The 144,179-nt window shown below is 42.8% G+C and overlaps 2 protein-coding genes across 2 annotated transcripts; both read left to right on the forward strand.

Annotated features, from left to right (window-relative positions):
- The first annotated feature begins 49,277 nt into the window (after positions 1-49,277).
- LOC139309868 (vomeronasal type-2 receptor 26-like) lies at positions 49,278-72,763 on the forward strand. The gene is made up of 6 exons (XM_070934065.1): positions 49,278-49,381; positions 54,527-54,818; positions 54,979-55,794; positions 60,982-61,209; positions 68,508-68,634; positions 71,865-72,763. The coding sequence occupies exons 1-6, from the start codon at positions 49,278-49,280 to the stop codon at positions 72,761-72,763; spliced, it is 2,466 nt and encodes an 821-aa protein (XP_070790166.1).
- A 2,337-nt stretch (positions 72,764-75,100) lies between these two features.
- LOC139309869 (vomeronasal type-2 receptor 26-like) lies at positions 75,101-90,592 on the forward strand. Its single transcript, XM_070934066.1, has 6 exons — positions 75,101-75,276; positions 80,146-80,437; positions 80,598-81,413; positions 85,769-85,996; positions 86,310-86,436; positions 89,694-90,592. Exons 1-6 carry the CDS (start codon positions 75,101-75,103, stop codon positions 90,590-90,592), a joined length of 2,538 nt encoding a protein of 845 aa, XP_070790167.1.
- The last annotated feature ends 53,587 nt before the right edge of the window (positions 90,593-144,179 follow it).

Genomic DNA, 144,179 nt, shown 5'->3' on the forward strand with positions numbered 1-144,179 from the left:
ATGGGAGTTATATCAAAAAGCTGCAAACCTAGTATGGCTGAAAGAATGGGCAACCCTAAGAAATAAAAGACTGTTAACTCTAGAAGGGTATGATCTCCAGAAGGGTTGGCATGCATATCTCTGGGATACTGGGAAGAAGATAAAAACTTACTTCCATAGACATAAAATAAGGGAGATCTTGATACAAATATGGGGAGAGATGAGACAGAAGCACTATAGGAAAATTCCGAGATGGCTTTCCACCATGGAGGCTATAATATATCCAAATGTATTAGAAATGGGTAAAACGTTCAGATACAATGAATTATTAGATGGGGGAGGGAACCTTAAAACAAGGGAAGAATTGATGGAACAAGGTATTTCTATAGACTGGTGGCCATATAACCAAATTAAATCCAGATATAAAAAAGATAAGGAGGAATTTGGCATTGAAATGAGCATAAATGGATTTGATAAGATATGGATGGGTACGGACGACAAAATTTTAGCTAAATTATATAATTACTTATTGGAGTACGATATGGCAGAGGAAGTAGTTAAAGAACCGATGTTAGCATGGGCCAAAAATATAGGACAGAATATAAATTTGAACGAATGGGATTCAATATGGAATAATAACCTTAAAATGACAAAGGTGACGGCTTATAAGGAAAACCAATACAAGCTGTTTTATAGATGGCATATGGCCCCAGCCAGGATAGCGAAGATCTACCCCAATTCGAGCCCTAAATGTTGGAAATGTGACCATCAGCAGGGTACTTTTTATCATTGCTGGTGGACATGTAATCAGGCACAAAAATTCTGGAGGATGATATGGGTGTGGATTAGAGAAATAATAAAAGAAAATTTTGATTTTGACCCAAAAGCTTTTCTCCTGGGAATTTTGAAAACTGAATATGCAAAAAAGAAAAAGTATTTAATTATACATATTCTGACAGCCGCTAGAATTTCCTTTGCCCAGTATTGGAAAGAAAAACAAATACCACCTCAAGAACATGTTATTGGAAAAATATTGGAGTGCGCCGAAATGAACAAATTGACTTCAGAAATTAATGACAGAGAAGATTCAGAATTTTATAGCGTGTGGGACATGTGGTACGAATGGATGGGGGAAAGAAATAAAGAAGGTAATAGAGATTAAATTTTAACTAATTAACAAAATCTATATGAATAGTATTAGATTTAGTCTTAGGGAGTTGAGCACTATTATTTTTAAGTGTTTGAAATTAAATCTAGCTTCAAGAAACAATATCAACAAAAGACAAGCAATAATGTATGTAGATGTATATATGTATATAACTGCACCAATGAACCGAAAATGTACCGATTGTATCACTATATGTTATAATAAAATCAAATTTAAAAAAAAAAAAAGGAAACTTATCAAGGAGAGATCTAACTTAGAACTAAGAAGAAATTTCCTGAGAGAACAATTAATCAGTGAAATGGCTTGCCTTCAGAAGTTGTGGGTGCTCCTTCACTGGAGGTTTTTAAGAAGAGATTGGGCAGCCACTTGTCTGGAATGGAATAAGGTTTCCTGCTTGAACATGGGGTTGGATAAGAAGACCTCCAAGGTCCCTTCCAATTTTGATATTCTGTTAAGATAATGAAGTGTAGGAAAGCTTCTGCCTTTAGGATCAACCATCAATACTAAAGGAACAAGCAGTCAAGAAATATGCCACAGACTAGCACTTAGTAGAGTAGTCATGAAGGCATTGGAAAAGATTTTCTAATGCCGCAATGGGTCTATATCTATAAAGATCAGAATCATCCAAGTCATTCTACTTTGTGGAAGTGAAAGATGAAGAAGCAAAGTAAGAAAAATATTGAGACTTGAACATTGGTTGGAGAAGACTCCTGACAATACCATGGACAGTTAATTAAAAACTACTGATCATCAAAGAAATCAACCCACTCACTTGAGGTACAAGTGACCAGACTCCAATTATCCTACTTGAAGACCCGAATCTCTGGAGAAGGCTAAAATGCCGGGAAAGGTGGAAGGAAAGAGAAGAAGACAGCCAGCAGCAAGGTGGGTGGACTCAGTTACACTACTGATGACTGCATGCTTGGGAGACTTGAAAGAACAGGAGTTGAGAATGACTTAATGGCATTAATTGAATGTAATCAATCAATCTTCATCAACTAAGAAAACCAAATTGGCCTCAGTGGAACCTTTGCCATGACTACCAATGTCCAGGTTTTCTCCTCTTCTGATCTACTTCTCTGTTGATCTTCATAAAAATGACATATTAAATAGAAACTGTAGGTGTGTGGGAAATGAAAATATAGCCTATTAATCTATTAGATTTGATAAGGCCTAAGTGATTGATAGCAGGACCTAAGAAAGAGATATGAACTAAAGTCTTCATCTGGGATGGTTTCATAATGACAACGAACAATTTGTAGTTACTATTTGTAACTATTTGTGAGTCTGAAAGGAGAAGGGCAGTATAGAAGTTTGAATAATAAATAAATAAATAAACAAATCTGCTGAGCTGTTGCAATTTGTGTAATATGATTTTGCAAAGTAGATGGTTTTGAGAGTATATGTGAACTAGAACAATGAAACTGAGAAATAAGGAACTGAAAGTAGCAGATGGATAGAGGTTTCAGATGTACACAGGTGAATATAGAAACTGTTATGTCAGCAAGAAAGAACAAGGAAACAGTTTATGAAATGTTGCAAGAAAGTGCCCATCTGTGTGTGGCCGTTAGAAAAAGCATATAAAAGATAGAGTTCGAGATCATCTCGGGGTCATTGGGCTATAGCTGTCCTTGCAGGACCAGCTATGTCATGGGACCTCATTGGAAAGGCTTATCAATGTAAATAATGTTGTAATATTGTGATACTATGATGGCTGTTCATGTTCCAAATTGCAGGACGTGCATTTGGTGTGATTTTAGTGTTGATGGATCCCCAAAGACTTTCTCATCCCCAGCAGCAATTTAGGACAGACCTGATACTGAGAACAGCCCATTGTAAAAGAGAGAGAGAGAGAGAGATAAAGATCAGCAGCAAATGAAGGAGCAGCAACTCCATCTGCCAAAATTGACTCACCAGAGAAAAACTTGACTGGATGGACTTGCACTGAAGTTGTAAAGGGGACGTATAGCTTTATTTGCAGAGATGATCCCACCAATGAGATAATCACCAGGCTTGAAATGATACTTCCAGTCTAGTGCATTTCGTGGTGAAGTTAAGGAGCATTTTGCCTTCAGCATCTCACAGGTTATCTGGGAAAGCAGAAGCAGAATAAGAAGAAGATTCTCTCTTTGCATTTTTAAGCACTTTACTTGTCCCAAGGAATGAGGAACAGGACTGGAAGCAGGCAAAGTCTAAGACTTTGGTGATTCTCCTGATGCAGTGTGAAGCAAGAGAAGATTTATCTCTGAAGGGGATCTTAGGAAAGAAGTTCTTCTTACAGTCATGCCTTGAATGTCAGTTTTCTGTGGAGCAATTATAGTACTGTCACTTCAGACGCAAGGCCAAGATATCATCCCATGTCCTCCCTGTTCTGATATTTATGCCAAAGGCAGTTGTAGGGAAAGTCCCTGGAGATTCATTAAGAAGACAACACAAATCACCATATTGAAGATTTTAACTCTTGTGACACCCCAAATTTGCTCTGCAAAGCCAAGAAAACATGTTTTTCAAAGGTGCTGGAGGCTGCTCGCTCATCTCTGATGATTTTCTGAAGGCAGAGATTTTAGCTACCTTTCCACCACAGAGAAGGATTCTGATGTAATGGGGGAATGTAGCAGTTTAGGAAACCTGACTGCATAGATCTGAAGGGCATGGATAAGAACAAAAAAACATTTATTTCATTATATTTATTAACGTTTTAAAACATCCAATAGCTGAACCTCTCTGAGCAGTTTACAATAAAACACACTTTTAAAATTTCATGTATTATGAAAAACAGTTTGGTGTAGTGGATAAGGAGCTGGCCTATAAACCAGGAGTTTCTGAATTCCTGGGCTGCTCATGAAGAAGCATATTGGTATGCATGTTCACATTTCCCAGGACAATCAGCCTGGGAGTCCTCAACGCCAGATCCAAGGCCAAAGAAAGGGAGGCTAGTGGGAAGCAGAGTGGGCAGTACTCAAAACTATTCACACACTGTCCCACATGTCCGGTACAAAGTACTGACATTTAAATTCATCTGTACATTACAAATATACAGTATATGCCATGGTGGCACAGTGGTTAGAGTGCAGTACTGCAGGCTACTTCTGCTGACTGCCGGCTGACTGCAATTTGGCAGTTCAAATCTCACCAGGCTCAAGGCTGGCTCAGCTTTCCATCCTTCCGAGGTGGGTAAAATGAGGACCCAAAATTGTTGGGGGCAATAATACGCTGACTCTGTAAACCGCTTAGAGAGGGCTGTAAAATGCACTGTAAAGTGATATATATGTCTAAGTCAGGGGTCTGCAACCTTAAACACTCAAAGAGCCATTTGGACCCGTTTCCCACAGAAAAAACACATACCGGGAGCCACAAAACCTGGTTGGGCGTGGCCAACTCGATGTCACTCATTCCCACCCAGTCACATGACCCCCTAGCCACACCTACCCAACCATAAAACCATTCTCTCTGTCTCTCTCTCCCCCTCTCCCTATCTTCCCCTCTCTCTCCCCCTCTATCTCTCTCCTCCCTCCCCTTCTCTATCTCTCTCTCTCTGTCCCACTCCCTATCTTCCCATTTCTCCTCCCTCTCTCCTCTCCCCATGTTTCTCTCACTCTTTATCTTTCTCCCCTCTCCCTATTCCCCTCTCCCCCATTCTGTGTATCACTGTGTGCATGTCTCTATCTCTCTCTCCCTCTCTCTGTGTATCACTTTGTATGTGTCTATGTCTCTCTCTCATGCACTTTCTGTGTATCACTGTGTTTCTATGTCTCTCACTCTCCCCCATCTCAGTGTGCGTGCGTGTGTGTGCATGCATGCCTGTGTCTGTGTCTCTCTCGGAAAGCCGTGGCTGGGCCAAGCCAGCAAGCTCTTCTTGGGGCGCTTTGCTACTCTCTTTATTTCTTCTTTTTGGAAATCCGGACTGGCTGAGAAAAGATCACCAGCAGCAACGGAGGCTTCCCTTCGGGTGACCGTCCTCCTTCCCCCCTCCTTTTCCTCTCACGACCCCCTGACTGGCTGTGGCTGAGCCAGGAGTGTGCGCACGCGTGGGGAGAGCTCCGCAACCAAGCAAAGGCATGCATGCTTAAGGAGGGTCTTAACAGGGTGCAACAGGATGTGGCTTCTCTCCTGCACTGAGGCTTGAGCCATCACCTTGCCGTGTCATCCCCCACCCCCCGGCAGCTCTTCTGCTGAGCGTGGAGGGCACGAACTCCAGCCTGAAGTGACAGGAAGCGAAGGCTGCCTTACGCACAAATGTGGCGTGAATGTAGGTACAGGGCCACTTCACTCCTGCACTTTCCGGTGACCCCCCTTCTCCTCTTGTGATCCCCTGGCAGGCTGTGGCTGAGCCGGGAGCATGCGCACATGTGGAGAGACCCTCCTTAAGTGAGCAGCTGGCCAGCCCACCCACCCCTTTTCTGCTCTTTGGTGCTTGCTTGAGGAGGGTCCCCAAATGCATGTGCATGCTACCGGCTCAGCCACAGCCCAACAAGGGATCACAAGAGGAAGAGGGGGTAGAGGATTGCCCAAAAGGAAGCCTCCACCACAGCTGGCGATCGTTCCTCAGCCATCCTGGATTTCAAAAAATATCCATAAAAGGGGCGAGGGGTGGGGCCAACCAGTGATGCCACAGGGAGCCAGAGCAAAGGGGCCAAAGAGCCAAATGCAGCTCCAGAGCCACGGGTTGCCGACACCCGGTCTAAGTCATGGGTGTCAAACTCGATTTCACTGAGGGCCGCATCAGGGTTGTGTTTGACTGTGGGTGGCCAGGGTGGGCGTGGTCAGGGTGGGCATGGCCAAGTCAATGTCACTCATGTCAGGGTGCCTGTGTGGCCCAAGTGCTCTGCCAGAGACAATGGGCCCCTGAGTTCGACAGCCTCCTGCAACCTTCTGCCAGGGAAACTGGCCCGCGGTGCCTCTGTTGGCACAAGCTCCGTTTTTACTGACAGAGGCACCACGGGCTGGTCCTTGGCTGTTTCCAGAGTGGCCCCATGGGTCAGATCTAAGCTCCCCACTGTGCCAATAAGAAAGTGCTTACTTCCACTTCCTTATTGAACAGTTGATGTCTAGCAGCGCTCTATAATGTGTTTCATTTTCCATTTAGGGGAAAATAGACCTACATTCTCCCACCTGGTGACCAGTTTGCACAGAATTTTGCTGATAAAATCACTTGGAATCACTGTAGCCTTGACACCTCCTAGATAGATATGTTAGGGGTGACTAGAGCATTGTCTTGCTTTATGTAGCACTCCTTTGATGTTTGGCCTCTGAAGATAGCATGCTATCTGAGTTGTCTTCTGCCATTTGCTAGCTGTTCACTGTCCCTCCCAGTTGTATAGGCAACAGGAATAGCCATGACCATTTGGGTCTGCAAAATTGTCAGTGCTTGTTCCAGAAGAGCTGGATAGCATGAAGAAGGCTGTGGTACATCCCTTCCTGAAGATGTCATCATGGACTCACTGATCCCTTCCTGAAGATGTCATCATGGACTCACTGATGTTAGACAACTACTGACAGGTTTCCAACCTGTCCTTTTGAAAAAAGGTTGTTGATAATGTAGTAGTGAACCAACTTCACAGCAACCTAGATAAAGTAAATTATCCAGATCCTTTTCAGTCAGAGTTCAAGCCTGGACTAGAAGTCAAGTGTTCAAGTGTCCAAGGCTGAGAAACACTGCCCTAAAGCATATTCAGAAACTGCACTTGATTCAAAACAACCCACCTATTTTTGGGTTGCAATGAGTGCAAATCCCACACTTCTGAGGGTTGCCTTTTCTGTTTGTTTCTGTTTCTTCATTTGACCTGAAGTGATTTGAGTTGATTTGATGCTTTTATTGTTATACTTGTATTATGTTTTTATTATGTAACGGATGCATTTTATATTATGATGACAGAGAAACATAAAATAAAATGCTCAAAAAAAAATCATGAAATATCACGACCTGGCCATCGAAACTACACGGCTATGGATGAAACATGTAACGGTGATACCCATTGTCATCGGGGCACTTGGTACCATGTCCAAGAATTTTACAAAACACATCAAGAAATTGCAGCTTCCTGCAATAACACCAGTGGAACTGGAAAAAACTGCGCTACTCGGAACATCTTATATGATACTTGGTTGATACCTAGGACGCTGTCAGCAACCCGTATCAACCATTAGCACCAGTCAATCGTATTTGTGACACATTTTTAAATGTTCAGTTGACTGAATTTCATGTTTAATGAATAAAAGAGATAATAATAATAGTAATAATAGTAATAATAATATAATAGCCATAAAAAAGTAAATCCATTATTCTAAACAGATAGAAAATGCTTCCCACTAAAGTGGAGATGGCACCTCTAATATTAAAGAATTTTCTAGAACAGCATTTGCCAGTCTTGGCAAATGTATAGACTTCCAAGAATTCCCATCTGACATCATCATTGTTACAATCTGTAGAAACTGAAATCCACACAACTTAAAGTCTGATACAAATATTTTTAGAGGTAGGAGAGGATGTACGTAAATTTATAATCTGGAGAGGAAAAATGCAGAAAATGAATGGTTTATGTTTTCACTATTAGCTGTTCTTTTATGTTCAGATCTGGTCTTATTAAAATAATGTAGCACTTGGGCATGAAGATGCAGCCCAGCAGGCCAGCACTGGAGGCCAAGATGGAGAAGACCTGCACAGCCACCATGTACTTCCCTTTGGTGCTCAGGTAGGTGGGTACAAAAGACACCCAGACACTACAGAAGACCAGCATACTGAAGGTGATCAGCTTGGCTTCGTTGAAGGTCCCAGGGAGGTTCCTGGCCAGGAAAGCCACTATGAAGCAGATGGTGGCCAGGAGGCCCATGTAACCAAGAGCAACATAAAACATGGGAAGAGAGCCTTCGTTGCACTGAAGTACAATCTCTCCTGACTGGGAGTGCATATCAGAATCAGGAAATGGAGGAGAGACCACCAGCCAGATGCTGCAGATGACCACCTGAACACTGGAAGAACAAAGGATGATGGAGTTAGTCAAACTCCTTCCCAGCCATTTTCTCACTCTGTTTCCTGGCTTTGTAGCCAGGAAGGCTAGCACCACCATGATTGTTTTGGCCAAGACAGAAGAAACAGCAACTGAGAAGATTATGCTGAAGGCTGTTTGTCGAAAAAGGCAGGTGACTCTCCTTGGGTGTCCAATGAAGAGGAAGGTTGTTAAGAAAGAAAGCAGGAGTGAGATGAGAAGGATGTAGGAGAGGTTCCGATTATTGGCTTTGACAATGGGAGTATCTCTGTATTTAGTGAAGATTGCTAACACTAAGGCAGTAATTAAGGACAAGAAGGCTGCAAGTGAAACCACAACAATTCCCAAATATTCTTGATAGGAGAGAAAGCTTATTTCCTTAGGGAGACACTGATCTTGCTCCTTATTTGGATGCTGATCTTCCGGACATTTGGTGCAATAATCTGCATCTGAAGAGAAGGACATTTTTAATATTTTCTGTTTTATTTTTTTTCCATACCAGTAACAAGAAAACCTTATAGGGTAACTGCCTAAGTAGAATAAAAAGAATAATAAAAGTTAGGTATGAACTGAGACTAATGAGGGATTGTCCTTTTCCCAGCTACTTACCATTTGTTTCATGAACAGAACAAGCAAGGTAAAACATACAGGCAAAACATTTACAGGAAGTATTAATTTATTGTCATATTTCTTCAGTGTCCATCTCCCTCGGAGAGAGGCTTTTCCTGCTGATTTTTTCACCCACCTTCCTGACTGGAGAAGGTGCCTTCTGCACAGTGGACACAGTCGTAACAGCACATGGGCCTCCCTTCATGACCCACTTTGAAAAATCCAGATTGACAACTTTCCACACACCTGGAAGGAGGCAGACTCTAAGCAGAAGGGAAAAAATGGGGAACATAAAGGAATACAGTTTAAGGATGACTTGTTGAATAAAGGAATAGTAAGGTAGAATCAGTTAGGTCCTAATGTGAATTTCAGATATAGTCCAAATACTTTTGAAACAGCAAAATTGGGAACATTCTTATGACTAATCCTTATCAGGTTACTGTATAATGTATGTATTCAGTTTATTAAACTGAGAAGTGAATCGTGATAGTTTAAAACAGCTCCCCAAAACCATTCTTCCTACAAAACTCTGCCTACAAAAGTTTCCTGTCTTTTCTATTATTCACTATAGGTTTTCTTCTGTAGGAATCAATCGTGGGTTTCAATTTCTTTCGCTACCGGTTTGCTAGTGGGAGTGCGTGCATGCACGTGACAATTTTGCACATGCATAGAAGTTTCTGCGTGTGCACAGAGATGTCTGGGCAGGTGGGCAAAGCCTTCCCCCACCGCTGCTACCGGTTCGCCCAAACCGGGGCGAACCGGTAGGAACCCACCACTGGTAGGAATCATAGGACTGCTATCTCGCCAATATCATGTGCAAAGCAGGCAATTTGGAGTTATCAAATTTTAAAAAATAGTTTTTCATGCAGGAATCCTCACCCCAGTACTTGAACTGAAAAAAGAGTAGCATATGTTACAGACAAACCTTAGGGAGAGATTCTCTCCAGTCACAGTGAGATTCCCACAGATACTTGTAAATGAGGTGCACAGAGAATGTGTTGTACTTATTAGTACTGGTGATAAAAAAATTAGAAATATGGTGACTGAATTGGTTTTTGCTACCTTGTTAAACCACTGGGGCCATACAGTGGTATCTTGGTCAATGACAAATCTGGGTTCCTGGGATTTCTCTCTTGCAAAACTTCCAAATTTCACTCGAAGGAGAGATCTATTTGGAAATTTCACATAGTTCACAATGTCAAAGTCAGCTGCCAACTCGCCATTCTTGGCCAAATACACCCCATCCATGGAACTGTTGTGAAACTGGGTGTTCTGCAGGAAATGATGAAGCTGGCATGGTAAGGATAACATCAGTAAGAAAAACTGCAGCCTTTAATAGAAGAATCACTTGGTTTCAATTACAACCTTCTCGAGCTTAGGTTTTCTGATTCACTAGATGAAGAAATCAAGTTTTTTTTTCTTTTTTTTTCCAGTTCTTTTTTTCTTTCTTTTTCTTTCTTTTCCTTTTTTTGGTTGAAGAAACCTTCAATTTCTGATCATTTTATGGATATATCAATGGAATTTTCTTGGCAAGAACATCGGAATCATTTGCTATTGTTTCGATCAGATATGCTTTGCATCTCTCCAGTCCAGTCTGCAACCCTGGGATTTTCTGTAAATCTCCCACCCAAGTCCTCACCAAGCCCAATTCTACATTGTTTTCTAGCCCAGACAAATTCTACCAATTAAAGTCACCTTCTCAGTCCTGATTCATTGCTGATTTTATATCCGAGTTCCTGTGAACCATCTTCATTTTTGGAAAGAATTTGATATTATAAATATTATTTATCATAAAGCAATGCATTTATTTAACAGCCTGCCTCTTATTCATTAACTTAAGGAAGTATACATAGCATTCCCTGCTCAGATTCTTCCCCATTACAACTATCCTTTTGGGTCTCCACAAATCTAGCCCAACATTTTCATTATTACCCTAAGAGGTAAATCAAGAAGCAACAATTCTCAGATCAAAGATGTTAGTGATAGCAAGAAGCGACCATTAGGAATATTTTTCTCTCCATTGCTGGAAAAGATGGCCTTTAAGATTTTTATTAAATATGTGGTGTCAATAGATAAAGAAAAGGTTTCTCTTAAGGAGCTAATTTACAGAACAGAACCTCTTGAATACAGAAGCAGCAGTCTCTTCATGGAGCCTATTTTATTCCCAAAATTGACCTCTTCCATGCCATATCAGTCTCAATCCCAATCTAGAGTATGTAGCTGGTCATTACTGAGAATAAATAGCTCTTGAGAAAACTCTGGTGTCCACCCACAAATATGCTATACTGCATTTACTTTACCATTCTCAACTGATAGTAATTAATAACATTACTGGTAGTATCCACGATTCTTGATTTTAGTGGAGATCTCTCTGATGGAGCAAGAAATACCTGCCAAGCTTGCAGCCTTTCCACTTTCAAGGCATGTCCACCTATCAGCCTCTCCCTGGATCTGGAGAAAGAGGCAGCATCTAAGGCCCTTGCAAAAGCCCAGATGGTGCGGTAAATATGATGGCTGTGAGAAAGGGTGTTTTCAATCTCCTCCTGTGACAGAGTGTCCAGTTCTTCTCTCTCTTTGCATCTAAACCACCGTTTAGCAGGGAAGGGATGCTTTTCAAATGAACATGTAAAAGCTTTCATGGCAAACTGACTGACTGAAGAGTAGAGAACTTCAGCTGCGTCGTATTTTATCCAGTTCTTTGACTGGATGGAGCAAGAGAAAATACCATCAACGTATCGGAAAGTTTTGGGTCTCAAATTGAAAGAGAGATCCCACATAGCTGTCACCACCCAGATTTTTTTTATTTTAGGTTTTACCAAGAATTGAAATACGTTCTCGATGATTTCCATCCCATAAAAATACATACTCTGCAAAGTAGATTCTGCATAGTAAATAAATACATTGACTTGTCTCCATTTGTAGTACAAAGCACGGTTCATGTTAAATGGCCTAGTTTGGACTACTGTGATCCACTGCACAAAAACAACACAAATACTATTTTTGGCCAGTAAAGGTGTTAGAGCTTTCAAGAACTTTTCTCCATTGTCCGTTTCTGGAGCAACAAGAACCACTGAAGTCCATCTGAAATAGTGCAGCAGTTTAATGATCCCTGCATATTGGGTTCCTTCTTTTGGGAGCATCCGGTAGAAAAAAGGAAATTGGGTTTTATCATTCATATCATCAGAAACAAAAGCATATGAGATCTGGAGAAAAAATGAAGAAAGTGATCATGCCCAGCAAAATCAGCTTTTCTTTTTTTACTTTAAATTGTAAATAAATTGTAAATTGGGGGATAATTGTGACAGGGAGTAAGACTAGTTTTATTTCCTCAAGGGAGGTCCAGTTCTCCATTATCACCAGCTCTTTCTAAGTATTAGTTAAATTAAACTATTTAATATATTTGTCTATTTAGATGCAGAGTATAATATTCCCTAATATTCTCCTATACTTTCAAAAGCTTTCCAGAATTTCATTTCACTTTCCCAATTATCTTTCACAACAACAAGAAACACATTTCAGAATGGGAACCTGCTCACTTTTTACAGACAACCAAAAACGTAATGACTTTGCCATCATATGTAGCACTGATGTCCATGAAACCAACTTAAGGATACTATGGAGCCTATCCATTCCTATGGCAAATGGATACCAAGTATTTACTCTTAGCCAGCAGTGCGTAAAGAGACTAGTGCCCTGTTCAATTTAATATACTAGATAAAGCAACAGTTGACTTCAGGGAAATATCCATTTAGCTCTTCTGGCAAGTATACGAATATTGTTGCCATTGTCTTATTCTGTTTTTTGAGATCCCAGACCAACCTATAGCAGGGGTGAAATGCTCCCGGTTCGGACCGGATCACCTGATCCGGTAGCGATGGAAGTGGGTGGTTCAGGGAACCGGTAGCAAAAATCCCTGCCCCCCCCCATTGCCTAGCTGAGCCGCACAATCATCAGAGGCTTTTTTTTTATTTTTAAAAGTATTTTCTCTACAACCTCTTTGGCCGAAAAAATGCTTTTAAAAGCAGTCTGCTGACATAAGCCTGATGATGGCAGATGGGATTCTGTCGAAACGTTGCTTCTACCCTTTTAGGGATATATCCACAATTACACGGGAAGAAACCCGAAATATTAACTATACACACATACATACCCGTGAAAACTTACATAAACAAATATCAAACCTCTACGGGGAGGAAATGTATAAACTTACCAGAACTTATGAGAAGTTAGAGATAAAAAGATCTTGAATACTGTGTGATTTAACATTTTTATGTCAATGTCGTGACCAAAATATAATACCATCTTGCTTTAAATTAAAATTCCATACCCACACAACATCTATCCAACGTATTCTTAAAAGAACTGAAATGGCATTACTTAGAAATGAAATCCATAGCAAAAGATTCCTATTGGATCAAGTAAACAAGGATCTATTAGCTTCATACTTAAAGATAAGCAATATTATTCACCCCATATTATGGGACAAAATAAAACAGCTTGCCACCTGGAGATCTGAAATAGAAACCACTCATAAAACTTACAGACATTTAAAGAAACTTAAGAAATTAGAACATAAAAAACCTCCAACCACAACACAACATCATTTAAAACAAGTAGTATACAATGCTTCCGATAGAAAACTAACAACAGCAGAAACAAATGTCTTAGCAAAGGGCTTTAATTTTGCAGTGGCACCCAATAAAATTCCAATAGAAACCATCATATGCGAAGTTGAAACCAGCCTAAAGAAACTCAGTGCTGACGATGCTGATAAAGTCAGACATGACGTCACCAACATTCTATGTACTAGTAAACCACCTAAAAGCAACTTATCAAAAGAAGAACAAAAAGCACTGCAAGTTTTAAAAAACGATAATAGCATAATGATATTACCAGCAGATAAAAGCAATGCAACAGTAGTAATGAACACAGTGGACTATGAAAAGAAACTGTCTGACTTACTTCAAGACGCCACATATAAACCCATAAATACAGACCCAACAACATATCTAGAAAAAACCACGAAGATAAAGATAAAATCAAGTACTATAAGTAAAGAAATCCAACAAAAAATTATTCCCAGAGAAAAATCATCAAAATGCCCAAAACTGTATGGCCTCCCAAAAATACACAAAGATGGAATACCTCTCAGACCCATAGTAAGTTCCATAGGCTCACCTTTACAAAATCTAGCCAGATATTTAGCAAAACATCTTCAACCTTATGCAGAATCTGCTGCTTCATATGTACAGAACTCATACCATTTCATACAAATAATAAAAAAGCAACACATAAAAGAAAATGACCTTCTTGTAAGCTTCGATGTTGTATCACTATTCACACAAATACCTGTCAAAGAAGTCCTGTCATCAATTAAAAACAAATATCAACTACCAAAACATATCACAGACTTAACAGAACATTGTTTATCCAACACGTATTTCATACACAGAGGACAGAGATATAAACAAGTAGAAGGTGCACCAATGGGATCACCATTATCACCAGTCATCGCTAATCTTTTCATGGAAGAATTCGAATCCAATGCCTTAGAAAAAACTGTTAACAAACCAAAATTATGGCTCAGATACGTTGATGACACTTTTGTGATCTGGCCACATGGAAGAGATAAATTGGAAAACTTCTTAGTATATTTGAACAGCCTCCATCCCAAAATAAAGTTCACCATGGAGATAGAATCAGAAAACCAGTTACCTTTCCTCGATGTATTAATTTATAAAAAATCTGATGGCACCTTAGGACATACCATCTATCAAAAGAAGACACATACGAACCGCTATCTCAACGCCAAATCACACCACCATCCAGCACAAATAAACTCTGTTGCCAAAACATTAACCACAAGAACTAAACGTCTGGCTGATTAAGCACATTTACAAACAGAATTATATACACTAACTAATGTACTGACATCAAATGGGTTCTGTAGAAATAAAGTCATCAATATGATCAAACATACAACACCAAGACAGAATAAAAAACAAGAGGAACAAAACAATGGGAAAGCCATCTTGCCCTATATAAGGGGAACAACAGATAAAATTAGCAAAGTACTACATAAACACAACATCAAAACCATATTTTGCACAGATAGAAAGATATCGTCCATTCTGAGAAACCCCAAAAACAAAATAGAATTAGAAGATCAAAGCATATACGAAATCCCGTGTGCTTCCTGCCCATCAACATACATTGGACAGACCAACAGAAGAATGAGTGTGCGCATCGAGGAACACAAAAACTCAATACAAAAGCAAAAACACACATCATCATTAGTTCAACACATAAATACAACAGGACACAATATTAATTTTAATAAAACAAAAACAGTTGCAAAAAAAGAACATCTCAATGGCAGGATAATCAGAGAAGCAATTGAAATAGAAAAAAAGACCATATTGCATGAATAAACGGGATGACACTTCACGTCTGCCTACTATTTGGAAACCTGCTCTCATAGATAGATGAATCTTAACATCAAATATAAAACATAGACCAAATATTAATCAAAAAACAAATCCCAACCAAATCATATTCAAACCAGCCACAAAGATGAAGCCCTGCCACCTAGTGGAGAAAAACCGACCATACACCCGAAGCCAAGCCAATAAACACATACTGGGACTCCTAACCAATCAGAATGAAAAGGTGGAGCCATCCCAGAATACCAGCACCAGATTTGAAATAGCAACGGCAGTTACTGCAAAAGACTGCTGACATAAGTCTGATGATGGCAGATGGGATTCTGTCGAAACGTCGCTTCTACCCTTTTAGGGATATATCCACAATTACACGGGAAGAAACCCGAAATATTAACTATACACACACACACACACACACACACACACACACACACACACACACACACATATATATATATATATATATATATATATATATATATATATATATGCATATTCTTTCTAGCCAGGTTTTACCTACGTAAACTAAGTTGTTCTGCAGCCCTGGTTCTGTGAAATCTCATTCACAAGCTTCTGGGCTTTTTTTCTGTTGACAAACTGCAACTCTGTGTTGCTCTCTGGGAGACTCAGATAGCTATTTCTGCCTTTTAAGGCGTCGTTAGTGAGCCACACCCACTTCTCAGATATCCTCCCTGTAAAGGTACAATGTGTCTTTTTCTTTTTCGTAGGCTTTTATGTGCATATTCTTTCTAGCCAGGTTTTACCTACGTAAACTAAGTTGTTCTGCAGCCCTGGTTCTGTGAAATCTCATTCACAAGCTTCTGGGCTTTTTTTCTGTTGACAAACTGCAACTCTTTACAGGGAGGATATCTGAAAAGTGGGTGTGGCTCACTGACGATGCCTTAAAAGACAGAAATAGCTATCTGAGTCTCCCAGAGAGCAACACAGAGTTGCAGTTTGTCAACAGAAAAAAAGCCCAGAAGCTTGTGAATGAGATTTCACAGATCCACAAATCTTACCTGTGGGATTTTGTAGCTGCTCAGCATGGTTGCAATATGGTAGGAGAGGTCAGAATCGGTGCCTTCAAGGAGGGCCAGCAGGTTTTTCACTCTTCCACATTTGTAGTTTGGAACATTTGCCAGTGTTCCAGCAGAAAGTAGGTCTAGCAAGGCTTCAGCATTCATTTCTGCATTGAAGTTACTGTCATGGACATTATAGCCCAGAGTGATGTTGGGTAGGATCAGAGGGTTCTGGTTGATCTCACGGATGGCAATCAAGAAGGACAAGAGGTACCAGTTTTCCTGTCTTTGTTTCCTGCATAAATTATGTATCACATCACTGTCCAAATTCAATATCAATGTCATATTTACTTCTTGCTTCTTTGACTTAAATGGAGATACATAAGGATCTTAACTCAGGAAGGTAAACAGGACATGACAAGCATGCATGGAACTGGAAAGGGATGACATTCACAGTTATCCCAATGGCTACAATGTGACACAATATCTGAAAAAAGGAATTCCTGAGAAGATTAATTAAATTATTTAGAAATTAGAATAGAGCTGGCAGGTACCTTGGAGGTCTTCTAATCCAACCCCCAGCTCAAGCAGGAGACCCTATACCCATGATGGCGAACCTATAGCACCTGTGCCACAGGTGGAACACAGAGCCCTCTGCAGGCATGGAGCCATTGCCCCAGGTCAGGGGCATGCATGCGCGCCTCCTGCCAGCAAGTTGATTTTTGGGTCTCTGCCGTGCATGTGCGGGGGACTCATGGGAGACGTGCGCGCATGCATGGGGCAGGCCGGGGAGTGTTCGGGGGGGTGGGGGTCGTGCACGCATTGCATTATGGGTTATAAGTGCAGGGAGGCCTACTAGGACCAAAACAGGGTACGGGGGTGCAGTGCAGCCCCCCCATGGGCCATTTTTGCTCCCAGGAGGCTGCAGAGAGGCCTACAAGGCCCAAAATGGGGTGGGGGGAGCGTGGGGGGGGTCGTGTGCACATGGACGGAGGTGGGAGAAACACAGGGTTTGGTATGCGCAGGGGTAGGGGCGTGGGGGTGGGTCACGCATGCATTGCATTATGGATGCAAGCGCTCCGGCACACAGTAACAAAAAGATTAGCCATCACTGTCCTATACCATTTCAGAAAAGTGGCTGCCCATTCCCTTCTTTAAAATCTCCATCATTGAAGCACCCAGGACTTCTGAAGGGAAGCTGTTCCACTGATTAATTGTTCTCAGTGTTAGGAAGTTTCTCCTTAATTCCAGGCTGCTTCTCTCCTTGATTAGTTTTGTATCCATTGTTTCTTGTCCTGTCCTCTGGTGCTTTGGAAAATAAGTGGACTCCGTCTTCTTTGTGGCAGCCCCTCAAACACTGAAATGTTGCTATCACGTCACCCCTCGTTCTTCTTTTCTCCAGACCAGCCAACCCCAAGTCCTGCAGCTGTTCTTCTCCAGGCCTTTAATCGTCTTAGTTGCTCATCTTTGCACTTTTTCCAAAGTCTCAACATCTTTTTTGTAATGTGGCGACCACAAATGGGTTCAGTAGTCCAGGTCTGGTCTTACTAAAGTTTCATAAAGCGGAACTATTACTTGACATGATTTTCATTCTATGCCTCTGTTTATACAGTCAAGAGACTTACGCCGATCTCTTCTACTTAATTTTGAAGTATTCAAACTCCAAATTAAAAACTAAGCAATGGAAGAAATTATCCATTTCTACCTCTAAATGAGGTGATTCCCAGCTGTAACTAATTTTTTGAAGAACTTCGCATTCAGAATCTGTCGTATTTATCTTAGATATGGATTGCCATGCCTAATTTTCATCCAGTGGAAAATATGTCCTTCATTTCAGGCAACCACTCAGGTTCAGCTGCAAAAGTCTGAAGCAGCAAATTGGCCTCAACAGAACTGTCTACTTGCTGTGATTATCGGTTTCCAATGTTTGCCCTCTCTTTTCTCTCTTTCTCTCTCTCTCTCCCTCCCTCCCTCTCTCTCTCTCTCTCTCTCTCTCTCTCTCTCTCTCTGCTGTTCTGCAGTGTAAATTCAACCATCTTTCAATAGTCTGCAATTGGAAAAACACCACCACTGCCACTTAGCACTTTCTCTCTCCTGCCAGATGCAGTTTTGCATATCACAACAGAGATAATCGTAACTCCCCAGTTTTTCTGACAGTCACCCTCTCCGGTGTTTCTTTATTTGTGCTGCAAGTTCTCTTCTACATTTGGCTGCATACAGTTTGCATAGCAAAGGAAAGGAACATTATTCTTCTTTTTCAACGTTAGGAAAATTCTGAGAAGGGGAAATCTGAAGATGTTGTGCTACTTCAAACTGCACCAAATTTAGATTTGCATATGAATAGAAAATCAGTGAGAGCTTTACCTAGGAATTATGGATCTCCCTGATTAGAACACTAGACTTTTTGCTTCACACTTGAAAGTTATGGAGCAATGTTCTTTAAGCAGATTTTAAAGAAATCTGACCAATTGCAGGGTTTGAAGGAAAAAGCAGCACTCTTGGCAATCCCTTAATCTTGATAAATCCCCAAACCTTTGTCATTTCCAATAGCAATGTAGGTAAAGAGAAAAGAGAAAAAGTAAAATCAGTAGGAAATGGATTGGCAGCAAAGTGACCTCCACATAATGACTCACCAGAGAAAAAATTTGCTGGAGGGGATCACGTTGAAATTGTAAATTGATCGTACAGCTTTCCTTGCCGAAATTACTCCACCAATGACATAATGGCCTGGTTTGAAATGATTTCTCCAGAATTTTCCATGTTCTTTTAAAGTCAAGGGACATTTTCTTTGTGGACTCTCCCAGGATACCTGGGCAAGCAGTAGCAGAAAAAGGAGAACCATTATGTGCATTTCTGGCATAGCCACTGGCTCATCTGAAGCCATTTTTAAAAGGATCGAGACGGAGCTCAGTTCTGAGGCTTTGATGACTTTCCTGATTGAAAGGAAACCCAAGGAAAGCTTTATGTCTGAAGAAGATCTTAGAGACTAAACCCTCTTCATGTGTCCTTGTCTTCAGTTTCAACTCTCAGTGGTCCAGGAGGCATGTAGGATGATACACCATCAGACCTGGAGGCATGACGTCATCCAATATTCTGTTCTGATGTTTGTTTCAAAGGCAATCTTGGGGAAAATCCCTGGAGATTCATTATGAAGGCAAAGTAAATCACAATTATTTAGAAATGTTTAGCTCTGGAACAGAATAAAATGCCTCTAAAACTCAAAGCTGCATTATGGGAACCTTTTTTAAAAAAAATTGTCACCTTCTTCAATAGAGTTTGGGAGTGCTATCTTCTACATCCTGCAGCTCAGAATAGATGCCAGCATACCAAGGAAGGAGATTATTTGTAGATCAGAGTTGAAGTGATCCTTGGTGCTCTCTGAGCTTGGGAGTTTTCTTGCAGATGTTTCATTATCCAAACTAGGTAACATCATCACTGCTAGTGTCTGATGATGATGACTATTACCTAGTTTGGGTATCGAAATGTCTGCAAGAAAACAGCCAAATCCAGAGAATCCCTGATGACAGGGCACCATATAACAACAGTTCTCTTCCTTTCTTCACAGTCAATTCCAGTGAAATGAAGAATTTGCTCTCCTATATGGGGTGCTACAGGATTCAATCCTCCCTCCTAGCCTGTTCAACATCTACTCAAAACCATTGGATGAGGTCATCTGCCAGTTTGAGGCAGTGGTGAAATCCAATTTTTTTTTTTACTACCAGTTCTGTGGGTGTGGCTTGGTGGGCATGGTTTGTCTTGGTGGGCGTGGCTTGGTGGGCATGGCAGGGGAAGGATACTGCAAAATCCCCATTCCCTCCCCACTCCTGGGGGAAGGATATTGCAAAATCTCCATTCCCACCCCAATCTGGGACCACCCAGATATGGTATTTCTTCGTTCTCTGAACTACTCAAAATTTCCGCTACCAGTTCTCCAGAACCTGTCAGAACCTACTGGATTTCACCCCTAGTTTGAGGTATGGTATTGTCAATATACTGGTGACATTTAATTACAATGTTCAACTCCAGGCCATCCAAGTGGGGCTGTCAAAGCTGTGTTGCAGGGCTTGGAGGTTGTTGAGACTTGGATGAAACCAACCCTGGCAACTCAGAGGTCTCTGTCCTACCAAAATCAAGTACCTATGATTGACCACTTTAGTTTGGATATTTTCCAGCCTTACTTCTGGATGGGGTTGCAGTTCCCCAATCAAAAGTAGCGTGCAACTCAGGGATCTTCTTGGACTCATAGTTCCAACTTGAAGACCAGGTGGCAGTTACGGCCAACAGGACCTTTGCAAACCTCCATTTGTGCCCTTCCTTGAATCAAACTGCCCTCCAGTTCATCACAGACTTGTAATTTCACAGATCAGCCACTATAACACTGCATGAGACTGACCTTGAAGTCCATTTGGAAGCTTCAGCTGGCCCAGAATGCAGACAATGATGGGCTTGCCTCAATATGCACATGTGACACCTCTGCTTGTGAGTTGCACTGGATGCCAGTGTGCTTCTGGATGTGATTCAAGGTGCTAGTTACTATCTATGAGGCACAGGGCCTGGTGATCTGAGTGACTTCACATCTCCTGCAGTTTCCCCATGACTGGAACCCAGTGGTGGGATTCAAATTTTTTTACTACCGGTTCTGTGGGCGTGGCAGATACTGTAAAATCTCCATTCCCACCCCACTCCAGGGAAAGGTTCAGTGGTGGGTTGCCTCCGGTTCGCACCGGTTCTATAGAACCGGTAGTAAAACCGGTGGGAGGCTCCGCCCACCAACCCCGACGTCATCAAAACACTTCTGCGCGGCCCCACTGCAAACTGGTAGTAAAAGTAAGTAGAACCCACCCCTGGGGAGGATACTGTAAAATCTCCATTCCCTCCCCACTCCAAGGGAAGGTTACTGCAAAATCCCCATTTCCTCCCAAACAGCTGGGACTTGGGAGGCAGAGAATAGATGGGGTGAGGCCAGTCAGAAGTGGTATTTCTTGGTTCTCCAAACTACTCAAAATTTCCACTACCAATTCTCCAGAACTGGTCAGAACCTGCTGAATACCACCTCTGCTGGAACCATCCAGCAGAGTAGGGACATTTTAGTTCCCTCTGTTATATACTGTCATATTTCAGAATCCAAGAATTCACCTTTTCTGAAGTGATGGCCTGTCCTCTGGAATGAGGTTACCCCTGAAATCTGAATGGTTCTCAACCTGGCAGCATTCCTGAAGCCCTTGGTGTTTTATATGTTGATGTGTTGTGTGGATTGCCATTTTGTACTTATTTTGTAACTAAGCTCTCTACATGGGGCTCCCCCTGGGGTGCACCCGGAGGCTCCAGCTGGTCCAGAACGCGGCCGCGCGGGGGATTATGGGGGCGACGAGGCGCTCCCATGTGACACCTCTCCTGCGTGAGCTGCACTGGCTCCCGGTGGTCTTCCGGGTGCGCTTCAAGGTGTTGGTGACCACCTTTAAAGTGCTCCATGGCTTAGGGCCGGGGTACTTACGAGACCGCCTACTGCCACCAATAGCCTCCCACCGGCCAGTACGCTCGCACAGAGTGGGCCTCCTCAGGGTGCTGTCCGCCAGACAATGTCGGCTGGCGATCCCCAGGGGGAGAGCCTTCTCTGTGACGGCGCCCACCCTCTGGAATAACCTTCCCCCAGAGTTACGTATAATAATAGACCTCCGGATTTTTCGTCGGGCCCTGAAAACCTATTTATTTCAACTAGCTGGGCTGGCTTGAGCTAAATTTTAAATTGATTTTAAATTGGGTTGTTTTAATTTACGGCCAGAATATTTAATTATTTTAATACTGTTTTTTAAATTTTGTATGCTTTGTTTTTACTTAGGCTGTGCACCGCCCTGAGTCCTATTTGGAGAAGGGTGGTATAGAAATTTAAACAAACAAACAAACAAATAAATAAATAAATAAATAAATAAATAAATAAATAAATAAATAAATAAATTTGGTAATTTAAAATGATGTTGAACTTTTTGGCTGAATGGCCATGGACTAGTTCTATTTTGCTGCGTTGTTTCACCAGCATCAGTAGCTGGCATCTTCAGAGAAAGAGTCAGCTGCTTTCTGATGTACCTCTCAACAGCCCACGGGCAAATGAATAGGGACTGACTGGGTTCCAGTGTTGTATGTAGTGATCAGCTTTCCATGTTCAAACACACAAGGCAGATTCAAACACAAAGCCCAGGCTACTCAATTTCATCACATTCTCCACATTGAACATGTCAATTACTTTAAGTACAGTAATACAGTTGTGGAATTCAGGTTACAACCAGCCACCTGATGGAAAAGAAGGACTAGAGCACTGGTGGGTTCCTCCTGGTTTGGTCCGGTTCGGCCGAGCTGGTAGCAGTGACAATATGATGTCACCGAACCGGTTCTCCCCTGAGGAGGGGAAAGGATTGAGGGAAGAAAGCCGGAGCTCTGGCGGTCTGTTTACTCTGTTAAACATTTTTCCAAACTCGAAAGCAACTGAAGGGCAGGCTTCGAAGGTCTTTTCAAAATTATCTCAACTGTTCACAGGCAGCCCACTCTAAGAGAGCGACCAGAGCGACCAAGCCTTCCAGGGGGTGTGATGTTCACACCAGAGGTGTATCCTCTTTAAATAAGCAAACTTAATCCTTTCTTTGAGACCCCCCCCTCCATACTCTTCGCTTGAGGAGGAGGGGAAAGGATCGAGGGAAGAAAGCCGGAGCTCCGGCAGCCTCTGGAAAAACAGAGTAACAGACTGCCAGACTGGTGAATTCCAGACTGGTAGTCTGCCGGGGGGGGGGAAGGTGGGCAAGACCGCAATGCAGCCCCTCGCGTTTCAGCGGCATGGGGCTCTGAGCATGCAAAAGAGAACGGCCGTCAGGAGAAAAGTTTTTCGGGCAGCTGCGCAGAGCCACCGTTTACTTCCAGCAACTGGAGGAAGGCACTTTTCTTGGCTGCTACACAAATTGGCCAAGTTTGTTCTTCACAGCACTCCTGGCCATCGCATCTCCTTTTAGACCTGTAATCACTCTCCTTAGGAGGGAAGCCACCAGTAGGGCATCCAGCTAGCCCTCTCTCCCCCCACGTCCTCTGCTCCTGCTGCCGCCACTCCATTGCCCCTGGCAACGGCGGTTCTCATGCTGCCACTTTCCTGGCGGCGCCAGAGCAGCCGGCAGGGCAGAGAGGGTCGTGGCAGGCTGCGGTGGCAGGCCATTCATGCCAGCTAAGAGACAGAGGCTCCTCCTGGAGCAGCCAGGAGAAGGAGAAGCCACTGGCGGGGAGGTAAGCTGCCCCAGGAGGACCGGAAGAGAGCGCAGCTCCTCACTCATGGAGATCCACAGCCGGGAAGTGGTCGCAGTAAGTGGTAAGAGGCATGCCGGCCAGGAAGCGGTCATGCTCCTTAGTAGGAGAGGGTTGCAACAACCTTTGCTGGCACGAACGGCCTGCCCACCTCGCGCTCCTCATGTGTGAAATGCATGTGTGGGGGCACGCATGCACAAGGCATGCATGCATGCGCAGTGGGGTACATGCGTGGGAAGAGTGGGGGGTCATGCGCACATGCACATGTGGGGGGGGTCGCATTGCATTATGGGTGCTGTCACGCGAGTGTGCTGTCACGCGCACCCACACGCACTTTTAGCAAACAACAAGAAAAAGGTTCGCCATCACTGCTCTATAGTGTCGTTTTGAGGGTAGGAGCTGAAACAATTTATGTCCAGGATGCGAGGGATCTGCAAATAAGGGGTAAATAAGGGGTCTGTAAAAAAGTGAAAAAAGAAAAAAAAAAGAAAGAGCCTAGGAGATTTCATAGAGAGAACCTGGGATAGGGATGCTGGTAATGTTAGCACAATGCCGATAGGGCAGCCCTGTGAAACTGAGTTCCATACTCCACAGCATCAGGACCTGAATGGAAGGTAGGTGATTCCAGAAGTTTTCCTCAGTTCCAAAATAATGTCAGCTATGGGATGGCCACAGTCTTCTTATGTGCACCACCACCACCCCATTTGAATGTCATCATTTAGAAAGGAACTATGGGAAGAATGGAACATTCTTGACAGTGTTGTCACAAAATGTAACAACTATCAAATTTCAGTCCTATTAACCTATTCCTATATAAGACCTTCAAATCAGTGGTGGGTTGCTACTGGTTCGACCCGGTTTGGGCGAATGAGTAGTAGAGGCGGCGGGAGGCTCCGCCCACCTCCCCGGTCGTCATCAAATACCCTCTGTGCATGTGCAGAAGCTTCTACCAAAGCAAAGGTAAGTGAAACCCACCACTGCTTCAAATCTATGAGATCAAGTATCTCAGGGGTCCCCACTACCAGTCTATGGACCGGCACCAGGCTGTGGCATGCCAGAAATTGGGCTATGCAAATAACTGAAGCCCCGTCTGCAGGATGCAGGCAGCACACAAAACCACTCCCATTCCAGTCCATGGAAAATCCACTCTCCATGGAACCAGTCCCTGGTCCCCAAAAAAATGGGGGCCACTGAAGTATCCTAAAATGCCATGTACTTCAGAGTCAGTCTCTATGTTGAAAAGGCAGCTAAACTTCTTCCCTACCAAAAAAAAAAACCAACAACAACATTGGGGAAGAGGAAGCCACACCTGGGAACTTTGGAAATATGTTTTCTCGGGCTCCATCTATAACCCCAGAGCAAATTCAGGACGTCCTGAGATTTTTTAAAATGATAATAATTTGTTTTGTCTCCTTTATAAATCTCCAAGGATTTGACCCCCTTAGAACAGAGGGGGAATAACAGCATGGTTGGTTGCCTTCAAACCTTAAAGAGCAATCCTTAAGTGCCTTCAGGACTAGTGAGAATTAGAGCTGAAGCCCAGGCACATGAGAAAGATTGCTTCCCTAGGATCCCCTTTGGAAAGACCATAAATCATCTTCTGGATTCCCTTTGCATCAAAAAAAGCCACCAAGCTATCAGACCTGGACAAAAACTAATCTTCTTTATAATTGAGCAGGGGGTTGGACAAGGAAACCTCCAAGATCCCTCCCAACTCTGTTATTCTGTTGTATCTGTTCTATCTGTTTGAAAGGAGGGAGTGCCAGACACAAGAAGAATGATTCTCCTTTTTGTGTCCCTGCTTCCCCAGATAAGCTGTGAGATGCAGAAGGCAAAATGCTTTTTGGTTTCATCCCACTATTCCGAACAAAACTGGAAAACCTATTTCAGACCAGGCGACTACCATATTGGTGGGGTCATCACAGCAAGAAAAGCTCTGTGTCCACTTTACAGCTTCAAGGTGACTCCCTCCAAGCAACATTTTCTCTGGTCAGTCAATATCTCCCCAGAAATTTCTCTGCTTGGGGATGAAGTTACTAGATTATTTAGAGCTGGTTTATTATTATTATTATTATTATTATTATTATTATTATTATTATTATTATTATTATTATTATTATTATTATCGCTCATTTTCTTTGGCCTCTTCTTATGCGGTACCTCTTAAATTGGAATGTGTTAAGGGCCCCATTTGTTGGCTCTATTAACATCTATGGCAATAGTTTCCTGATGGATTTGTCAACTAGCCAAGTCTCTCGATTCCTATGTATATTTATTTTGGATGTTTCTATTGTTTTAAAATGTTTTTAATACTGTGGTTGTAATACCTATTTTGAATTGTAAGCCTCCCAGAATCATTGATTGAGATGGGCAGTTGTAGAAATTAAATACATAAATATTTTTACTTGGCAACCCTATATATTTATTTTCCATTGTTTTATGTTTTTAGGATGTATGCCCCCTAGGGTCACCTGTTGAGATGAGCAGCTATAGAAATCAATCAATCAATCAATCAATCAATCAATCAAATAAATGTAAAAACAAAATATGAGGTTGGAACCCTCTGGAAATTGGCCACAGGACCAAAATGGTGGTTGCTTGTTTCATTTTGTTTTGTTTTTTAACCTCCAAAACTCGGATTGGTAACTTCCTCCTGATCTTTTCTTTATGTAGTAGTTTCACACTTAATTTATGTCAGGGCTGACAAACTTGTGGCATCACGTTGTCGTCATGTGACATATCATGACTTCGCTAAACCGGGGGAGGATGTGGCCAGCACATGATGCATCCGGCCCACGAGTTGCAAGTTTGACACCCCTGGTTTATGTCATCTGAAACATGGTCTTCTCACACTTTTCCTAACTTGGAAATGAAGGAAGGTGTTTGGTTCAATTTTTCAGACATGGGCTTAGGCGGGCTTGCATGGGAAATAAGGATCACCAAGGTGGGAGAGGAGAGGAATTGGTAAAGTATTTAGGAGGCCCAGACTTTCGTTTAAAAAATGAAGTACCATCTCAATTCTCCTGTTCAAACTTTGTGAGAGAAAGAAGGCAGGGTAGATGCAGTGCCCTACCTCATCCCCGCTTCATCTTGGCAAGTGACATGATGTTCCAATCCCACCAAATATTACATTTCCTAATTCCCCTCGGATGAATTTGTCTCCTCTTTCTGAAGCTGGTTCCACAAAAGAGTTTTCAAAGCCCAATAAAGAAACCCAAACATAGCTAACTTTCCACCTAACTATGAATGTTAGTGTAGATCAGCAGAGAGGAATTGGGGGATGAAAAACATGAAAATTGGTGGTCACAGAAGGAGGGGGAGCAAAATTCATGTTCAGCTTTTACAAACTGATCACGATCAGTCGCCGAAAATTAGAGCAATTTTCATGAGGGAAGATAGACATGACATCTGTGGATTTCTTATGCCTTAAACATGACTTAAATCAAGAAATGATCAGTGAGCAGGTGGTTTTTGTTAATAATCTGAAATTTGCCACTATTGCAAATCGGAAATTATTTAGGATGATAAAATTCAAATGAAAATATCTAAATCTCAGAACTGGTACTGGTTCATTTAATATGTGAATGAATGTGAAACTGTGCTGTTTTGAAGAAGAAAATAATATTACAAGCTGCAGGTACAGTTATTGTTAGAAACCAAAGTTAGCTATGATACGATTTCCAAAAATCTTTTTTAAAAAGCTTCAATTTTATTTACTTGCTAATGTTTTAGTTCTAATATTCAGCAGTGGGGTACCCCATGGCTCGGTCTTAGGCCCAGTACTCTTCAATGCCTTCATCAAGGACTTAGATGAGGAGATAGAAGGGGAACTCATCAAATTTGCAGGTGACACCAAGCTGGCAGGAATAGCCAACACCCCAGAAGACAAGCTCAAGATACAGAAGGACCATAAATTTGAACACTGGGCCCTAGCTAACAAAATGCAATTCAATGTAGAGAAAAGTAAGGTTTTACATTTAGGCAAGAAAAGGCAAATGCACAAGTGTAAAATAGGTGGCACCTAGCTCAACAGTAGTAACTGTAAGAGGGAGCTTGATGAACCATCACTTGAATATGAGCTAGCAGTGTGTGCAGCTGCCAAAAAAGCCAACACATTCCTAGGCTGTATTAATAGAGGGATAGAATCACAATCACTTGAAGTGTTAATACCACTTTATAATGCTTTGGTAAGACCACACATGGAATATTGCATCCAGTTTTGATCACCACAATATGAAAAAGATGTTGAGACTCTAGAAAGAGTGCAGAGAAAAGCAACAAAGGTGATTTGGGGACTGAAGGCTAAAGCAAACAGTTGTAGAAATTGGATATGTCTGGTCTAGTGAAAAGAAGGACTAGGTCTGACATGGTAGCAGTGTTCCAATGCCTAAGGGGCTGCCACAAAGAAGAGGGGGTCAACCTCTGTTAGGATATGGTTTGAGCCTAACAAGTTGTCCAGGCAATATATGTGTTCTGTGACTTTAATATGAATATGTATTGTGTGACTTTAAAGTTTTCTTGCTGATTCATTGTAATGCTGAGTCATGCTGTAATTAGTTGTGAACATATTTAAGAAAGGTACTGTAACTAGTCAGTTGATGATAAGCTACCATTGTGTGTGGAGTTGCAACCATTGTGCTATCATCGGTTGGATGGATCTGCTACCATCGTGGTTGTGAACCAGAGTGAGTTTGTTATTCTAACCAACTACTGTTTGTGTAGTAAAAAGATTTTGTATTACTGGACTGATTTACTGGCAAAGACTTGGATTGATTCAAAGGCTATGAGATTGTTTTTCCACTATAAAGTAAACTTTTGATAAACCAGTTTGCACATCTCTTATTCATTGCTCTCAGCAACGTTTCTCTGTGCTCTACACTCTGCTGGTTGGTAACACAACAACAATATCCTTAACAACCTCTTCCCCAAAGCACCAGAAGGCAATACAAGTCGCAATGGATGGAAACTAAACAAGGAGAGACCAATCTAGAACTAAAGAGAAATTTCCTGACAGAACAATTAATCAGTGGAATGACTTTTTCTGCAGAAGTTGTAGGTGCTCCAGCCCTAGAGATTGAACAATCATTTGTCTGAATTGATACAGGGTTTCCTGTTTGTGCCAAGGGTTGGACTAGAAGACCTCCAAGGTCCCTTCCAAGTCTGTTATTTTATTATTTTTAGGAAGACATACAGAATTTCTTCTATTGCTTGCTTCTTAGTTAAGATCAGCGTTTCTCAACTTTGGTTAATTTAAACTAAGCAACATTGGGTTTGTTTATACTCACCCACCACTCGAATTTATAATAAGACATCAGCAGAAATTAGTTCATTGTTTTAAAAGCCTTCTGAATTTTTCCTTTTTTAAATAGTGTATAAAATATTGTAGCCTATATACCCCTGGTGGCGAACCTATGGCACGCGTGCCAGAGGTGGCACACAGAGCCCTCTCTGTGGGCACGCCTGCTGTCGCCCCAGCCCTGCTCCATCGGGTTTCTCCAGGGAAAGAGAGGGGAAGAGAGAGAGAGAGAAAAAGGGAGAGAGGGAGGGAAAGAGAGAAAGAGAGAAAAACAGAGAGAGAAAGAGAGAGGGGATGAAGAGAGAGGGGGGGAGGGAAAGAGAAATGATATTACAAAAGTTTTTCTTTTTTATTATTGCTAAACGTAATATTTCAAAAGCAGAAAAAAGTGAAGGGGCATAAAAGTGCAATTTATCAAGTTTTTCTTAGAACAATTAGCTGAACTCTGCCTTGTTTATCATTATTTTAGGTAGTAAAACCTCAGTATTCAGGTTAAATTGCCGTATTGGCACTTTGTGATAAATAAATGGATTTTGGGTTGAAGCTTGGGCACTCGGTCTCTAAAAGGTTCGCCATCACTGCTATATACCCATGGTGGGGGTGATCTCAATCAATTTTCATTTATTTCTATCACATCGTATTTGCTTTCCTGAATTAAAATCTTTATTTTTGCCTCTTTAAGTCAAGAAACCGAGAAATTATTATAGTATTATTCTTAAATGTGGAATAATGAGGAATACATAATCCATTTTGCAGGCATGGAAAACTAAATGCGTGGTACCTCTTGTCCTTCTTGATTTCTGTCAGGGAGATCAACCAGAATTCTCTGATCTTACCCAACATCTCCCTGGGCTATGACCTCCATGATAGTCATTTCAATGCAAAAATGAATGCTGAAGCCTTGGTGGATCGGCTTTCTGATGGGGAGGCAAATATTCCAAACTACAAATGCGGAAGGCAGAAAAATCTCCTGGCTGTCCTTGAAGGGACTGATTCTGACCTCTCCCAACATATGGCAACCATGCTGGACATCTACAAAATCCCACAGGTAAGCATAAAAAGTTAGGGATTCAAGCATTTGATTGATTTCTGCTCTGAAATTTCCCAGAATATTCAACAAGTGGACAGAAGATGTCTAAAGTTGGAGTAGAGACATTAAATTGTTTCTGTAAGAGTGTGAAATACAATTTTGTAGAAGCAACATATCATATATGACATCATATAACAATATCGTAGATAATGACATAAGCCTAAGGGCACTGACCCCAATCTGAATTCTTTGGTGAGCAGTAAGTTTCTGAGATAGCTTCCCTCATAGAAATGCTGTCAATCAGATGATCATGGCACATTCATGGCTACATATGAAAGGAAAGTCTTTGATTGTTCATGGATGTCCTTAAGAAATGAGCAGGTCTCCAGTCTGAGTTGTGTTCCTTGGTTTTATGAAAGACATTGGGTAAGTGGAATGAATGGGCTGGGAAGTTGCTTTCTCTCAGGAGTGGGAGAATATTAAAGAATCCTAGCAGTTAAGATGCAAGGCTTGTTGATCAGAAGGTTGGCAGTTCAAGACCCAAGTACCATACAACAAGATAAGCGCCTGTTCTGGCCAAACTCCTGCCAACCTAGCAGTTCAAAAGCATGCAAACGCAAGTAGATAAATAGGTATCATTTCAATGGTAACTGCGTTCAGTACACCTCAATATAAAGTCATGTTGGCTATGACCACAGAAATGTCTTCGGACAATGCTGGCTCCCTCGGCCAAGGAATCGAGAAGATCAGCATCCCCTAGAGTTGGACATGACTAGACATGGGAAAATCTTTACCTTTATATGGCTGATGTCCTACTTTTTCTAACACAGGAATGTTCACTTCATCGGGAGAACATTCTATCAGAAAAAAAATTATCACATATAACTAATCAATATATTAAACTATATATTAACATATTGAAAGTTTAGCAATATACAGTGGAAAACAGTTGATTTTTTATTATATATCAACTTTTCTTTCTTATAGCCTATTGTGGTACAACAAATCCGTATTTTCCACAAAGCATCTTCCTTAACATAGGTGGAATTCTTCCTCATTTGGGCCATTATTTTCCAATTATAATTACGAGTGATGAAATACAAAATCTGATTTCCCTGGTTATTACCAATTGTTTCCATTTTTCTGCAGATCTCTTATGCATTTGTCTCTGATGGTATGAATGATAAAAACCGTTTTCCTTTTTTCTACCGGATGCTTCCAAAAGAAAGAATCCAATACACAGGGATCGTTAAAGTGATCCAGTATTTCGGATGGACATCAGTGGCTCTTGTCGCTTCCCAAACTGATAACGGAGAAATGTTCATGAAAAATTTCACTCCTTTACTCATACAGAATAACATTTGTCCTCTTTTCTCACAAAGTTTATCAGGGTTCAGTATGAATCTGTTTAACATCCAAGCTGATTTATTTTTGAAATGGAAACAAGTCAACGTGTTTATTTACTACGCCGAATCTATGTTGCAAACTCACTATTTCTATGGAATACGTATGATAGATCAACTATTTCAACACTTTTTAAAATCTTCAGGGAAAATCTGGATAGTAACAGCCATGTGGGATCTCACTTTGAATTTGAGGTATGACATCTTCCACTATGTGGACAGTATTTTCACCTTCTCCATCCAGACCAAAAACTGGATAAAATACGAGGACGTTTACCTCCTTTCTTTTTTAACCACTGAGTTTGCCAACAAAGCTTTTTCATGTTCATTTCAAAAGCATCCCTTTACTATTAAAAGCTGGGCTAGGTGCAAGGAGAAAGAACACCTGGAAATGTTAGCACAAGAGAAGATTGAAGAAATCCTTTCTCTCAACAACCATCACATTTACAATTCCATCTATGCTCTGGCACGAATGTTAAGTACTGCCTATATCTCCACATCCAAGTGGAGAACACTGAAGGAAGGAAGGAAATTCTTGAACCTGGAGAAGCTACAACCTTGGCAGGTATGAGGCCTTAGTAAGACCATACTTAAATACTGCATCCAGTTTTGGCCACTGTATTAAAAAAAAAGATGTAGAGATTCTAGAAAAAGGGAAGAGCAACAAGGATGATTAGGGGGCTGGAGGCTAAAATGTATGAAGAACAATTGGAGGAATTGGGTATGTCTAGTCTAGTGAAAAGAAGGCCTAGGAGTGACTTGATAGCAGTGTGTCAATGTTTAAAGGGCTGACACAAAGAATAGGAAGTCAACCTATTCTCCAAAGCATCAGAAGGCAAGACAAAAAGCCATGGATGGAAACTAACCAAACAACCTAGAACTAAGGAAAAATTTCTTAAAGCTGAGAACAATTAACCAGTTGAATGAATTGCCTTCAGAAGTTCTGGGTGCTCCATCACTAGAAACTTTTAAGAGAAGACTGGACACCACTTGTCTGGAAATGGTCTAGGGCTGTGATGGCGAACCTATGGCACATGTGTGCCACAGGTGGCATGCGTAGCCATATAGATGGGCATGCCAGCTCAGCTCTGGCACACATGTGTGCACTGGTCAGCTGATTTTGGGGCCTTCTGGGCCCACCAGAAGTAGGGAAACAGGCTGTTTCCTGCCTCCGGAAGGCCTGGGGGGTGGAGAAGGCCCGTTTTTCTTTCTCACCTAGCTCCAGATCCTCTCTATGCATCTGGGGAGGGGGAAAACAGCCTTTCCCATTCCCTTGGAGTCCCTCCCGAGTCGTGAAATGGCCCATTTCCCAACTCCCGGTGGGACAGGAAGTGACATTTTTTGCTGTCCCTAGCCTCTCCCCAGATGCATAGAGAGGATCTGGAGCCAGGTGAGAAAGAAAAATGGGCCTACCGGGCCATTGCGTGCCAGGAGCGGGGGAGTTGGACTAGAAGACCTCCAAGATCCCTTCCAACTCTGTTATTCTATTTCTATATCTAAGGACTTTATCTTCTAAATTGTCTATCATGGTAAAAGGTATTCCTTAACAAAATTTCCCCCCTTTAAACCTGAAGACATTTGCAAATGAATCATTATTGAGAAGGACTCTGACCAGGCAAACCATGTCTACATTGGGAAACTAGATGAGGTTTGGCCTGGCGAGTAGGTGGATGAGAACCACTATGATATCTGAAGACTATGGGCTAAACAGAGAATTTGAAAAGAAGTTTTAAGTTTGAAAATCGGAAAGAAGTTTCCAGGCCCTTCCAGAAAAATGTCATCAATGTTTCTATGACAGTGGTTCTCCACCTGTGGGCCGCGGACGCCTGGGAGGCCGCGATGTCATCACAGGGGGTCTGCAAAGGCTTGAAGAAATGTTATGAGTTAGGTCCTGGGGGTCCTTGGCCCCAAAAGGTATTTAAAGGGGGTCTGTGGTGAAGAAAAGGTTAAGAACCACTGGTCTATGAAATAACCAAGGACAGAGTTTGACTTGACTTTATTCTTCTAGTAAAGAGGTATCAAACACAAGGCCTGCGGGCCGGATGTGATCAGATCCGGCCCATGGGACTGTTCCGGTCTACCCAATCCCGTCAGGCCCAGTCTACTCAGTGCGAAGAGGAAAAATCGGGCAAGAACTGCTTCGGCCCAGTCTACCCAATTCTAGCAGGCACGGTCTACTCAATGTGAAGAGGAAACATCAGACAAGCCTGGGCACTCAGGTGAGAGGCCCAGCGAAAAGCTGAAGAGGCTGTGCTTGCGCAGGCCAGGCTAACAGGCTGGACAGGTCTAGGCAGCTGGTCAGTGTGCCCGGCAACTGCTGGGTAGCCTGCCCAGCAACAACTGGCCAGTCTGCCTGGCAACAGACAGGCAGACTGGCCAGCTGCAGCTTGTTGGCCTAACCCCACCCAGTCTGTTCACCTGACCTGCGCAAGCACAGCCTCTTCAGCTCTTCGCCTCTCAGCTCAGTGCCCAGCCTGGTGCCACGCCCAGTGAGTGACATCAAGATGGCCATGCCCACTCAGTTGGCCACACCCACTCCAGCCACGCCCACCAAGCTCCCTGAGTTCAACCACAGCCCTGATGTGGCCCACAATGAAATTGAGTTTGACACCCCTGTTCTAATGAGTCAGAAGATCCAAGCTTTAGAATGGAATCTCTAAACTCAAAACCGCCGTTTCCTCCATGAAAGGCTGCAGGGGTTTTATTGATGATCTTCTTCTTCTTACTATTCCAGTTTCACCCCTTTCTCCAAGAGCCCCAGTTTCACAACAATGTCATGGATGGGGTGTATCTGGACAAGAATGGAGAGCTGGCAGCTGACTTTGACCTTATGAACTGGATAAAGTTTCCCAACGGGTCACTAATCAGAGTGAAATTCGGGAGTTTCGCAAGACAGAGATCTCAGGAGCCCAAGTTTATCATTGACCAGGATGCCATTATTTGGCCAAAATGGTTTAACAAGGTGTGGGGGGGGGGAAATTTCATTCAGAACATTTCTATTTTGGGTTACCACCCTTCCGAAATCTATAATAGATTATCCGTGGAGTGTCTTTCAAACAGTCTTTAAAAGTTTACAATGTTTCAGAATACAGGTCCTCGACTTATGACCACATTTGAGCTCAAAATTCCTGTTGTTAAGCAAGACAGTTGTTAAGTAGGGTTGGCCCATTTAAGTTAAGTGAATCACTGAAGTTGTTAAGTTAGTAACATGATTGTTAAATGAATCTGGCTTCCCCATTGACTTTGCTTATTTTAGAAGAAGATCTGTCACAGGCATTAATTTAAATCAAGTATGACCGGTTGCTAAACAACTCTTTGAATCTTTCCAACTCTCCCTCCATAATCCTTCATAAAACTGTATTCCTTTACAATCCCTCTTTTTCCATGCAGAGTCTGCCTCCCTCCAGATGTGTGGACAGTTGTCAGTCTGGATTTTTCAAGGTGGGTCAGGAAGGGAAGCCCATTTGCTGCTATGACTGTGTACCCTGTGCAGAAGGCACGTTCTCCTCTCAGGAAGGTGGGTGAGTCCAGAATAAAGCAACCCTTCAATGAAAAAGCTAACAATTCTCCACGTGTGAAGATCTGACCTTGCTTAGTTGATTTCTGAAACATGTTGAATAAAGTAGAATAGAGCTGGAAGGGTTCTTGGACAGAGGTGGGTTTCAGCAGGTTCTGACCAGTTCTGGAGAACTGGTAGCGGAAATTTTGAGTAGTTCAGAGAACCAATAGTAAAAATTCTGACTGGCCCCACCCACATCTATTCTCTGCCTCCCGAGTCCCAGCTGATTGGGAGGAAATGGGGATTTTACGGTATCCTTCCCCTGGAGTGGGGAGTGAATGTTTGTTTTATGTTTGTTTTATTAAATTTATATACCGCCCTACTCCCGAAGGACTCAGGGCGGTGATCAGGCACAGAATAAAATACATAAATACAAAAGTTAGAAACAATTTAAAACCAAATTAAATAATTTAGCCCAAGACAATTAAAAAAGCCCATAATTTAAAACAAATTAAAATTTCAGTTTAAAAATTAAAAAGAAAGGGGAGAAAATTAGGCCAGGCCGGCTTGCTCGAATAGGAGGGTCTTAAGAGCACGGCAGAAAGTGCGCAGATCCGGGATCCTCCGGGGGGAGCTCGTTTCAGATAGTGGGTGCCCCCACAGAGAAGGCCCTCCCCCTGGTGGCCGCCAGTCGACACTGCTTAGCTGACAGCACCCGGAGGAGCCCCTCTCTGTGAGAGCGTACCGGCTGGTGGGAGACTGTTTGTGGTAGTAGGCGGTCCCGTAAGTAACCAGGATGGAGATTTTATAGTATACTTCCCCTGGAGTGGGGAGGGAATGGAGATTTTATAGTATACTTCCCCTGGAGTGGGGTGGGAATGGAGATTTTACAGTAGCCTTCCCCTGCCAAGCCCACAAAGCCACGCCCACAAAGCCATGGCACACCCACCAAGCCACACTCATAGAACCGGTAGTAAAAATTTTTGAAACCCACCACTGCTCTTGGAGGTCTTCTAGTCCATGCCCCTGCAGGACTAGAAGGCAGGAGACCCTATACCACTTCAGACAAGTGACTGCCCAGTCTGTTCTTAAAATCCTCCAGTGATGAAGCACCCACAACTTCTGTTGGCAAGCGGTTCAACTGGTTAATTGTCCTCACTGTTAGGAAGTTTCTCCTTAATTCTAGATTGCTTCTCTCCTTGATTATCCCAAAGGTTACTTTTTCAACAGGCAACTGGACTTTCAGTTTTTTCTTTGAGGATGTTTTGCTTCTCATCCAAGAGCTGAAGAAGCTTCTTGGATGAGAAGAGAAATGTCTTCAAAGAAAAACCAGAAAATCCAGTTGCCTCTTGAAAAAAAAAGCACCTTTGGGACAACTGTGACCTGCATGACTGAGAATCTCCAGAGATGCTCCTTGATTAGTTTCCGTCCATTGTTATTTGTCCTGCCCTCTGGTGCTTTGGAAAATAAGTTGACCCCCTTCTTCTTGGTGGCAGCCCTTCAAATACTGGAATATTGCTATACTGTTAAAAATAAGCCAATAGGAATCCAAGGTACAGACAAGCATGAGTCCTCCACCACTGCTAACAAGCAGAAACGCGGCCACAGCAGTGGTGAAATCCCCATTTTTTTACTACCGGTTCTGTGAGCGTGGTGTGGCTTGGTGGGCATGGCTTGGTGGGTATGGCAGGGGAAGGATACTGCAAAATCTCCATTCCCATTCCACTCAGGGGCCATCCAGAGGTGGTATTTGCCAGTTCTCTGAACTACTCAAAATTTCCGCTACTGGTTTTCCAGTACCTGTCAGAACCTGCTGGATTTCACCCCTTGTCCCACCCCTCGCCCCTCTCTTCCCAGCCACTTCCTGCATAGCTGGCTTTTCCTGGCTGATGGGGGCCCTGGGGAGGCCTCCTCCAGCCATCGCCCTTATCTTCTACTGTCTAGCCGCACTTCCCACTTCTGCTCATTTCAATGGTTCAATGCTCACTATACGTTGCTGTTGCAAAGGTAAGGCCGAAGGGCAGGGGTGGGCAGGGGAGGACCCAGGGGGGTGAAAAAAATGTGTTTTTTGGCCAAAAACACTGTGTATTTTTGGCTAAAAAACTGAACCGTTTTGGCCTGCAGAATACTTCTGGAGGTGGGGGGAGAGGCAGAAAAATGGCCGAAAAATAGCCCAGTTTTGGTCAAAAAACAAGCCATTTTGACCTGGTTTTGACCTGCAGAATACTTCTGGAGTTGGGGTGGTGGTGAAAGGAGGCAAAAAAACCAGGTGAAAACGGCCCATTTTTGCCTAAAAAACGAGCCATTTTTGTCTGGTTTTGGCCTGCAGAATACTTCTGGAGGTGGGGGGGCGGTGGTTAAAGGAGGCAAAAAAATGGCCAAAACCAGCCCGTTTTTCACCTCCCCTGCCTCCAGAAGATAGAGACACAGAGACAGAGAGAGAGAGGGGTGGGAGAGAGAGACAGAAAGAGAGGGGGAGAGAGAGAGAGAGGGAGAGAGAGAAATTTCGCAAGCTCCTTGGGGCTGAAAAGCAGGGCCGGATTTTCCTATAGGCTAACTAGGCTTCAGCCTAGGGCCTCAAGATCAAGAGGGGCCTACACAGTGGTGGGATTCTGGGGGTTCTAGGGGGTTCGGCTGAACCCTTTGTTAAATTGCTGGCTCGCCTGCCCCTCACCTCCCACCCGCACGGCACCAGCCTACCGTAGCCAGGGGTAGGCAATTGTGGCTCTTTTACAACCTGTGGACTTCAACTTCCAGAATTCCTGAGACAGGTTGGCTGTCTCAGGAATTCTGGGAGTTGAAGGCCACAGGTTGTAAAAGAGCCACAATTGCTCACCCCTTCCCTAGCCTGAGTTCCGCTGCCTGGGATCCACGTGGGCTGCCACGTGGTTCCCACCGGCTCTGGACTCAAGAGAGCAGGATGGAGAAAGCAGCTTCCACGCCTTCACTCACCCTCACTCTCTGCTCTGTTGGATCGCCGGCCGTTTGCTTACCCCACCCACTCCCAATCTATTGCTGCCTCCAATGGCTAGAGGAAAAAAAAACTTCAAATTCTTGCCGCGGGGCTTCAAAGGGCCGCCCTAGAGCCAGTGGTGCAGCCGAACCCTTTGTTAAATTGCTGGCTTGTCCCGCCCCTCCGCACCACTATTTATTGCCAATAAATAGTGGTGGGCGAGGGGCGGGGGAGCCAGCAATTTAACAAAGGGTTCGGTGGTTTTTTTGTAATTTTATTGGCCCAGGGAGCTTCAGCATAGGCTAATTGGCCTCCCAGCTCTCAGCTGATTTGTCTCAGCTGTTTTGCTCAGGGCTCTTCTGCTTCCTTGCAAAGAGTGCTGATTTTTTTTCCCCTAGCTATGCTGAGAAACGAAACTGAAACTGCTTTGCTGTTGCTGCAAGGTTGGAAAATTAGGCAGGCAGAATTCTTTTCTTTTTCCTCACCAAAAAAGGTAGGTGCAAACAATGGGAAATTTAGGGAAAAAGAGGAGAGTTCAGGATTTTAAAACACAAAAGAAAAAAAGCTCTATTTAACTAGGGAATTGTAATAATTGAGATACTATTAATTGTATATTTCTGAAAGCAGAAATGGTTAAGTTGTGGTTTGGAGGAATATATGGGGGAAATTATTTGGTTTATTATTATTGGTAAATATAATTAATTGATTTGTAAGAAATTGGGTTGCATGGAAATAATTGGAATATTCATGTTCATATTGATTAATATACAAAAAAGGTAGTTATATAACTAATTGATTTATATTAAAATGTTGAATTTATATTAAACAACTAATATTACATAATTAACCAATGTGAGGATGGATATAAAAATAGATGACAATGGGAAGGGGTATAATATAGAATAGAAGGGAAAAGTTGAATTTGATTAAGATTAGAGATGAGGATGAAGGGTAATATTGGTTTTTTACAAAAATAGATGAGGAATAAATATGGCAAAAAGGAAATATAGAAATTGTAAATTTAATTGAAATGACTAAACACTGTTTAAATTTGTGAACCGGCCAAATATTCTGTTCAAAGAAAATACATTGTATGTTTGTATGTGTGTTTCTAATTATTGTTATTGTCAGATGTAAATGCCTTATTCTCTAATGTGTAAATAATGTATATATGGAACATCAGGGGTTAACTTATTCTTTGGACTTTAATGTATTCATAATTTACCACTCCCATTCCTGGCTCCACCCCTTGTATATATAAGGAGCCATCCTCCCCATTTTCCTTGCTTCTATCTTGAATATTCAGCGAATATAGAATGCCTATTATGATTAAAGAGAGATATATTTAAATCTCTAACTTCTATTATCTTTATTGAGTCTGATCCTGAAAATATTGCAACAAGCTGGTAGCAGAGGATGGTTAATTGACTCAATAAGTAATTAAAAATGTCCAAGAAAGATAGGCCCAACACCAGGGCCTACAGCAAAGAAATAGAAACTGATCAAGAGATGATCAACGAATCCACTAATGCGATTTCGAGAGAATCCGAAGAATACACCACTGAAGAAGAAGAACTGATGAGTGAAAACAACGACCAGGAAGAAATTGAGATAGAAAATAACGAACTCAGGTCAGAGATATTAAAGATACTAAAAAGCCAAAAGAATGATGAAAGCCTCATCGCGGACCTCCAGGAGATGCTGAGGAACAGCGGAGCAGCGAGAGAGAAAAACGTCATTAAAGAAAAACCCAAAGATCAAAAAACTGTGAGTGAAATGACTACTGAGAAAATAGTTGTAAAAAAGAAAAGATGTGACCTCGCGCGAAATTTTGAATGGCAGCCATCTTGGTTTCAACGAACTTCAAAAGAGAGTGAAGCAGAGCCAATCAAAACGCTCAGTTCAAAATTTCTGGCGCGAAAAACGCTATCAGACGAAGAAAGAGAAAAAGAAGTCTCAAACTCTTCAGATGAACCAAAATCAGAAAGTGAAGACGATTTAACAAAGTCTCAAGTAAAGTCAGCAATGAAAACGCTTTTTGCTGCTTTTGGGCCAAGATTGAAAATCTCCAAGACATCAACGAAGAAGCAAGAAATCAAACCGACAACTCAAGACCTGCACGCTCCCATCCTGACTTCGAAAACGACGACACCCGAGCCCAGAGAGCCATGCCGATTCCGTCCTACACCGCAGACAGAATCGAGTGCCAGCGCACACAAGAGAAAGAGAAGAACCGTCGCCATCACCAAAGCCCCAAAAACCGAGCCAGAGACCGACTCATCTGAAGAGGAGCGGATCGAGAGAGCTGAAATGGAGAGAACCTTCCACAACGACGCCAAAGAAGAAATGAGCAACGCGCATGTGCAAAACTACGTAGACGGCCCCGAAAGACTTGAACTGGCCAGAGAACCGCGCAGACTCGTTACAAGCATCCCAATGCCGTTCTGTAATTTCCTGCACTTGAGAGACCACGGACTGCCTCAGGTTGTAAGTAATGGACAAAATAATGTGGGGAACTTACCCAGTGACTTCCCAAAACTTAGAGTTGATGGCATTAATTTACAAGAGTGGTACCAACAGCTTCAGGTTATTTTCATGAAAGAAAATTTACTATTCTTTATAACTAGTCCTCCAAGAAGACCTTGGACTTTAAAAATAGATTGTTTACATCATAGAGCATTTTTCATAATAATTTCTAGCGTGTCTCCTGCAATGTATCATAGCATCAAACCAAACCTAACTGTATCAGAAATAATTCAATGCATGCTTAATCTATTTCACAGCGATAGCGTAGCCACAACCACAAGAATGTCTAAGGATTTCTTTTCTTCTAGAGTGAAACCAGGGGTTTCTATAAGTGAGCATTTGATAAATCTAAACAAAATAAGAGCTGAGCTGCAATTGAGGGGGGAAGTGATTTCAGATCAAACAATGAAAAGTGTTATTATCAATTCACTTGATCCATCATGGGATAGCTTTATGTCACACTTAGATACCATTAATTTGGGATATTTATCAATAGAAAGTCTATCTAACAAATTGATAGCAGAAGACAATTCAAGAAAAAATCGTTCCAGTAACCAAACAGAACACAAATCTTTTAGGAAAGTAGTCTTTCAAGATAAATATAATGAGGCCTTTAGATGCCACAATTGTGGATCCAGGGAACACAGTAGAAGAGACTGTCCCAAAGTCCCAAGGGAGAGACATAGGCCAGAATATAGGAGCAAATACAATTACAGACAATCTTCCACAGATAGACACAAATATAGAAGTCCACCAAATTACAGAGAAAGTAGAGGGGGTAGAGAAAATTCAAAAGAGAGAAAATCTGGGTCACTAAATGGGCTAAATAAACAAGACAGCACCAGAACACAACAAGATGAGAACAATAATTGGCTTATTGATTCTGGTGCAACAAATCACACCACTAACAACAAAAGTATATTAACCTCATTTACAGAAGATAAGTTTGTGATAAAGGTAGCTAATCAAGAAAAGGTTCAAGTATTAGGCAGAGGAAATGTGACCTTGCCTGGTTTAGGGAAAATAGAGGGGGTATTATTAATCCCAGAAATACCTCACAACATACTGAGTGCCATAAAACTAAGCAGAGAATCTGACATCAATATAGTTTTCTCAAAGGGGAAAGCAACTATAGAAAAGAACAAAACAAATGTAGGTACTGTGATGATAAAAGGGGGTCTACCCTATCTGATAACCAAAGAAAGATGGTTACATAACATTGATTCAAATATGGAAGATTGTATTGAAGCAGATGATGAAAATGTCAGTAACAGTGACAATGATGAATGTAAAATAACTCATGATAACAAAAATACACACAATGAGAAGAAACCAAAAATAGGTAAACCAATTCATGATGAGTGTGCTCACATCTTACATAGGAAGTTAGGACATGCAAGCTTTCCCGTAGTACAAAAAATGACTGAACACGCAGAAGGTGACAAAATAAAAAATTGTGAAAATTATTTGGAATGCTCAGTATGTAAATCCACCAAACTAAAAACCAGTCCCAGACCAAAAAAATCTAACAGATCAACTAACAATATTTTTGATTTGGTACATATGGACTTAGTTGGTCCATTAACTCCATCAATTACCTATAGAAAACGTTACTTCCTAACAATAGTGGATGATTACAGTCGCTATGGTTTTGTTTACACATTAAAGCACAAGGATGAAACCTTTCAGAAATTTAAGGAATTCTACAAACGCATAGAAACACAGCATAATATCAGAATAAAACAAATTATGACAGATAGGGGATGTGAATTCATGTCTAAAGAATTCTCCCAATGGTTAAAGGATAGAGGGATGCTACATTTCACGTCCAATCCATTTTCTGCATTTCAAAATGGGATTGCAGAGAGAAAGAATTCCACACTACAAACCATGATTAGATGCACATTAGAGGATGCTGGTTTAGGCAAACAATTTTGGTCAGAAGCCTTACATTATTCAAATTACACTCAAAATAGAACATGGTCCAGTATTGTGAATAAGACACCATATGAGGTGATGTACAATAGAAAACCCAAATTAGCACACATGCACATATTTGGAGTTACTGCAGACGTACACATACCTAAACAATTGAGAAGAAAGGGAGAAAACGTATCCAGGAGATTAAGATTCATGGGATACGAAACTGGAACCAAAGGGTACAGATTCATTGATAATAATAACAAATTTATAGTATCCAGAACAGCTGTGTTCCATGAGCAGGCCAATTGGTCTAAATTGCACCTTAATGAAATATTTCCTAATAAAAGCAAAGATAATATATCTTGCGAGGAAGGAACAACAGAAAATCAAAATATTAACAAAAGTAAGAACAAAACCAAAACTTGGACAAATAGTCAGCATAAAATAAAGACAGACACATTAACAAAAAAGGAAGCCAGATATTTGCATGACAACCATAGCAAACCTGAAAGAAATATTAGAAACAATAGAAACCAAATACCAAATAAATACAAAGATTACATAATGCATATGGATGGAGAACAAATAACACCTAATACATATGAGGAAGTATTGAAACTTCCCCGTGAAGAAAGAGAAAAATGGGAACTAGCTATGGAAAAAGAGATGGAAAGTTTACAAGAATTAAATGTATTCACACCTGCGATCGCACCTAAGGATAAAACAATTATAGGTACCAGGTGGATTTATAAAATTAAGAATTTGGAAGGAGGTAATACCTTATACAAGGCCAGACTAGTTGCACAAGGTTATGCACAAAAATATCCAGAAGACTATACTGACACTTATTCACCAACAGTGAGAACAGAGAGTGTCAAAACAGCTCTTGTAGTAGCATCTGCACTCAATCTGGACGTGTTTCAATATGACATACAGACTGCATACTTACACGCAAAATTAGATAAGGAAATATATGTAAGAGCACCACACAGTCAATACACTAATAAGAACGAAATTTGGTTATTAAATAAGAGTCTGTACGGATTGAAGCAATCTGGCAAAAGATGGTACGATTGTTTGGTAAAAGTACTTAAGACCATGGATTTCAACGCCACCACTGCTGATAACTGTTTCTTTGTAAAAAAGAGTAATGATCATATTGAATTTGTATTAATTTATGTGGATGATATTTTATATATTGGAAAGCATAAAGAGAGCAGGGAAATCTTTGTAAATAAGTTAAACGAACATTTCTCATTGAAATCACTAGGTAGAGTGAATAAATACCTTGGTGTACAAATTAACAAAACTAAAAGGGGATTCAAACTTACTCAGAAAGATAAAATTATTGAACTCCTAAACAAATGTAACTTAAATAATGCCAAAACATGTGACACACCTATGCAAACTGATTTTCTTAGAAACACTGATGAATCTTCCCCTGAGTTTAAAGACAACACATTTTACAGATCAGTTATAGGTTCACTCCTTTATATATCTAATTGGACTAGGCCAGATATTGCATTACCTCTCAATTTATTGTCAAGATATGTTAGCAAACCAACCTTGTATCATTGGGAAGCTGTCAAAAGAATTTTAAGATATCTGAAAAGTACATTAGATTTTTGTTTAATATTGGAACCAAATAATGACAAAGAACCAAAAATTACTTGTTATGCTGATGCAGATTGGGCTGGTGATACATCATGCAGAAAGAGTACCTCTGGTTATGTTTTTCTATTGAACGATTGTCCAGTTTACTGGTATACTGGTAAACAAGAACTGGTAGCCACTTCTACCACAGAAGCGGAATATGTTTGCTTGTCTAAAGCTGCAAATAACCTTGTATGGTTCAATGATTTGATCACAGATGTTTGGAAGAAACCTACTTTACCTTTTATTATGCATGAAGACAATAAAGCGGCCATTGAAATATCTAGATCCGATGCAATTGGACAAAGGTCCAGGCATATTGATATAAAATTTAAACACGTGAGACAACTATCTCAAGACGGATTCATCAAAGCAATACATTGTGATACTTCTGAACAATTAGCTGATATATTAACAAAACCCTTACCTTCTAAACAACACAAATATTTAACTTCTAAATTATATGTATTATATTGTCCTGAATCTGAATGTAACTGGTGTTGTATAACGAACCGGCATTTAGAGGGGGATTTGTCAGATGTAAATGCCTTATTCTCTAATGTGTAAATAATGTATATATGGAACATCAGGGGTTAACTTATTCTTTGGACTTTAATGTATTCATAATTTACCACTCCCATTCCTGGCTCCACCCCTTGTATATATAAGGAGCCATCCTCCCCATTTTCCTTGCTTCTATCTTGAATATTCAGCGAATATAGAATGCCTATTATGATTAAAGAGAGATATATTTAAATCTCTAACTTCTATTATCTTTATTGAGTCTGATCCTGAAAATATTGCAACAGTTATTTATTCATATTTGTTCTCTTTTATTCTTTAAAGTTTAACAATTCATTCTTTATCTTAATATCTTTATATTTGTTTGGGGTTGGCTTTCTTCCCTTTCATCTTTTTTATTGTACAGCAATCTTTCTCCTCAAACCTACCACCTCTCTCTTTTCTTTTCTTTCCTTCTTACTTTCTCTTCCTCCCCCTCTTCTTCTCCTCCCTACTTCCTCTTCCTTTCTCCTTCTCCTCCTCTCTTTCTCCCTCTCTTACCCTCCCTCCTACTCTAATTTCCCTTCCCTTCCTTCATCCCTCTCTATTGCTGTATCCTTTTATGCATATGGACTACTCAGAGGGCTGAAAAAGTTATTTCTGACTGGTCCTTGCACTTTTGACCAGTCCTCGAACTTACGACTGTCCTCACATTTTACGTTTTTGCCCTATCTTGTCACCATGGTGAAGAGAAGCAGTTGTGAAATGAGTGACATGGTTGTTAAGAAAGCTGCACGGGCATAAATGTGAGGATGGTCATAAGTGTGAGGACCGGTCAAAAGTGCAAGACCCAGTCAGAAATGACTTTTTTCAGCCCTCTGAAAAAAGTCTATGCACATAGCCACGCCCACCCGGTCACATGACGAGCTACCCACGCCTACACAGTCACGTGACCAGCTAGCCACGCCCACCCAGTCACATGATTGCCAAGCCACACCTCCAACTAAGCCACGCCCACAGAACCTGTTGTTAAAAAAATTGAATCCCACCACTGGGCCTACATTTCCTACATTCAAATTGTTAGCAAAATTAAAATTACACTTTCACTATAGGTGAAAGGGCCTCATAAGTGGAATAGCCTAGGGCCTCTTTTCATCTAAATCCGGCCCTGCTGAAAAGAATTGCTGCAAAACTGAGTTTCCTGAAGTGGACCACTAGACTCCTAAACAACTGAACAAATGGTCTAGTAAAAAGAAAAGGCAACCAAAAGAGCAAAATGCCAAAAGCAAAAGCAAATAAAACACCCCCAAGAACAAAACAAATTTAAGTTTAATTTGTGTGCATTGTTCAATGGACTGTTAAATTGGCCATGCCCGCCTAGTCACATGACCACCTAGCCATGTCCACCAAGCTGATCCAGCCCCCAAACAGTCTGAGGGACCGTGAATTGCCCCCCCCCCCGGTTTAAAAAGTTTGAGGACCTCTGTTCTAAAGTGTTGGTTATTGGTATCTGCAAATTTGAGGAGTTCCCCTTCTATCCCCTCATCTAAAACATTGATGAAGACATTGAAGAGTATTGGGCTAAGACAGAGCCTTGGGGTACCCCATACTTCCCTCCACATAGATGCAGTTCCATTAAGGACTACATGTTAAATGTGGTTGCTCAGCCAAGTGCGAATCCATCTGGTGGTGATGCCTGGTTATTAAACAAAATATACATATTAATAAGATTAACCTGAAGAAGAAAGATGCTTGACGATGAACTGGCAACTCATTAATCTGAGCTCCCACATTGAAAAACAGAAAGATGCCCTGGGATTTAATACAGTTGAACACAGTCCTTACAATTGTACTTTTGTTTTTTCTGTTTTCTTTTAGTCATGAACCATCTCTGGTGGTGGGATAGAAAATCTAGACATAACAGGAGATGATAAGTACTATTTTTCTTCTCTTCAGATGCAGATTATTGCACCAAATGTCCAGAAGATCAATATCCAAATAAGGAGCGAGATAAATGTCTCCCTAAGGAAATAACTTATCTGGCCTTCAATGACAATCTGGGGACCATCTTAACTTCTCTTGCATCCTCTTTGACCTTAATTACTACCCTTGTCTTAGCAATCTTTATTAAATGTAGAGAAACTCCCATTGTCAAAGCCAACAACCGGGACCTCTCTTACATCCTCCTTGCCGCTCTCCTGTTTTCCTTCCTCTCCGCATTTCTCTTCATTGGACGACCAAAGAGAGCCACCTGCCTTCTCCGACAAGCTACCTTCAGCATCATCTTCTCAGTGGCCGTCTCTTCTGTCTTGGCCAAAACAATCACAGTTGTGCTGGCTTTTCTGGCCACAAAGCCAGGAAACAGAGTGAGAAAATGGCTTGGAAAGAGTTTGACCAACTCCATCGTCCTTTCTTCTTCTGGTGTCCAGGTGGTCATCTGCAGCATCTGGCTGGTGGCCTCTCCCCCATTCCCTGATTCTGACATGCAGTCTCAACCAGGAAAGATTGTGCTTCAGTGCAATGAAGGGTCTCTTACCATGTTTTATGTGGCTCTCGGTTACATGGGATTCCTGGTAGCCATTTGTTTTATAGTGGCTTTCCTGGCCAGGAATCTCCCAGGGGCCTTCAACGAAGCCAAGCTGATCACCTTCAGCATGCTGGTCTTCTGTAGCGTCTGGGTCTCCTTTGTGCCAGCCTACCTGAGCACCAAAGGTACATGGTGGCTGTGCAGATCTTCTCCATCTTGGCCTCCAGTGCTGGCCTGCTGGTCTGCATCTTCATGCCCAAGTGCTACATTATTTTGATAAGACCAGATCTGAATGCAAAGGAGCAGCTAATTGTGAAAACTTAAGTCACAATTTCTCATGAATTCTATCTTCTAAAAAGTCTTGTAATGAAAAATATTTATTTTTATTCTGGGCTGTAAAAAAATGCATTCAAATCTCTGACTAGTATTCCAACACTCACACTTCCTTATTTTTTATGTATGGACCCAGATTGTCTTTGTGTCTTTGGTGTAAGCCGCCCAGAGTCCTCGGAGAGTGGGCGGCATAGAAATATGAATAATAATAAAATAATAATAAAAATAAAATGGTTACCTATGCATTTCCTATTCTTTGGAGCCACATAGTTTTACTATCTTTTTTAGAAGCAGAATTTAAAATTATTATTCTGATCACTCTATATATGTTGACCTGCATTTCTATAACAGTCAGTGGATTGGGGCTTGGTGTTACATTTCTATGGTGCTGCATTGCAGGTTCCAAAGATGCTTTTTCCAAAAGGCAACTGGACATTTTTTTTTCCCCAAAAAACTTCCAGTTGCCTTTTGGAAAAAAGCACCTTTGAGACAACCATGACCTGGATGGTTGAGAATCTCCATAGACACAGCATTACAGGCTTTGTGTCACATTAGGCCAAAATATGAAGGATCCAAATCTTTGGATTTGACAGTCTGTTTAGTCTCTTTCCTATTATTTTTCTGGGATTAAACCTTTTATTGGTCTTTTGGATTTTTTTTTCTTTCTCGTTGTTGTTTTCAGCAAATCTTAGCAAATTGTGGTGAGTCTATCATTCCTGTATTGTATGAAAGTGAAGAAAAGAAAGATTGTCTTCTCTCAGAGCCAGCTCTGATTCTCTTGGAGAAAAAGCTGTAGGAGGGAACTCTGAAATTTCAGCCCTATTTGTGACTTACAAGTGTCCTCTCCCTTCTCAAGATGAGCTATGTGCTTGCGCTTCAGAGTCTAAACAAAGCAGGCTCAAGGTTGACTCAGCCTTCCATCCTTCCGAGGTCAGTAAAATGAGGACCCAGGTTGTTGAGGGCAATAGGCTGACTCTGTAAACCACTTAGAGAGGGTTGCAAAGAACTGTGAAGCGGCATATAAATCTAAGTGGAATTGCTATGCCTCTCCCATCTATAAACAGATTTGTTAAACTATTACAAAGCTCCCCCCATACCCAGTGTCTCCTCTTGTCTACAATAGTCTGTAGTTGAATTAAACTGTGACATCTCCCGTCTTGGAAGGCAATCGTTTGTAGCAGACCATCCTAATCACTGTGTGGTCTTCCTGAAATACTGTATATATTTTTGCATGCTTCTTTTAAGGTACAAAGTAATTCGTAATTCCGTTTGTTTGTTTGTTTGTTTGTTTGTTTGTTTGTTTTAGTGAAATTCAGTTTTGTAACCATACAGATATTTCCCATCTTGCCCTCCCATGTTGGGTTGCTGGGCCTCATCTTCATCTTCACCCCCAAGTGCTACACCCTTGTATTAAAAACAAAGCTGAATACAAAGATGCACTTGTATTAATTGTGAAAATTTAACACCTTGTTGGGGAGGGGGGTTCTCATTGTTTTTACCATGTTTTAGAAATCCCAAAAATGTTTTTCTGAGGCAACTAGACTTTCTTGTTTTTCTTTAAAGATGTTTTGCTTCTCATCCAAGAAGCTTCTTCAGCTCTGTCTGGATGGTGGGGACTGGAAGGATTTATATTCCTGGCAGACAGCTGGTCATTTGCATTCTTTTAGAGCAAGGGTGTCAACCTCGTGGGTTGGATCTAAGGCCAGGTGCAGGAAACAACACCGTTCATGGCCCAGGTTCACAGCTCGCTCACATGTCCGACAGCAGCCTGACAGCCAAGGGGCTCTGCAGCACGTGCAGTGCAGCTGGGTCTGGGGCATTGTGACTGCCAGGCTGGCCTTAAGCAGCAGGCAGAGGCACGGGGAGGAGACTCGTGATCCGGCCCATTGGAACTGCTGAGCAGCCACCCTCCCGCCTGCATGCTCCATGCCATTTCCTGTTTTTGCTTTCCCACAGCCACCACAGCTGGGATGGGGCAGGTGGCTGGGCAGCCGCCCAGTGTGTTTGGCAGCCCGCATTGCATGCCTCCCCACCATGCATCTACCTTCGCTTGCTGCCAGTGCTGCTGCAACGAGGCAAGGGGAAGTAGGTGGCGGGGTGAGGGTGGAGCCATCCAACTTCATCTTCTAATTCCTCTGCACATGCGGGATGAGTCTTCCACCTGCCGCCCCACTCACAGAGGCCCCAGCAAATGTGAAAGGCAGGGAGCCCCCCCAAGAGGCAGCTGGGAGTCCTCAGCTCGTGCAGCACAAGTGGGTCCAAGCCCCGCGACCACCGGGTTGATGCTCCAAGCAGCATGCGGAGGCACCCAATCAGGCATGCCAGATGCCCAGGCAGCCACATGACCTGCCAGATATGCAGCTGCCTGCTCCTTCCCAGCTGCAGAAGCCACAGGCAAAGACAGATTGTGGGGTTGTGATGAGGCAGCCCAACTGGTCAATGTCATACTGAAGCCCCTGTGCGCTCGGCCCCCTCCCTCAAACTTCATCCTCCAGTGAGCCTGCTCCCCATCCTTCCAATCACCAGGACCGTAGCGCTTGGACCCACCTGCACTGCATGGGCTGTGGACTCCCAGATGCCTCCTGGGAATGGGGTCACCCTGCATTTCCCGTTTTCCAGGGCCTTCACAAGTGGGCAGGCAGGGGGGTGGGCAGCAGGCTTGATGGTGCAGCACAGCGTGCAAGGGTCACAATCTGGTGATGATGGTGACCGACTGGGTTGCCTTGCGGCAACCCCTCTGGCTGTCATTGCTCCTCCAGTGAATCAGGCCCCAGCACCCACCCTGATCTTGCCCCCTTCTGCCAGAGACCCCTCTATTCCCCCCAGCCCTGCCCAATTCCCCACAGGACCCACCCCTGGCATGAGCAACGTCAAGCAGGCCACGCCCAACCTGCCCAACCAACCCATTGGGCCACAACCACCCGGCCATGCCCACCTGCCCTCCCGAGGGCAGCCACAATGCTAATGCGGCCCTCAATGAAATTGAGTTTGACACCCCTGTTTTAGAGAGTCATTGAGGCCACCTGGAGGTTTATCTGTGTCGTCAGGGTCACCTGAGTCATGCAAATGGGTGTGGAGCCTTCTTGCAACTGCTGAAAGGACTGTGTTGTAGACTGGAGATAGATCATGTCATATCCCTCCCCCTTTGTTGAGAAAGGACTGTTCAGTTTTGACATATATGGCCCCTTCCACAGCCCTCTCTGTCCAAAATGTGGGTTTTGCTGTCTTCGAAAGAGTGGCCTTTGTCTTTTAAATGCAGATGGACTGCTGAACCTTGTCCTGATGGGTTCGTTCTCCTATGTTTTTGAAAGACACACACATGCTTTCAAAAATTCTTTGAATGGATCTCAACCTTGTTCCAGTTCCCTTGGTTCATTAATGTTATCTGACTGCCCTTTTATCCAATGAAACTCTGAGCTGTGAACACAATAAAAAACACCAACTCAAGCTTAAACTTAAAATTACACACCAGAACTTCACATACCTGAGATGCAGTAAGTAACATCCTGACCCCTGACCAATGCTGGGGGAATGAACCATTGTTCTGCCCCAGCTATGGACCCCAAAGAATGCAGCACACACAAAGTCTGTACAAGCTTTACTCTCGAGGAGACCTCCTCCTGAGGAGCCACTCCTGCCTTTTGGCAGCTCTGCACGCCCGTGCATCGAGAAGAGGCTCCTCCTCTTCATCCTCTTCACTTAAGGGAGCTTCTGGAGGTTCTGAAGGCTCTGGCTGAATCCCTGCCTCTGGCACCACATCTTCTCCAGCCTCCTCATTGTCCGACTCGAGTGCCAGCTGCACAGGCTGCTGGCGCAGCACCACACCAGCCTCCTTGCTGTCCGAATCAGCCACCAGCCATAAAGGCCGCATATGGGCCACAACAACCATGCTTTCTCAGCCTTCTGAAACGCCAGCAGCATCTGCATCTCTGAGAGAGAGTATTCCATAGCAAAGCACCATAATAAATAAGCCATGTTTTCTGGGCTCATCAGAGGACACTGATTCATTGAGGGGGTCTAGAGCATTTACACTGTACAGGTAGTCCTCAACTTACAACCGGTTCTAACCATCTCAAGTTACAGCAGACCGAACCTTCCACCAAAGCTACTTAGGACCTGATTTCAAAGTTACAATGGCCGCATACACACCCTATGGTAACATGATTGCATTTTGGTTGATTGGCAACCGACTCTCCTTTACAGCCATTTGCAGCATTCTGCAGTCATGTGACCAGGATTTTTAAAATGTATTTTGTTGCCACTTTCTGGCTTATACTTTTGGTTTTCAGTAAAATATGCCCATTAAGTAAAATGGATTCATTTAATGACTGCAGCATTCGCTTCACTGAGTCATGGTGGTGCAGTGGTTAGAACGCAGCTTTGCAGGCTGACTCTGTTCATTGCCAGGAGTTCGATCCTGACCAGTTCAAGGTTGACTTGAAGAAGGGGGGAGGAGGAGGAGGAGGAGGAGGAGGAAGAAGAAGAAGAAGAAGAAGAAGAAGAAGAAGAAGAAGAAGAAGAAGAAGAAGAAGAAGAAGAAGAAGAAGAAGAAGAAGAAGAAGAAACAACTGTATTTACAATTGCTAAATTTACTGTCTCAGAAAAGATCAGATATGAAGGAAGCTATCTGGTCCATTTGGGACATTTTTCTCTGGCTGCATCTCCCCTGCCCTCCCCCGGGAGTGAATTCAGGATGTGACTGAGCTGATTGTCTTCCCTCTGTAATTTGTTCATTTCGCCTTCTGAACAAATCTCCAGAGATTTCCCTCAAGGTTGTCTTAAAACAAAAAGCAGAGCAGAGACCAGGGTGATATCTTGCCTTTCGACTGGAAACAGAGCAGCATAAATCTCTGCTGACCCTGAGAAATGTTGCTGAAGACCAGGGCACAAGAGAAGAAATGTTCCTTCCCTAGGATCGCCTTCATACCTGAAGCTAAGGAAAGCCAACCAAGGCTTTAGGCTGCTTTTCATCCTTCTCTGTTTTCCTAACTGTGAGGAGCAAGTGGCTCTGCCAGCTATGCCACAAGTGAATCTCCTCTTTTTTCTGCTTCTCCTCCCACAGATCCCTTGGGGGATGCTGAAGGCAAAATGCCCCTTGACTTCACAACGAGATCCAACCGAATGGAAGAACCATTTCAAGCCAGGTGATTATCTCTTGGGAGGAATCATCACTGCAAGGAAGGGTCTAAATCCAATTTATATTTTCAACCGGATTCCCTCCAGCCAACGTTTCCGCTGGTGAGTCACAAATTGGGAACAAATTTTTCCAAGAGTTCATTGGCTGCTAGTTTTCTTTACCCTGAAATTAGTTCACTCTCTTCTCATTATCTTGTCCCTCCTAAATTGTTGCTGGTGGTGAGAAAGGATATGGAGATGTATCATCCCAAGAGCTGTGGTGGTGCAATAGGTAGAATGCAGTATTGCAGGCTGACTCTGCCCACTGCCAGGAGTTCGATCCTGACCAGCTCAAGGTTGATTTAGCCTTCCATCCTTCTGAGGTTGGTAAAAATGAGGACCCAGATTGTCGGGGGCAATACACTGACTCTGTAAACTGCTTAGGGCTGTAAAGTACTATGTAGTGGTATATAATCGTCTGATTATATACAAATATATATAAAGCAAGAATTATGTATGCTGTTGAAAATATTTTTTTTAACGTTTTTTATTTTTATTTCTCATAAACACATTTATATGTACAGTCATTTCCATCATTTTTCATTCATCTTTTCTTTTAACTTTCATTTTTCATTTTTACTTTTTCGGGGCTGCTCTTTTACCCTTTACCTTTACTCCAACCTTACTTCTTCTCCTCCCCTTCTCTTCCTTCCTGTTTCTCCTCCTACTTCCTTCGTTCTTCCTCTCCTTCTCTTTCCTCCTTCCCTTTCTCTTCTCCCACTCCTCTCTTCTTCCCCCTTCTAACCTTCTCCTCTGCTCCTCTTTCCCCTCTCTCTTCTTCCTCGCCTTTTCCCTTTCTTCTTTCTCCTCTCCTCTCCTGTCTTCTCCCTTCCTCTCTCTCTACTCCTTCCCCTCTCTCCTGTTGTTTCCCTTTTCAGTTCAAGCTAAAGTGGTAGTCGAGCAGCCCCGATTTTCTAATTATCATTATTCTCATTTCAATTTCTTATTCAATTATTATTTATTTTTATTTCATCATTTGCGTACATTTTTATAATATCTCACTTTTTTCCCTTTTACCCCCCTCCCCTTTCTCTATTTTTCTAATTGTTTTCTTCCATCTATTCTCTATCTATTTTATCTCTCTATACTTATTCATATTTCTTTTCTAACCAATCATAAAATTTATCCCATGTCTTGAAATACTTCGACTCCTCTTTATCTTTTATTATATATATGCTGTTGAAAATATCTGAAGAGTGCCTCTGTGTCCAAAATGCTTCTTCCTAGGCATTTTGGTCCCTTAAGTTCCCACTTCCCATAAGTGTGGAAGTTGGGGGTGTCAGAAGAATAATTTGGGGTTCCAACTCCAGCCGGGATTGGTCAGCCTCAATGTTTTCACCTGTTCATTAAAGTTCTTATCACTTCCTTTTTACAGATGGGCCAAAGTCTGTAGCCTTTCCACCAATCATGAGTACCATCCCACCTAATATCATTCAGGCCTATCATACAGGTAGTCCTCGACTTAGGATCACAGTTAAGCCCAAAATTTCTGTTGCTAAGCAAGACAATTGTTAAGAGAGGTTTACCCCCCCATTTTAAAACCTTTCTTGCCACTGTTATTAAGTTAATGATTGCAGGTCATAAATCAGTAACATGGTTGTTGAGTGAATCTGCTTTCATCATTGACTTGGCTTGTCAGAAGGTTACAAAAAGAGGTCATGAGACTCCGGGACACTAAATCATCATAAATATTCAGTGCCAAGCACTAGCCAAAATCCCAAGCATCTGAATTTTGATCGCATGACCAATGGGATGCTGCAATGTTATAATTATGAAAAACGGTCATAAGTCACTTTTTTCAGTGTTGTCGTATCTTTGAATAGTCACTAAACTAAGGTCTACCTGTATGTTTCTTCCTTAATTACTGTATTTTTCGGAGTATAAGACGTACCTTTTTCCCCCCTAAAAGGGGTTGAAAAGTTAGGTGTGTCTTATATACTGAATGTAGCTCCGCCCACCCACTGACCCCCACCCTTTGGCCTCTGCCTCACAGCAGTTACCTCCTTTCAAGCAAACAGCAAGAAAAAACAGCTCCTTTCAGCTTCAGCACAGGCTAATTAGCACAAGTTGCTCTGCTGCTTGCTGCAAAGAGGTAAATTGCTGGAGCAGATTTTTTTTTCCTTGTGCTAATCAAGCTATGCTGAAAACGAACATGAAAGTAAAGCAGGCTGTTTGCTGCAACAAGGCAAAAATGAGAAGTTGTGACTGAATCTATTTTTCAGGCATCGAAACCTACATATCTGGTACCTCTTGTCCTTCTTGATCGCCAGCCGTGAGATCAACAGGAATCCCCTCATCTTACCCAACATCACTCTGGGCTACAACGTCCTTGACAATCATTTCAATGCAGAGATGAATGCTGAAGCCTTGCTAGACCTGCTTTCTACTGGAGAGGCAAATGTTCCAAACTACAAATGTGGAAGACAGGAAAATCTCCTGGCTGTCCTTGAAGGGACCGATTCTGACCTCTCCCGCCATATTGCAACCATGGTCAGCATCTACAAAATCCCACAAGTAAGTGTGGAAGTTTTCACTCTCTCTGTGGTTCAAGTTACAAAAATATGCTCCTTATAAAAGATGGAACTTCTGCATAATAAGCATCATTTAAAAATTATATACTGTAGTATACACTATCATTTTACAGATCGTTGTCAATTCCTCCCATTTCCTGCAGATCTCTTACGCTTTTGTTTCGAACGACCTGAATGATAAAACCCAGTTCCCTTTTTTCTATCGGATGCTCCCAAAGGAAGGAATCCAATACACAGGGATTGTTAAAATGATCCAGTATTTCAGATGGACCTCAGTGGCTCTCGTTACTCCAGAATCAGACAACGGAGAAATGTTCATGAAAACCTTAAGACCTTTACTTGCCCAAAATGGCATTTGTGCTGTTTTCTCACAAAGCGTATCACGATTCAGTACCAATCAATATACGCTAACATCAGATTTATATCTCAAATGGAAGCAAGTCAATGTATTTCTTTATTACGCAGAGACAATGTTGCAATCTTCCTATTTCTATGGGATGGAACTCATTGACAATATTCTGCAGGTCTCAATGACTCCCTTAGAGAAAGTCTGGATTGTGACGGCCATGGGGGATCTCACTTTTAATATGTGGTATCAAGATTTCCAACGTGTTCACAGTATTTTCACCATTTCCATCCAGGCTAAGAAATGGATAAAGGATGACGCTGATCAATTTTTTCCTTCAATCTTGGAATTTGGCAACAAAGCTTTTCCGTGTTCATTTGAAAAACATGCTGTCTCCATTAAAGGCTGGTTGAGATGCAGGGAGAATGAAAAAAGGGAAAGTCTAAAGCAGAAGGAGATGGAAGCCAGCCTTTCTCTGGAAAGCTATTACATTTACAACTCCATCTGGGCTGTGGCACGAGCCCTAAGTGCTGCCTTGGTCTCCATATTCAAACGGAGGATCCTGAAAGAAGATGGAAAAACCATGGAACTGAAAAGGATGCAGCCTTGGCAGGTATTTGCTATTCTATCAATCAAATTTCTGCTGAATATAATGATTAGATTATTATGTAATAATACAATGTCCTACAATGTCCCACCTACCTGTCAATGACTACTTCAGCTTCAACCACAACAATACACAAGCAAACTGTGGAATTGGGATCATAGAAACACCCAGGAGCATAGAAGAGTTAAGAGGCAGATGCATAAATAAATGTCTTAAACGTATTTATTCATATGACAAATCATATTAACTATGTACAACAGAGATCAAGTCTCATGAGGAACAAAAAGAGAGAGATGGAGAGAGCATGGTGGAAAAGGTTGGAGCGGGTTTTATACTCAGGGTAAGCCCTTCCTTTCCACATAGGGATGGAGACACTCTCTGCCTCCACTAGTGTCTATATGACACATGTGCCAATGGCTTGCAAATAGTTGACAGTTCCCCTCCTTGCGAGCCAATGGCATGCAAACACACTAATGCAATGCACAACATAACTTTTTACACAGATCTTTGTGCCTATCCGCTGGTAGAGGTTTTGTGAAAATGTCAGCTGTTTGATGTTTGGTCTGACAGTGTGTTAAAGATATAAACCCCATCTCTACTAGTTGTCTAACATTTTGATAACGGATATCAATATGTCTGGACCTTTTCCCCACCGCATAGGCTTTGGCAATGGCTATGGCCCCGGTTTTGTCTTCTATAATTTGGATGGACAAAGTCGGTGGTGTCCAGATGCTAGAGATTAAGGCATCAAACCATATCAGATCGTTCCCTGCCTCTGATAGGCATGCAAATTCGGCCTCAGTGGTGGAGCACGAAACAAATTTCTGTAGCCCCACATGCCAATGGATGGGTGCCCCATTTAACAGTACCAAGAAGCCCAAAGTACTCCTACGTGTCTTGGTATCTCTGGCCCAGTCCACATCTACGAAGCATTCTAATTGGGCCTTGTCTCTATTCTCAGGTTCCAAGCGAAGCACGTAATCTGCTGTGGTCTTGAGATACCTTAATAACTTTTTAATGGCCAACCAGTGGAACTGGGTAGGATGTTCCACTTGTCTGGATAGCAGTTCACAGCCAGGGAAATGTCTGGATGGCTCCAATTACTTATATATAATAATGACCCGACCACTGACCTAAATAGAGTATTATTTTGGAACTCTGGGCTATCCTTGTGTGCCAAACCATAATAGTCGGTCTGCATTGGGATAGCAGTTGGCTTGCTATCTTCCATTTTACATTTCACCAAAAGTTCCTCTATCTTCTCCTTTTGGGAGAGAGCAAAACCTTTTGGTGTAGTGATGATTTGTACGCCTAGGTATTTGTCCACATAACCTAAAGACTTTAGAGTGAACCTTTTTTGTAGGGTCCTGGCAAATATATTACATCCCCCCTTGTCAGGCCCTATATATAAAAGGTCATCGACATACACTAGGACTTTCTCCAGCCCCCCCTTTGGTATCCCTTGTGAAGGTACATTTATCAGCTGGAGATGGATGGAAACCCAGTGATTTGAGTGTTGTAGTCAGGCATTTGTACCACATTCTGCCTGATTGTTTGAGGCCGTACAAACTTTTCTTCAGAAGCCAGGTGTGGCCTTCCTGCTGCTGGAATCTGGGGGCACCTCTGACGTAATTTTTTTGTTTTAGATGTGCATGTAAATAAGCAGTTTGCACGTCGAATTGAAAAATGTGTTCCCCATGTGCTGCTGCGGTGACCAAAGCAGCCCTCACACTTTCCGCTCTCATGGTGGGGGAGTAGGTTTCATCAAAATCCTGTAAGTAGTGCTGTGCGTAGCCTTGTGCTACTAGCCGGGCCTTATAAAGGAGTTTGTTGTTGGGCATTGGCTTGACCTTGTAGACCCAACGGGTGCCAATTGCCTTCCTATGTTTGGGGACTTCCATGGGGATGAAGACTTTCAATTTTTTGAGACTGTCCATTTCTCGCTCCATTGCCACCCTCCACCTACGCTGTTCTTCCTCGGGAAGCTGGAGGACATCTGTGTATGTTTTAGGGGCCATGGTAATGCTGTTGACCGAAGCCACACAGCCAATGTCCAACCTTTTGGGTGGCACCCCTTTATTGGAGCGTTTTGACCATCTGGGGAATTGCCACTCACCATCATCACTGTCATCCGGAGCATGGGTGTCAGAATTGGAGGTGCCGGATGCATCTTTCCAATCAAAATGAGGCGGGCCTCTGTCCCAGGCACTGCGAAGATATGGACGTTTTGGGGAGGCAGGAGGTGTGAAGTCACCCAGGGATTGCTTGTCCAAATCGTCAGAGTTAGGTAGGGATTCATCACCATATGGATCTTCACCGGTCTGTAGTTTGGAGTATGTTGGTTCATCCTCTTTAGGTGGTGCTGGTAGTTCAGTGTCATTTCTAATAGGAGAATAACCGGGTTCATTGGAATGAATTCTTGACCAATTTGACCCCTCCTCAAAGGAAGCTGATCTTGAGACAATGACAAGGTTATTTTTGTCTACAAATCTAGAGGCCTTGCTGCCGGTTGCATAACCTATAAATCTGACCCTCCTCGATGTCTTGCCCCCTTTTCTTCTGAGGTGCTTGGGAGAATGGACCCAGGCATAGGAACCAAAAATTCTCAGGTGTGAGAGGCTAGGTTTCCTTCCGTGGACCAGGAAGTATGGGATTTGGTTAATGGCACTACTCCATGTCCTGTTGACTAGATAATTAGCCATTTTGACTGCTTCTGCCCAAAAACCTTGGCTCATGTCGGCATCTGCAAGTAAGCAGTTCATGACATTCTGCAGCATGCCATTTCTCCTTTCTACAATGCCATTCTCCGAAGGTGTTTGTGGCGATGATTTAAAATGGAGGATACCTCTCTCCTTCATCCACTTTTCAAAAGTCCTGGATGTAAACTCAGTTCCCCTATCGCTCTGCACCTGAGGGATGCACACCTTGTGTTGCGTTTGGATCTGGTTGTAAAGATATTTGAAGTTGGTAAAGACTTCAGTTTTGTCCTTTAAAATAAATACATGGCCATAATGAGAGTAATCATCGACTACCGTTAAAAAATAACGCCCGTTGCCAAGGGAGGGCCTAAAAGGACCAACCAAATCCATGTGTACCAGCTGATAAAGGTACCCTCCAAAATAACCTGTGAGAGAAGCTCCCCTGTTGTGACCAGAGGCCTTCAACGGAGGAGAACTTCACATCAGCCCCAGTCTGAATTGCTGATGGAAAACATTGAAGGGGATTTCCATCCAGCTACAACCTGGCAGCCAGAGACCACCCAGATGCAGCAAGAGATCCCAGGGGCTGAGCCAAGCGATGGTGGAGAAGGCTTCTTCAGCACTCACGACGAGGGGGCAGAAGAACAAGATGAAAGCCTGGACAGGCAAGTGGCTGAGATGTCAGAAGAGGAGTGCCGAGCAGCACTCTCCTCCCTCCTTAAGACAAGGGCAGCAGCCAGAAAGAGGCCTGAGGAGGCAGCACCAGAGATGCCTGCCATCAAGGGTAAGGATGCCTGATCTCTCCAAGATGGCGCCTGCTGCCAGAGAGACTCTCCCCTCAGACAGTTTTCACATTTAGCAACAGAGTGCTCAATGCCTAGAATGCACTATGTGGCAATGTGGCATTTTTTTTCCTACAGCCTCTTCGGCTGAAGAGGTTGCAGAAAAAAATGATTTTAGAAGCCTCTGACAATCAGGCAAATTTTTTTTCCTACAACCTCTTTGGCCGAAGGGGTTGCAGAAAAAAATGCTTTGAAAAGCCTCTGACGATCCCAGCTGAGCCGTGCGATCATCAGAGGCTTTTTTTTTAACTTTTAAAAGCATTTTTTCGGCCGAAGAGGGTGTAGAAAATACTTTTAAAAGTAAAAAAAACAGCCTCTGATGATCCCGCGACTCAGCTGGGCATGGGGGGGGGCAGGGATTTTTGCTACCGGTTCGCCGAACCATCCGCCACCATCGCTACCAGATCAGGTGATCCGGTCCGAACTGGGAGCATTTCACCCCCGGATCAAATTATTTTCCAAAGCACCAGAAGGCAAGACAAGAAAAAATGAATGGAAACTAATTAAGGAGAGAAGCAACCTAGAACTAAGGGGAAACTTTCTAAATAGTGAAAACAATTAACCAATGGAACAGATTCAGAAATTGTGGGTGCTTCATCACTGGAGGCTTTTAAGAAGAGACTGGACAGCCACTTCTCTGAAATGATATAGCAATAGCACTTAGACTTATATACCATTTCACAGTGCTTCACAGTTCCCTTTAAGTGGTTTACAGAGTCAGCCTACTGCCCCCAACAATCTGGATCCTCATTTTTACCGACCTCAAAAGAATGGAAGGCTGAGTCAACCTTGAGCTGGTCAGAATCAAATTGCTGGCAATCGGCAAATTTGCCTGCAGTACAGAGTTCTAACCATCGCACCACCATGGCTCAATATAGGATATTGGGTTTCCTGCTTGAGCAGAAGGCTGGACTAAAAGACCTCCAAGGTCCCTTCCAGCTCTATTCTATTCTAATAATTACTTTTAAAATTAGTCCTGCGGGATTTTATTTTAGTTATTTATTTATTTATTTATTTTACTGTTTATGTTATTTTATTGTTTATATTTTCTTTATTTTTATCTTTATTTATTTTCTTTATTTTTTATTATTTTAATACTGTAAGTATAGATATAGGTCATTTTTTACTTTTAGAAGTAGTATTCATTTTGGAGGCAAATGTACAACAGTGAGAAGGTATCCATCAAAGGGGTTTAACTTCCACATCTCATAATACATATTGGAAAAAGTACTCAAGAGGAAAATTGGGTTTCTCCAGACAGTAATGTTTCAAAGTCAATCAGCTGACTTTGTATAAAAAAGAACACCGCTTGGGGGGGGGGGCGAAAGCCCTACTAAGCAGGTATATACAAAAGTATTAAGGCTTGCTGCCCTGAGTCTCCGGAAAAGGGCGGCATATAAATCAAACCAATAAATAAATAAATAAATAAATAAATAAATAAATAAATAAATAAATAGTTATTTGAATAGAAAACAATTAATCAATTGTCTGGAAACTTGAAAAAGAGAGCATGTCCATGTTCTTCCTTGAACATGGTGTTTCTAGTGGACTGGAGAAGCCAAACTTGGGAATGATACCATGGAGACTGATTCTTTCTTCTATAAAATGCTTCAGGATTTTTCTTGTTGATCTCACTGTGTTTACCCTTCTAGTTTCACCCTTTCCTGCAAACCTCTCAGTTTTACAACAATTCCATGGACGGGGTGTATCTGGGCAAGAATGGCGAGCTGGCAGCTGATTTTGACATTGTGAACTGGTTATGGTTTCCCAACAAGTCTGTAGCCAGAGTGAAATTTGGGAGTTACGCAAGACAGAGTTCCCAGGAACCCATCTTTGTCATTGACCAACATGCTGCTCTCTGGCCCCAAAGGTTTAACAAGGTGGGGAAAAACTATTTCATTCCTATTTTACCCCTTCAGCATTGTCATCTCTTTAATACAGTTTCTTTGAAGTCCCTGAAACCCTTCAAGATTTCAGAAGAGTTGCAAAGAGCCTCACCCAACCCTTGTGGTTTACATATTCCATTAATGTGCCTGATTCAGAGAATTTGGATCCGCTGAACATTTTGTTCTTATTTTTGTAACACTTTCTGTAATTGGTGTGTCTTACAAATGTGGACCAGTCTCAAGATGGAATGGGACAAGTCACCACGGCCATCTTGTCTCAGCCAACTTGTCACCAGAACCAACTTGCGATGGCCAACTCACCAAGGGACAACTAACCACAGGACAATTCAACAATTCAATTTAATTATTTAAAATAATTTTAAAATATTTTAATTCTTGTCATTCGCCTTTCCTTTTGCCGCTCCTTTTGTGTCCTTTCTTTAATGATTCTATTACGCTAATCTCAAAGAAATGGTGGAACTCTTGTGTCATGGCAAGTTGGCTGCAGTGAGTTAGCCACGGTGAGTTGGTCACGGTGAGTTGTCCTAGAGCTGTCCCAAGATACCTGCAGACTACAACTGATAATAAACAATAGACAAACATGCAAAACGACCTGAAGCAGCAGATTCACTGGAAGACATTGTTTGTTTGTTTCTCTCTTTGACCATATGACTCATGTCTTTCTACAAAAATAAAACACAGGTATTAGAATAAACATTCCCCAAGATCAGTGGTGGGTTCCTCCCAGTTTGGCCGGTTCTCCCGAGCCAGTAGCAGTGACGATATGATGTCACCGAACCGGTTCTGCCCTCCCCCACCCACCCCAGCGCCCACCCACACCCACACCCAGCATTATTCTTACCTTTTATTTGGCCCCACCCCCAGTCTATTGCTGCCTCTGAGTCCCAGCTGATGGCTAGAGGGAAAAAAAACTGTTGTGGGGCTTCAAAGGGCCACCCTACAGCTGATCAGAGTTGAAAGAAAACAAATGAGTAGACCGGTGCCTGCAAAAATACATGAGTAGATCAGTGCCTGCAAAAATAAATGGGTAGTTAAAAAGTTAGTTAAAAGCCTGGTAGATCAGTATCTCTGCTAAATCCTAAATAATTGTCACATGACCATCAAGCCACACCCACAAAATAAGCCACGCCCACAGAACCGGTAGTAAAACATTTTAGAACCCACCCCTGCCCATGATGCTATACTGGCTCTTAAAAAGGATTCCAGGAAGAGCTCCATTTTATTATTTCTCTCAAAGGGCAACAAAGTTGAGGTAAACATACAATAATCTCCATCTGCAAATTATTCCACAGTCTGGAGGCAAAAAAGAAGAAAATCTCCTAGCTCTGATCTCACAGAAGGGAGATTCCCTGGATAAACTTTTGATTCCATTAAATGGACCTAATCTTTTGTTGCAATATTTTCAGGATCAGACTCAATAAAGATAATAGAAGTTAGAGATTTAAATATATCTCTCTTTAATCATAATAGGCATTCTATATTCGTTGAATATTCAAGATAGAAGCAAGGAAAATGGGGAGGATGGCTCCTTATATATACAAGGGGTGGAGCCAGGAATGGGAGTGGTAAATTATGAATACATTAAAGTCCAAAGAATAAGTTAACCCCTGATGTTCCATATATACATTATTTACACATTAGAGAATAAGGCATTTACATCTGACAAATCCCCCTCTAAATGCCGGTTCGTTATACAACACCAGTTACATTCAGATTCAGGACAATATAATACATATAATTTAGAAGTTAAATATTTGTGTTGTTTAGAAGGTAAGGGTTTTGTTAATATATCAGCTAATTGTTCAGAAGTATCACAATGTATTGCTTTGATGAATCCGTCTTGAGATAGTTGTCTCACGTGCTTAAATTTTATATCAATATGCCTGGACCTTTGTCCAATTGCATCGGATCTAGATATTTCAATGGCCGCTTTATTGTCTTCATGCATAATAAATGGTAAAGTAGGTTTCTTCCAAACATCTGTGATCAAATCATTGAACCATACAAGGTTATTTGCAGCTTTAGACAAGCAAACATATTCCGCTTCTGTGGTAGAAGTGGCTACCAGTTCTTGTTTACCAGTATACCAGTAAACTGGACAATCGTTCAATAGAAAAACATAACCAGAAGTACTCTTTCTGCATGATGTATCACCAGCCCAATCTGCATCAGCATAACAAGTAATTTTTGGTTCTTTGTCATTATTTGGTTCCAATATTAAACAAAAATCTAATGTACTTTTCAGATATCTTAAAATTCTTTTGACAGCTTCCCAATGATACAAGGTTGGTTTGCTAACATATCTTGACAATAAATTGAGAGGTAATGCAATATCTGGCCTAGTCCAATTAGATATATAAAGGAGTGAACCTATAACTGATCTGTAAAATGTGTTGTCTTTAAACTCAGGGGAAGATTCATCAGTGTTTCTAAGAAAATCAGTTTGCATAGGTGTGTCACATGTTTTGGCATTATTTAAGTTACATTTGTTTAGGAGTTCAATAATTTTATCTTTCTGAGTAAGTTTGAATCCCCTTTTAGTTTTGTTAATTTGTACACCAAGGTATTTATTCACTCTACCTAGTGATTTCAATGAGAAATGTTCGTTTAACTTATTTACAAAGATTTCCCTGCTCTCTTTATGCTTTCCAATATATAAAATATCATCCACATAAATTAATACAAATTCAATATGATCATTACTCTTTTTTACAAAGAAACAGTTATCAGCAGTGGTGGCGTTGAAATCCATGGTCTTAAGTACTTTTACCAAACAATCGTACCATCTTTTGCCAGATTGCTTCAATCCGTACAGACTCTTATTTAATAACCAAATTTCGTTCTTATTAGTGTATTGACTGTGTGGTGCTCTTACATATATTTCCTTATCTAATTTTGCGTGTAAGTATGCAGTCTGTATGTCATATTGAAACACGTCCAGATTGAGTGCAGATGCTACTACAAGAGCTGTTTTGACACTCTCTGTTCTCACTGTTGGTGAATAAGTGTCAGTATAGTCTTCTGGATATTTTTGTGCATAACCTTGTGCAACTAGTCTGGCCTTGTATAAGGTATTACCTCCTTCCAAATTCTTAATTTTATAAATCCACCTGGTACCTATAATTGTTTTATCCTTAGGTGCGATCGCAGGTGTGAATACATTTAATTCTTGTAAACTTTCCATCTCTTTTTCCATAGCTAGTTCCCATTTTTCTCTTTCTTCACGGGGAAGTTTCAATACTTCCTCATATGTATTAGGTGTTATTTGTTCTCCATCCATATGCATTATGTAATCTTTGTATTTATTTGGTATTTGGTTTCTATTGTTTCTAATATTTCTTTCAGGTTTGCTATGGTTGTCATGCAAATATCTGGCTTCCTTTTTTGTTAATGTGTCTGTCTTTATTTTATGCTGACTATTTGTCCAAGTTTTGGTTTTGTTCTTACTTTTGTTAATATTTTGATTTTCTGTTGTTCCTTCCTCGCAAGATATATTATCTTTGCTTTTATTAGGAAATATTTCATTAAGGTGCAATTTAGACCAATTGGCCTGCTCATGGAACACAGCTGTTCTGGATACTATAAATTTGTTATTATTATCAATGAATCTGTACCCTTTGGTTCCAGTTTCGTATCCCATGAATCTTAATCTCCTGGATACGTTTTCTCCCTTTCTTCTCAATTGTTTAGGTATGTGTACGTCTGCAGTAACTCCAAATATGTGCATGTGTGCTAATTTGGGTTTTCTATTGTACATCACCTCATATGGTGTCTTATTCACAATACTGGACCATGTTCTATTTTGAGTGTAATTTGAATAATGTAAGGCTTCTGACCAAAATTGTTTGCCTAAACCAGCATCCTCTAATGTGCATCTAATCATGGTTTGTAGTGTGGAATTCTTTCTCTCTGCAATCCCATTTTGAAATGCAGAAAATGGATTGGACGTGAAATGTAGCATCCCTCTATCCTTTAACCATTGGGAGAATTCTTTAGACATGAATTCACATCCCCTATCTGTCATAATTTGTTTTATTCTGATATTATGCTGTGTTTCTATGCGTTTGTAGAATTCCTTAAATTTCTGAAAGGTTTCATCCTTGTGCTTTAATGTGTAAACAAAACCATAGCGACTGTAATCATCCACTATTGTTAGGAAGTAACGTTTTCTATAGGTAATTGATGGAGTTAATGGACCAACTAAGTCCATATGTACCAAATCAAAAATATTGTTAGTTGATCTGTTAGATTTTTTTGGTCTGGGACTGGTTTTTAGTTTGGTGGATTTACATACTGAGCATTCCAAATAATTTTCACAATTTTTTATTTTGACACCTTCTGCGTGTTCAGTCATTTTTTGTACTACGGGAAAGCTTGCATGTCCTAACTTCCTATGTAAGATGTGAGCACACTCATCATGAATTGGTTTACCTATTTTTGGTTTCTTCTCATTGTGTGTATTTTTGTTATCATGAGTTATTTTACATTCATCATTGTCACTGTTACTGACATTTTCATCATCTGCTTCAATACAATCTTCCATATTTGAATCAATGTTATGTAACCATCTTTCTTTGGTTATCAGATAGGGTAGACCCCCTTTTATCATCACAGTACCTACATTTGTTTTGTTCTTTTCTATAGTTGCTTTCCCCTTTGAGAAAACTATATTGATGTCAGATTCTCTGCTTAGTTTTATAGCACTCAGTATGTTGTGAGGTATTTCTGGGATTAATAATACCCCCTCTATTTTCCCTAAACCAGGCAAGGTCACATTTCCTCTGCCTAATACTTGAACCTTTTCTTGATTAGCTACCTTTATCACAAACTTATCTTCTGTAAATGAGGTTAATATACTTTTGTTGTTAGTGGTGTGATTTGTTGCACCAGAATCAATAAGCCAATTATTGTTCTCATCTTGTTGTGTTCTGGTGCTGTCTTGTTTATTTAGCCCATTTAGTGACCCAGATTTTCTCTCTTTTGAATTTTCTCTACCCCCTCTACTTTCTCTGTAATTTGGTGGACTTCTATATTTGTGTCTATCTGTGGAAGATTGTCTGTAATTGTATTTGCTCCTATATTCTGGCCTATGTCTCTCCCTTGGGACTTTGGGACAGTCTCTTCTACTGTGTTCCCTGGATCCACAATTGTGGCATCTAAAGGCCTCATTATATTTATCTTGAAAGACTACTTTCCTAAAAGATTTGTGTTCTGTTTGGTTACTGGAACGATTTTTTCTTGAATTGTCTTCTGCTATCAATTTGTTAGATAGACTTTCTATTGATAAATATCCCAAATTAATGGTATCTAAGTGTGACATAAAGCTATCCCATGATGGATCAAGTGAATTGATAATAACACTTTTCATTGTTTGATCTGAAATCACTTCCCCCCTCAATTGCAGCTCAGCTCTTATTTTGTTTAGATTTATCAAATGCTCACTTATAGAAACCCCTGGTTTCACTCTAGAAGAAAAGAAATCCTTAGACATTCTTGTGGTTGTGGCTACGCTATCGCTGTGAAATAGATTAAACATGCATTGAATTATTTCTGATACAGTTAGGTTTGGTTTGATGCTATGATACATTGCAGGAGACACGCTAGAAATTATTATGAAAAATGCTCTATGATGTAAACAATCTATTTTTAAAGTCCAAGGTCTTCTTGGAGGACTAGTTATAAAGAATAGTAAATTTTCTTTCATGAAAATAACCTGAAGCTGTTGGTACCACTCTTGTAAATTAATGCCATCAACTCTAAGTTTTGGGAAGTCACTGGGTAAGTTCCCCACATTATTTTGTCCATTACTTACAACCTGAGGCAGTCCGTGGTCTCTCAAGTGCAGGAAATTACAGAACGGCATTGGGATGCTTGTAACGAGTCTGCGCGGTTCTCTGGCCAGTTCAAGTCTTTCGGGGCCGTCTACGTAGTTTTGCACATGCGCGTTGCTCATTTCTTCTTTGGCGCCGTTGTGGAAGGTTCTCTCCATTTCAGCTCTCTCGATCCGCTCCTCTTCAGATGAGTCGGTCTCTGGCTCGGTTTTTGGGGCTTTGGTGATGGCGACGGTTCTTCTCTTTCTCTTGTGTGCGCTGGCACTCGATTCTGTCTGCGGTGTAGGACGGAATCGGCATGGCTCTCTGGGCTCGGGTGTCGTCGTTTTCGAAGTCAGGATGGGAGCGTGCAGGTCTTGAGTTGTCGGTTTGATTTCTTGCTTCTTCGTTGATGTCTTTGAGATTTTCAATCTTGGCCCAAAAGCAGCAAAAAGCGTTTTCATTGCTGACTTTACTTGAGACTTTGTTAAATCGTCTTCACTTTCTGATTTTGGTTCATCTGAAGAGTTTGAGACTTCTTTTTCACTTTCTTCGTCTGATAGCGTTTTTCGCGCCAGAAATTTTGAACTGAGCGTTTTGATTGGCTCTGCTTCACTCTCTTTTGAAGTTCGTTGAAACCAAGATGGCTGCCGTTCAAAATTTCGCGCGAGGTCACATCTTTTCTTTTTTACAACTATTTTCTCAGTAGTCATTTCACTCACAGTTTTTTGATCTTTGGGTTTTTCTTTAATGACGTTTTTCTCTCTCGCTGCTCCGCTGTTCCTCAGCATCTCCTGGAGGTCCGCGATGAGGCTTTCATCATTCTTTTGGCTTTTTAGTATCTTTAATATCTCTGACCTGAGTTCGTTATTTTCTATCTCAATTTCTTCCTGGTCGTTGTTTTCACTCATCAGTTCTTCTTCTTCAGTGGTGTATTCTTCGGATTCTCTCGAAATCGCATTAGTGGATTCGTTGATCATCTCTTGATCAGTTTCTATTTCTTTGCTGTAGGCCCTGGTGTTGGGCCTATCTTTCTTGGACATTTTTAATTACTTATTGAGTCAATTAACCATCCTCTGCTACCAGCTTGTTGCAATATTTTCAGGATCAGACTCAATAAAGATAATAGAAGTTAGAGATTTAAATATATCTCTCTTTAATCATAATAGGCATTCTATATTCGTTGAATATTCAAGATAGAAGCAAGGAAAATGGGGAGGATGGCTCCTTATATATACAAGGGGTGGAGCCAGGAATGGGAGTGGTAAATTATGAATACATTAAAGTCCAAAGAATAAGTTAACCCCTGATGTTCCATATATACATTATTTACACATTAGAGAATAAGGCATTTACATCTGACATCTTTGTTAGAGGCTTAAATAGAGTTTCGCCTGGCTCTACTATTCCTTTCCTTTAATATCAACTCTAACATTTATGTTCTGGCTTTTTTCCACTCAGAATCTGCCTCCCTCCAGGTGTGTGGAAAGTTGTCAGTCTGGATACTTCAGGGAAAGCCAGGAAGGGAAGCCCATCTGCTGCTACAACTGCGTTCCCTGTGCAGAAGGGACCTTCTCCTCTCAGGAAGGTGGGTGACTCCAGAGGAAAGCAGTCCTTCAATAACAGAATAAGAGAATAACAGAGTTGGAAGGTACCTTTGAGGTCTTTGAGTCCAACCCCCTGCTCATTCTGGACAATGGACTTTGCCAAAATGGCTGTCCAATCTCTTCCCCTTTTTTTTGAAAAAAGTTTTTTATTTTTTTTAAATCAAATCAATGCATGTGAACAGTGTGGCATCTGAGCACCATGCATTCCAACACAAATAAATCTGATCAAATTAAGGATTATTATTACATTTAATCAATTTATGAAATTCCCATTACAATACACATCTATCTTAGGTTACAATATATCATTATTCAATTATTCCACCTAGTTCTCTTTATTACTTTGTGAACTAAAAATGTAATACATTAATATTCCCTTTATTTCTATCTCTTACTCATATCACCCTATATTCAAAAGCCTTTTCTCCCACCAAACTGCTGGAAATGTAACCACCAGCAAGGGACATACTACCACATGTGGTGGACATGTCCCAAAGCCAGAGACTACTGGTTAAAAATTAAAAAGTGGTTGGAGGAAATTATTGAACTAAAAATTGACATGAAACCAGAGTTATTTCTTTTGGGGATTATAAAAGGAAAGATGAGTAAAGAAATTCAATACCTCATGCTCCATATAATCACCACAGCCAGAATCTCATTTGCCCAAAATTGGAAACAACATGCTCCATCAAACACAATGATTATAAAAAAAAGGTGCTAGAATGCGCAGAAATGGACAACTTAATGATGGAATTAAGGGACAGAGAGGAAACAGTATATTATGAGACATGGAATAGATGGTATAATTGGCTGGAAAAGAAGTCTACAATTAATGTATAGTGAATGTTAAGAGAAGATAATATAATGAAAAGATATATATTTAATGTATAGTAGATATGCATATGGTGTATATATTATATAAATAAGTACTTAAGAAATAAGAATGTATATATACACAATTCACCAAAGGATGATGTTGAAATTACAAAAAATTCCAATAACGGAAAGCTGTAAAAGTGTAATTATGATTTTAAAGGTGAAAAATGTTGAATAAAAAAATATTTTTTTAAAAAAAAGCTTTTTCTTTCTTTCCTGTCTAACTTCTAGTCATATCATCTGCGTACAAGAAAAGAGAAAGAGAAAGAGCACAAAGCGGGAGAGGTAGGGAAAGGCAGTTCAAAACAGCAACCAGGAGCAGGAATCATCCTTCCATCATCTCTTGCCTGCTTTATATTTTAATTTCTATGCTTCAAAAAAAGAGAGGTGAGGAGGAAAGCAAGTCAAAGCAGCCATAAAGACAAAGAAATTCTCTATCCGTCATCTCTTGCCCATTTTGATACTTCAATTGCTATGCTTTTTTTTTTTTTTTTTGGCTTGTCTCCCCCATTCTTCTTTTAAGTCTCCATCTATTTCTATTTCTTGAATGTCCCATCTAAGTATTCCTCCCATCTCTACCCTCTTCCACTGCCTATTTTCTAAGATTTTAACTGAGGCCCCTGCTTCCATTTCAAATATATCTTCCAACTCTTTTAATATATTTGCCCCCTGGTTTAATTCATCCATCATTATTATTTCCATTATAATCTCCTCCTTGTCTTCTTCCTTCTTTATTTCTTCTTTTAACCCCTCTTTTTCCTAGGCATCTCGGTCTATAATCATCATCCCTTGTGTAGTATTTTCCATTTTTTCCATTAGATCCTTAAATCCTTTGTCCATAATGAATCAAAATATCAAAGAATATCAAAGAATATTTTGATAAAGCGATCCCATCTCCTGAACAATTCCACTCATTGTATCTTATTTTTTTAAGAAGATTGATTTTTCTCCAACACTCCAAATATGATTTCTTTAGACTTCCCTTCAAGGGGTTCAACTGTCAATATATAGATCACTTCTTTGCAGTTTCCTCTTTTGTCAGCAGGTGGCACTCTCCATTTAAATTTCAATCACTAGTTTACCAGTGTATTGTCCTTGCCTTGTACAGGAAATATGAAGCAAAAGTAAGGGGTTTTTTTCTTTCTTTTTTTTTTTAATATGTAGATAAATCCAATATTTAAAAATATCTTCCCAGTAGCACTTCTTCCCAGTTTAGGAGTCTATTATTTCATAATCTGTTGTTTATTCTCTTACAGCTTTTATTCCGGTTTGGTATTTAAAAAACAAAAAACAAAAAATGCCCCAAATTGCTTAGACGCCGCTTTAATACTCAGTTCTGGGCAAATAGTTTTAATTATTTCTTGGAATTCAATTTAAAACATGAGAAAGATCCTCTCCCTCCAGTTCCACCAAGGCTTACATTCTTCTCTCCAGCACCAATCTTAGCTGTTATTTTCAGTTTGTCCCTGCTTTCCAGCAGCCATCTTTAGGCTGCTACTTCTTCTTGCCATGGCTAAGTGGAAATAAAAACCCCGGGCCAGACAGGAGAGCTACGTCTCTCCCCGACCTCACAGGGTGCCCCCCTTTACTTCACCTCTCCTTCAGAGTGGCTTAGGCTCTCTCCAGAGCCCCCAAACATGAAGAATTCAGCACAGGGAACATGGAAGTAGATTCCTCTGTATCTCTATCAAAGGGACGTCAAACCCCGCCCAGTCCAATCTCTTCTTGAAAACTCCAGTGATGGAGCATGTTGGGAGGGGGGGTTGCGAAATGGAGAACCTTACTTTTTTCATCATTGAATTTCATTTTAGTAGATAGGGAGCAGTGTTCAAGTTAGTCCAGATCCTTCTGTATCTTGAGCATATTTTCTAAGGTGTTGGCTATTGGTGTCATCTGCAGATTTTATGACTTCCCCTTCTATCCCCTCATCTAAAACATTGATGAAGACATTGAAGAGTATTGGGTTAAGACAGAGCCTTGAGGTACCCCATACTTCCCTCCACATAGATGCAGTTCCATTAAGGACTACATGTTAAATGTGGTTGCTCAGCCAAGTGTGAATCCATCTGGTGGTGATGCCTGGTTATTAAACAAAATATGCATATTAATAAGATTAACCTGAAGAAGATGCTTGACGATGAACTGGCAACTCATTAATCTGAGCTCCCACATTGAAAAACAGAAAGATGCCCTGGGATTTAATACAGTTGAACACAGTCCTTACAATTGTACTTTTGTTTTTTCTGTTTTCTTTTAGTCATGAACCATCTCTGGTGGTGGGATAGAAAATCTAGACATAACAGGAGATGATAAGTACTATTTTTCTTCTCTTCAGATGCGGATTATTGCACCAAATGTCCAGAAGATCAACATCCAAATAAGGAGCGAGATAAATGTCTCCCTAAGGAAATAACTTATCTGGCCTTCAATGACAATCTGGGGACCATCTTAACTTCTCTTGCATCCTCTTTGACCTTAATTACTACCCTTGTTTTAGCAATCTTTATTAAATACAGGGAAACTCCCATTGTCAAAGCCAACAACCGGAACCTCTCTTACATCCTCCTTGCCGCTCTCCTGTTTTCCTTCTTGTCCGCATTTCTCTTCATTGGACGACCAAAGAGAGCCAACTGCCTTCTCCGACAAACTACCTTCAGCATCATCTTCTCAGTGGCCGTCTCTTCTGTCTTGGCCAAAACAATCACAGTTGTGCTGGCTTTTCTGGCCACAAAGCCAGGAAACAGAGTGAGAAAATGGCTTGGAAAGAGTTTGACCAACTCCATCGTCCTTTCTTCTTCTGGTGTCCAGGTGGTCATCTGCAGCATCTGGCTGGTGGCCTCTCCCCCATTCCCTGATTCTGACATGCAATCTCAACCAGGAAAGATTGTGCTTCAGTGCAATGAAGGGTCTCTTACCATGTTTTATGTTGCTCTCGGTTACATGGGATTCCTGGCAGCCATTTGTTTTATAGTGGCTTTCCTGGCCAGGAATCTGCCTGGGGCCTTCAATGAAGCCAAGCTGATCACCTTCAGCATGCTGGTCTTCTGCAGTGTCTGGGTCTCCTTTGTGCCAACCTACCTGAGCACCAAAGGGAAGTACATGGTGGCTGTGCAGATCTTCTCCATCTTGGCCTCCAGTGCTGGCCTGCTGATCTGCATCTTCATGCCCAAGTGCTACATTATTTTGATAAGACCAGATCTGAATGCAAAGGAGCAGCTAATTGTGAAAACTTAAGTCACAATTTCTCATGAATTCTATCTTCTAAAAAGTCTTGTAATGAAAAATATTTATTTTTATTCTGGGCTGTAAAAAGATGCATTCAAATCTCTGACTAGTATTCCAACATTCACACTTCCTTATTTTTTATGTATGGACCCAGATTGTCTTTGTGTCTTTGGTGTAAGCCGCCCTGAGTCCTCGGAGAGTGGGCGGCATAGAAATATGAATAATAATAAAATAATAATAAAAATAAAATGGTTACTTATGCATTTCTTATTCTTTAGAGCCACATAGTTTTACTAATTTTTTAGAAGCAGAATTTAAAATTATTATTCTGATCACTCTATATATGTTGACCTGCATTTCTATAACAGTCAGTGGATTGGGGCTTGGTGTTACATTTCTATGGTGCGGCATTGCAGGTTCCAAAGATGCTTTTTCCAAAAGGCAACTGGACATTTTTTTCCCCAAGAAAGTCCAGTTGCCTTTTGGAAAAAAGCACCTTTGAGACAACCTTGACCTGGATGGTTGAGAATCTCCATAGACACAGCATTACAGGCTTTGTGTCACATTAGGCCAAAATATGAAGGATCCAAATCTTTGGATTTGACAGTCTGTTTAGTCTCTTTCCTATTATTTTTCTGGGATTAAACCTTTTATTGGTCTTTTGGAATTTTTTTCTTTCTCGTTGTTGTTTTCAGCAAATCTTAGCAAATTGCGGTGAGTCTATCATTCCTGTATTGTATGAAAGTGAAGAAAAGAAAGATTGTCTTCTCTCAGAGCCAGCTCTGATTCTCTTGGAGAAAAAGCTGTAGGAGGGAACTCTGAAATTTCAGCCCTATTTGTGACTTACAAGTGTCCTCTCCCTTCTCAAGATGAGCTATGTGCTTGCGCTTCAGAGTCTAAACAAAGCAGGCTCAAGGTTGACTCAGCCTTCCATCCTTCCGAGGTCAGTAAAATGAGGACCCAGGTTGTTGAGGGCAATAGGCTGACTCTGTAAACCACTTAGAGAGGGTTGCAAAGAACTGTGAAGCGGCATATAAATCTAAGTGGAATTGCTATGCCTCTCCCATCTACAAACAGATTTGTTAAACTATTACAAAGCTCCCCCCATACCCAGTGTCTCCTCTTGTCTACAATAGTCTGTAGTTGAATTAAACTGTGACATCTCCCGTCTTGGAAGGCAATCGTTTGTAGCAGACCATCCTAATCACTGTGTGGTCTTCCTGAAATACTGTATATATTTTTGCATGCTTCTTTTAAGGTACAAAGTAATTCGTAATTCCGTTTGTTTGTTTGTTTGTTTGTTTGTTTGTTTGTTTGTTTTTTTGTTTTAGTGAAATTCAGTTTTGTAACCATGCAGATATTTCCCATCTTGCCCTCCCATGTTGGGTTGCTGGGCCTCATCTTCATCTTCACCCCCAAGTGCTACACGCTTGTATTAAAAACAAAGCTGAATAGAAAAATGCAGTTGTATTAATTGTGAAATTTTAACACCTTGTGAGGGGTGGGGAGATTTCTCATTATTTTAACCATGTTTTAGATATCCCAAAAATGTTTTTCTGGGGCAACTGGACTTTCTTGTTTTTCTTTAAAGATGTTTTGCTTCTCATCCAAGAAGCTTCTTCAGCTCTGACTGGAAGGTGGGGACTGGAAGGATTTATATTCCTGGCAGACAGCTGGTCATTTGCATTCTTTTAGAGCAAGGGTGTCAACCTCGTGGGTTGGATTTAAGGCCAGGTGCAGGAAACAACACCATTCATGGCCCAGGTTCACAGCTCACTCACATGTCCAACAGCAGCCTGACAGCCAAGGGGCTCTGCAGCACGTGCAGTGCAGCTGGGTCTGGGGCATTGTGACTGCCAGGCTGGCCTTAAGCAGCAGGCAGAGGCACGGGGAGGAGACTCGTGATCCGGCCCATTGGAACAGCTGAGCAGCCACCCTCCCGCCTGCATGCTCCATGCCACTTCCTGTTTTTGCTTTCCCACAGCCACCACAGCTGGGATGGGGCAGGTGGCTGGGCAGCTACCCAGTGTGTTTGGCAGCCCGCATTGCATGCCTCCCCACCATGCATCTACCTTCGCTTGCTGCCAGTGCTGCTGCAACGAGGCAAGGGGAAGTAGGTGGCGGGGTGAGGGTGGAGCCATCCAACTTCATCTTCTAATTCCTCTGCACATGCGGGATGAGTCTTCCACCTGCCGCCCCACTCACAGAGGCCTCAGCAAATGTGAAAGGCAGGGAGCCCCCCCAAGAGGCAGCTGGGAGTCCTCAGCTCGCGCAGCACAGGTGGGTCCAAGCCCCGCGACCACCGGGTTGATGCTCCAAGCAGCATGCGGAGGCACCCAATCAGGCATGCCAGATGCCCAGACAGCCATGTGGCCTGTCAGATATGCAACTGCCTGCTCCTTCCCAGCTGCGGAAGCCACAGGCAAAGACAGATTATGTGGTTGTGATGAGGCAGCCCAGCTGGTCAATGCCATGCTGAAACCCTTGTGCGTTCGGCCCCCTCCCTCAAACTTCATCCTCCAGTGAGCCTGCTCCCCATCCTTCCAATCACCAGGACCGTAGCGCTTGGACTGACCTGCACTGCATGGGCTGTGGACTCCCAGATGCCTCCTGGGAATGGGGTCTTTCCCGTTTTCCAGGGCCTTCACAAGTGGGCAGGCAGGGGGGTGGGCAGCAGGCTTGATGGTGCAGCACAGCGTGCAAGGGTCACAATCTGGTGATGATGGTGACCGACTGGGCTGCCTCGCGGCAACCCCTCTGTCATTGCTCCTCCAATGAATCAGGCCCCAGCACCCACCCTGATCTTGCCCCCTTCTGCCAGAGACCCCTCTATTTCCCCCAGCCCTGCCCAATCCCCCACAGGACCCACCCCTGGCATGAGCAATGTCAAGCTGGCCACGCCCAACCTGCCCAACCAACCCATTGGGCCACAACCACCTGGCCATGCCCACCTGCCCTCCCGAGGGCAGCCACAATGCTAATGCGGCCCTCAATGAAATTGAGTTTGACACCCCTGTTTTAGAGAGTCATTGAGGCCACCTGGAGGTTTATCTTTGTCGTCAGGGTCACCTGAATAGTGCAAATGGGTGTGGAGCCTTCTTGCAACTGCTGAAAGGACTGTGTTGTAGACTGGAGATAGATCATGTCATATCCCTCCCCCTTTGTTGAGAAAGGACTGTTCAGTTTTGACATATATGGCCCCTTCCACAGGCCTCTCTGTCCAAAATGTGGGTTTTGCTGTCTTCGAAAGAGTGGCCTTTGTCTTTTAAATGCAGATGGACTGCTGAACCTTGTCCTGATGGGTTCGTTCTCCTATGTTTTTGAAAGACACACACATGCTTTCGAAAATTCTTTGAATGGATCTCAACCTTGTTCCAGTTCCTTTGGTTCATTAATGTTTTAATGCCCTTTTATCCAATGAAACTCTGAGCTGTGAACACAATAAAAAAACACCAACTCAAGCCCCCTCTTAAAATTACACACCAGAACTTCACATACCTGAGATGCAGTAAGTAACATCCTGACCACTGACCAATGCTGGGGGGATGAACCATTGTTCTGCCCCAGCTATGGACCCCAAAGAACGCAGCACACACAAAGTCTGTACAAGCCTTACTCTCGAGGAGACCTCCTTCTGCCTTTTGGCAGCTCTGCGTGCCTGTGCATCGAGAAGAGGCTCCTCCTCTTCGTCCTCTTCACTTAAGGGAGCTTCTGGAGGTTCTGAAGGCCCTGGCTGAATCCCTGCCTCTGGCACCACATCTTCTCCAGCCTCCTCACTGTCCGACTCGAGTGCCAGCTGCACAGGCTACTGGTGCAGCACCACACCAGCCTCCTCGCTGTCCGAATCAGCCACCAGCCATAAAGGCCGCATATGGGCCACAACAACCATGCTTTCTCAGCCTTCTGAAACGCCAGCAGAATCTGCATCTCTGAGAGAGAGTATTCCATAGCAAAGCACCATAATAAATAAGCCATGTTTTCTGGGCTCATCAGAGGATACTGATTCGTTGAGGGGGTCTGGAGCATTTACACTGTACAGGTAGTCCTCAACTTACAACTGGTTGTAACCATCTCAAGTTACAGCAGACCGAACCTTCCACCAAAGCTACTTAGGACCTGATTTCAAAGTTACAATGGCCGCATACACACCCTATGGTAACATGATTGCATTTTGGTTGATTGGCAACCGACTCTCCTTTACAGCCATTTGCAGCATTCTGCAGTCATGTGACCAGGATTTTTAAAATGTATTTTGTTGCCACTTTCTGGCTTATACTTTTGGTTTTCAGTAAAATATGCCCATTAAGTAAAATGGATTCATTTAATGACTGCAGCATTCGCTTCACTGAGTCATGGTGGTGCAGTGGTTAGAACGCAGCTTTGCAGGCTGACTCTGTTCATTGCCAGGAGTTCGATCCTGACCAGTTCAAGGTTGACTTGAAGAAGGGGGGAGGAGGAGGAAGGAGGAGGAGGAGGAGGAGGAGGAAGAAGAAGAAGAAGAAGAAGAAGAAGAAGAAGAAGAAGAAGAAGAAGAAGAAGAAGAAGAAGAAGAAGAAGAAGAAGAAGAAGAAGAAGAAACAACTGTATTTACAATTGCTAAATTTACTGTCTCAGAAAAGATCAGATATGAAGGAAGCTATCTGGTCCATTTGGGACATTTTTCTCTGGCTGCATCTCCCCTGCCCTCCCCCGGGAGTGAATTCAGGATGTGACTGAGCTGATTGTCTTCCCTCTGTAATTTGTTCATTTCGCCTTCTGAACAAATCTCCAGAGATTTCCCTCAAGGTTGTCTTAAAACAAAAAGCAGAGCAGAGACCAGGGTGATATCTTGCCTTTCGACTGGAAACAGAGCAGCATAAATCTCTGCTGACCCTGAGAAATGTTGCTGAAGACCAGGGCACAAGAGAAGAAATGTTCCTTCCCTAGGATCGCCTTCATACCTGAAGCTAAGGAAAGCCAAACAAGGTTTAGGCTGCTTTTCATCCTTCTCTGTTTTCCTAACTGTGAGGAGCAAGTGGCTCTGCCAGCTATGCCACAAGTGAATCTCCTCTTTTTTCTGCTTCTCCTCCCACAGATCCCTTGGGGGATGCTGAAGGCAAAATGCCCCTTGACTTCACAACGAGATCCAACCGAATGGAAGAACCATTTCAAGCCAGGTGATTATCTCTTGGGAGGAATCATCACTGCAAGGAAGGGTCTAAATCCAATTTATATTTTCAACCGGATTCCCTCCAGCCAACGTTTCCGCTGGTGAGTCACAAATTGGGAACAAATTTTTCCAAGAGTTCATTGGCTGCTAGTTTTCTTTACCTTGAATTTATTTCACTCTCTTCTCATTATCTTGTCCCTCCTAAATTGTTGCTGGTGGTGAGAAAGGATATGGAGATGTATCATCCCAAGAGCTGTGGTGGTGCAATAGGTAGAATGCAGTATTGCAGGCTGACTCTGCCCACTGCCAGGAGTTCGATCCTGACCAGCTCAAGGTTGATTTAGCCTTCCATCCTTCTGAGGTTGGTAAAAATGAGGACCCAGATTGTTGGGAGCAATACGCTGACTCTGTAAACTCCTTAGGGCTGTAAAGTACTATGTAGTGGTATATAATTGTCTGATTTTCGGAAAAAAGCAAGAATTATGTATGCTGTTGAAATTTTTTTTTAAGTTTTTTATTTTTATTTCTCATAAACACATTTATATGTACAGTCATTTCCATCATTTTTCATTCATCTTTTCTTTTAATTTTAATTTTTAATTTTTCGGGGCTGCTCTTTTACCCTTTACCTTTACTCCAACCTTACTTCTTCTCCTCCCCTTCTCTTCCTTCCTGTTTCTCCTCCTACTTCCTTCGTTCTTCCTCTCCTTCTCTTTCCTCCTTCCCTTTCTCTTCTCCCACTCCTCTCTTCTTCCCCCTTCTAACCTTCTCCTCTGCTCCTCTTTCCCCTCTCTCTTCTTCCTCGCCTTTTCCCTTTCTTCTTTCTCCTCTCCTCTCCTGTCTTCTCCCTTCCTCTCTCTCTACTCCTTCCCCTCTCTCCTGTTGTTTCCCTTTTCAGTTCAAGCTAAAGTGGTAGTCGAGCAGCCCCAATTTTCTAATTATCATTATTCTCATTTCAATTTCTTATTCAATTATTATTTATTTTTATTTCATCATTTGCGTACATTTTTATAATATCTCACTTTTTTCCCTTTTACCCCCCTCCCCTTTCTCTATTTTTCTAATTGTTTTCTTCCATCTATTCTCTATCTATTTTATCTCTCTATACTTATTCATATTTCTTTTCTAACCAATCATAAAATTTATCCCATGTCTTGAAATACTTCGACTCCTCTTTATCTTTTATTATATATATGCTGTTGAAAATATCTGAAGAGTGCCTCTGTGTCCAAAATGCTTCTTCCTAGGCATTTTGGTCCCTTAAGTTCCCACTTCCCATAAGTGTGGAAGTTGGGGGTGTCAGAAGAATAATTTGGGGTTCCAACTCCAGCCGGGATTGGTCAGCCTCAATGTTTTCACCTGTTCATTAAAGTTCTTATCACTTCCTTTTTACAGATGGGCCAAAGTCTGTAGCCTTTCCACCAATCATGAGTACCATCCCACCTAATATCATTCAGGCCTATCATACAGGTAGTCCTCGACTTAGGATCACAGTTAAGCCCAAAATTTCTGTTGCTAAGCAAGACAATTGTTAAGAGAGGTTTACCCCCCCATTTTAAAACCTTTCTTGCCACTGTTATTAAGTTAATGATTGCAGGTCATAAATCAGTAACATGGTTGTTGAGTGAATCTGCTTTCATCATTGACTTGGCTTGTCAGAAGGTTACAAAAAGAGGTCATGAGACTCCGGGACACTAAATCATCATAAATATTCAGTGCCAAGCACTAGCCAAAATCCCAAGCATCTGAATTTTGATCGCATGACCAATGGGATGCTGCAATGTTATAATTATGAAAAACGGTCATAAGTCACTTTTTTCAGTGTTGTCGTATCTTTGAATAGTCACTAAACTAAGGTCTACCTGTATGTTTCTTCCTTAATTACTGTATTTTTCGGAGTATAAGACGTACCTTTTTCCCCCCTAAAAGGGGTTGAAAAGTTAGGTGTGTCTTATATACTGAATGTAGCTCCGCCCACCCACTGACCCCCACCCTTTGGCCTCTGCCTCACAGCAGTTACCTCCTTTCAAGCAAACAGCAAGAAAAAACAGCTCCTTTCAGCTTCAGCACAGGCTAATTAGCACAAGTTGCTCTGCTGCTTGCTGCAAAGAGGTAAATTGCTGGAGCAGATTTTTTTTTCCTTGTGCTAATCAAGCTATGCTGAAAACGAACATGAAAGTAAAGCAGGCTGTTTGCTGCAACAAGGCAAAAATGAGAAGTTGTGACTGAATCTATTTTTCAGGCATCGAAACCTACATATCTGGTACCTCTTGTCCTTCTTGATCGCCAGCCGTGAGATCAACAGGAATCCCCTCATCTTACCCAACATCACTCTGGGCTACAACGTCCTTGACAATCATTTCAATGCAGAGATGAATGCTGAAGCCTTGCTAGACCTGCTTTCTACTGGAGAGGCAAATGTTCCAAACTACAAATGTGGAAGACAGGAAAATCTCCTGGCTGTCCTTGAAGGGACCGATTCTGACCTCTCCCGCCATATTGCAACCATGGTCAGCATCTACAAAATCCCACAAGTAAGTGTGGAAGTTTTCACTCTCTCTGTGGTTCAAGTTACAAAAATATGCTCCTTATAAAAGATGGAACTTCTGCATAATAAGCATCATTTAAAAATTATATACTGTAGTATACACTATCATTTTACAGATCGTTGTCAATTCCTCCCATTTCCTGCAGATCTCTTACGCTTTTGTTTCGAACGACCTGAATGATAAAACCCAGTTCCCTTTTTTCTATCGGATGCTCCCAAAGGAAGGAATCCAATACACAGGGATTGTTAAAATGATCCAGTATTTCAGATGGACCTCAGTGGCTCTCGTTACTCCAGAATCAGACAACGGAGAAACGTTCATGAAAACCTTAAGACCTTTACTTGCCCAAAATGGCATTTGTGCTGTTTTCTCACAAAGCGTATCACGATTCAGTACCAATCAATATACGCTAACATCAGATTTATATCTCAAATGGAAGCAAGTCAATGTATTTCTTTATTACGCAGAGACAATGTTGCAATCTTCCTATTTCTATGGGATGGAACTCATTGACAATATTCTGCAGGTCTCAATGACTCCCTTAGAGAAAGTCTGGATTGTGACGGCCATGGGGGATCTCACTTTTAATATGTGGTATCAAGATTTCCAACGTGTTCACAGTATTTTCACCATTTCCATCCAGGCTAAGAAATGGATAAAGGATGACGCTGATCAATTTTTTCCTTCAATCTTGGAATTTGGCAACAAAGCTTTTCCGTGTTCATTTGAAAAACATGCTGTCTCCATTAAAGGCTGGTTGAGATGCAGGGAGAATGAAAAAAGGGAAAGTCTAAAGCAGAAGGAGATGGAAGCCAGCCTTTCTCTGGAAAGCCATCACATTTACAACTCCGTCTGGGCTGTGGCAAGAGCCCTAAGTGCTGCCTTGGTCTCCATATTCAAATGGAGGATCCTGAAAGAAGATGGAAAAACCATGGAACTGAAAAGGATGCAGCCTTGGCAGGTATTTGCTATTCTATCAATCAAATCTCTGCTGAACATAATGATTAGATTATTATGTAATAATACAATGTCCTACAATGTCCCACCTACCTGTCAATGACTACTTCAGCTTCAACCACAACAATACACAAGCAAACTGTGGAATTGGGATCATAGAAACACCCAGGAGCATAGAAGAGTTAAGAGGCAGATGCATAAATAAATGTCTTAAATGTATTTATTCATAGGATAAATCATATTAACTATGTACAACAGAGATCAAGTCTCATGAGGAACAAACATGAAAAGAGAGAGATGGAGAGAGCATGGTGGAAAAGGTTGGAGGGGGTTTTATACTCAGGGTAAGCCCCTCCTTTCCACATAGGGGTGGAGACACTCTCTGCCTCCACTAGTGTCTATATGACACATGTGCCAATGGCTTGCAAATACTTGACAGTTCCCCTCCTTGCGAGCCAATGGCATGCAAACACACTAATGCAATGCACAACAGATTTTACCCTGTGAGACATAACTTTTTACACAGATCTTTGTGCCTATCCGCTGGTAGAGGTTTTGTGAAAATGTCAGCTGTTTGATGTTTGGTCTGACAGTGTGTTAAAGATATAAACCCCATCTCTACTAGTTGTCTAACATTTTGATAACGGATATCAATATGTCTGGACCTTTTCCCCACCGCATAGGCTTTGGCAATGCCTATGGCCCCAGTGTTGTCTTCTATAATTTGGATGGGCAAAGTCGGTGGTGTCCAGATGCTAGAGATTAAGGCATCAAACCATATCAGATCGTTCCCTGCCTTTGATAGGCATGCAAATTCGGCCTCAGCGGTGGAGCACGAAACAAATTTCTGTAGCCCCACATGCCAATGGATGAGTGCCCCATTTAACAGTACCAAGAAGCCCGAAGTACTCCTACGGGTTTTGGTATCTCTGGCCCAGTCCACATCCGCGAAGCATTCTAATTGGGCCTTGTCTCTATTCTCAGGTTCCAAGCGAAGCACGTAATCTGCTGTGGTCTTGAGATACCTTAATAACTTTTTAATGGCCAACCAGTGGAACTGGGTAGGATGTTCCCCTTGTCTGGATAGCAGGTTCACGGCCAGGGAAATGTCTGGACGGCTCCAATTACTTATATATAATAATGACCTGACCACTGACCTAAATAGAGTATTATTTTGGAACTCTGGGCTATCCTTGTGTGCCAAACCATAATAGTCGATCTGCATTGGGATAGCACTTGGCTTGCTATCTTCCATTTTACATTTCACCAAAAGTTCCTCTATCTTCTCCTTTTGGGAGAGTGCAAAACCTTTTGGTGTAGTGATGATTTGTACGCCTAGGTATTTGTCCACATATCCTAAAGGCTTTAGAGTGAACCTTTTTTGTAGGGTCCTGGCAAATATATTACATCCCCCCTTGTCAGGCCCTATATATAAAAGGTCATCGACATACACTAGGACTTTCTCCAGCCCCCCTTTGGTATCCCTTGTGAAGGTACATTTATCAGCTGGAGATGGATGGAAACCCAGTGATTTGAGTGTTGTAGTCAGGCATTTGTACCACATTCTGCCTGATTGTTTGAGGCTGTACAAACTTTTCTTCAGAAGCCAGGTGTGGCCTTCCTGCTGCTGGAATCCGGGGGCACCTCTGACGTAAATTTTTTGTTTTAGATGTGCATGTAAATAAGCAGTTTGCACGTCAAATTGAAAAATGTGTTCCCCATGTGCTGCTGCGGTGACCAAAGCAGCCCTCACACTTTCCGCTCTCACGGTGGGGGAGTAGGTTTCATCAAAATCCTGTAAGTAGCGCTGTGCGTAGCCTTGTGCTACTAGCCGGGCCTTATAAAGGAGTTTGTTGTTGGGCATTGGCTTGACCTTGTAGACCCAACGAGTGCCAATTGCCTTCCTCTGTTTGGGGACTTCCATGGGGATGAAGACTTTCAATTTTTTGAGACTGTCCATTTCTCGCTCCATTGCCACCCTCCACCTGCGCTGTTCTTCCTCGGGAAGCTGGAGGACATCTGAGTATGTTTTAGGGGCCATGGTAATGCTGTTGACCGAGGCCACACAGCCAATGTCCAACCTTTTGGGTGGCACCCCTTTATTGGAGCGTTTTGACCATCTGGGGAATTGCCACTCACCATCATCACTGTCATCCGGAGCATCGGTGTCAGAATTGGAGGTGCCGGATGCATCTTTCCAATTGAAATGAGGCGGGCCTCTGTCCCAGGCACTGCGAAGATATGGACGTTTTGGTGAGGCAGGAGGTGTGAAGTCACCCAGGGATTGCTTGTCCAAATCATCAGAGTTAGGTAGGGATTCATCACCATCTGGATCTTCGCTGGTCTGTAGTTTGGAGTATGTTGGTTCATCCTCTTTAGGTGGTGCTGGTAGTTCAGTGTCATTTCTAATAGGGGAATAACCGGGTTCATTGGAATGAATTCTTGACCAATTTGACCCCTCCTCAAAGGAAGCTGATCTTGAGACAATGACAAGGTTATTTTTGTCTACAAATCTAGAGGCCTTGCTGCCGGTTGCATAACCTATAAATCTGAGCCTCCTCGATGCCTTGCCCCCCTTTCTTCTGAGGTGCTTGGGAATATGGACCCAGGCATAGGAACCAAAAATTCTCAGGTGTGAGAGGCTAGGTTTCCTTCCGTGGACCAGGAAGTATGGGATTTGGTTAATGGCACTACTCCATGACCTGTTGACTAGATAATTAGCCATTTTGACTGCTTCTGCCCAAAAACCTTGGCTCATGTCGGCATCTGCAAGTAAGCAGTTCATGACATTCTGCAGCACGCCATTTCTCCTTTCTACAATGCCATTCTCCAAAGGCGTTTGCGGTGATGATTTAAAATGGAGGATACCTCTCTCCTTCATCCACTTTTCAAAAGTCCTGGATATAAACTCAGTTCCCCTATCGCTCTGCACCTGAGGGATGCACACCTTGTGTTGCGTTTGGATCTGGTTGTAAAGATATTTGAAGTTGGTAAAGACTTCAGTTTTGTCCTTTAAAATAAATACATGGCCATAACAAGAGTAATCATCAACTACCATTAAAAAATAACGCCCGTTGCGAAGGGAGGGCCTAAAAGAACCAACCAAATCCATGTGTACTAGCTGATAAAGGTACCCTCCAAAATAACCTGTGAGAGAAGCTCCCCTGTTGTGACCAGAGGCCTTCAACGGAGGAGAACTTCACATCAGCCCCAGTCTGAATCGCTGATGGAAAACATTGAAGGGGATTTCTATCCAGCTACAACCTGGCAGCCAGAGACCACCCAGATGTAGCAAGAGATCCCAGGGGCTGAGTCAAGCGATGCTGGAGAAGGCTTCTTCAGCACTCACGACGAGGGGGCAGAAGGACAAGATGAAAGCCTGGACAGGCAAGTGGCTGAGATGTCAGAAGAGGAGTGCCGAGCAGCACTCGCCTCCCTCCTTAAGACAAGGGCAGCAACCAGAAAGAGGCCTGAGGAGGCAGCACCAGAGATGCCTGCCATCCTGGTATGGATGCCTGATTTTTTCGGCCGAAGAGGTTGTAGAAAATACTTTTAAAAGTAAAAAAAAACAGCCTCTGATGATCCCGCAGCTCAGCTGGGCATGGGGGGAGGGCAGGGATTTTTGTTACCAGTTCTCTGAACCATCCGCCACCATCGCTACCGGATCGGGTGATCCAGTCCGAACTGGGAGCATTTCACCCCCAGATCAAATTATTTTCCAAAGCACCAGAAGGCAAGACAAGAAAAAATGAATGGAAACTAATTAAGGAGAGAAGCAACCTAGAACTAAGGGGAAACTTTCTAAATAGTGAAAACAATTAACCAATGGAACAGATTGCCTTCAGAAATTGTGGGTGCTTCATTACTGGAGGCTTTTAAGAAGAGACTGGACAGCCACTTCTCTGAAATGATATAGCAATAGCACTTAGACTTATATACCATTTCGCAGTGCTTCATAGTCCCCTTTAAGCGGTTTACAGAGTCAGCCTACTGCCCCCAACAAGCTGACTTTGTTTAAAAAAGAACACCGCTTAAGGGGGAGCCAAAAGCCCTACTAAGCAGGTATATACAAATGTATGAAGGCTATTGCTTAATGCATTGTAAGCCGCCCTGAGTCTCCGGAAAAGGGCGGCATATAAATCAAACCAATAAATAAATAAATAGTTATTTGAATAGAAAACAATTAATCAATTGTCTGGAAAGGTGAAAAAAAAAGCATGTCCATGTTCCTACTTGAACATGGTGTTTCTAGTGGACTGGAGAACCCAAACTTGGGAATGATACCATGGAGACCGATTCTTTCTTCTATAAAATGCTTCAGGATTTTTCTTGTTGATCTCACTGTGTTTACCTTTCTAGTTTCACCCTTTCCTGCAAACCTCTCAGTTTTACAACAATTCTATGGACGGGGTGTATCTGGGCAAGAATGGCGAGCTGGCAGCTGATTTTGACATTGTGAACTGGTTATGGTTTCCCAACAAGTCTGTAGCCAGAGTGAAATTTGGGAGTTACGCAAGACAGAGTTCCCAGGAACCCATCTTTGTCATTGACCAACATGCTGCTCTCTGGCTCCAAAGGTTTAACAAGGTGGGAAAAACTATAGTGGCTCTTAAAAAGGATTCCAGGAAGAGCTCCATTTTATTATTTCTCTCAAAGGGCAACAACATTGAGGTAAACATACAATAATCTCCAACTGCAAATTATTCCACAGTCTGGAGGCAAAAAAGAATAAAATCTCCTAGCTCTGATCTCACAGAAGGGAGATTCCCTGGATGAACTTTTGCTTCCATTAAATGGACCTAATCTTTGTTAGAGGCTTAAATAGAATTTGGCCTGGTTCTACTATTCCTTTCCTTTGATATCAACTCTAACATTTATGTTCTGGCTTTTTTCCACTCAGAATCTGCCTCCCTCCAGGTGTGTGGAAAGTTGTCAGTCTGGATACTTCAGGGAAAGTCAGGAAGGGAAGCCCATCTGCTGCTACAACTGCGTTCCCTGTGCAGAAGGGACCTTCTCCTCTCAGGAAGGTGGGTGACTCTAGAGGGAAGCAGTCCTTCAATAACAGAATAACAGAATAAGAGAATAACAGAGTTGGAAGGTACCTTTGAGGTCTTTGAGTCCAACCCCCTGCTCATTCTGGACAATGGACTTTGCCAAAATGGCTGTCCAATCTCTTTTCTCTTTTTTTGAAAAAAGTTTTTTATTTTTTTTTAAAAAAAAATCAAATCAATGCATGTGAACAGTGTGGCATCTGGGCACCATGCATTCCAACACAAATAAATCTGATCAAATTAAGGATTATTATTACATTCAATCAATTTATGAAATTCCCATTACAATACACATCTCTCTTAGGTTACAATCTATCATTATTCAATTATTCCACCTAGTTCTCTTTATTACTTCCATTTTGTCAACTAAAAATGTAATACATTAATATTCTCTTTATTTCTATCTCTTACTCTAGCTTTTAATCATATCACCCTATATTCAAATGCTTTTTCTCCCACCAAACTGCTGGAAATGTAACCACCAGCAAGAGACATACTACCACATGTGGTGGACATGTCCCCAAGCTAGAGACTACTGGTTAAAAATTAAAAAGTGGTTGGAGGAAATTATTGAACTCAAAATTGACATGAAACCAGAGTTACTTCTTTTGGGGATTATAAAAGGAAAGATGAGTAAAGAAATTCAATACCTCATGCTCCATATAATCACCACAGCCAGAATCTCATTTGCCCAAAATTGGAAACAACATGCTCCATCAAACACAATGATTATAAAAAAAAGGTGCTAGAATGCGCAGAAATGGACAACTTAATGATGGAATTAAGGGACAGAGAGGAAACAGTATATTATGAGACATGGAATAGATGGTATAATTGGCTGGAAAAGAAGTCTACAATTAATGTATAGTGAATGTTAAGAGAAGATAATATAATGAAAAGATATATATTTAATGTATAGTAGATATGCATATGATGTATATATTATATAAATAAGTACTTAAGAAATAAGAATGTATATGTACACAATTCACCAAAGGATGATGTTGAAATTACAAAAAATTCCAATAACGGAAAGCTGTAAAAGTGTAATTATGATTTTAAAGGTGAAAAATGTTGAATAAAAAAATATTTTTTTTAAAAAAAGCTTTTTCTTTCTTTCCTGTCTAACTTCTAGTCATATCATCTGCGTACAAGAAAAGAAAAAGAGAAAGAGCACAAAGCGGGAGAGGTAGGGAAAGGCAGTTCAAAACAGCAACCAGGAGCAGGAATCATCCTTCCATCATCTCTTGCCTGCTTTATATTTTAATTTCTATGCTTCAAAAAAAGAGAGGTGAGGAGGAAAGCAAGTCAAAGCAGCCATAAAGACAAAGAAATTCTCTATCCGTCATCTCTTGCCCATTTTGATACTTCAATTGCTATGCTTTTTTTTTTTTTGGCTTGTCTCCCCCATTCTTCTTTTAAGTCTCCATCTATTTCTATTTCTTGAATGTCCCATCTAAGTATTCCTCCCATCTCTACCCTCTTCCACTGCCTATTTTCTAAGATTTTAACTGAGGCCCCTGCTTCCATTTCAAATATATCTTCCAACTCTTTTAATATATTTGCCCCCTGGTTTAATTCATCCATCATTATTATTTCCATTATAATCTCCTCCTTGTCTTCTTCCTTCTTTATTTCTTCTTTTAACTCCTCTTTTTCCTAGGCATCTTGGTCTATAATCATCATCCCTTGTGTAGTATTTTCCATTTTTTCCATTAGATCCTTAAATCCTTTGTCCATAATGAATTAAAATATCAAAGAATATCAAAGAATATTTTGATAAAGCGTTCCCATCTCCTGAACAATTCCACTCATTGTATCTTATTTTTTTAAAGAAGATTGATTTTTCTCCAACAGTCCAAATATGATTTCTTTAGACTTCCCTTCAAGGGGTTCAAATGTCTCTATATAGATCACTTCTTTGCAGTTTCCTCTTTTGTCAGCAGGCGGCACTCTCCATTTAAATTTCAATCACTAGTTTACCAGTGTATTGTCCTTGCGCTGTACAGGAAATATGAAGCAAAAGTAAGGGATTTTTTCTTTCTTTTTTTAAACATGTAGATAAATCCAATGTTTAAAAATACCTTCCCAGTAGCGCTTCTTCCCAGTTTAGGAGTCTATTTATTTCATAATCTGTTGTCTATTCTCTTACAGCTTTCATTCCGGTTTGGTATTTAAAAACAAAAAACACCCCAAATTGCTTAGACACCTCTTTAATACTCAGTTCTGGGCAAATAGTTTTAATTATTTCTTGGAATTCAATTTAAAACATGAGAAAGATCCTCTCCCTCCAGTTCCACCAATGCTTACATTCTTCTCTCCAGCACCAATCTTAGCTGTTATTTTCAGTTTGTCCCTGCTTTGCAGCAGCCATCTTTAGGCTGCTACTTCTTCTTGCCGTGGCTAAGTGGAAATAAAAACCCCAGACAGGAGAGCTACATCTCTCCCCGACCTCACAGGGTGCCCCCCTTTACTTCACCTCTCCTTCAGAGTGGCTTAGGCTCTCTCCAGAACCCCCAAACATGAAGAATTCAGCACAGGGAACATGGAGGTGGATTCCTCTGTATCTCTATCGCAGGGACGTCAAACCCCGCCCAGTCCAATCTCTTCTTGAAAACTTCCAGTGATGGAGCATATTTGGGGGAGGGGGGGTTGCCTAAATGGAGAACCTTACTTTTTTCACCATTGAATTTCATTTTAGTAGACAGGGAGCAGTGTTCAAGTTAGTCCAGATCCTTCTGTATCTTGAGCATATTTTCTAAGGTGTTGGCTATTGGTGTCATCTGCAGATTTTATGACTTCCCCTTCTATCCCCTCATCTAAAACATTGATGAAGACATTGAAGAGTATTGGGCTAAGACAGAGCCTTGGGGTACCCCACTGCATACTTCCCTCCACAGATATGCAGATCCTTCAAGGATTACATGTTAAGTCCGGTTGGTCAGCCAGGTGCGAATCCATCTGGTGGTGATGCCTGGTTACTAAACAAGACATACATATTAATAAGAATAACCTGAAGAAGAAAGATGCTTGACGATGAACTGGCAACTCATTAATCTGAGCTCCCACATTGAAAAACAGAAAGATGCCCTGGGATTTAATACAGTTGAACACAGTCCCTACAATTCTACTTTTGGTTTTTCTGTTTTCTTTTAGCATGAACCAACTCTGGTGGTGGGATAGAAAATCTAGACATAACAGGAGATGATAAGTACTATTTTTCTTCTCTTCAGATGCAGATTATTGCACCAAATGTCCAGAAGATCAACATCCAAATAAGGAGCGAGATAAATGTCTCCCTAAGGAAATAACTTATCTGGCCTGCAATGACAATCTGGGGACCATCTTAACTTCTCTTGCATCCTCTTTGACCTTAATTACTACCCTTGTCTTAGCAATCTTTATTAAATACAGGGAAACTCCCATTGTCAAAGCCAACAACCGGGACCTCTCTTACATCCTCCTTGCCGCTCTCCTGTTTTCCTTCCTCTCCGCATTTCTCTTCATTGGACGACCAAAGAAAGCCACCTGCCTTCTCCGACAAGCTACCTTCAGCATCATCTTCTCAGTGGCCGTCTCTTCTGTCTTGGCCAAAACAATCACAGTTGTGCTGGCTTTTCTGGCCACAAAGCCAGGAAACAGAGTGAGAAAATGGCTTGGAAAGAGTTTGACCAACTCCATCATCCTTTCTTCTTCTGGTGTCCAGGTGGTCATCTGCAGCATCTGGGTGGTGGTCTCTCCCCCATTTCCTGATTCTGACATTCAGTCTCAACCAGGAAAGATTGTGCTTCAGTGCAATGAAGGGTCTCTTACCATGTTTTATGTTGCTCTCGGTTACATGGGATTCCTGGCAGCCATTTGTTTTATAGTGGCTTTCCTGGCCAGGAATCTGCCTGGAGCCTTCAATGAAGCCAAGCTGATCACCTTCAGCATGCTGGTCTTCTGCAGTGTCTGGGTCTCCTTTGTGCCAGCCTACCTGAGCACCAAAGGGAAGTACATGGTGGCTGTGCAGATCTTCTCCATCTTGGCCTCCAGTGCTGGCCTGCTGGGCTTCATCTTCATGTCCAAATGCTACATTATTTTGATAAGACCAGATCTGAATGCAAAGGAGCAGCTAATTGTGAAAACTTAGGTCAGCAACTGATTCTAATACATATTTTTTCCACAATGTCACCATTTCACACAAAGTTTGTGTTCTAAAAAATCTTGTAATGAAAAATGTGTATTTTTATTCTGGGCTTTTAAAAAATGTATTCAAATCTACGAGTCGTATTTCAGTTCTCACACTTATTTTTTATGTATGGTTACCTATTGTAGGTATTTCTTATTCTTTATATCCACATAGTCTGATTAATTTTTCAGAATTAGAATCTAAAATTATTATTTGGACCTTTCTATATATTGACCTGCCTTTCTGTAGCCAGTGGATCAGGGTTTGGTGTTACATTTCTGTGATTCGGCACTGCAAGTTTTATATATATAACATATAGCAGTAACTATATTGAATTCTACTGTATAGTGCAATATTAATGCAATATCGGGTTTTCAATTCAATTGTATAAAATGTGAAGGATGTGGGTTTGTGTTTTATTTTTATAGTTATAATGTACCCCAAAGATGGCATTTAATTTCATTGACAATAAAGTAAGCTAGCTAACTAGCTAAAAACCATGACCTGGATGATTGAGAATCTCCATAGATGCCACATTAAAGGCTTTGTGTCACATTACGCCAAAACATAAAGGATCCAAATATTTGGATTTGACAGTCTGTTTAGTCTCTTTCCTCTTTTTTTCTGGGATTAAACCCTTTATGGTCTTTTGGATTTTTTGTTTTCAGCAAATCTTAGGAAATTGCAGTGAGTCTATTATTCCTGTATTGTTTTGTAAGTAAAGAAAAGAAAGCTTCTCTTCTGTCACAGCCAACTCTGATTCTCTTGGAGAAAAATCTGTAGGAGGGAACTCCTAAATTTCTGTCCTATTTGTGACTTAGTTTAGTTTAGTTTAGTTTTATTATATTTGTATACCGCCCTTCTCCCGAAGGACTCAGGGCGGTGAACAGCCATGATAAAACAACATACAAGACAAAATTTAAAAAACATATTAAAACAATTCAATCTTTGGCCAAAATTAAAACTTCCAATTAAAATCATTTTCAACCACTTTTAAAACCCAATTTAAAATCATTTATCCCATCAGACCCGCTTGCTGAAATAATAGGGTCTTCAGAGCATGGCGGAAGGCGCGAAGGTCGGGGATCCTTCGTATGTCCGGGGGCAATTCATTCCATAGGGCAGGAGCCCCCACAGAGAAGGCTCTCCCCCTGGGGGTCACCAGTCGACATTGTTTGGCCGACAGCACCCTGAGGAGGCCCTCTCTGTGGGAGCATGTCGGTGGGTGGGAGGAAAATGGTGGCAGAATGCGGTCCTGTAAGTAACCAGGTCCTAAGCCATGGAGCGCTTTAAAGGTGGTAACCAACACCTTGAAGCGCACCCGGAAGACCACCAGGAGCCAGTGCAGCTTGCGCAAGAGGGGTGTTACATGGGAGTGATGAGTCACCCCCATTATCACTCGCACGGCCACATTCTGGACCAGTTGGAGCCTCCAGGTGCTCCTCAAGGGGAGCCCCATGTAGAGAGCATTACAATAGTCTAGACGGGAAATGACAAGGGCGTGAGTGACTGTGCGCAAGGCGTCCCGATCCAGAAAGGAACGCAACTGGGAAATCAGGCGAACCTGATAAAAAGCCCCCCTGGCCACAGCTGTCATATGATCATCTAAAGACAGCCGTGAATCCAGGAGGACGCCCAAGTTGCGAGCCCTCTCTGAGGGGGGATAAGATCTCATCCCCAATAGCCAACAATGGTATTAGCTGGCTATATCAGGACGTTGGAAACCACAGCCACTCAGTCTTGGAGGGGTTGAGTCTGAGCCTATTCCTCCCCATCCAGATCTGCATGGCCTCCAGGCAACGGGACATCACATCAAGGGCATGAGTGTCCTCTCCTGTCAGATTGTTTACAGCGTGATTACTATTTTGAGACTACCCAGGAGCAAAATACAGGACACAGAGGTTTGTCTTACAAACAGTGGTTTATATACAAGACTTCTATATACATACATACACATGGTAGGCACATACCAGGTAATCAATCAACGTTCAACTCTACACGGAGAACTACAATGCAGATAGAACATAACGAGGAGAGTGATACACGAGGAGAGAGAGAGAGACGCCCTCTCATGGCCTCCCTTATATAGACATCTTCTTAAAGCGGCAATAACTCTGATGACTCATCCTCAGTCTTAAAGCGACAATAACCCTGCTGACTCATCCCCAGTCCATCATCCTGGCCCACAGCCTTACAGCAGCTGGTCATCTTTAAATCTTCATTACCCTGACATCTCCCTTGAGTTATGTTTTGTCTCCTCAAGCAGGATGCTTGTGCTTCAGAGTCCAAACACTGTGTGGTGGGTTTGTAAAGTCAGGTTAGGACAGGATTTCACCTATGCGGCCTTTCTTGACCCATCATTCCTGATGCTACCCATGTTTCATGGAGGAGTTGAAGGTTTTTTGTTTTTTTTTTTTTGTAAATATTTTTTATTTATTTTTTCCAAATTTAAACATAAAACATAACTTTCAAGAGCAAAAATCTGGATCCGGTCATAGATGGTTACCACACTTACATTCCTTTCACAAGCTCAATTCACAATTTCCATTACATCTTTTATAAGTAAACAAAAAAGAAAAGAAAAGAAGATAAAAAAGAAATTCAAAACTTTAAAAAAAACCAATTTTAACTCAAATTTAACATTTTCATCTATATAAATCCATTATATCTATCCAAAATTAATTTCAAATTCACTTTCACTCATTTTTACATCTGCATAACAATTCTAAACATATCTTTATTCTTCTTTACCTTATATCTTATACAAGTCATATCAAAATAATTTTTACAATATTCTAACCTCTTGTTAAGTGTTTACCTTACAATTTTATCACCATTTATTCTTAATTTCAATTCAATACCACTCCATTTTTATTATATTTTATAAAACAACATTTTGTCTAATTTTAATCCTTTGACCCTTATCCTCAAATCAGTTTACCTTAGTTTTTTTTTCTCCCAGTTTACATATTACACAGATTTCTCACAAAGACATATTTTATTTACTCCAATTTCTAATATATTTTCCATTATATCTCCCTCTAATATTTAACTATCTTCCAGCGTATTCTATTTGATTAATTCTCAGCTTGATCCCCTCCAAAACACCAACTATTTAGTTAATTTCAGAATAGTTCCTCAATCGAGGAGTTGAAGGTTTTGAAAAGGATTAAGACAGTGGCACCCAACCTTTTGGGCACCAATGTCTGGTTCCATAGAGAGAGAGGCTTTTCTTTAGACCGGAGAGGGCACGGTTTCACATGCTGCCTGCATCCAGTGAATGGAGCTTCACTTGTTTGTGAGGCCCAGTTTCTGGCATGCTGCAGACTTGTGTTGGTCCACGGTGGGGGTGGGGGACCCCTGGATTAAGAGATGCCTAGAGGGCCACTGGAAGATAATCAAAGGGAGGATTTTTCATCAGGTTCGCCTGATCCGCCAGTTGCGTCCCTTTCTAGATCGGGATTCTCTACACACAGTCACCTCTCGTCTGGACTATTGTAACGCTCTCTACATGGGGCTCCCCTTGAGGTGCACTCGGAGGCTCCAACTGGCACAGAGTGCGGCCGCGCGGGTGGTTATGGGAGCAACATGGAGTTCCCATGTAACACCTCTCCTGCGCGAGCTGCACTGGCTCCCGGTGGTCTTCCGAGTGCGCTTCAAGGTTCTGGTTATCACCTTTAAAGCGCTCCATGGCTTAGGACCTGGTTATCTACGGGACCGCCTGCTACCACCAATAGCCTCCCACCGGCCAGTACGCTCCCATAGAGAGGGGCTCCTCCGGGTGCCGTCGGCCAAACAATGTCGACTGGCGGCCCCTAGGGGGAGAGCCTTCTCTGTGGGGGCACCTACGATCTGGAACGAGCTCCCCCCGGAGATACGGAGGATCCCGGATCTGCGCACCTTCCATCGCGCGCTTAAGACTTTCCTATTCCATCAAGCTGGCCTGGCCTAAATCTTCTCCACTTTTTAAATGTAATTTTTTAAAAAAATTTAAATGTAAATTTTAATTTGTTTTAAATTATGGGGTATTTTAAATTCAGCCAAATTATTTAATTCGTTTTTAATTCATTTTAATTTTTTTGTATTTATGTGTTTTCAGGCCTGGTTATGTGTTCTGCCCCAGCTATGGACCCCAAAGTACGCAGCACACACAAAGTCCATACAAACCTTAGTTTACTAAATTAAATCAGTCTTTTACGAATAAAGGCTGTTAACTTCATTAACAGCCTACAAGACTCCAAAGAATAATAACCGTAATCTTACTATGGTTGGCAGAATGCCCAGAAGCAATTTGCAGAAAACTGATAAGAGAAACAAGATTAAGACGCGAAGGAATGTGAACAAAGTTGTTCCCTGCAAATTGCCTCAGTTGTCGTCCTTCCTTAAATAGGCTAAGGGAGTGTCCAATTAGCCCCAAGCCTTACTCTCGAGGATACCTCCTCTTGAAGAGCCACTCCTGCCTTTTGGCAGCCCTGCATGCCCGTGCATCAAGAAGAGGTTCCTCCTCTTCTTCCTCTTCACTTATGGGAGCTTCTGCAGGTTCTGAAAGCCCTGGCTCTGGCACCACATTTTCTCCAGCCTCTTCATTGTCTGACTCAAGTGCCAGCTGCACAGGCTGCTGGCGCAGCACCACACCAGCCTCCTTGCTGTTGGAATCAGCTACTAGCTGCACAGGCCGCTGACGGGCCACAACATTATGGGACAGAGACAGCTTTGGTCACACTTACGAATGATCTCTGGTGACAGCAGGGTAGGGGTAGTTCAACCATCTTCATTCTTCTTGACCTCTCAGTGGCTTTCAATACCATTGACCATGGTATCCTTTTGGACCAGCTATGGGGACTGGGGCAGGATGGCACAGCCTTGAACCGTTTTGGCTTCTTTCTCCAAGGCCGGTCCAAATCAATGTTAACAAGGAGTGAGAGATCCAGCCCACAGCCACTCTCTTGCTGCATGCCACAGAGTCAGTACCACAAAAGCAACTGGGTGAGAACATCCATCACCATGAGTTGAGATATCATCAGTACATTGATGATACTCAACACTATATTTCCACCCCTGGAAACCCAAGTGATGCTGTTACTGCCCTCTCACAGTGCCTGGAGACTATTGGGGGCTGAATTAGAGACAATAGGCTTTGGCTGAATCCGGGCAAGACCAAATGGCTTTGAGTGCATGGAGCTTGGGTATATTGGACTCTGGCATCGTTAGTTCTGGATAGGGTGGCACTATTCCAGATAGATCTGGTCCACAACTTAGGGGTTCTCCTGGACTCACAACTGCACCAATTGCAGCCTTAATAACATTCCAATGTCATGCTGTAAAGTGGGTCAGGTTATTGGTCACAACAGGTTGTGGTTGGTGCTGTGACTCTTATTGGCGGGATGAGTGGGAATGCAGCTGATCACTTGCAGCTGATTCTTGCCCATTTGCAGGCTTGTAGTTTCTGCCACTTCCTCTTTTCCTGTCTGTTTCTCAATCTTTTTTTTAGATATCCTTTGTTAGGCCTGCCTCAGCTCAGGATCCTAGGAAAGAAACACCCTCAACTCCATTAGTTGAAGTGATAGGGCTTTTTTAAAAAAAAAAAGTTTAATTGGTTGCAGTGAAAGAAAAACCTAGATCTGAAGTTCCAACTAATAAACCCAATCAACACTCAGTTGTCTCAGCACTCAGCACTCCAAGACTTGCAACTTTCTCAAAGAATGGTTTTATTGAGTACCTCATTAAAAACCAGCTCTAACTATTTCCCGCACTTTCAGCATAATTAGGGCATGGATTGGATGGTTGGTACCACAAAGCGGTTTTACATCCTGTTCCCAAGCCAGATATCCTTGAAGACTGGCATATGTCGGTTCTCACACCTCTGATTTCTGTCAAAGCTATCACTCGTCTTCCCTCTCATCTTCATTCTCTATCTCCCATTTCCTCCCTCCCCACTCCCACAATTTATGACAGGATGCCAGCAAAGCATAGAAGGTGAAGATGTGACAACCTTAGGGGAATATCTTTATTCACATAAAGATAAATAAAATAAACATGGTGTGTTTATTAACACACCACCGTGTGCTGCCCCTATTATATTTATTTGATATTCATACTTTTATTATGATTATTTATTATTAATATTATTTATTTTAATTTTATTAATAAATTAAGACACTTGCTCCTGGGAACGAAAGCTATGGCAAATCTAGACAGCGTACTAAAAAGCAGAGACATCACCCTGCCAACAAAAGTGCGTATAGTCAAGGCTATGGTTTTCCCAGTTGCAATGTATGGCTGTGAAAGTTAGACCATAAGAAAGGCTGAGAGCCAAAGAATTGAGGCCTCTGAACTATGGTGCTGGAGAAGACTCCTGCGAGTCCCTTGGACTGCAAGGCAATCAAACCGGTCAGTCCTAGAGGAGATCAACCCTGACTGCTCTTTAGAAGGACAGATCCTGAAGATGAAACTGAAATACTTTGGCCACCTAATGAGAGGGAAGGATTCACTGGAGAAGAGCCTAATGCTGGGAAAGATTGAGGGCAAAAGAAGAAGGGGATGACAGAGAATGAGGTGGCTGGATGGAGTTACTGAAGCAGTAGGCATAAGCTTAAATGGACTCCAGAGGATGGTAGAGGACAGGAAGTCTTGGAGGAACGTTGTCCATGGGGTCGCGATGGGTCGGACACAACTTCACAACTAACAACAACAACAACAACAACAACAACAACTTTTATTATGCTTCAAAAGCAGAATTCACACCATATCTGGCATGGTATCCTAAACTGTGATCTTCCTTCACTGGGCCTTCTGGTTAGTTTGAAGATCTCATGTCTGCCTCCATGTGCCTCCAGAGAGCCAATTCAGAAGATTGTAGTAGTTGATTTTCTTCTCCTTGCAATTTTCTAATGATGAGACTCTTGTTTATCTTCTGAACAACTCCCCAGGGAAGTTTCTCCAAGGCTGACTTTGAGATATATATCAGAACAGAAAAGAACACAAGACAACTTGCCCTCAAGTCTGAAAGGACAACAACAAAAACGCCTCTTGGACCACTGAGAATTGGAGTTGAGAACGGGAGACATGAGGAGGATTCCTTCCTGAAGAGCCCCTTCATAAATAAAGATCTATTGCTTCCCCTTGCATCAGGAAAGCCACTGAAGACATAGTTGCTTCTAATCTTTTTCCCAATTGCTTCTGAGGAACAAGTGAGCAACTAGCTACGCCAGCTATGAAAAGAAAGATTCTCCACTTTTTATTGCTTCTCCTTCCCCCGATTTCTTGGGCAATTCTGAAGGAAAAATGCCCCTTGACTTCAGAACGATATCCATCAAAGTGGAGCAATCATTTCAAGCCAGGGGATTATGTCTTTGGAGGAGTCATCTCTGCAAGGAAAGCTCTAAATCCACTCTACACTTTCAACAACATTCCCTCAAGGCAAACCTTCCACATGTGAGTGATATTTTAGGAATGCAGTTCATTTGCCACTATCTTTTCTTCACGTTGCTCCATAAGAAGGTTCCATAATCTAGTACAAGTACTCTTTTATTTCTTCATAACACCTAATAGAGCTGTTTCTTTTTCCCTGAAAACTTCATTCTTCCATGTCACTCATTGCATCTAAATTCTGCATACATTTATTCATACAATTTTGCTACAGATCCCATTTCTGTATTATTTACTTCTTAGTTTAGAGGTAGACTTGTGCAATTTTTATATCAGCTACAACCAAATTCATTGCAGGAGATTAGCATCAGTCTTTTAATCCTTTAATTAAACTTCTCCTCACTTCCTTTTCTCAGATGTTGGATCAAAGTCTGTGCCCCCCCCCACCAATCTTAAATATTGTCCCAACCAGTTCCACTTACGGTTATGCCATCATATATATTTATTAATTCCTGAATTAAGATTTCTGCTTCTGTCTTTCACCATTAATAAGGAAGCAAGGAATGAATGAATGAGATATTGCAATTAAATTTGGGATAATAATTTATCATCTGTTTTTCAGATCTGGTATTGTGGATCTCAGGTACCTCTTGTCCTTCTTGATTGCCATCCGTGAGATCAACCAGAATCTCCAGATCCTACCTAATATCACTCTGGGCTACAATGTATATGACAGTAAGTTCAATGCAGAGATCAATGCTGGAGGCTTGCTGGACCTCCTTTCTGGTGGGGAGGCAAATGTTCCAAATTACAAATGTGGAAGGCAGAAAAATCTGCTGGCAGTCCTTGAAGGGACCGATTCTGACTTCTCCCATCATATCGCAGCCATGGTTAGCATCTACAAAATCCCACAGGTAAGTAGGGAAAATTGTGAGTTGTGGTCAGATTCTGTCCTGGAATATCGAAGAATGTTCCTTTTTTTTTTTAGTTTTTTTTTTTTAATTACTAACATTACAAACAACATATACAATACTTCACCCTGTGCTATACATAAGAAAGGAAGATTTGGTTCTTCGGATATATCCTCATGATCGCCAAAATCCACGTTCTCGGGGTACAGGTACCGAAGCATCCAATTTTCCCAGCGCATAGTCCACGAATGGTTTCCAAATTTTCCAGGAAATATCTTCTTTATAGTCAAATTACAAATGTGGAAGGCAGAAAAATCTGCTGGCAGTCCTTGAGGGGACCGATTCTGACTTCTCCCATCATATTGCAGCCATGGTCAGCATCTACAAAATCCCACAGGTAAGTAGGGAAAGTTGTGAGTTGTGGTCAGATTCTGTCCTGGAATATCCAAGAATGTTCCAAAGAGAGCCAGAGATCTTTAGTACTGAGTAGAGATATAAAATTGGTTGATAAATAGCTCTAACAATAACCTTACAAGAGGTTTCCCCGCTATTTTCGGTCAGTCAAACTTTGTTTCAGTCAAAAATCAGTATGGTTCACGCTCTATTCAAATGAAATTCAAAATATCAAAACATTGTTAAAACTTTATTAGGGGAAAAAGAAAAACTGCCTTCAGTTCAGTGTGAAAAGGCAGTTATTGATATATAGCCCTCTGAAATGTCTGCAAATCAAACATTCTATAAGTATACCAACTTATTTCAATTATAGGATAATTTGAAACAGATGCAAGAAAGGATAAATAGCTGGATTAATGCTGGCTCGACTTTTGGGAGAAATAGTGGAAGTAAAGAAGGTTTTACTATCCTTCCTCTTAACCATCTTGATCCTGATAAAGATTTGGTTACAGTTCAATTCAGTTGATGAGAACTGTGTGTGCATGTCCATGAACCAGATGCTGATCTCAGTGTTCACTTTCCCACCTGTATTAGAGAAAATCTACATTTCTGGCTACTAGACTAAATATTTGAGATCCTTTCTGTTAAGTTGGGTGAATGAGGATGCAGCAAGCCAGGCAGTGAGTGACAACAGTTTATTAGGGTGAGAACCCAGCAACTGACCTAGGGAAACAGCTCCCTTTATATGCCTTGCAACTGTGGTGGTCAGCCAATCAGCTGAGAGTCAGTTAATTCAAACTCCCCACCAAACAAACCTATTTACATAACACTTCTCCCCTCCCAGAAGTCACTTTGGGTTTTATTTACATACAAAGTCTTTCAGGTGACCAGGGCGTGTACGTAGCCTGGTCAACCTGCACAGTTCAGTCGGAGGGGCGGCGTCGAGCAGGTCGGAGGGACTCCCTGTTTCTCCCTGTTCCGCCAATGGAACCTCGAGATCTCTTCGTGGGCGGCGACTTCTTCCACTGGCAGGAACTCCTCGCTGGGGCGGCTCCGGATGCCAGGATCGTCAGCTAAGTCCTCCGCTGCACTCAGGCTTGATTTAGTTTGTTGTTCTGGCTGGTAGTCAGGGAGCGGTTCATTGAAGTTTTCCTCAGCGTCTGTTGCGATTCGCCTTCTCAGTTGGTCTATGTGCCTGCGCCAAACTCTCCAGTCCCCCATGTCTACCCTGTACGATTTGGGCCCTGTGATCTCCGTGATTGTCCCTGCTTCCCAGAGTGGGCCCTTCCCGTAGTTTCTGGCGTGGACTGGAGTCCCTATGGTGAACTCCCTGAGTTTCCTCTTCCCCCCCACCTTGAAAACCTCGGGGGAATAATTGGGATTTAGCCTATCCAGTACCCCTCGGAGCTTCCTCCCCATGAGTAATTCTGCTGGGCTTCGGCCTGTGGCTGTGCAAGGTGTGGAATGCTGGGCTGTTAGGAACCGATCTATCCTTTCCTGCCAGTCTCCAGGGCCTAGGCATGAGAGGGCCTCTTTGGCCGTTCTTACGAATCTCTCAGCCTGTCAATTACTAGCTGGATGGAACGGGGCCGAGAGGACGTGTCTGACCCCCAACTCCGCTAAATACCCTTCGAACTGTGTGGCTGTGAATTGGGGCCCATTGTCTGACACTAAGATGTCCGGTAACCCATGGGTAGCAAATAACTGCCTCAGCTCCCTAATAACCGCATCAGTGGTAGTGGCCTTCATGAGCTTAATTTCCAGCCACTTGGAAAAGGCATCTACTATGACCATGAAGGTTTGCCCGTGAAAAGGCCCCGCTAAATCTATGTGGATCCTGGACCAGGGCCTCTTGGGTCTTTCCCACTCCCTCACCAGTGCTGTCGGTGGATCTGGCCTAGACTCTTGGCAGGGCTGGCACCTCCCCACCCACTCGGTAATGTCTGCATCCATGTTGGGCCACCAGACATAGCTCCTGGCTAGTCCCTTCATCCGTACAATCCCAGGGTGCCCGTCATGCAACAGTGTTAAGACTTTTTCCCTTAGGCACAAGGGTATCTGGATCCATTCCAGTCGGGCTTCAGGCCTGGGTACAGCACGGAAACGGCATTGGTCACGTTGGTTGATGATCTCTGGAGGGTTCGGGATAGGGGGTGCTCCTCTGTCCTGGTTCTGTTAGATCTCTCAGCGGCTTTTGATACCATCGACCATGGTATCATGCTGCACCGGTTGGAAGAGTTAGGGGTGGGAGGCACTGTGTTGCAGTGGTTCTCCTCCTTTCTCTCTGACCGGTCGCAGTCTGTGTTGACAGGGGGACAGAGGTCGACCCCAAGGCCCCTCATATGCGGGGTGCCACAAGGGTCGGTCCTCTCGCCCCTCCTGTTCAACATTTATGTGAAGCCGCTTCGTGAGATCATCCGTGGTTTCGGGGTGAAGTACCACCAGTACGCTGATGACACCCAGCTGTACATCTCCACCCCAGACCACCCCAACAATGCCCTTGAAATGATGTCCCAGTGCCTGGAGGCCATGCGGATCTGGATGGGGAGGAATAGGCTCAGGCTCAACTCATCCAAGACCGAGTGGCTGTGGTTTCCACCATCCCGATATAGTCAGTTGGTGCCATCACTGACTATTGGGGGTGAATCATTGACCCCCACGGAGAGGGGGCGCAACTTGGGCATCCTCCTGGATTCACGGCTGTCTTTAGAAGAGCACTTGACGGCCATGACCGGGAGGATTTTTCATCAGGTTTGCCTGATCCGCCAGTTGCGTCCCTTTCTGGATCAGGACTCCTTACGCACAGTCACTCATGCCCTCGTCACCTCCCGCCTGGACTATTGTAATGCTCTCTACATGGGACTCCCCTTGAAGAGCACCCAGAGGCTCCAACTGGCGCAGAGTGTGGCCACCCTGGTGGTAATGGGAGCGACATGGCGTTCCCATGTAACACCCCTCCTGCGTGAGCTGCACTGGCTCCCGGTGGTCTTCTGGGTGTGCTTCAAGGTTTTGGTTACCACCTTTAAAGCGCTCCATGGCTCAGGACCTGGGTACTTGCGGGACCGCCTACTACCACCAATAGCCTCCCACCGGCCGGTACGCTCCCATAAAGAGGGGCTCCTCCGGGTGCCGTCGGCCAAACAATGTCAACTGGCGGCCCCCAGGGGGAGAGCCTTCTCTGTGGGGGCACCTACTATCTGGAACGAGCTCCCCCCGGAGATACAGAGGATCCCGGATCTGTGCACCTTCCGCTGCACTTTAAAGACCTTTTTATTTCACCAGGTGGGCCTGGCCTAATTTTCTCCCTCTTTTATAAAAGATTTTTAATTTTTAATATTTTATAGTATTTTATATATTCAAATTTTTAAATTGGTTTTAAATTGATTGGGGTTTTAATTTATCTGGGCCAAAACTAGACAAGACAAGACTGACCTTTTGCCTCCCAATCCCTCCCTTTCCGACCCCCAAGTCTCTGCTTCTCATTGGCTGTCTTCCAAGTCATTCTTCAGATTTCTTTTCCCCGTCATTTCTCAGGAATGTGCCCCCCCTCATCTCCACGACAACCAAGCTTCAAAGGGATTTTGCAGGCAAAAGTTTCAGAGTTTATCTTTCGCTGTCCTCTGCTCTCTCTCTATGCCAGCATTGAAAACGCTGACACCGGGGGCTATGCTGACTCCAAATTGTAGGCGCGTGCACTTGAAGGTGCCTCTATGTGTTACGACAGTCTGTGCTTCTGTGGTAGCACCATCTACCGGTAGCTGCTGGTATGCCTGCGCAAGATCTAGTTTGGCGAAGATCTTGCTGGGGCCCAGGGAATGCAGGAGGTGGTGCACAATTGGGACCGGATAGGCGCTCTGCTGCAGGGCCTTATTAATTGTGCATTTATAATCGGCACATATGCGCACTGACCCGTCCGGTTTCATGGGTGTCACAATTGGGGTCTCCCATTTGGCATGGTCAACTGGCATAAGCACCCCTTGCTTTATTAGCTTGTCCAGCTCAATGTCTATCTTGGGCTTTAGGGCGAATGGCACCCTCCTAGGCTTTAAACGGATTGGGGCAATGTTGGGGTCGAGGTTGAACAAAATAGGGGTCCCCACATACTTGCCAAGCCTTTCGTCGAACACGTCCTGGAACTCCTGCATCAGGTCGTCCCTCAGGGTGCTCTGGATGTTCCTCACTCTGGTGAATCCCATGCCCAGGTCTCGAAACCAGTCCATGCCCAGGAGGCTTGGGAGCTTGCCGCTGATGATGGTGAGAGGGAGCCTCTCGCTGAACTCCCCGTATCATACCTGGAACTCGCCTATTCCTTCGACTGGGATACGGTTCCCTTGCTAATCTTTAAGCCGGCATCGCTGTGGTTGGAGCTGCCGCTTGTGTGCGCTGGGGATGGCTTTCTTGAGGTTGGCCCACGACATGATGGATATAGGGGATCCCGTGTCAATCTCCATCTGGCACTCCCAACCCTCGATCTCAACCGCGGTATAGGTTTTGTCGCTGGGTGATGTGCAGGTCTGTCCGATGCGGATGGTGTAGGCCTCTATGTCTTCGATTTTCGCACCCTTCTGGCTTCCGCCATCTTTATTGGATCTCTGGCGCAGCACCATCTCGGATTGGCTGGTTTGGCCACGTGGTTTGTGGCCCTTTGCTTGCTTGGCTCTGCAGACTCGAGCGATGTGCCCCTTTTTCTCGCAGAACCGGCAGATCACATCCTGGAACTTGCAGTTGTGTCAGGGGTGGGTGCCTCCACAGCTGGTGCAGTCATCTCTGGGTCCTCGTCAATCCAGCCTGGACTGCTCGGTGTGGTAGACTTCCTCCTCGGACTCCCCTTCGCTTTTGGTGCTCACGGTCTCACGGTGCATGGTCGCCGACCTCTGCGCTGTCCAGCCATGGATGGTCCCTTGCAGTCTCTTGGCGGCCTTTACGGACAACCCTTGTGCTCTTGCTTCATCTAGGGCGATGTGCAGAGTCACGTTCGATCTCGCAAGTAGCCTCCATTGTAGCCGGCCGTCTCTTACTCTGCAGATTATTTGCTCTAGGAGCATCTCATCTAGGTCTTGGTACTCGCACTGGTTTGTGGCCTTACGCAGGGCACCGACGTGCTCGCTGATCGACTCGCTGTCCTGCTGTAGCCTTTGCCGGAACTCGTAGCGCTGGATGTACTTGGAAGGCGTTGGGGCATAGTGGTCTTTCAGCAGGGTCTGCAGCATCAACCATGATATGGTGTGGACCGAGTTCAGCTCTGCCAGGGCTTCGGCTGTGTCGAACACTTGCGGTCCGCAGTGGCTCAGGAACAGAGCCTTTGTCCTCACGTCCGGTAGTCCTTGCAGGTCGTTGGCCACCATGAAGCACTCGAACTGGGACATGTAGGACCCCCACTTCTCCTCCTTGGGATTGAAAGGCGCTGGCGAGGTGTAGGCAGACATCGTTCGCGATTCTCCTGTGCTTTGCTCGCTCACTTGGCTGGATTCTGTGGTCGGGTGTTCCACTTCTCTCTCAGAACGTGACTTCAGCTCTTTTCGGTTGTGGCTTCAGCTCTTTCCTTGGCTTCTGGCCTCAAAATCCAACCTTCATCACCAATGGTAAGTTGGGTGAATGAGGATGCAGCAAGCCAGGCAGTGAGTGACAACAGCTCTGTTTATTAGGGTGAGAACCCAGCAACTGACCTAGGGAAACAGCTCCCTTTATATACCTTGCAGCTGTGGTGGTCAGCCAATCAGCTGAGGGTCAGTTAATTCAAACTTCCCGCCAAACAAACCAATTTACATAACACTTTCCTTGATAGAAATGTCAACCAGAAGCTTATGGCATATTCATGAGCACAGGTGGATGTTCATTCCTCAGATGTTGGAATTGCAACAGACTATGTTGAGTGTCAGTCTTGGAAGCCATATTAGGCTGGAAGCTTCAATGCTGCCACCTCCTCATGTGTGGGAAAGTAGGAGGCGGGATTTAGGAGAGGGGGTTAGTAGACATAATAGCATTCTTCCTATCGGTCAAGGTCAGGGTGATCCAGCATCTGGAGGAGGAGTGGTCAGGGGTTGGGTCGAGGTGGAACGGATGTTGATTGGAAATTTCTGCAAATCAAACATTATATAAGTATACCAATTTATTTCAATTATAGGATAATTTGAAACAGATGCAAGAAAGGATAAATAGCTGGATTAATGCTGGCTCGACTTTTGGGAGAAATAGTGGAAGTAAAGAAGGTTTTACTATCCTTCCTCTTAACCATCTTGATCCTGATAAAGATTTGGTTATAGTTCAATTCAGTTGATGAGAACTGTGTGTGCGTGTCCATGAACCAGATGCTAATCTCAGTGTTGACTTTCCCACCTGTATTAGAGAAAATCTACATTTCTGGCTACTAGACTAAATATTTGAGATCCTTTCCTTGATAGAAATGTCAACCAGAAGCTTATGGCATATTCATGAGCACAGGTGGATGTTCATTCCTCAGATGTTGGAATTGCAACAGACTATGTTGCTTGTCAGTCTTGGAAGACATATTAGGCCGGAAGCTCCAATCCTGCCACCTTCTCATGTGTGGGAAAGTAGGAGGCAGGATTTAGGAGAGGGGAATTAGTAGACATAATAGCATTCTTCCTATCAGTCAAGGTCAGGGTGATCCAGCATCTGGAGGAGGAGTGGTCAGGGGCTGGGTCGAGGTGGAACGGACGTTGATTGGAGCATGTGATTGATTGAGGAGAAAGGGGGTGGTTTGGGAGCTTTGAATTACTGAAGGAAAGCCCGGGCTTTTCAGATTCGGGATTTCCCAGATGTGCCAGTTTACCTATTTCTTGTAAAGAGAACTTTGGAAAATGCCTGCTTCCACGTCTTTACTGGGAGTCGGAGGTTTTCTGGAACGCTGACATTGCGTTGACCTCACGAATTTATTTCCTGTTGGTGTTTGGGTTTGGTAAAACATTTGGTGTAATTCGAAATTAGAAATATCGACTGGAAAAGAGAATTGGGGGGGAATTAAGGAAGCCATTTACTCAACAAAGAGTGTTCCTTAATATAGGAAGTAGAAATTATATTCTTCTATATGGTACCATATTGCCATTATTTCCAGTTACATGGTTCAGTCACCATTTATTTTCCTTTCACTTTACCAATTCCTTCCATTCTCTCCAGGTCTCTTACGCTTTTGTTTCGGATGATCTGGATGATAAAAGCCACTTTCCTTTTTTCTATCGGATGCTCCCAAAGGAAGGAATCCAATACGCAGGGATTGTTAAAGTGATCCAGTACTTCAGGTGGAGCTCAGTGGCTCTCGTTGCTCCAGAATCCGACAATGGAGAAACTTTCTTAAAAACGTTAAAACCTTTACTCACCCAAAGTGGCATTTGTGCTCTTTTCTCACAAACCCTATCGGGAATCAATACCAATCAATACAGAATTTCAAGCGATTTCTATCACAAATGGAAACAAGTCAATGTATTTATTTACTATTCAGAGGCTATATTGCAAAGTCACTATTTCTATGGAATGGCATTCATTGACCAAATTTTGCAGTTGTTAATAATACCTACCATAGGGAAAATCTGGATTGTAACAGCCATGGGGGATCTCACATATCATCTCCGGTTTCCAAATTTCCGACGTGTTCACAGTATTTTCGCTGTCTCCATCCAGGCAAAGAAACAGATAAAACAGGACAGCCTTCATCTCTTATTTTCTTCAATCTTCGAGTTTAATAAGAAAGTTTTTCACTGTACGTTTCAAAAGCTTGCCGTCTCCATTAAAAGCTGGCCGAGATGCAAAGAGAATGAAAACATGGAAGGTCTACCACAGGAGGAGCTTAGGGGCACCCTGTCCCTTGACAGCCATCACATATACAACACCATTTGGGCTATGACACGAGCCCTAAGTTTGGCCTTTATCTCCAGAGGGAAGAGGAGGAAGCTGGAGGAAGGGAGAAAGGCCTTGGAAGTAGAAGAGCTACAACCTTGGCAGGTATTTCTTTTTCCGTCTGCTGAAGTCACTTCCTGTTAAAATGATTTATAAATGATTTTAAGGGAAAAATTAGCATATGGAGAAACAGAAGGAACAGTTGCTATTTTGGGTGGGACTCTGGAGAATGATATATTTCCCATTTCTCCTCTGTCAGAAGGTACCATCCTTTCATCCACATGAGAGGGTTTTCTCCACAGGATTAATCTGAACGGCTCCCTTGGGAGTTTTCCACCCTCCTAACCAGTCATTCCCAATGAGGCAGCCCTATAAATTGAATATATACATCCGCTAGTTCCTTATTGGGCATTTCTTCTGTCTGAAGTGACCCGTCACCCCCTTATCTCATCTCCCCCATCCTCTCCACCAAAATGACAGGATTGCCTAGGATTAAAATATTGCTTTTTGTCTTGTAGAGTTTCTTTGTTATATGGATGTCCTTAACATTTCAGTTTCACCCTTTTCTACAAGATCCCCAGTTCTACAACCGTTCCATGGATGGGGTGTATTTGGGCAAAAACGGAGAGCTGGCGGCTGACTTTGACATTGTGAAGTGGTTTCGGTTCCCCAACAAGTCTGTGGTCAGAGTGAAATTTGGGAGCTTTGCAAGACACAAATCCCAGGATGCCAAGTTTCTCATTGACCAGGATACAGTTGTGAGGTCCCAGTGGTTTAAGAATGTAGGGGCAATCATTAACTGCATTCCCGTTTCTCCCCTTCAATATCATCATACTTTTAACACATTCCCAGTCAACGTCTCCAAATATTGTGAAGCTCTGCAAGGATTCATAGCAGTCATAGGGAATGTTTTATAAACTGCAACCTTCCATGTTCCCGTTTGGATTTCCAGTTCAAGCAATGCCCTTTCTTTTTATTTGTATAATATATTCCATTGTTGTCATGTTTCCCAGAAATGGACAGGGAAGCTACCTGTCAGCCTCTGCTTTTACTGCCTCAGCTGCCATAAGAAATGGGTGGGAAACAGTTAGGGGGGCGAAGGGAGGGAAGGAAGCAGGAGGAGTTTTCTAAGAAACGAAAGTGATTCTCCAAAGGAGCAGTCAGACCACCCGTCATTACATTCCTGATGGATGACGCTGCCAGACGTGATTCCACCTGACCTTTGGGAGACCTGTGGATTGGATGATGGACGATGGACAGAGGGGGGGAGAGGCTTTCTAGATGCAATTTCGCGCATTTTGCTTAGTCCCAGCTTTACCTGGGTAGCGATCGCTTCATTTTCAGTAAAAGTACTAATCTCTATAAAAATGGAGTTTGGGTCATTCTTTCCTGGAATTTGAAGGAAGCATACCTGACACTAGCAGTCTTAATTCCTGCAAAAAAATAGAAATAAGCAATAGAAAAAAATCGCAAAAATTGAGGTAGAAGATTCACGGGAAGACATGGCTTATTTAATGTTTTTGTTGTTGCTCTGTTTGTATATTTCATTTTGGAGCACCATAATCGCATATATCGTGCTTTTCAAAAAATAAAGCATGCACAATTCCTGAAATGTTATGCTGCCAGGAAAAGCTCCATTTTACCATTTCTCTCAAAGGCCACAGGAGTCAAGTCAAAGATAATGTCCCATTGAAAACTATTCCAAAATCTGCAAGTGAAAAAAGAAGAAAATCTCCTAGACTCCATCCCTTTGATCTCACCAAAAGCATATTCTCAGGATATTCACCTCCTTTGGTTAAATGACCTAGGTTAAATTAAATAAGGTTTGGCCTGGATCTAAACTGCTCATTAAGAACCTTGACAACTCTTCCTTACAATTTCTTTTTCTTTCTTTCTTTCTTTCTTTCTTTCTTTCTTTCTTTCTTTCTTTCTTTTTCTTTCTTTCCTTCCTTCCTTCTTTCTTTCTTTCTTTCCTTCCTTCTTTCCTTCCTTCCTTCCTTCCTTCCTTCTTTCTTTCTTTCCTCTTTCTTTCTTTCCTCTTTCTTTCCTTCTTTCTTTCTTTCCTTCCTTCCCTCTTTCCTTCCTTCTTTCTTTCTTTCTTTCTTTCCTTTCTATCCTTCTTTCCTTCTTTCCTTTCTTCCTTTCCTTCTTTCCTCCTTTCCTCCTTCTTTCCTTCCTTTTCCTTTCTTCCTTCCTTCCTTCCTTCCTTCCTTCCTTCCTTCCTTCCTTCCTTCCTTCTTTCTTTCCTTCTAATATATATTAGACCCAAAGAGAAAGATGGCCTCCAGGGCTGAGAGGAACCCTGACAATATACTCCTTTCCCCCTACAGTGGCCATCCTGCAGTGTATAGACAATGGCTAAAATGATGATGATGATGAAACAGTCCTTTATGTTCCTCATTTTTCTGCATAGAGTCTGCCTCCCTCCAGGTGTGTGGAAAGTTGTGCGCCTGGATTTTTCAAAGTGGGTCAGGAAGGGAAGCCCATTTGCTGCTATGATTGTGTTCCCTGTGCAGAAGGAACCGTCTCCTCTCAGGAAGGTGGGTGAGTACAGAGCAAAGCAGGCTGTCATCCAAAACACTAACCGTTTCTTAGTCTGTTTGCGAAGTGAATCATACATCTAAAATAAATCATGCATCTTAAAAAGGAATGTGTTAGGAAGAAAGATCAGAGATGATGAACTGGCTGAACTGAGCATAATCATAAGCCTCACCGACTGCTGTTTAAAAGCAGAAAGATGCCACTCCAGAGTCCATAAAATTTTACCTTACTTTCATTTTTCAATTTCTTACAAAGAAAGTATCTTAACTATTGCCATGGAAAATAATACATAGTGGCTGAAGATGATAGGTGCTATTTTTCTTTTCTGCAGATGCAGATTTTTGCACCAAATGCCCAGAAGATCAACATCCAAATAAAGTGCGAGATGAATGTCTCCTGAAAAGAACAACCTACCTGGCCTATAATGATGATCTGGGGACCATCTTGGCTTGTCTTGCACTCTTCTTGAGCTTAATTACTGTTCTTGCTTTAGCAATCTTTATTAAATACAGAGAAACTGCCATCGTCAAAGCTAACAACCGGGACCTTTCCTACCTCATCTTGTTCTCCCTTCTGCTTTCCTATTTGACTTCCTTCCTCTTCATTGGTCAGCCAAGGAAAGCTACCTGTCTTCTCCGACAAACAGCCTTTAGTATCATCTTCTCAGTTGCCATCTCCTCTGTCTTGGCCAAAACTATCACGGTTGTCCTAGCCTTCCTGGCCACAAAGCCAGGAAACAGGGTGAGGAGATGGCTGGGGAAGCGGTTGGCCAACTATATCATTCTTTGCTCTTCCACTGTCCAAGTGGTCATCTGTAGCATCTGGCTGGTGGTCTCCCCACCATTTCCTGATTCTGACATGCACTCCCAACCAGGAGAGATTGTACTTCAATGTAATGAAGGATTTCTTGCCATGTTTTATGTGGCTCTTGGCTACATGGGTTTTCTGGCTGCCATTTGCTTCACGGTAGCATTCCTGGCCAGAAACCTGCCTGGGGCCTTCAATGAAGCCAAGCTGATCACCTTCAGCATGCTGGTCTTCTGTAGTGTCTGGGTGTCTTTTGTACCCACCTACCTGAGTACCAAAGGGAAGTACATGGTGGCTGTGCAGATCTTCTCCATCTTGGCCTCCAGTGCTGGCCTGCTGGCCTGCATCTTCATGCCCAAGTGCTACATTATTTTGATAAGACCAGATCTGAATGCAAAGGAGCAGCTAATTGTGAAAACTTAAGTCAGCAACTGGTTCTTATACATTTTTTTCCCACAATGTTACCATTTCACACAAAGTCTGTGTTCTAAAAAATCTTGTAATAAAAACTATGTATTTTTATTCTGGGCTATTAAAAATGTATTCAAATCTACGAGTCGTATTTCAGCTCTCACACTTATTTTTTATGTATGGTTACCTACTGTAGGTATTTCCTATTCTTTATATCCACATAGTCCGACTAATTTTTCAGAATTAGAATCTAAAATTATTATTCGGTCCTTTCTATATATTAACCGGTCTTTCAGTAGCAGCCAGTGGATCAGGGTTTGGTGTTACATTTCCTTGATTCGGCATTGCAGGTGCCAAAGTTGCTTTTTTTTCAAAAGGCAACTGGACTTTTGTTTTTTCAAAAAAGTATATATATATATATATATATATATATATATATATATATATATATATATATGTAGGTCTTTGGTTATTCGGGTCTTCTCCCACGTAAAATTGGAAGTGTCTTGGCGACGTTTCGACGAAGTCTCATTCGTCATCTTCAGGCTGGTGTTCTCGGCTTCGTGCTTCCAGGAGCAATGTGGGATCGCAGCTGTCTCTTCCTTTTAACTGCTAGTGGAGGTGTGAGCTGATTGGGTGGGAACTTGGCTGTGTTCTGATTGGGTGGAGGTGTGTTCTGATTGGTTAGGGGCTTGGCTGTGCTCTGATTGGCTGGGGTTGTGTTCTGTTTGGGTGGGGGCTTGGTTGTGCTCAGCTTAGTCTGAGTTGCAGGGGGATTTGAGCTGGTGAGCTGCGTTGTTGTTGTTTGGCTTCGTGTTTGTGGCCGTGCGAGCTCTTCATGGTGGGTGTCAGTCTGCTTCATGTATGGATTGGAGGGGTTTAAAGTGGCTAATGATGCAGCTGCGGTCTGGCTTCTGGTCCTTGGTCGTGGCTCATTATCAGTGTGGGTTTGAGTCTGCTTTCTGCGTGGATGTGTGGTGGTGACATCAGGTGTGGCACTCGTGAGTGTGGGTCTGGTGTCATTCGTCGTGTTAGGGACTCGTTTGTCAATAAGGGCGGGTTTCCAAATGGCTGGTAGGCGGGAGGTATCGTCTCGTTTGTTCATGCTGTGTGGGCGTTTTTCTATCTCAATGGCTTCTCTGATTATTCTGTTGTTAAAGTGTTCAGTTTTGGCGATAGTTCTGGTCTTTTTAAAGTCAATATCATGTCCTGTGGCTTTAAGGTGTTGGACTAGGGAAGAAGTTGGTTCCTCTTTTCTGATTGAGTTCTTGTGTTCTTCTATGCGTGCACTTATTCGTCTGTTGGTTTGTCCGATGTATGTGGTGGGGCAGGCGGTGCATGGGATTTCATATACTCCTTGATTTTCTAACTCAATTTTGTCTTTGGGGTTCCTTAGGATGGTGGATATTTTTCGGTTTGTGCAGAATGCTGTCTTGATGTTATGTTTGTGGAGGATTTTGCTTATTCTGTCTGTGGTGCCTTTTATGTATGGGAGGAGGGCCTTGCCGTTTTCTTGTTCTCTGTCTTGGATTTTAGTGGGGGTTTCTTTTTGGATTAGGTTGGTGATCTTATTTCTTTGGAATCCATTGGATGTGAGTACGTTAGTGAGGGTGTGTAGTTCGGTTTTTAGGTGTTGTTCGTCAGCTAAGCGTTTTGTTCTGGAAATGAGTGTCTTGGCTACAGAGTTGATCTGGGCAGGGTGGTGGTGTGAGAGTGCGTGCAGATAGCGGTTTGTGTGTGTTTTCTTCTGGTATATAGTGTGTCCTAGGGAGCCATTGGATTTTCTGTAGACTAAGACATCCAGGAAGGGAAGTTGGTTGTTCACTTCTGTTTCCATGGTGAACTGTATTTTGGGGTGTAGGCTGTTGAGGTGTGTGAGGAAGTTGTCCAGTTTTTCTTTCCCATGTGGCCAGATTATGAAGGTGTCGTCCACATATCTGAGCCAGAGTTTGGGTTTGTGATCGGATTTTTCTAGAGCTTGGGTTTCAAAGTATTCCATATAGAGGTTGGCAATGACAGGTGAGAGGGGTGATCCCATGGGTGCTCCTTCTGTTTGTTTGTATTTCTGTCCATTATAGATGAAGTATGTGTTGGATAGGCAGTGGTTGGTCAGATCTAAGATGTGCTTGGGGGGGTTATATTTGTTTTGGATAATTGTCAAGGCTTCTTTGATTGGTACTTGGGTGAAGAGGGATATGACATCAAAGCTCACGAGTAGGTCACTGGGCTGTAAGTTTTGTTGCTTTATGATGTCTATGAACTGGAAAGAGTTTTTTACGTATGAGGTGATGGATTCTGCATAGGGTTATGTATCTTGGGGAGACCATAAAGCTTAGGGCATCTGGATGATTTCTCTCTGGGTATGATTCTTTGCTGAAGCTTTATGGTCTCCCCAAGATACACAAAGAAGGAACCCCACTTAGACCCATAGTCAGCTCCATAGGCTCACCTCTACAAAACCTAGCCAAATTTCTCGCCAAACAACTACAGCCCTATGCAGAATCCATCACCTCATACGTAAAAAACTCTTTCCAGTTCATAGACATCATAAAGCAACAAAACTTACAGCCCAGTGACCTACTCGTGAGCTTTGATGTCATATCCCTCTTCACCCAAGTACCAATCAAAGAAGCCTTGACAATTATCCAAAACAAATATAACCCCCCCAAGCACATCTTAGATCTGACCAACCACTGCCTATCCAACACATACTTCATCTATAATGGACAGAAATACAAACAAACAGAAGGAGCACCCATGGGATCACCCCTCTCACCTGTCATTGCCAACCTCTATATGGAATACTTTGAAACCCAAGCTCTAGAAAAATCCGATCACAAACCCAAACTCTGGCTCAGATATGTGGACGACACCTTCATAATCTGGCCACATGGGAAAGAAAAACTGGACAACTTCCTCACACACCTCAACAGCCTACACCCCAAAATACAGTTCACCATGGAAACAGAAGTGAACAACCAACTTCCCTTCCTGGATGTCTTAGTCTACAGAAAATCCAATGGCTCCCTAGGACACACTATATACCAGAAGAAAACACACACAAACCGCTATCTGCACGCACTCTCACACCACCACCCTGCCCAGATCAACTCTGTAGCCAAGACACTCATTTCCAGAACAAAACGCTTAGCTGACGAACAACACCTAAAAACCGAACTACACACCCTCACTAACGTACTCACATCCAATGGATTCCAAAGAAATAAGATCACTAACCTAATCCAAAAAGAAACCCCCATTAAAATCCAAGACAGAGAACAAGAAAACGGCAAAGCCCTCCTCCCATACATAAAAGGCACCACAGACAGAATAAGCAAAATCCTCCACAAACATAACATCAAGACAGCATTCTGCACAAACCGAAAAATATCCACCATCCTAAGGAACCCCAAAGACAAAATTGAGTTAGAAAATCAAGGAGTATATGAAATCCCATGCACCGCCTGCCCCACCACATACATCGGACAAACCAACAGACGAATAAGTGCACGCATAGAAGAACACAAGAACTCAATCAGAAAAGAGGAACCAACTTCTTCCCTAGTCCAACACCTTAAAGCCACAGGACATGATATTGACTTTAAAAAGACCAGAACTATCGCCAAAACTGAACACTTTAACAACAGAATAATCAGAGAAGCCATTGAGATAGAAAAACGCCCACACAGCATGAACAAACGAGACGATACCTCCCGCCTACCAGCCATTTGGAAACCCGCCCTTATTGACAAACGAGTCCCTAACACGACGAATGACACCAGACCCACACTCACGAGTGCCACACCTGATGTCACCACCACACATCCACGCAGAAAGCAGACTCAAACCCACACTGATAATGAGCCACGACCAAGGACCAGAAGCCAGACCGCAGCTGCATCATTAGCCACTTTAAACCCCTCCAATCCATACATGAAGCAGACTGACACCCACCATGAAGAGCTCGCACGGCCACAAACACGAAGCCAAACAACAACAACGCAGCTCACCAGCTCAAATCCCCCTGCAACTCAGACTAAGCTGAGCACAACCAAGCCCCCACCCAAACAGAACACAACCCCAGCCAATCAGAGCACAGCCAAGCCCCTAACCAATCAGAACACACCTCCACCCAATCAGAACACAGCCAAGTTCCCACCCAATCAGCTCACACCTCCACTAGCAGTTAAAAGGAAGAGACAGCTGCGATCCCACATTGCTCCTGGAAGCACGAAGCCGAGAACACCAGCCTGAAGATGACGAATGAGACTTCGTCGAAACGTCGCCAAGACACTTCCAATTTTACGTGGGAGAAGACCCGAATAACCAAAGACCTACATACAAACACCCGCGAAAACCTGAGAAAACAAATATCCCACCTCTACGGGGAGGAAATCCACCATCTGACCAGGACCTATGAAAAACTCGAAGTCCAAAGAGCTTCCATTTTATGTGACCTTGCATTCCTACGCAACTGCCGAGATCAAAATTTAATCCCCACAGGCTTCCAACTGAAATTCCACTTCAACTCTGCAGCCACCAAACGCATTCTGAAAAGAACAGAACTAGCCCTAATCAGAAATGAACTCCACAGAAAAAGATTCCTCCTAGACCGAATCAACAAAGATCTCCTCACACTTCACCTCAAACTCAGCAACAAGATCCACCCCGCACTTTGGGACAAATCCAAACAACTTGCCGTCTGGAGAGCCGAAACACAGACCACCCTCAAGACAGACACACACACCAACAAACTCCGAAGACTACAAGAATGCCAGAAACAATCCCCTCCACCCTCACAGCCACACATGAAACAAACAGTGCATAACATCTCAGATAGGATCCTCACCAAAGCCGAAACCAATGTCCTTTCCAAAGGATTCAACTTTGCAGTCACTCCCAAAAGCATCCCCACTGAAACCATTATATGCGGAGTTGAAACCAGCCTGACCAAAATCAACCCCGACGATGCAAACAGAATCAGACTCGAAATCACCAATATCCTCTGCACCAGCAAGCCACCCAAAAGTAACTTACCCAAAGAGGAACAGACAGCACTACTTAACCTGAAAGAAGACACCAGCATAATAATCCTACCAGCAGACAAGGGCAATGCCACGGTGGTTATGAACACATCTGACTACCAAACCAAATTAACCAACCTACTCCAAGACTCCATATACAAACCCCTAAACACAGACCCCACCACCTACCTGGAAAAAACCACCAGATCCAAAATAAAAGCCTCCCCCATCAGCGAAGAGATTCAGCAAAGAATCATACCCAGAGAGAAATCATCCAGATGCCCTAAGCTTTATGGTCTCCCCAAGATACACAAAGAAGGAACCCCACTTAGACCCATAGTCAGCTCCATAGGCTCACCTCTACAAAACCTAGCCAAATTTCTCGCCAAACAACTACAGCCCTATGCAGAATCCATCACCTCATACGTAAAAAACTCTTTCCAGTTCATAGACATCATAAAGCAACAAAACTTACAGCCCAGTGACCTACTCGTGAGCTTTGATGTCATATCCCTCTTCACCCAAGTACCAATCAAAGAAGCCTTGACAATTATCCAAAACAAATATAACCCCCCCAAGCACATCTTAGATCTGACCAACCACTGCCTATCCAACACATACTTCATCTATAATGGACAGAAATACAAACAAACAGAAGGAGCACCCATGGGATCACCCCTCTCACCTGTCATTGCCAACCTCTATATGGAATACTTTGAAACCCAAGCTCTAGAAAAATCCGATCACAAACCCAAACTCTGGCTCAGATATGTGGACGACACCTTCATAATCTGGCCACATGGGAAAGAAAAACTGGACAACTTCCTCACACACCTCAACAGCCTACACCCCAAAATACAGTTCACCATGGAAACAGAAGTGAACAACCAACTTCCCTTCCTGGATGTCTTAGTCTACAGAAAATCCAATGGCTCCCTAGGACACACTATATACCAGAAGAAAACACACACAAACCGCTATCTGCACGCACTCTCACACCACCACCCTGCCCAGATCAACTCTGTAGCCAAGACACTCATTTCCAGAACAAAACGCTTAGCTGACGAACAACACCTAAAAACCGAACTACACACCCTCACTAACGTACTCACATCCAATGGATTCCAAAGAAATAAGATCACTAACCTAATCCAAAAAGAAACCCCCATTAAAATCCAAGACAGAGAACAAGAAAACGGCAAAGCCCTCCTCCCATACATAAAAGGCACCACAGACAGAATAAGCAAAATCCTCCACAAACATAACATCAAGACAGCATTCTGCACAAACCGAAAAATATCCACCATCCTAAGGAACCCCAAAGACAAAATTGAGTTAGAAAATCAAGGAGTATATGAAATCCCATGCACCGCCTGCCCCACCACATACATCGGACAAACCAACAGACGAATAAGTGCACGCATAGAAGAACACAAGAACTCAATCAGAAAAGAGGAACCAACTTCTTCCCTAGTCCAACACCTTAAAGCCACAGGACATGATATTGACTTTAAAAAGACCAGAACTATCGCCAAAACTGAACACTTTAACAACAGAATAATCAGAGAAGCCATTGAGATAGAAAAACGCCCACACAGCATGAACAAACGAGACGATACCTCCCGCCTACCAGCCATTTGGAAACCCGCCCTTATTGACAAATGAGTCCCTAACACGACGAATGACACCAGACCCACACTCACGAGTGCCACACCTGATGTCACCACCACACATCCACGCAGAAAGCAGACTCAAACCCACACTGATAATGAGCCACGACCAAGGACCAGAAGCCAGACCGCAGCTGCATCATTAGCCACTTTAAACCCCTCCAATCCATACATGAAGCAGACTGACACCCACCATGAAGAGCTCGCACGGCCACAAACACGAAGCCAAACAACAACAACGCAGCTCACCAGCTCAAATCCCCCTGCAACTCAGACTAAGCTGAGCACAACCAAGCCCCCACCCAAACAGAACACAACCCCAGCCAATCAGAGCACAGCCAAGCCCCTAACCAATCAGAACACACCTCCACCCAATCAGAACACAGCCAAGTTCCCACCCAATCAGCTCACACCTCCACTAGCAGTTAAAAGGAAGAGACAGCTGCGATCCCACATTGCTCCTGGAAGCACGAAGCCGAGAACACCAGCCTGAAGATGACGAATGAGACTTCGTCGAAACGTCGCCAAGACACTTCCAATTTTACGTGGGAGAAGACCCGAATAACCAAAGACCTACATACAAACACCCGCGAAAACCTGAGAAAACATATATATATATATATATATATATATATATATATATATATATATATATATATATATATATATATATATATATATATATATCTTTTTTCTTTTTTCATAGGCTTTTATGTGCATATTCTTTCTAGCCAGGTTTTACCTATGTAAACTTAGTTGTTCTTCAGCCCTAGGTTCTGTGAAATCTCATTCACAACTTGTGAATGAGATTTCACAGAACCTAGGGCTGAAGAACAACTAAGTTTACATAGGTAAAACCTGGCTAGAAAGAATATGCACATAAAAGCCTATGAAAAAAGAAAAAAGATACATTATGCCTTTTACAGGGAGGATAATTGGGAAGTGGGTGTGGCCCACTGATGACGCCTTAAGAGGTAGAAATAGCTATCTGGGTCTCCCAGGAAGCAACACAGAGTTGCAGTTTGGCAGCAGAAAAAGGGCCCAAGAACTTGTGAATGAGATTTCACAGAACCTAGGGCTGAAGAACAACTAAGTTTACATAGGTAAAACCTGGCTAGAAAGAATATGCACATAAAAGCCTATGAAAAAAGAAAAAAGATACATTATGCCTTTTACAGGGAGGATAATTGGGAAGTGGGTGTGGCCCACTGATGACGCCTTAAGAGGTAGAAATAGCTATCTGGGTCTCCCAGGAAGCAACACAGAGTTGCAGTTTGGCAGCAGAAAAAGGGCCCAAGAACTTGTGAATGAGATTTCACAGAACCTAGGGCTGAAGAACAACTAAGTTTACATAGGTAAAACCTGGCTAGAAAGAATATGCACATAAAAGCCTATGAAAAAAGAAAAAAGATACATTATGCCTTTTACAGGGAGGATAATTGGGAAGTGGGTGTGGCCCACTGATGACGCCTTAAGAGGTAGAAATAGCTATCTGGGTCTCCCAGGAAGCAACACAGAGTTGCAGTTTGGCAGCAGAAAAAGGGCCCAAGAACTTGTGAATGAGATTTCACAGAACCTAGGGCTGAAGAACAACTAAGTTTACATAGGTAAAACCTGGCTAGAAAGAATATGCACATAAAAGCCTATGAAAAAAGAAAAAAGATACATTATGCCTTTTACAGGGAGGATAATTGGGAAGTGGGTGTGGCCCACTGATGACGCCTTAAGAGGTAGAAATAGCTATCTGGGTCTCCCAGGAAGCAACACAGAGTTGCAGTTTGGCAGCAGAAAAAGGGCCCAAGAACTTGTGAATGAGATTTCACAGAACCTAGGGCTGAAGAACAACTAAGTTTACATAGGTAAAACCTGGCTAGAAAGAATATGCACATAAAAGCCTATGAAAAAAGAAAAAAGATACATTATGCCTTTTACAGGGAGGATAATTGGGAAGTGGGTGTGGCCCACTGATGACGCCTTAAGAGGTAGAAATAGCTATCTGGGTCTCCCAGGAAGCAACACAGAGTTGCAGTTTGGCAGCAGAAAAAGGGCCCAAGAACTTGTGAATGAGATTTCACAGAACCTAGGGCTGAAGAACAACTAAGTTTACATAGGTAAAACCTGGCTAGAAAGAATATGCACATAAAAGCCTATGAAAAAAGAAAAAAGATACATTATGCCTTTTACAGGGAGGATAATTGGGAAGTGGGTGTGGCCCACTGATGACGCCTTAAGAGGTAGAAATAGCTATCTGGGTCTCCCAGGAAGCAACACAGAGTTGCAGTTTGGCAGCAGAAAAAGGGCCCAAGAACTTGTGAATGAGATTTCACAGAACCTAGGGCTGAAGAACAACTAAGTTTACATAGGTAAAACCTGGCTAGAAAGAATATGCACATAAAAGCCTATGAAAAAAGAAAAAAGATACATTATGCCTTTTACAGGGAGGATAATTGGGAAGTGGGTGTGGCCCACTGATGACGCCTTAAGAGGTAGAAATAGCTATCTGGGTCTCCCAGGAAGCAACACAGAGTTGCAGTTTGGCAGCAGAAAAAGGGCCCAAGAACTTGTGAATGAGATTTCACAGAACCTAGGGCTGAAGAACAACTAAGTTTACATAGGTAAAACCTGGCTAGAAAGAATATGCACATAAAAGCCTATGAAAAAAGAAAAAAGATACATTATGCCTTTTACAGGGAGGATAATTGGGAAGTGGGTGTGGCCCACTGATGACGCCTTAAGAGGTAGAAATAGCTATCTGGGTCTCCCAGGAAGCAACACAGAGTTGCAGTTTGGCAGCAGAAAAAGGGCCCAAGAACTTGTGAATGAGATTTCACAGAACCTAGGGCTGAAGAACAACTAAGTTTACATAGGTAAAACCTGGCTAGAAAGAATATGCACATAAAAGCCTATGAAAAAAGAAAAAAGATACATTATGCCTTTTACAGGGAGGATAATTGGGAAGTGGGTGTGGCCCACTGATGACGCCTTAAGAGGTAGAAATAGCTATCTGGGTCTCCCAGGAAGCAACACAGAGTTGCAGTTTGGCAGCAGAAAAAGGGCCCAAGAACTTGTGAATGAGATTTCACAGAACCTAGGGCTGAAGAACAACTAAGTTTACATAGGTAAAACCTGGCTAGAAAGAATATGCATATATATATATATATATATATATATATATATATATATATATATATATATATATATATATGTTTATGTAAGTTTTCACGGGTATGTATGTGTGTATAGTTAATATTTCGGGTTTCTTCCCGTGTAATTGTGGATATATCCCTAAAAGGGTAGAAGCGACGTTTCGGCAGAATCCCATCTGCCATCATCAGGCTTATGCCAGTAGTCATTTTGTACTAACTGACGTTGGAATTTCAAATCTGGTGTTGGTATTCTGGGATGGCTCCACCTTTTCATTCTGATTGGTTGGGAGTCCCAGTATGTGTTTATTGGTTTGGCTTCGGGTGTATGGTCGGTTTTTCTCCACTAGGTGGCAGGGCTTCATCTTTGTGGCTGGTTTGAATATGATTTGGTTGGGATTTTTTTGTGCAATGTTTGGTCCATCTTCCACATATGGTGTCAAGATTCGTCTATCTATGAGAGCAGGTTTCCAAATAGTAGGCAGACGTGAAGTGTCATCCCGTTTATTCATGCAATATGGTCTTCTTTCCATTTCTATTGCTTCTCTGATTATCCTGCCATTGAGATGTTCTATTTTTGCAACTGTTTTTGTTTTATTAAAATTAATGTTGTGTCCTGTTGTATTTATATGTTGAACTAATGATGAGCCATCCCAGAATACCAACACCAGATTTGAAATTCCAACGTCAGTTAGTACAAAATGACTACTGGCATAAGCCTGATGATGGCAGATGGGATTCTGCCGAAACGTCGCTTCTACCCTTTTAGGGATATATCCACAATTACACGGGAAGAAACCCGAAATATTAACTATACACATATATATATATATATATATATATATATATATATATATATATATATATATATATATATATATATATATATATATATATGTAGGTCTTTGGTTATTCGGGTCTTCTCCCACGTAAAATTGGAAGTGTCTTGGCGACGTTTCGACGAAGTCTCATTCGTCATCTTCAGGCTGGTGTTCTCGGCTTCGTGCTTCCAGGAGCAATGTGAGATCGCAGCTGTCTCTTCCTTTTAACTGCTAGTGGAGGTGTGAGCTGATTGGGTGGGAACTTGGCTGTGTTCTGATTGGGTGGAGGTGTGTTCTGATTGGTTAGGGGCTTGGCTGTGCTCTGATTGGCTGGGGTTGTGTTCTTTTTGGGTGGGGGCTTGGTTGTGCTCAGCTTAGTCTGAGTTGCAGGGGGATTTGAGCTGGTGAGCTGCGTTGTTGTTGTTTGGCTTCGTGTTTGTGGCCGTGCGAGCTCTTCATGGTGGGTGTCAGTCTGCTTCATGTATGGATTGGAGGGGTTTAAAGTGGCTAATGATGCAGCTGCGGTCTGGCTTCTGGTCCTTGGTCGTGGCTCATTATCAGTGTGGGTTTGAGTCTGCTTTCTGCGTGGATGTGTGGTGGTGACATCAGGTGTGGCACTTGTGAGTGTGGGTCTGGTGTCATTCGTCGTGTTAGGGACTCGTTTGTCAATAAGTGCGGGTTTCCAAATGGCTGGTAGGCGGGAGGTATCGTCTCGTTTGTTCATGCTGTGTGGGCGTTTTTCTATCTCAATGGCTTCTCTGATTATTCTGTTGTTAAAGTGTTCAGTTTTGGCGATAGTTCTGGTCTTTTTAAAGTCAATATCATGTCCTGTGGCTTTAAGGTGTTGGACCAGGGAAGAAGTTGGTTCCTCTTTTCTGACTGAGTTCTTGTGTTCTTCTATGCGTGCACTTATTCGTCTGTTGGTTTGTCCGATGTATGTGGTGGGGCAGGCGGTGCATGGGATTTCATATACTCCTTGATTTTCTAACTCAATTTTGTCTTTGGGGTTCCTTAGGATGGTGGATATTTTTCGGTTTGTGCAGAATGCTGTCTTGATGTTATGTTTGTGGAGGATTTTGCTTATTCTGTCTGTGGTGCCTTTTATGTATGGGAGGAGGGCCTTGCCGTTTTCTTGTTCTCTGTCTTGGATTTTAGTGGGGGTTTCTTTTTGGATTAGGTTGGTGATCTTATTTCTTTGGAATCCATTGGATGTGAGTACGTTAGTGAGGGTGTGTAGTTCGGTTTTTAGGTGTTGTTCGTCAGCTAAGCGTTTTGTTCTGGAAATGAGTGTCTTGGCTACAGAGTTGATCTGGGCAGGGTGGTGGTGTGAGAGTGCGTGCAGATAGCGGTTTGTGTGTGTTTTCTTCTGGTATATAGTGTGTCCTAGGGAGCCATTGGATTTTCTGTAGACTAAGACATCCAGGAAGGGAAGTTGGTTGTTCACTTCTGTTTCCATGGTGAACTGTATTTTGGGGTGTAGGCTGTTGAGGTGTGTGAGGAAGTTGTCCAGTTTTTCTTTCCCATGTGGCCAGATTATGAAGGTGTCGTCCACATATCTGAGCCAGAGTTTGGGTTTGTGATCGGATTTTTCTAGAGCTTGGGTTTCAAAGTATTCCATATAGAGGTTGGCAATGACAGGTGAGAGAGGTGATCCCATGGGTGCTCCTTCTGTTTGTTTGTATTTCTGTCCATTATAGATGAAGTATGTGTTGGATAGGCAGTGGTTGGTCAGATCTAAGATGTGCTTGGGGGGGTTATATTTGTTTTGGATAACTGTCAAGGCTTCTTTGATTGGTACTTGGGTGAAGAGGGATATGACATCAAAGCTCACGAGTAGGTCACTGGGCTGTAAGTTTTGTTGCTTTATGATGTCTATGAACTGGAATGAGTTTTTTACGTATGAGGTGATGGATTCTGCATAGGGCTGTAGTTGTTTGGCAAGAAATTTGGCTCGGTTTTGTAGAGGTGAGCCTATGGAGCTGACTATGGGTCTAAGTGGGGTTCCTTCTTTGTGTATCTTGGGGAGACCATAAAGCTTGGGGCATCTGGATGATTTCTCTCTGGGTATGATTCTTTGCTGAATCTCTTCGCTGATGGGGGAGGCTTTTATTTTGGATCTGGTGGTTTTTTCCAGGTAGGTGGTGGGGTCTGTGTTTAGGGGTTTGTATATGGAGTATACATATCATCCAGATGCCCCAAGCTTTATGGTCTCCCCAAGATACACAAAGAAGGAACCCCACTTAGACCCATAGTCAGCTCCATAGGCTCACCTCTACAAAACCGAGCCAAATTTCTTGCCAAACAACTACAGCCCTATGCAGAATCCATCACCTCATACGTAAAAAACTCATTCCAGTTCATAGACATCATAAAGCAACAAAACTTACAGCCCAGTGACCTACTCGTGAGCTTTGATGTCATATCCCTCTTCACCCAAGTACCAATCAAAGAAGCCTTGACAGTTATCCAAAACAAATATAACCCCCCCAAGCACATCTTAGATCTGACCAACCACTGCCTATCCAACACATACTTCATCTATAATGGACAGAAATACAAACAAACAGAAGGAGCACCCATGGGATCACCTCTCTCACCTGTCATTGCCAACCTCTATATGGAATACTTTGAAACCCAAGCTCTAGAAAAATCCGATCACAAACCCAAACTCTGGCTCAGATATGTGGACGACACCTTCATAATCTGGCCACATGGGAAAGAAAAACTGGACAACTTCCTCACACACCTCAACAGCCTACACCCCAAAATACAGTTCACCATGGAAACAGAAGTGAACAACCAACTTCCCTTCCTGGATGTCTTAGTCTACAGAAAATCCAATGGCTCCCTAGGACACACTATATACCAGAAGAAAACACACACAAACCGCTATCTGCACGCACTCTCACACCACCACCCTGCCCAGATCAACTCTGTAGCCAAGACACTCATTTCCAGAACAAAACGCTTAGCTGACGAACAACACCTAAAAACCGAACTACACACCCTCACTAACGTACTCACATCCAATGGATTCCAAAGAAATAAGATCACCAACCTAATCCAAAAAGAAACCCCCACTAAAATCCAAGACAGAGAACAAGAAAACGGCAAGGCCCTCCTCCCATACATAAAAGGCACCACAGACAGAATAAGCAAAATCCTCCACAAACATAACATCAAGACAGCATTCTGCACAAACCGAAAAATATCCACCATCCTAAGGAACCCCAAAGACAAAATTGAGTTAGAAAATCAAGGAGTATATGAAATCCCATGCACCGCCTGCCCCACCACATACATCGGACAAACCAACAGACGAATAAGTGCACGCATAGAAGAACACAAGAACTCAGTCAGAAAAGAGGAACCAACTTCTTCCCTGGTCCAACACCTTAAAGCCACAGGACATGATATTGACTTTAAAAAGACCAGAACTATCGCCAAAACTGAACACTTTAACAACAGAATAATCAGAGAAGCCATTGAGATAGAAAAACGCCCACACAGCATGAACAAACGAGACGATACCTCCCGCCTACCAGCCATTTGGAAACCCGCACTTATTGACAAACGAGTCCCTAACACGACGAATGACACCAGACCCACACTCACAAGTGCCACACCTGATGTCACCACCACACATCCACGCAGAAAGCAGACTCAAACCCACACTGATAATGAGCCACGACCAAGGACCAGAAGCCAGACCGCAGCTGCATCATTAGCCACTTTAAACCCCTCCAATCCATACATGAAGCAGACTGACACCCACCATGAAGAGCTCGCACGGCCACAAACACGAAGCCAAACAACAACAACGCAGCTCACCAGCTCAAATCCCCCTGCAACTCAGACTAAGCTGAGCACAACCAAGCCCCCACCCAAAAAGAACACAACCCCAGCCAATCAGAGCACAGCCAAGCCCCTAACCAATCAGAACACACCTCCACCCAATCAGAACACAGCCAAGTTCCCACCCAATCAGCTCACACCTCCACTAGCAGTTAAAAGGAAGAGACAGCTGCGATCTCACATTGCTCCTGGAAGCACGAAGCCGAGAACACCAGCCTGAAGATGACGAATGAGACTTCGTCGAAACGTCGCCAAGACACTTCCAATTTTACGTGGGAGAAGACCCGAATAACCAAAGACCTATATATATATATATATATATATATATATATGGCTCAAGCTGATGAAGGGAGGAGAACTTGTGGCTCAGAGATAAATACAAGTGCCTAACATGCAGGCAGCCCAAGTTCAAATCCAAGTAAAGGTATGGCTAGCTGATGAGAGCTAATTAGCTTGAAATAGATCTATATTAGTCTCCCTTTATTTCTTTATCAGCGAAATATAAATTTGGTATAAAATGGTTTGTCGTGAATGCAACCGCCTGAGGGCTCCTGGATTGGAGCTGAAAGGCAAAAGGGATGCAGTATGCCCCCTCCCACAAGCTGGGGCAGACCAGGTGTCTCGATAGAAAAACACTTTATATATACATATACATATACATATACATATACATATACATATACATATACATATACATATACATATACATATACATATACATATACATATACATATACATATACATATACATATACATATCATATACATATACATATACGTGTGTGTGTGTGTGTGTGTGTAGTGTACAACATATACAATGAGATTGGTTGAGCTCCCTCAGTGCACCCCCTCAACACAATACAACTCACAGTGAAGACAAAAAAAATCCCTAATCTAATAAATCATATTAACAAACACCCAGTCCTATTGCACCAGTGTGAACATGTTACACGTTGCACCAGCCCTGCAGTCCATCATACTCTGGGGAGAGCCAGAGGTGGTATTTTCCAGTTCCCCGAACTACTCAAAATTTCCACTACCAGTTTTCCAGAACCTGTTAGAACCTGATGGATTTCACCCCTGATTCAGCCCTCGGAGACTTGCAACTTTCTCAAAGAATGGTTTTATTGAGTACCTCACTTAAAACCAGCTGTAACTATTTCCCGCACTTTCAGTATAATTAGGGCATGGCTTGGATGGTTGGTGCCACAAAGCAGTTTTTACCTCCTGTTCCCAAGCCAGATGCCCTTGAAGACTGGTATATGTTGGTTCTCACATCTCTGGTTTCCGTCAAAGCTGTCACCCTCCTTCCCTCTCATCTTCATTCTCTATCTCCCATTTCCTCCCTCCTTCCGACCCTCGCAATTTATGACAGAATGCCAGTAAAGAGTAGAAGGTGAAGATCTGACCCCCTTAGGCTAATATCTTTTACCACCATGTGCTGCCCCTATTACTTTTATTTGATACTCATAATTTTATTATGCTTCAAAAGCAGAATTCACACCATATCTGGCATGGTATCCTAAACTGTGATCTTCCTTCACTGGGCCTTCTGGTTAGTTTGAACATCTCATGTCTGCCTCCATGTGCCTCCAGAGAGTCAGTTCAGAAGATTGTAGCAGTTGATTTTCTTCTCCTTGCAATTTTCTAATGATGAGACTCTTGTTTATCTTCTGAACAAGTCCCCAGGGAAGTTTCTCCAAGGCTGACTTTGAGATATATATCAGAACACAGAAGAACACAAGACAACTTGCCCTCAAGTCTGAAAGGACAATGACATAAATGCCTCTTGGACCACTTAGAATTGGATGGAGAATAGGAGACGTGAGGAGGATTCCTTCCTGAAGATCCCATTCATAAATAAAGATCTATTGCTTCCCCTTGCATCAGGAAAGCGACTGGAGACATAGTTTGCTTCTAATCTTTTTCCCAATTGCTTCTGAGGAACAAGTGAGCAACTAGCTATGCCAGCTATGAAAAGAATGATTCTCCACTTTATATTGCTTCTCCTTCCCCCGATTTCTTGGGCAATTCTGAAGGAAAAATGCCCCTTGACTTCAGAACGATATCCATCAAAGTGGAGCAATCATTTCAAGTCAGGGGATTATGTCTTTGGAGGAGTCATCTCTGCAAGGAAAGCTCTAAATCCACTCTACACTTTCAACAACATTCCCTCAGGGCAAGGCTTCCAAATGTGAGTGATATTTTAGGAATGCAGTTCATTTCCCCCTAGTTTTCTTTCTCCCTAATTTCTTTCAACCTCTCCCGATATACTTTCTTTTTTCAACAAGCCGGGCTGGCTTAATTTCTTTTTAAGGGTTTTTTTAATTGTTCTGTTTTGCTTATCGTTTTAATTAATGGGGCCAAATCTATATATATTTTTAAATGTGTTTTAATATTTGTATCTGATGTTTTTATCTGGCTGTTCACCGCCCTGAGTCCTCAGGGAGAAGGGCGGTATACAAATTCAAAAATAAAATAAATAAAATAAAATAAAATATGTCCCTCAGCCTTGTTGTTGGAGGTGAGGAAGATTTTGGAGATGCAGCACCAAAATCATAACCTGCTCTTTCAGAAGACTCACTGAACAGATTCCTTTTGAATCCCCAGTGAACAAGAACATACATTCAGTTTTGCAGCTACTAAGATTGTTGGACGAGCAGGCACAAAAACAGCCAAGGAAGTGATTGAAGCCTGGGAAATGGGCCAAACACAAGTCCGAAAGCTCAGAAGACTAAACCACTGTCCTGATGACCAACCCACTTTGGCTCCTGCAATATTATCCTAGGAAACATATATTTGCCTTCATTCATTGGATTCCTTTTGAACTCAGAGGAAACCAGGGTTGGCTGACTTTCAATCCAAAACCATGTGTGGTATTCAAACTACCTGAAAAGTTGTTCTATGGTTGCTTTTCAACACCCAAAGCCCTATTGATATGTTTCCTTGGTCTTTTCTCCATGTAGCTCCATAAAGAGGTTCCACAATCCAGATCCACAAACCTCAGAAATTTCATAATTTTGAAAAGAGGGAAGGTGTTCCACTTGATATCTTCATATCACCCACTGGACCTATTTCTTTTCCCCTGAAAACTCATTGCGTCTAAATTCTGCATATATTTATTCATACAATTTTGTAACATATCCCATTTCTGTATCATTTACTCCTTAGTTTAGACTTGTACAATTTTTGTATCAGTTACAGCCAAATTCACTACAGGAGATTAGCATCAGCCTTTTGATCCTTTAATTAAACTTCTCCTCACTTCCTTTTCTCAGATGTTGGGTCAAAGTCTGTGTCCCCCCCCCCAATCTTAAGTATTGTCCCAACCAGTTCCACTTACGGCTATGCCATCATATATATTTATTAATTACTAAATTAAGATTTCTGCTTCTGTCCTTTAACATTAATAAGGAAGCAAGGAATGAATGAATGAGATATTGCAATTAAATTTGGGATAATAATGTATCATCTGTTTTTCAGGTCTGATATTGTGGATCTCAGGTACCTCTTGTCCTTCTTGATTGCCATCCGTGAGATCAACCAGAATCTCTGGATCCTACCGAATATCACTCTGGGCTACAATGTATATGACAGTAAGTTCAATGCAGAGATCAACGCTGGAGGCTTGCTGGATCTCCTTTCTGGTGGGGAGGCAAATGTTCCAAATTACAAATGTGGAAGGCAGAAAAATCTGCTGGCAGTCCTTGAAGGGACCGATTCTGACTTCTCCCATCATATCGCAGCCATGGTTAGCATCTACAAAATCCCACAGGTAAGTAGGGAAAATTGTGAGTTGTGGTCAGATTCTGTCCTGGAATATCCAAGAATATTCCTTTTTTTTTTTTTAATTACTAACATTACAAACAACATATACAATACTTCACCCTGTGCTATACATAAGAAAGGAAGATTTGGTTCTTCGGATATATCCTCATGATCGCCAAAATCCACATTCTCGGGGTACAGGTACCGAAGCATCCAATTTTCCCAGCGCATAGTCCACGAATGGTTTCCAAATTTTCCAGAAAATATCTTCTTTATAGTCAAATTACAAATGTGGAAGGCAGAAAAATCTGCTGGCAGTCCTTGAGGGGACCGATTCTGACTTCTCCAATCATATTGCAGCCATGGTCAGCATCTACAAAATCCCACAGGTAAGTAGGGAAAGTTGTGAGTTGTGGTCAGATTCTGTCCTGGAATATCCAAGAATGTTCCAAAGAGAGCCAGAGATCTTTAGTACTGAGTAGAGATATAAAATTGGTTGATAAATAGCTCTAACAATAACCTTACAAGAGGTTTCCCCGCTATTTTCGGTCAGTCAAACTTTGTTTCAGTCAAAAATCAGTATGGTTCACGCTCTATTCAAATGAAATTCAAAATATCAAAACATTGTTAAAACTTTATTAGGGGAAAAAGAAAAACTGCCTTCAGTTCAGTGTGAAAAGGCAGTTATTGATATATAGCCCTCTGAAATGTCTGCAAATCAAACATTCTATAAGTATACCAACTTATTTCAATTATAGGATAATTTGAAACAGATGCAAGAAAGGATAAATAGCTGGATTAATGCTGGCTCGACTTTTGGGGGAAATAGTGGAAGTAAAGAAGGTTTTACTATCCTTCCTATTAACCATCTTGGTCCTGATAAAGATTTAGTTACAGTTCAATTCAGTTGATGAGAACTGTGTGTGCATGTCCATGAACCAGATGCTGATCTCAGTGTTCACTTTCCCACCTGTATTAGAGAAAATCTACATTTCTGGCTACTAGACTAAATATTTGAGATCCTTTCTGTTAAGTTGGGTGAATGAGGATGCAGCAAGCCAGGCAGTGAGTGACAACAGTTTATTAGGGTGAGAACCCAGCAACTGACCTAGGGAAACAGCTCCCTTTATATGCCTTGCAACTGTGGTGGTCAGCCAATCAGCTGAGGGTCAGTTAATTCAAACTCCCCATCAAACAAACCTATTTACATAACACTCCTCCCCTCCCAGAAGTCACTTTGGGTTTTATTTACATACAAAGTCTTTCAGGTGACCAGGGCGTGTACGTAGCCTGGTCAACCTGCACAGTTCAGTCGGAGGGGCGGCGTCGAGCAGGTCGGAGGGACTCCCTGTTTCTCCCTGCTCCGCCAATGGAACCTCGAGATCTCTTCGTGGGCGGCGACTTCTTCCACTGGCAGGAACTCCTCGCTGGGGCGGCTCCGGACGCCAGGATCATCAGCTAAGTCCTCCGCTGCACTCGGGCTTGATTTAGTTTGTTGTTCTGGCTGGTAGTCAGGGAGCGGTTCATTGAAGTTTTCCTCAGCGTCTGTTGCGATTCGCCTTCTCAGTTGGTCTATGTGCCTGCGCCAAACTCTCCCGTCCCCCATGTCTACCCTGTATGATTTGGGCCCCGTGATCTCCGTGATTGTCCCTGCTTCCCAGAGTGGGCCCTTCCCGTAGTTTCTGGCGTGGACTGGAGTCCCTATGGTGAACTCCCTGAGTTTCCTCTTCCCCCCCCCTTGAAAACCTTGGGGGAATAATTGGGATTTAGCCTATCCAGTACCCCTCGGAGCTTCCTCCCCATGAGTAATTCTGCCGGGCTTCGGCCTGTGGCTGTGCAAGGTGTGGAATGCTGGGCTGTTAGGAACCGATCTATCCTTTCCTGCCAGTCTCCAGGGCCTAGGCATGAGAGGACCTCTTTGGCCGTTCTTACGAATCTCTCAGCCTGTCAATTACTAGCCGGATGGAACGGGGCCGAAAGGACGTGCCTGACCCCCAACTCCGCTAAATACCCTTCGAACTGTGTGGCTGTGAATTGGGGCCCATTGTCTGACACTAAGATGTCCGGTAACCCATGGGTAGCAAATAACTGCCTCAGCTCCCTAATAACCACGTTAGTGGTAGTGGCCTTCATGAGCTTAATTTCCAGCCACTTGGAAAAGGCATCTACTACGACCATGAAGGTTTGCCCGTGAAAAGGCCCTGCGAAATCTATGTGGATCCTGGACCAGGACCTCTTGGGTCTTTCCCACTCCCTCACTAGTGCTGTCGGTGGATCTGGCCTAGACTCTTGGCAGGGCTGGCACCTCCCCACCCACTCGGTAATGTCTGCATCCATGTTGGGCCACCAGACATAGCTCCTGGCTAGTCCCTTCATCCGTACAATCCCAGGGTGCCCGTCATGCAACAGTGTTAAGACTTTTTCCCTTAGGCACAAGGGTATCTGGATCCATTCCAGTCGGGCTTCAGGCCTGGGTACAGCACGGAAACGGCATTGGTCACGTTGGTTGATGATCTCTGGAGGGCTCGGGACAGGGGGTGCTCCTCTGTCCTGGTTCTGTTAGATCTCTCAGCGGCTTTTGATACCATCGACCATGGTATCATGCTGCACCGGTTGGAAGAGTTAGGGGTGGGAGGCACTGTGTTGCAGTGGTTCTCCTCCTTTCTCTCTGACCGGTCGCAGTCTGTGTTGACAGGGGGGCAGAGGTCGACCCCAAGGCCCCTCATATGCGGGGTGCCACAAGGGTCGGTCCTCTCGCCCCTCCTGTTCAACATTTATGTGAAGCCGCTTCGCGAGATCATCCGTGGTTTCGGGGTGAGGTACCACCAGTACGCTGACGACACCCAGATGTACATCTCCACCCCAGACCACCCCAACAATGCCCTTGAAGTGATGTCCCGGTGCCTGGAGGCCGTGCGGATCTGGATGGGGAGGAATAGGCTCAGGCTCAACTCATCCAAGACTGAGTGGCTGTGGTTTCCACCACCCTGATATAGTCAGTTGGTGCCATCACTGACTATTGGGGGCGAATCATTGGCCCCCACGGAGAGGGGGCGCAACTTGGGCGTCCTCCTAGATTCACGGCTGTCTTTAGAAGAGCACTTGATGGCCATGACCGGGAGGATTTTTCATCAGGTTCGCCTGATCCGCCAGTTGCGTCCCTTTCTGGATCAGGACTCCTTATGCACAGTCACTCATGCCCTCGTCACCTCCCGCCTGGACTATTGTAATGCTCTCTACATGGGACTCCCCTTGAAGAGCACCCAGAGGCTCCAACTGGCGCAGAGTGTGGCCACACTGGTGGTAATGGGAGCGACATGGCGTTCCCATGTAACACCCCTCCTGCGTGAGCTGCACTGGCTCCCGGTGGTCTTCCGGGTGCGTTTCAAGGTTTTGGTTACCACCTTTAAAGCACTCCATGGCTCAGGACCTGGGTACTTGCGGGACCGCCTACTACCACCAATAGCCTCCCACCGGCCGGTATGCTCCCATAAAGAGGGGCTCCTCCGGGTGCCATCGGCCAAACAATGTCAACTGGTGGCCCCCAGGGGGAGAGCCTTCTCTGTGGGGGCACCTACTATCTGGAACGAGCTCCCCCCGGAGATACAGAGGATCCCGGATCTGTGCACCTTCCACCGTGCTCTTAAGACCTTTTTATTTCACCAGGCGGGCCTGGCCTAATTTTCTCCCTCTTTTATAAAAGATTTTTAATTTTTAATATTTTTTAGTATTTTATATATTCAAATTTTTAAATTGGTTTTAAATTGATTGGGGTTTTAATTTATCTGGGCCAAAACTAGACAAGACAAGACTGACCTTTTGCCTCCCAATCCCTCCCTTTCCGACCCCCCAAGTCTCTGCTTCTCATTGGCTGTCTTCCAAGTCATTCTTCAGACTTCTTTTCCCCGTCATTTCTCAGGAATGTGCCCCCCCTCATCTCCACGACAACCAAGCTTCAAAGGGATTTTGCAGGCAAAAGTTTCAGAGTTTATCTTTCGCTGTCCTCTGCTCTCTCTCTATGCCAGCATTGAAAACGCTGACACCGGGGGCTATGCTGACTCCAAATTGTAGGCGCGTGCACTTGAAGGTGCCTCTATGTGTTACGACAGTCTGTGCTTCCGCGGTAGCGCCATCTACCGGTAGCTGCTGGTATGCCTGCGCAAGATCTAGTTTGGCGAAGATCTTGCCGGGGCCCAGGGAATGCAGGAGGTGGTCCACAATTGCGACCGGATAGGCGCTCTGCTGCAGGGCCTTATTAATTGTGCATTTATAATCGGCACATATGCGCACTGACCCATCTGGTTTCATGGGTGTCACAATTGGGGTCTCCCATTTGGCGGGGTCAACTGGCATAAGCACCCCTTGCTTTATTAGCTTGTCCAGCTCAATGTCTATCTTGGGCTTTAGAGCGAATGGCACCCTCCTAGGCTTTAAACGGATTGGGGCAATGTTGGGGTCGAGGTTGAACGAAATAGGGGTCCCCGCATACTTGCCAAGCCTTTCGTCGAACACGTCCTGGAACTCCTGCATCAGGTCGTCCCTCAGGGTGCTCTGGATGTTCCTCACTCTGGTGAATCCCATGTCCAGGGCTCGAAACCAGTCCATGCCCAGGAGGCTTGGGAGCTTGCTGCTGACGATGGTGAGAGGGAGCCTCTCGCTGAACTCCCCGTATCATACCTGGAACTCGCCTATTCCTTCGACTGGGATGTGGTTCCCTTGGTAATCTTTAAGCCGGCATCGCTGTGGTTGGAGCTGCCGCTTGTGTGCGCTGGGGATGGCTTTCTTGAGGTTGGCCCACGACATGATGGATATAGGGGATCCCATGTCGATCTCCATCTGGCACTCCCGACCCTCGATCTTGACCGCGGTATAGGTTTTCTCGCTGGGTGATGTGCAGGTCTGTCCGATGTGGATGGTGTAGGCCTCTATGTCTTCAATTTTCGCACCCTTCCGGCTTCCGCCATCTTCATTGGATCTCTGGTACAGCGCCATCTCGGATTGGCTGGTTTGGCCACGTGGTTTGTGGCCCTTTGCTTGCTTGGCTCTGCAGACTCGAGCGATGTGCCCCTTTTTCTCGCAGAACCGGCAGATCACATCCCGGAACTTGCAGTTGTGTCGGGGGTGGGTGCCTCCACAGCTGGTGCAGTCATCTCTGGGTCCTCGTCAATCCAGCCTGGACTGCTCGGTGCGGTAGACTTCCTCCTCGGACTCCCCTTCGCTTTTGGTGCTCACGGTCTCACGGTGCACGGTCGCCGACCTCTGCGCTGTCCAGCCATGGATGGTCCCTTGCAGTCTCTCGGTGGCCTTTACAGATGACTCTTGTGCTCTTGCTTCATCTAGGGCGATGTGCAGAGTCACGTTCGATCTCGCAAGTAGCCTCCGTTGTAGCCGGCCGTCTCTTACTCTGCAGATTATTTGCTCTAGGAGCATCTCATCTAGGTCTTGGTACTCGCACTGGTTTGTGGCCTTACGCAGGGCACCGACGTGCTCGCTGATCGACTCGCTGTCCTGCTGTAGCCTTTGCCGGAACTCGTAGCGCTGGATGTACTTGGAAGGCGTTGGGGCATAGTGGTCTTTCAGCAGGGTCTGCAGCATCCACCATGATATGGTGTGGACCGAGTTCAGCTCTGCCAGGGCTTCGGCTGTGTCAAACACTCGCGGTCCGCAGTGGCTCAGGAACAGAGCCTTTGTCCTCACGTCCGGTAGTCCTTGCAGGTCGTTGGCCACCATGAAGCACTCGAACTGGGACATGTAGGACCCCCACTTCTCCTCCTTGGGATTGAAAGGCGCTGGCGAGGTGTAGGCAGACATCGTTCATGATTCTCCTGTGCTCCGCTCGCTCACTTGGCTGGATTCTGCGGTCGGGTGTTCCACTTCTCTCTCAGAACGTGACTGCAGCTCTTTTCGGTTGTGGCTTCAGCTCTTTCCTTGGCTTCTGGCCTCAAAATCCAACCTTCATCGCCAATGGTAAGTTGGGTGAATAAGGACGCAGCACGCCAAGCAGTGACTGACAACAGCTCTGTTTATTAGGGTGAGAACCCAGCAACTGACCTAGGGAAACAGCTCCCTTTATATACCTTGCAGCTGTGGTGGTCAGCCAATCAGCTGAGGGTCAGTTAATTCAAACTTCCCGCCAAACAAACCAATTTACATAACACTTTCCTTGATAGAAATGTCAACCAGAAGCTTATGGCATATTCATGAGCACAAGTGGATGTTCATTCCTCAGATGTTGGAATTGCAACAGACTATGTTGAGTGTCAGTCTTGGAAGCCATATTAGGCCGGAAGCTTCAATGCTGCCACCTCCTCATGTGTGGGAAATTAGGAGGCGGGATTTAGGAGAGGGGTTGTCCATAGACATAATAGCATTCTTCCTATCGGTCAAGGTCAGGGTGATCCAGCATCTGGAGGAGGAGTGGTCAGGGGTTGGGTCGAGGTGGAACGGATGTTGATTGGAAATTTCTGCAAATCAAACATTATATAAGTATACCAATTTATTTCAACTATAGGATAATTTGAAACAGATGCAAGAAAGGAGAAATAGCTGGATTAATGCTGGCTCGACTTTTCAGAAAAATAGTGGAAGTAAAGAAGGTTTTACTATCCTTCCTCTTAACCATCTTGGTCCTGATAAAGATTTGGTTACAGTTCAATTCAGTTGATGAGAACTGTGTGTGCGTGTCCATGAACCAGATGCTAATCTCAGTGTTGACTTTCCCACCTGTATTAGAGAAAATCTACATTTCTGGCTACTAGACTAAATATTTGAGATCCTTTCCTTGATAGAAATGTCAACCAGAAGCTTATGGCATATTCATGAGCACAGGTGGATGTTCATTCCTCAGATGTTGGAATTGCAACAGACTATGTTGCTTGTCAGTCTTGGAAGCCATATTAGGCCGGAAGCTCCAATGCTGCCACCTCCTCATGTGTGGGAAAGTAGGAGGCGGGATTTAGGAGAGGGGAATTTGTAGACATAATAGCGTTCTTCCTATTGGTCAAGGTCAGGGTGATCCAGCATCTGGAGGAGGAGTGGTCAGGGGCTGGGTCGAGGTGGAACGGACATTGATTGGAGCATGTGATTGATTGAGGAGAAAGGGGGTGGTTTGGGAGCTTTGAATTACTGAAGGAAAGCCCGGGCTTTTCAGATTCGGGATTTCCCAGATGTGCCAGTTTACCTATTTCTTGTAAAGAGAACTTTAGAAAATGCCTGCTTCCACGTCTTTACTGGGAGTCGGAGGTTTTCTGGAACGCTGACATTGCGTTGACCTCACGAATTTATTTCCTGTTGGTGTTTGGGTTTGGTAAAACATTTGATGTAATTCGAAATTAGAAATATCAAGTGGAAAAGAGAATTGGGGGGGAATTAAGGAAGCCATTTACTCAACAAAGAGTGTTCCTTAATATAGGAAGTAGAAATTATATTCTTCTATATGGTACCATATTGCCATTATTTCCAGTTACATGGTTCAGTCACCATTTATTTTCCTTTCACTTTACCAATTCCTTCCATTCTCTCCAGGTCTCTTACGCTTTTGTTTCGGATGATCTGGATGATAAAAGCCACTTTCCTTTTTTCTACCGGATGCTCCCAAAGGAAGGAATCCAATACGCAGGGATTGTTAAAGTGATCCAGTACTTCAGGTGGAGCTCAGTGGCTCTCGTTGCTCCAGAATCCGACAATGGAGAAACTTTCTTAAAAACGTTAAAACCTTTACTCACCCAAAGTGGCATTTGTGCTCTTTTCTCACAAACCCTATCGGGAATCAATACCAATCAATACAGAATTTCAAGCGATTTCTATCACAAATGGAAACAAGTCAATGTATTTATTTACTATTCAGAGGCTATATTGCAAAGTCACTATTTCTATGGAATGGCATTCATTGACCAAATTTTGCAATTGTTAATAATACCTACCAGAGGGAAAATCTGGATTGTAACAGCCATGGGGGATCTCACATATCCTCTCCGGTTTCCAAATTTCCGACGTGTTCACAGTATTTTCGCTGTCTCCATCCAGGCAAAGAAACAGATAAAACAGGACAGCCTTCATCTCTTATTTTCTTCAATCTTCGAGTTTAATAAGAAAGTTTTTCACTGTAAGTTTCAAAAGCTTGCCGTCTCCATTAAAAGCTGGCCGAGATGCAAAGAGAATGAAAACATGGAAGATCTACCACAGGAGGAGCTTAGGGGCACCCTGTCCCTTGACAGCCATCACATATACAACACCATTTGGGCTATGACACGAGCCCTAAGTTTGGCCTTTATCTCCAGAGGGAAGAGGAGGAAGCTGGAGGAAGGGAGAAAGGCCTTGGAAGTAGAAGAGCTACAACCTTGGCAGGTATTTCCTTTTCTGTCTGCTGAAGTCCCTTCCTGTTAAAATGATTTATAAATGATTTTAAGGGAAAAAATAGCATATGGAGAAACAGAAGGAACAGTTCCTATTTTGGGTGGGACTCTGGAGAATGATATATTTCCTGCTTCTCCTCTGTCAGAAGGTACCATTCCTTTCATCCACACGAGAGGGTTTTCTCCACAGGATTAATCTGAACGGCTCCCTTGGGAGTTTTCCACCCTCCTAACCAGTCATTCCCAATGAGGCAGCCCTATAAATTGAATATATACATCCGCTAGTTTCTTATTGGGCATTTCTTCTGTCTGCAGTGACCCGTCCCCCCCTTATCTCATCTCCCCCATCCTCTCCACCAAAATGACAGGATTGCCTAGGATTAAAATATTGCTCTTTGTCTTGTAGAGTTTCTTTGTTCATATGGATGTCCTTAACATTTCAGTTTCACCCTTTTCTACAAGATCCCCAGTTCTACAACCGTTCCATGGATGGGGTGTATTTGGGCAAAAACGGAGAGCTGGCGGCTGACTTTGACCTTGTGAAGTGGTTTCGGTTCCCCAACAAGTCTGCGGTCAGAGTGAAATTTGGGAGCTTTGCAAGACACAAATCCCAGGATGCCAAGTTTCTCATTGACCAGGATACAGTTTTGAGGTCCCAGTGGTTTAAGAATGTAGGGGCAATCATTCACTGCAATCCCGTTTCTCCCCTTCAATATCATCATACTTTTAACACATTCCCAGTCAACATCTCCAAATTTTGTGAAGCTCTGCAAGGATTCATAGCAGTCATAGAGAATGTCTTATAAACTGCAACCTTCCATGTTCCCGTTTGGATTTCCAGTTCAAGCAATGCCCTTTCTTTTTATTTGTATAATATATTCCATTGTTGTCATGTTTCACAGAAATGGACAGGGAAGCTACCAGTCTTAATTCCTGCAAAAAAATAGAAATGAGCAATAGAAAAAAATCGCAAAAATTGAGGTAGAAGATTCACGGGAAGACATGGCTTATTTAATGTTGTTGTTGCTCTGTTTGTATATTTCATTTTGGAGCACCATAATCGCATATATTTTGCTTTTCAAAAAATAAAGCATGCACAATTCCTGAAATGTTATGCTGCCAGGAAAAGCTCCATTTTACCATTTCTCTCAAAGGCCACAGGAGTCAAGTCAAAGATAATCTCCCATTGAAAACTATTCCAAAATCTACAAGTGAAAAAAGGAGAAAATCTCCTAGACTCCATCCCTTTGATCTCACCAAAAGCATATTCTCAGGATATCCGCCTCCTTTGGTTAAATGACCTGGGTTAAATTAAATAAGGTTTGGCCTGGATCTAAACTGCTCATTAAGAACCTTGACAACTCTTCCTTACAATTTCTTTTTTTTTCTTTCTTTCTTTCTTTCTTTCTTTCTTTCTTTCTTTCTTTCTTTCTTTCTTTCTTTCTTTTTCTTTCTTTCCTTCCTTCCTTCTTTCTTTCTTTCTTTCCTTCCTTCTTTCCTTCCTTCCTTCCTTCCTTCCTTCTTTCTTTCTTTCCTCTTTCTTTCTTTCCTCTTTCTTTCCTTCTTTCTTTCTTTCCTTCCTTCCCTCTTTCCTTCCTTCCTTCTTTCTTTCTTTCTTTCTTTCTTTCTTTCCTTTCTTTCCTTCTTTCCTTCTTTCCTTTCTTTCTTTCCTTCTTTCCTCCTTTCCTCCTTCTTTCCTTCCTTTTCCTTTCTTCCTTCCTTCCTTCCTTCCTTCCTTCCTTCCTTCCTTCCTTCCTTCTTTCTTTCTTTCCTTCCAATATATATTAGACCCAAAGAGAAAGTTGGCCTCCAGGGCTGAGAGGAACCCTGACAATATACTCCTTTCCCCCTATAGTGGCCATCCTGCAGTGGATAGACAATGGCTAAAATGATGGTGATGATGATGATGATGATGATGATGATGATGATGATGATGATACAGTCCTTTATGTTCCTCATTTTTCTGCATAGAGTCTGCCTCCCTCCAGGTGTGTGGAAAGTTGTGCGCCTGGATTTTTCAAAGTGGGTCAGGAAGGGAAGCCCGTTTGCTGCTATGATTGTGTTCCCTGTGCAGAAGGAACCATCTCCTCTCAGGAAGGTGGGTGAGTACAGAGCAAAGCAGGCTCTCATCCAAAAGACTAACCGTTTCTTGGTCTGTTTGCGAAGTGAATCATCCATCTAAAATAAATCATGCATCTTAAAAAAGAATGCTTTAGGAAGAAAGATCAGAGATGATGAACTGGCTGAACTGAGCATAATCATAAGCCTCACCGACTGCTGTTTAAAAGCAGAAAGATGCCACTTCAGAGTCCATAAAATTTTACCTTACTTTCATTTTTCAATCTCTTACACAGAAAGTATCTTAACTATTGCCATGGGAAATAATGCATAATGGCTGAAGATGATAGGTGCTATTTTTCTTTTCTGCAGATGCAGATTTTTGCACCAAATGCCCAGAAGATCAACATCCAAATAAACTGCGAGATGAATGTCTCCCGAAAAGAACAACCTACCTGGCCTATAATGATGATCTGGGGACCATCTTGGCTTGTCTTGCACTCTTCTTGGCCTTAATTACTGTTCTTGTTTTAGCAATCTTTATTAAATACAGAGAAACTGCCATTGTCAAAGCTAACAACCGGGACCTTTCCTACCTCATCTTGTTCTCCCTTCTGCTTTCCTATTTGACTTCCTTCCTCTTCATTGGCCGGCCAAGGAGATCTACCTGCCTTCTCCGACAAACAGCCTTTAGTATCATCTTCTCTGTTGCCATCTCCTCTGTCTTGGCCAAAACTATCACGGTTGTCCTAGCCTTCCTGGCCACAAAGCCAGGAAACAGGGTGAGGAGATGGCTGGGGAAGCGGTTGGCCAACTATATCATTCTTTGCTCTTCCACTGTCCAAGTGGTCATCTGTAGCATCTGGCTGGTGGTCTCCCCACCATTTCCTGATTCTGACATGCACTCCCAACCAGGAGAGATTGTACTTCAATGTAATGAAGGATTTCTTGCCATGTTTTATGTGGCTCTTGGCTACATGGGTTTTCTGGCTGCCATTTGCTTCACGGTAGCATTTCTGGCCAGAAACCTGCCTGGGGCCTTCAATGAAGCCAAGCTGATCACCTTCAGCATGCTGGTCTTCTGCAGCGTCTGGGTGTCTTTTGTACCCACCTACCTGAGCACCAAAGGGAAGTACATGGTGGCTGTGCAGATCTTCTCCATCTTGGCCTCCAGTGCTGGCCTGCTGGCCTGCATCTTCATGCCCAAGTGCTACATTATTTTGATAAGACCAGATCTGAATGCAAAGGAGCAGCTAATTGTGAAAACTTAAGTCAGCAACTGGTTCTTATACATTTTTTTCCCACAATGTTACCATTTCACACAAAGTCTGTGTTCTAAAAAATCTTGTAATAAAAAATATGTATTTTTATTCTGGGCATTCAAATCTGTATTCAAATCTACGAGTCGTATTTCAGCTCTCACACTTATTTTTTATGTATGGTTACCTACTGTAGGTATTTCCTTTCATTCTTTATATCCACATAGTCCGACTAATTTTTCAGAATTAGAATCTAAAATTATTATTCGGTCCTTTCTATATATTAACCGGTCTTTCAGTAGCAGCCAGTGGATCAGGGTTTGGTGTTACATTTCCTTGATTCGGCATTGCAGGTCCCAAAGTTGCTTTTTTTTCAAAAGGCAACTGGACTTTTGTTTTTTCAAAAAAGTATATATATATATATATATATATATATATATATATATATATATATATATATATATATATATATACGCTCCCTCCCACATGCTGGGGCAGATCAGGTGTCTCCATAGAAAAACACTTAATCTCTCCCCTGGCTCAAGCTGATGAAGGGAGGAGAACTTGTGGCTCAGAGATAAATACAAGTGCCTAACATGCAGGCAGCCCAAGTTCAAATCCAAGTAAAGGTATGGCTAGCTGATGAGAGCTAATTAGCTTGAAATAGATCTATATTAGTCTCCCTTTATTTCTTTATCAGCGAAATATAAATTTGGTATAAAATGGTTTGTCGTGAATGCAACTGCCTGAGGGCTCCTGGATTGGAGCTGAAAGGCAAAAGGGATGCAGTATGCCCCCTCCCACAAGCTGGGGCAGACCAGGTGTCTCGATAGAAAAACACTTTATATATACATATACATATACATATACATATACATATACATATACATATACATATACATATACATATACATATACATATACATATACATATACATATACGTGTGTGTGTGTGTGTGTGTGTAGTGTACAACATATACAATGAGATTGGTTGAGCTCCCTCAGTGCACCCCCTCAACACAATACAACTCACAGTGAAGACAAAAAAAATCCCTAATCTAATAAATCATATTAACAAACACCCAGTCCTATTGCACCAGTGTGAACATGTTACACGTTGCACCAGCCCTGCAGTCCATCATACTCTGGGGAGAGCCAGAGGTGGTATTTTACAGTTCCCCGAACTACTCAAAATTTCCACTACCAGTTTTCCAGAACCTGTTAGAACCTGATGGATTTCACCCCTGATTCAGCCCTCGGAGACTTGCAACTTTCTCAAAGAATGGTTTTATTGAGTACCTCACTTAAAACCAGCTGTAACTATTTCCCACACTTTCAGTATAATTAGGGCATGGCTTGGATGGTTGGTGCCACAAAGCAGTTTTTACCTCCTGTTCCCAAGCCAGATGCCCTTGAAGACTGGTATATGTTGGTTCTCACATCTCTGGTTTCCGTCAAAGCTGTCACCCTCCTTCCCTCTCATCTTCATTCTCTATCTCCCATTTCCTCCCTCCTTCCGACCCTCGCAATTTATGACAGAATGCCAGTAAAGAGTAGAAGGTGAAGATCTGACCCCCTTAGGCTAATATCTTTTACCACCATGTGCTGCCCCTATTACTTTTATTTGATACTCATAATTTTATTATGCTTCAAAAGCAGAATTCACACCATATCTGGCATGGTATCCTAAACTGTGATCTTCCTTCACTGGGCCTTCTGGTTAGTTTGAACATCTCATGTCTGCCTCCATGTGCCTCCACAGAGTCAGTTCAGAAGATTGTAGCAGTTGATTTTTTTCTCCTTACAATTTTCTAATGATGAGACTCTTGTTTATCTTCTGAACAAGTCCCCAGGGAAGTTTCTCCAAGGCTGACTTTGAGATATATATCAGAACACAGAAGAACACAAGACAACTTGCCCTCAAGTCTGAAAGGACAACGACATAAATGCCTCTTGGACCACTTAGAATTGGATGGAGAATAGGAGACGTGAGGAGGATTCCTTCCTGAAGATCCCATTCATAAATAAAGATCTATTGCTTCCCCTTGCATCAGGAAAGCGACTGGAGACATAGTTTGCTTCTAATCTTTTTCCCAATTGCTTCTGAGGAACAAGTGAGCAACTAGCTATGCCAGCTATGAAAAGAATGATTCTCCACTTTATATTGCTTCTCCTTCCCCTGATTTCTTGGGCAATTCTGAAGGAAAAATGCCCCTTGACTTCAGAACGATATTCGAAGTGGAGCAATAATTTCAAGCCAGGGGATTATGTCTTTGGAGGAGTCATCTCTGCAAGGAAAGCTCTAAATCCACTCTACACTTTCAACAACATTCCCTCAGGGCAAGGCTTCCAAATGTGAGTGATATTTTAGGAATGCAGTTCATTTTCCCCTAGTTTTCTTTCTCCCTAATTTCTTTCAACCTCTCCCGATATATGTCCCTCAGCCTTGTTGTTGGAGGTGAGGAAGATTTTGGAGATGCAGCACCAAAATCATAACCTGCTCTTTCAGAAGACTCACTGAACAGATTCCTTTTGAATCCCCAGTGAACAAGAACAGACATTCAGTTTTGCAGCTACTAAGATTGTTGGACGAGCAGGCACAAAAACAGCCAGGGAAGTGATTGAAGCCTGGGAAATGGGCCAAACACAAGTCCAAAAGCTCAGAAGACTAAACCACTGGTCCTGGTGACCAACCCAGTTTGACTCCTGCAGTATTATCCTAGGAAACATATATTTGCCTTCATTCATTGGATTCCTTTTGAACTCAGAGGAAACCAGGGTTGGCTGACTTTCAATCCAAAACCATGTGTGGTATTCAAACTACCTGAAAAGTTGTTCTATGGTTGCTTTTCAACACCCAAAGCCCTAATGATATGTTTCCTTGGTCTTTTCTCCATGTAGCTCCATAAAGAGGTTCCACCATCCAGTTCCACAAACCTCAGAAATTTCCTAATTTTGAAAAGAGGGAAGGTGTTCCACTTGATATCTTCATATCACCCACTGGACCTATTTCTTTTCCCCTGAAAACTCATTGCGTCTAAATTCTGCATATATTTATTCATACAATTTTGTAACATATCCCATTTCTATATCATTTACTCCTTAGTTTAGACTTGTACAATTTTTGTATCAGTTACAGCCAAATTCACTACAGGAGATTAGCATCAGTCTTTTGATCCTTTAATTAAACTTCTCCTCACTTCCTTTTCTCAGATGTTGGGTCAAATCTCCACCAATCCTGAGTATTGTCCTTCCCAGTTCCACTTATGGCGATGCCATCATATTAATTTATTAATTACTGAATTAAGATT

Source organism: Pituophis catenifer, unplaced genomic scaffold (assembly GCF_029215685.1).
Source record: "Pituophis catenifer annectens isolate HBS135680 unplaced genomic scaffold, rPitCat1.0.hap2 SCAF_2, whole genome shotgun sequence".
NCBI lineage: Eukaryota > Metazoa > Chordata > Lepidosauria > Squamata > Colubridae > Pituophis > Pituophis catenifer.

Bases quoted from the DNA above. Each gene is read 5' to 3' on its own strand.
- LOC139309868 (XM_070934065.1), top strand. From the start codon at position 49,278: ATGAGTCTTCCACCTGCCGCCCCACTCACAGAGGCCCCAGCAAATGTG. The intron at 49,382-54,526 runs GTGGGTCCAAGC...TCTATTTTTCAG, and splicing joins CCTCAGCTCGTGCAGCACAA to GCATCGAAACCTACATATCT. The intron at 61,210-68,507 runs GTGGGGAAAAAC...TTTTCCACTCAG, and splicing joins GGCCCCAAAGGTTTAACAAG to AATCTGCCTCCCTCCAGGTG.
- LOC139309869 (XM_070934066.1), top strand. From the start codon at position 75,101: ATGCCAGATGCCCAGACAGCCATGTGGCCTGTCAGATATGCAACTGCC. The intron at 85,997-86,309 runs GTGGGAAAAACT...TTTTCCACTCAG, and splicing joins GGCTCCAAAGGTTTAACAAG to AATCTGCCTCCCTCCAGGTG. The intron at 86,437-89,693 runs GTGGGTGACTCT...TCTTCTCTTCAG, and splicing joins GACCTTCTCCTCTCAGGAAG to ATGCAGATTATTGCACCAAA.